The sequence below is a fragment of the Filicampus tigris genome, chromosome 15 (assembly GCF_054856515.1).
Source record: "Filicampus tigris isolate MCC_2025a chromosome 15, RoL_Ftig_1.0, whole genome shotgun sequence".
NCBI lineage: Eukaryota > Metazoa > Chordata > Actinopteri > Syngnathiformes > Syngnathidae > Filicampus > Filicampus tigris.
Window position 1 is genome coordinate 10,704,993 of NC_141231.1, and position 144,179 is coordinate 10,849,171.

The window sequence follows — 144,179 nt, forward strand, 5'->3', positions numbered from 1 at the left end:
ATATACGCAACATTTATTCCTCTAAAAGTCCTCCAAAGCTCCAAAATATACAATAAAATGTACTTTTTCAGAAAAATATAAGACAATTTCTCAGGTAAAAATAAATAAATACATTACATATATTCAAAAATTTAATAGGACTTTTTTTTAAATTACATTTTCAAAACAATTCTCAAAAATATTTGAACTATTTTACTTGAAATTATGCAAAATTTCCTTGAAAATGAACTACCATATTTTTCAAAACATTCAACTTTTTTTTCTTGAAATACTGTATTTGTTATTCATGAAAACAATGTTTTTGGGCAAAAAAAATGTGTAAGTTAAAGAAAATGTATGACTTATTTCTGCAAACAATATTTTCTTTTTCAAATAATATTGAACTTGAAAATAAATAAAAACCCCCAAAATGACGAGGCCCCGGGCCAAAACACCCCCACCCCCCCTTCCACAACCACACACCACCACGGCTCATTCCCACCACTGTGTACCCGCTACCCATCACCGCAGGCAGCGGTCAGGCCCAAAGCGGTCGAAGCTCACGTCTTACGTTAGCTCAGAAGAATCCGTCACAGATGTGTTTCCATTTCAGCATTTTGGTTTCGACGCGCTGCCGTCGCCTCAAGTTGTTTGCACACATGACCTTTTATCTGACGGCTGAGGTCGGTCTGCAGCTCAGTCACGACAACATCCATCCAGAAAAAAACAAAACATTTCCCGGGGAAGATAAGAGGCAAGCTAGGGATGAGGCAACCCACTAAGGGAGTTGGGATTTGAAAGGGCAACATTAATGCCATTCAGGGTGAGTTGGAATGTTAAATAGTCAGGACATACTTTTTTGGTGGGACACAACTACAAAATGGCAGAATTTTTGATGAAAAAAATTAAACTGGGTGCAAGTTAGCTTTTGAAAATACAGTAAATGGCTATAATCACCCTTAAATGACCACTTTAAACCAAAATGGATGACTCCCTGTGTCTTTCCAGGTGTGGTTTCTTGAGACTTTTTTGTGGCTCTACTCATGATAGACATGCCTACCAAATACTATCTTACTAAGTGAAACTGGGTTTGGGGGCTGAATTTTCAAACTCAACTTATTTGAATTTCAGATTTTACGGTGAGTCATCAAACTTTGCTGACTTTCTGTGCCCACACACAGTGCTGGATGCAAATGTTTATCCATTTAGTTTGTCCATCTGTCAAGTATGCATTATTTAAATTTGGTAGCCAACAGACAAAATTTCCAGGCAGGGCCGCCGCTCCCAATAAGTAGGCACAGTGCGTAGGGCACCATTGTCCATGGGGTGGGCGGTCTCAATTTGCACAAGGGGACACATTGCGACATCATCAAGTGCGCACGTCTAGCATGAAAACTCAGACATGCAGTTGACATGTCGTTCACATATCAGTCAGCACCCCGAACACCCAACCTCCCCTGCCAGAAATATTTTTGTTGCCTGAAAAAATGACCGTTCGATGACCTCTTTGAAGAACCCTTGGAAATGGCCAAAATCATCCTGAAATGGCCGCTTTCAACCAAAATGGCTAATTTTCACTGTGTTAATGGGTGTGACTTCCTGAGACTATTTTGTGGGTCTACTCATGATACCATTTTGCTAAGTCAAATTCGCTTGTGAGGCTGAGTTTTCTAATTTATTATGATTTCCTGTTATATGGCTGAAGATTAAACTACTCCAAATGGCAAATTTATTTGACCATAAGATAAACAAGTACAAAGAAAGGAAGCATTTTGAAGAGGAGAATGACTGAAGGGCCTAAAATGATGTTTGGACAGTAAAGGTCACAGCTGACCGCCGTCATCTCATCTCTTTGAAAAGTTCAACACAAGAATGAAAGAAGACAAAGCGAGCATTCAGGACAACCCTTCCTTTAATTACAAGGCCGAATTTAATGGAGTGTTTTGGGTTTGGCTATCAGATGAAAGGAGGACTGATGGAAAATATCATACCCCCCAAGAAAAACAAATATCAATTTTGTCTAGGCTAACTATGGAAAAGGAAAGTTGCCTAGGCAGTCAAGAATCGGAATGGAAAACTTCTATTTCTTTCAGGTTTCCTTCCAAATGTCCTGAATTACTACTAATAAAATGTAAAAGTTTCATTTAAAATTTGACTTTTTCTTGCCAATATACAACTTTATCAAAAATCAAAATGTCCTTTTTTCCCTTGAATATCTAAAAAAAAAAATACTAAAACTACTTTTCACTAAAATACAAACATTTTCACTGAACTTTTTTTTTTTCCAAATGACTCCTACTATCATCATAAAAATTGTACAAATTTTTCTGCTCCAAAAAAAAGCTAATTATTAAAACCAAATAAATTAAAAAAAAATTAATATTAGATGACTTTCCCCCCCATGCAAATCATTTCACATGTAGGTGTGACTAAATTACAAGTCCATTCACAACATTCTTTCCAATAATTACAAGTCGGTATTCAAAGGATTGCTTTGGCTTTGCTCGTCACATGAAAAGAGGATTGCATGTTTACAGACACAGCCGTCATTAAACGATGCACCCCAGTGAAAATCCATTCCAAAGGCAGAAATTGTGGGGCGAGTAGCTTCACGAGGCGCCGATTAAAAGATTCCAGCTAAGCCATTTCAAAAGGAACCTAAACAAGGTTACGAGGCAGGCAAACCCTCTAAATGCTTATAACGTTCACCTCGCAAAGCCGCCTGCAGATAAGCGCGCCGACGCTCACTGGCCTTCAAAGTTGCCCCCAAGCGCTTAATAAGTGAGCACTAACGACCCTCCAACAGCCACATGAAAACGCTGGCGCGCTTCCAAAACGGCTGAGGCCGTGGTGGGAGTCGCAAAACTAATAAGAAACCTTGGTCATAAAGATCACGGATGGAAAATTGCAAGGGGAAATTTATTCAGATGGAACATACAACAACGTTCGATGAAAAATACTCCGAAACAAACAGCTAAATAATAGCAAAGCGCACACACATATTGTATACATACAGTACACATTAGGGGTGTGCATCTCTTCAATAAAAGACGATTCCTTGCGTATCTCGATACATGTGGTGTGCGATACAATTCAAGGAAGGTTTGGCTTCAAGTGGAACAATTCTATTCAGTTAGAATCACGATTCGATCAATTACAATATTAACAAACGTATCAGTTGGTGAACGTAAATCTGACCCTTCATTCAAAGATATATATCTCGAATTAAAGTCGATTCAATCTCGATATACAGCATTTTAAAGTATATATATATATATATATATATATATATATATATATATATATATATATATATATATATATATATGTATATGTGTGTTCTTTATTAGAGTAGGGTTATACAGCCTATAATTGTACTTTTGTATTTGCTTAATGCGCAGGAAGACCCCCATTTTGCCTCCTGTTGCAAAATATTGTGCTACTATCTCTTAGTGGCCCCGACAGCATGAGCTACACAACCAAGTACTGGGGAAACCTCAACACAAAACCTCTACTTACTGGATTAGCCACAGTCCATTATTATTATATATTTATATATGTCTGAAAAATGTTTGGACAGTAATTATAATTGGCCCCGGCCGGCTACTCCTCAATTCTCACACGTTGTCATTTTTAATCTTTCCTAATCCTCCTTTGTGTCTCCAGAAATGACTCGCTGGCTCAATCTAGGTCAATCCATGCAAGACACTACAGTGTGTGTTTGTGTGTGTGAGACATTGGAATTGCAAGTCAAAAGCGGATGAGGAGGAGGAGGATGGAGCAGAGGTGGCGGCTATATTGGCCAAACACCTTTAATGGGCACTTTAATTGGAGATTAGCAAACAGATTAAAGCGCGTCTAAAGGGAGGCGCTCTGTGGTCCTGAAATACGCCTGCAAATGTGTTTACACTTTGAAAAAAATAAACTCAATTTGAGAAAACACTGAGGAGAGGATTTTATCCCTCTAATTTTCATTAACTGCCTGTTCATTCCCACAGCGTTAAAAAAAAAAAAAAGCACAAAGATAGGATTTAAGCATGGAGAGTTTTAAATGAGAATATTCTCCAAGGTGTATTAGAGTTCACACAGGGAGGTAAAGGAAAGTTAAATAGGGAAGAAGTCAAGGTTGCAAAAAAAAGTTGCAATATCTGTTTACAAACACAGATCTTAAGTAGAAAAGTGTGATTAATTAATTTATTAAATTAATCTTCATTAATTGAGAGAAAATAAATTATACTATTTGACATAAAGAAAACATTTTTAACGAGAAAAATGTCAAAATGACAATGGCCACGGCCAAATGAAGCCTCATCGCAAAAATAGACAATAGACGATTATTTTAACATAAAAGCGTGACTCACTGCGCCATGGAAACTGTTCACAGGTCCCTGGTCCATCACTCAAATCTTTCCCCCAGGCAACTACAACTCACTATTGTTCCTCGCCGCGGCCATTGTAGCCCCGCCGCGAAAAATAGACGAATGACGGACTACAGATGAATGACGAATTAAATGAAGGGACTTCCGACTATGCTTCGTGCGTCAATTTAAAAATTTTACCCGTCATTCGTCAACCGTCAGCAAAACGGGCGTCCGTCAGTGACGGATAGACGGACCAGTCCATCACACAGACGGAACCCCCCGTCTCTGCTGTTACATTTCAAGAATTCTTGTGTTCCTTCCACTGCGACTAGCAATGTTACCCCTGCAGCAAAGTAGTTTACTATTCAGGCTTAATTGCCTTAATTGCATAATAGTAGGCCAAAAGTGGCGCTCGTAGCGCAGAAAATCTTACTAGTATAAAAGGCTGTCACTCCACAAGTGCACAGGATTGTCTTATTAATGGACTAAGAGTGTACATGAATCCTAACCCTGTCTGGCTGAAAAATCAGAGGTAGGACGACAAGAACACGAGGACCACCCGCTCCGACCCACTTTTCAACTTTCAACTCTGTGTGACTCTTGCTTCCATCTATCAGATCACATGCGGGGTGGACACGTAAGACCTCCCAGCAACTTCCTCGTCTTCCTCCCTCATGAGTGATCATCATCTTAGGTTGACTCCTTGCCTTTCGAAGTGACTCATCCAAATGACCCGAGAGCCAGGAAATTGATCTAAGGACCGAACGGAAACCAAGCGCTTTGACAGGCTAATGACCTGAGCGAGAAGCTAACGTAGCCGGTAGTAGTCATCACTCCAAAATGAAATCATAATTTGAGTCCTAAGTCAGTTGTTGACAAAAAGCTGCTGCTCCAGTCAACACAGCAGCAATGGAAGGAAAATGGTCTCACAATTTTGCAGAATTTTTGTGGTGCAGTTTACGGTCCTATTTTATTCTGCCTCCTACTTGAATGCTATTTTGTTTGGCACTCTGTATATCTGACTAATGAAGAAGAATGAAAACAGGAAGTACTTCAGCCCAGCCTAGTTTTTCTGCTGAAGATTATTGAATGTTGAATTGTCTTTAATCCTGCTTTTTATGCCTACAGAAAGAGACAACTGAAGGTTCATTTTGTGAATGTACATCATTTTTTATGTATACAGCTAATGTTAAGTTTGTTAGTTTGGAAAAAAAAGGGATTTGTTTGCTGTTAACAGAAGGATCGGTACACTGCAATATTTTTGTGTGTGCTCTTGCTCTCTCTCTCTCTCTCAGTATATCATATGATTAAATGTACTTGTATTATTAGTGTGATTAAATGCAATAAGGAGTATTTAAAATCGAGTTCTTCTTTAGTGAGGATTTCTCTTATTGCAGGGCTGGTCTGGAATCTAACCACTGCGATCGAGGAGGGTTTACTTTATACAAAAATGAAAACAAAATAAATGATTTTACACCTTTTCCCCAGCCACTATTAGTTTACCTATAACCCGTACAACTCAATTGAAAAAATATAAAACAACTGTAATTCTAATTTGTTTTAAATATTGATGAATGAACGAAAAAATGGGCTGTGCAAAAAGGTTCCATTTTTCATCCAGGTTAAAAGGGGAGGTGCTTGAACACCACGTAGGTTTCATGTGTACTCGCGCCAGTTTAAACGGCATAACCCACCGTACAGCGTACTTTTCTCATACTCTGAGAATCAGGCCGTGCCAATGAAAGAATGTCGCCGCATGCAACTGCCCCTCCTATTGACGCGCATCTCTGTGTTCAAACACACACTGCCGCATATTCACACGCACTTTTATAAGGCGCTTCAGGCCTCCAGCATGTGCAGCAGATGCAAATGAAGCTCACCGCAGGCAGCGCGAGGTTAGGGTTTAAACTCTTAAACTCTTTGCTCGTTAAAACAGTCAGATAGCGAAAGCCTGCCCTGCCACCCCCACCCCAAAAAAAAAAAAATAGCAACTCCACATTTCCAAACTGGGAACGAGCCTGATTGCCATGCAGGAGAAGACGCCTCGTATGCCCCCGAGCCAACATGATCCCCATAATGAGATTTCCACCGCATTTCCCTGAGCTGTACGTGCGCACGCGCTCACAATTGGAAAACCAACTCGGCAGCTCCTCGAGAAATAAGAAAAAGTTTTAGCACCGATAATAAGATGAAGTCGTTTGCTTTGTGAATAAGTCTCTCGATCTCCCAGCGGTGGGAAGTAAGAAAGAACAAATACTTTCGTATTGCACTGAAGTAGACCTTTGCGGTAGATGTACTTGAGGATTTATTTTTGTGACAATTGTTTATTTTACTTTATCTCAATATAGCTAATTGTACGTTCTACTAGAGTACGGTGGATCCCCGCTATTTGTGGAGGGTTGGGGCCGGGTCGGCTCGCAAATAGTGAAAATCCGCTTGTACTTGATGCACAATCAAATGCATTCGACAAAAATAAAAACATGTATACAGACCCCTCCGCACCCCCACAGAGACACCCCCACACCCCCGTTTGGCATTTTGTCAAAGGATTCATGAATAAAAGATGAAAAATGTAGGTTAGGGATATGAATGCCATATTATGTCTTTGTGTTAACTATGAAATAAAGTAATAGAAATACAAGACTGCTTCTTGCAAACACCACAAGTTATATTAAAAAATAAAAAAATAAAAAAACTGGGGCAGGGCAAATGAAAGGACACCCTCATGGACGTTATAAAAGCATGTCAGGCTGGTCAAGCTTTATCAGTTTTGGAGCATTTTTTTCAGACAAGTATCTGTACTTCCACTTAAGTACAGAGCGCGAGTACTTTGGCAACCTCTGAGCATCAATAACAATAAGAAGTAGTTTACATTTTCAATCAGTCTCTTTCTCTCTCTGAGGCCTCTGGGATGAGTCATCCCATCCGTCTGTTGTGGAGAAGTGCATTATGGGACTATGTGACTCACAGGGGCTCCGTGGGCGGCGGCATTGTCATTCGTGGCAGGTTGAATAAATATAAATGCAATTTAAAATAAATAAATAAATAAATAAAAGTCCCGCTCATCAGTCGGCACACACTGGACAGACAAATTGTCTGGGGCAGACAAATAGATGGAATGACGAAACCTAAGAAGCGAAACCTAAGAAGAGTGTGTTAAAAGGCTCGTCTGTCATGCTGATGATGACAGGGAAGAAACAATGGGAAATCAATAACGCGACAAAAATGGGATTCATGAAGAGATGAAGGGGGATATTATTCATCCGAAATCAAGACAAGTTTGCTTTCACTTCTAATGGCCGAATTGTCCTAGTTAATCTTGCACTGGGAAGAGAACTTTCGGAATTGTTGGAAAATTCAATGATCCGGATTTACAAACTCGTTTTTGCCCATTCACTTCTTACAAGCCGTAACACTATGTATACTCTTCACACACAACATATATTATTCTTTAACTCCACAACAAAATGTATACTTTGCTGAAACTCCACAACGCGTCTCCTGTTCTTAAAAAAATTCATTAGTTACGTAAGATAATGTATACACTTCTTAAACCTCTGCTAGTGGCAGTTTGTCGCAGTTGGTGGTCGGAAACGCTAACGGAGGCCCGTTTAAAATAATAGGTGGACCGGCCTATAGGCAATTACTATTTTTTTCCAGCCAGACAAAATGGCGGATAAACAGACGGTGGAACAGAACCCCGGCTGTAGGAAGGTGATAAATGGTCCGAGATTTTTTAGGAAAATGCCCAGCGCTGCTTATTACACTCATAACACAATGGTTACTCTTCTCATAAAAAGTATGCTTTTCTTAAATTCCAAAACACAATTTATACTGTTCTTATATTCCCTAACTGTTGTCTTCTCACACTATATAACACAAAGTATACTCTTTTCGTAACCACCATGACACTTTTTTTTATCCAACAAAACTGATTTGCTGTGTGAACCAGATCTGAATGAGAACCAAATGCATTCCTTGCTTTTCCTTTTGTCCACATCTACAAAGGGATGGAATGCGGCGAGGGCCAGTTGCACACATGCACCAGCGCAGGCCTTTGTTCCTTCATTAGGTTAAATTTGCCCCATTGTCTCGCTCATCCACCACGCCAAAACATCCATCCATCCATTATCTATACCGCTTACCCTCACAAGAGTGCTGGAGCCTATCCCAGCAGTCTTCGGGCAGTAGGCGGGGGACACCCGGAATTAGTTGCCAGCCAATCGCAGGGCACACAGACACAAACATCCGCACTCACAATCACACCTAGGGGCAATTTAGAGTGTCCAATCGACCTACCGTGCATATTTTTGGAATGTGGGAGGAAACCGGAGTACCCGGAGAAGACCCACGCAGGCAGGGGGGGGGGGAGAACATGCCGCCAACACATCCATAGAGCTAAAAGGGCATTCGTCGGAAAGTTTGAATTATTCACTGTTACCGAAGGAGGGCTGACGTTGCTCGCCATGATTAATATTTCATCGCTTGACCTCTGATGTTTGTTGGATGGTGCTCACCCATCTAATGCCGCATCTCCTGGCCTATTTTACATCAGGAAAATGTCGCAGCGCACTAAACAAAAACGTCACACAGAGTATTCATATTGAAATGATGTTGATCTTGTTTCAATTTACTCACAAATGGAATTAGCGTGAAATCTGGGCCTGATTAGTTGAACACAAAACTATCATTCTATCGTGTGAATGACAAAAGGTTAACAGTACCCTTTGCCATCTCGTGGAAGAGCACTGAATTGTTATGCCTGTCACTATACATCAGAGAGAAAATATAAATAATAATAATAGTAATAATATTACTGCCTCAGATTTATATGGCACTTTTTGGCCACTTAACCCACTTTTAGTTCTCAACGGGCAGGAGGAATTGTCGACAAATTAAATATGCCTTTTCAAGATTCACTACCCTGCTAGATAAAATAATGTTGAAACGTCTTGGACAGACCCCACCCTCCATTTCCACATTTATCATAATTGGCCACGTTAAACTCGAGGGTTGCATGTGACTACAAGCTAGCGTAATTTTTACAGAAAGTCTGACTTTGAGCCAGCACGTACACGAAGGAGCTTCTTAACAACAACTTCAGGTGGCTAATCAGCTAAAGGAATGAGGTCACATTCTTCCCAGCAATATGTATGTTCCCCAGCAGCAGGCATGCCAGAAGTTTCCTTACCTGGGAAGGAATCCGCTGTGTTAAAGCCATAACTAATTTAGTTAGGCCCTTTGCTAAACGACCAGGGGTCCTCAAGACAAGAGGCTAGCTAGCTTGGAAATGTCTTTACCTGGGAATGTTTGTGGGATAAAGCGTTCCAGTTTGAGCCACGACCAAATAAAAGCTTCATTAGATTGTTAAAAAACATGTTTGCCATTAGTGTGTATAGTAAATAACCTGCTATTGTTTTGTGTTGAATCCCTATTGTTTAATTTACGCTTCGTCGGGCACCTAGCGAGACAACCAGGGGTCCTCATATAGAAAAGTGGGCTCAGCTATCTTAGAAATGTCTTTAAGTGTAAAGTGTTCCAACCTGAGCCACAACCAACTACATTTTTAAAGACCCTTAAAAAATATTTTTGTCTTAATGTGTACAGAAAACCTGTCATTGTCCTGTGTTGAATTTTGTCGGGCGCCTCACGAGACAGCCAACATGAGGGAATACAACCCGTATGAAATTAGACCTTCACACTTTACATGTTCTGTATTTAACCTCAAGCCAATATCTTAATTTCAACACATAATGGGAAACAACTTAGACAGGCTAACGGAACTAGCATTGATATTGCAGTAATGATAAATCTTTAAACAATTCATATATGAACACAAGTGGTAACAACATATGCAGGAAGAGCATACAATAATACTCACACGGATATGTTCTTTATCCTTTGTGAAAAACAGCTAATATTAGTTGTGACAGCCTTTTGTGTTTTATCATCAAATCTACTGTAGTAATCGCTATGTACTGTACTGCCCCCTAGTGGCCGAGATGTGCACAACCGAAGGAGCAGCGCAATGCCCATTGAATTATCATGATGCGCAAACTGTTTGTTTACCTTTGATGAAATCATGCTATTACTGTGTGTTTTATTAAGTACAATACAAAGTGAAGCGCTGTGAATACTTTCCAGATGTACAGTACAGGCTATATTGAAAAACAGAGCTGGACATGGGCCTCCCGGTTTCCGTCCTGCATATTCAATCGACCCACGTCGTCCCAGTCAGTCAGAGTCAGCCAACCTGCGTCAAGAACGGACTTTTCCGATATTGCGTCACATGCAGGTGCCGCACTCCTGACACGCGGTCGAGTAAGGAAACAATTAAAAATAAAAGGGTGTGGTGTACCTTGCGGTCCCACACAATGAAATGTGCCCTATATTATTTTTATTTCACTGATGACAACGCTGTGTGTGTGTGTGTGTGTGTGTGTGTGTGTCGTTTGCTTTTGTTTGATATTTTTTCTTTATTTGGCGGCGTGTCTGCTCGTGCGGCACCTGCGTGTGACCTAAAGATTACGTAATTGACGCCGATTGGCTGTCGCCGGCTAAGGACGGGCCGGCACCACGTGGGTCGATTGAATATGCAGGACGGCAATCGGGAACCGAGGGCCGATGCCCAGCTCTGTTGAAAAACATCACTACGGTATGACTGCTTGTTTTGTGCACTAGTGTAGCTGAGCATAATACGCATTTCTATTCTCTGGCTTTTGAGCAGACCTGAAATTTTCAGCTCTTGTATTGTATTGTATATAGTGTTTTATGTCAATTTATTGATTCCACTTGTTGTATTATGGCCTTTTTATTGTTTGTATGTAAAGTGCTTTGTTACAGCTCTAGCTGTTATGACATGCGCTATATAAATGGTATTGTATTGTATTGTGTTGTATTGTATTGTATTAAGAAGAGCTCTCAGCACACACGTCAGCTGGGCGGACTTGAAAAGTATTAGCTGTTGCTGTTCCCCGAGGACACAGATGGGAGGATTCCAAACTGTGATAATTACAGGTGTGATAGCAGCGCGGAATGTGCAACGCATGTGAGAAGAAGAATGTTTGACAGACGTCTCAATGGAGGCCACAAAAAAGATCCATGACTATGATTTTTTTTTTATGAATAAATGAAAATATTATAAATATGAATAAATAAAGTAAACATAAAATGTAAAATGTATATGTCATTTTTCATTTTAAATTCATTTCTATTAAACATTACTTACAGTGGGTACGGAAAGATCCCTTAAAATTTTTCACTTTGTGTCATTGCATTTGCCAAAATCAAAAAAGTTAACTTTATTTCTCATTAATGGACACTCAGGACCCCATCTGCAATGACACAAAGTGAAACATTTCAAGGGGTCTGAATACTTTCTTTACCCACTGTATTTGTTCAATGTTGTTCGGCATTTTTGATTTACCATAAGGTCAGGTTGTGTTTGTATGAATTAAATGCAAATTTGCTTGATGTCACCTGAGAAGTTCATGTGCTCAAATGCTTTAACATCCTTTGTGTGTATTTCATATACACAATTTTTCCCCCATTCTTGCTCCTTTATCTCGTGATGCATTCACTGTGCAGGAATTCCCGCCTACGAAACTTCGAAGGGCAGCTCAGGCATTCCGTTAGCTGCTATGCTCGGAATTTTGATTTCACTTATCCTCCACTCCTTTCACCAACATGCATTCAATTGAGTGACAACAAGGAAGAAGAAAAAGAAAATGAAGAGCGGCAGCTATTTTTCCAACGCATTTGCCAAAAATAATTTCTCGTGCCAATGGTTGAACGTCGCAATTAAAGTGTTACGTTGCCAAAAAGAAGCTTGACTTAACTCCCGCGGGACAAGTTACAGGCAGAAAAAAATAAAAAATCTTGAAACAAGTATAAAAGGAAAACGTGAAATAAAAGTAAAAAAGCAACTCACATTTTGACACTCCTGCTGACAGCAAAGTGGAAAATCATGTCAAATGATAACTATTCAGACTGAACACATTCTTATCAAAATGGAAAATCACATTAGAAATAATGACGTCCCACTGTGGCTGCGCAGGCATGAAATATATTATTATTATTATTATTATATGTCTTTTCAGAAGATATTTGCATTTTTTAAATTTTAAACTTATATTGTATTTTATTTTAGTCGATCTGGTAGTGCTCCTGCCACCATGATGTCACCCCCTAACCAACATTGAGCATTCCTAAACATGTCTCGCCTGCTTTCCGTTCTCATTTCATTTGTGAAAATTTGTGTGCATGCGTATGCGCGGGGGAGAAATCAAAGGTTCCGGCTGGATCGCGGGACATCTGAGGAAGGGAGCTATTTCCTTCTTTTACAACCTGCCGCGCTTCCCACGACAGTATTAACAAGCGATGCCGCGATGGAAACCAGTCAGGCAACACAGACTTCAAACAAGCAGACTATAAGACTACACCACACAATAGAGGGCTGAACCATTTTGAAAAATAATTAAATTGTGACTTATTTGAAACCCTTTGATATTGCAATTGCCATTCATATTTCATTATTTTTTCACATTACATTACAATATACCTACTTTATTACATAATATTTAGTGACCTTTTTTTTTTTTATCTTGCACTCAACAAATCGTGGCTGTCCTGCGAAAAACATTTATGTCGATTTTTTTCAATTTTCTTATTTTTATGTGAATGGTGTTTCCGCGTTACAGACATCGCATTGACATGAAAATTAAAAAAGAAAAAAATCCAAAATTGGATATAAGTGTTTTTCACAGGACAGCGACAAAATACTCCATATTACAAACTAAATGTAAACCAAACGAAAGACAAGCTTTTTTGAAAAATTTAAAACTAACCTGCTGTAAAAATGAATTCAAAATACAAAAGTCAAAATGAATTAAAAGCTAACTATAATGAAAACTCCTAAACTAACCCTTTTACATTCAGAATGCAAAGCACAGCATGTAAAACACAACATCAGTAACTGACTTTTTTTAATACAGCTAGCTTCTCTCATTCTAATTCAAACAGACGAGTGGTTATGTTTCCGACCACCTGAAATGTTGCCTGTAAAGAAAAAAAGGTCAGCTGACACAATAGTGAGCTATGATTAAATGCAGCAGAAATTATGATCTAATAACTCGTACAGCTCTAATAGCTTGTATTAAGGCCATTTCGCCAGCTGAGTGGACAAATCATCAAGTAACAGGTAAGCTGGGAGGATGTACAGCTGCATCACTCACTCAAGTCATCCATCCATCCATCCATCCATTATCTGTACCGCTTCTCCTCACAAGGGTCGCGGGGCGTGCTGGAGCCTATCCCAGCTGTCTTTGGGCAGTAGGCGGGAGACACCCTGAACTGGTTGCCAGCCAATCGCAGGGCACACAGAGACAAACATCCGCACTCACAATCACACCTAGGGGCAATTTAGAGTATCCAATCAACTTACCATGCATGTTTTTGGAATGTGGGAGGAAACCGGAGTGCCCGGAGAAAACCCACGCAGGCACGGGGAGAACATGCAAACTCCACACAGGGAGGCCGGAGCCGGGATCGAACCCACGACCTCTGAACTGTGAGGCGGACGTGCTAACCAGTCGACCACCGTGCCGCCTCACTCAAGTCAGCCCATTAAAAAAAGCCTGGCAGGCATTTACAAATGATGGCAGATTGAAAGCGTCCGGTAGACTGACCATAATCAGGTGTGTGTGTTTTTTTTAAATTTTTTTATTTTTTTTATTTGGCACCCCGGTTGCCACAGTAACAATGGAGGACGTGGTCACAAGGAGCTGAAGGGTAAACGCATCGGTGGTTCAGTGAGGGTCCGGGGGGTTGGGGGGGGTGGCGGTGTAGACGCCTTGGGATTTTGTGGTTCATTGTGAGTGTGTTAGGCCATTGTTGTCATGGCAACATAGGCGCCCATCACGCGTGTCACTCTGCGGCACCTGTGTTTGAATTGATTTGTTTTGGACTTGTGTTAATAATCAGTTTGGTGTTAGGTGTTGACAGTGTGATTGGTTGCAGTGTTAGCACAGAAGAAATGTTAAGGTGCTTCGGAGCGCCCACACGCGTGTCCCCTGACCACACTTGTTGTAGTGAGTCACGGTGAGTCATGAGTGTGGCTGGATGATGTTGATGCTAATAACGATGATGAGCGCACAGCCTGTACTGACAAAGGAACAAGTCATTGTTATTGCGTTGAGGTGAGGAGCTGGAGAAATATGATGATGCCTTTTGGGTCCGACCGAATAATCGGCTGGCCTACCACGATTGTCAGACATTAGCTCTTTTAATATCAGCAAAACTTGCCCGATTTACCTGATGATTTTTGACAAACCCACCAGTCAACTAACTAACTAACCATCAGACAAAATTGACCCCATCAACTAACAAACCATAAGAAACAAGCGATCCACCAACCAACCAACCAATTCACCAACCAACTGATAAACTTCACACTGATCAACCTACTAACTAAACAACCGACAAAGCAAACAAGTCACCTCACTAAAAAACAATTAACCAATTGACCTGCCAACCAACTCACAAAATAAGAAACCAAGCGCCAACATACAAACTCACTAGCTTAATGACCTACAAACCAAGCAACGCACCAATTACCTCAACACACCAACTCACTAAATAACCAATCAACTGCCGAGCACACCTACTATCCAATTCACTAACCAAATGAACAACAAACTGACTCACTAACCAACAAACAAACCAACAAATTAAGTCAACCAACCAATCAACCAACAACTCCTTAACTCAATGACCAACACATTGACTACTCAACCAATCAACACACCAATCAACTCAACAAAGCAACTAACCATCTCACCGAGTCACTAAATAACCAACCAACCGCCAGCACACCTTACTAACTCAATGATCAACAAACTGACCAACCAACAAATTAAGTCAACCAAGCAACATCCATCTAATTCCAACATGACTTACTAAAAACCCACCGACCAACCACCCATAATACCAGCTAACCAACTCATTAACTCAATGACCAATAAACTGACTAATCAAGAAATTAAGTCAGCCAAACGACATCCATCTAATTCCAACATTACTCACTAAAAAACGACCAACCAACCAACCAACCGCCCAAGATACCAACTAACTAACTAACTCATTAACTCAATGACCAACAAACTGACCGAATCTTACGAAAGTTAGATCTGTATATTATCGCATACATTCCACATTATTTTCGAATGGCTGCTGTCACTTGAACGGAAATCAGCCGATGTACGGCGTGCATATTTGAAAAGGTGCTTCCACCTGTACAAATTACACCGAAAGTGTCCAACTTGACAGGATGCAACTGACCGACCAATCAACCAACCAACAACCATGTAGCTAGCCAGCTAGCTAACTAACTCATATTACCAGCTGACAAAACAACCTTGAAAGCAACCGAGTTACTAAGTAACTCAGTAACTAACGTGAGCATAAGATTTGTCCTGGTTTGCTCCATGCCCGGAGGAGGTAATACTTTCCGTTGATGTCGCTGTGTTGCAATCCAAAGCAAATATTTCATTACGCTTTCCCTTTGTTGGTGTGAAGTCGCCGGCGGGCTTTTATTTTTTGGTCTTTCTTTCTTGCCTCCCGCGGTGCCGCTTCCACTCTCTTCCTTTGCCGCGTGCCCGCTTTAATTCAAACAGTTTGATGTAGAGCGTGTCAAGCGGATCCCCGTAGGTGTCGAATTATGAGCGTGGCGGAGAGAGAGCCGAGAAGGAGGTAATTTCCGCAAACAAACACAGAGGAGCCTCCACCAAGCAAGGAGAGCAACACCGCGTGCTACAAGCAAAACGTCGTGAAATCAAACTGTGTCCTCGCGCTTTGATGACCGGTCACTGCGCATGACTGGGAGGCAAGTCTCTTCACAACAGACATTCCAGCCTTCTTCTTTTGTCATTATTGCTGACTTACAATTGAGTTGTTTTAGCCAAAATGGAGCTGTAGAAAGCAAAGGTGAGGATGGATTACACTAACTGACTAACGAAACGGCAGAATAACTAACCATCTAACAAAAGTCTAACCAACCAACCAACCTAATAACTGACTAACAAGCAACTGATCAACTAACTAATAAAAAAATTAACAAATAACCATCTAACCAACCACCTTTCCAATGACGACCAACTGACTGACTGACTTAACCAACTGACAAGGATAACTAAGCAACCAATTGAACCAACCTGTCAACCATCCAACTGACAAACTAATGAACTAACCAGCCAGCCATCTAAATAACCACCGAAACGACTAACTACTGTAAATAAATAACCGACCAAACAACAGACTAACCTATTAACCAACAGACCAATGAAATAACTAACTGGCAAAATACTACTAAAAATTGCCCTTCCCATCCAATGGTTATTGTCACATTTTCACTCTTTGCCATCAATGGTACACACACACACACACACACACGCGCGCACACTCACAACGCGCACACAAACGTACACACTGATGTTTATGCATTTCGCCGGTTGCCACCCTGGAAGTTAATTGGCCTCAGGGAGAAAAACACAGTAACAGTATATAGATGCTAATTAAATGCCTTAAACAAACACTTGCTTATTACTACAGTCAGGCGGCTTGCACACTAGATTTTCTTCCTCTGAGATTTAGAATGTCTTGCAATATACCACAATGTAATGCAGTGTAATGTAATTGATGTACTTTAATATAACAATGTGACATGTAAAACGATGTAACGTATAAATATATGGTCGCGTGATGCTCAATAGAAAAGCCATATACAGAATTCTGCGATGCATTGAATATCTGTAATAGTCTTGACAGAGTGAATACATATAAAATTATACGAATATTTAATTAAAGGTAAAATTTTATGAAAAAAAAATCGTATTTTCTTAATTACAGAATTTTTTTTTAAAATAAACTGTAAATAAAATGTAATAAATAAATAAACACTTGTGAAGGCTATTCACAAGTGTTGCACGAGAAGCTTTGTCAGTTTCTTCCTGTTTTGTTGATGCAAAACGCGTTTGACTGGAAAAAGTAGGGACGAGGTGTCAAAACCGACACGTCTGGAACATTCCTGGGGGGCGTGCGGACGTGTGTACTCCATGTTTTTGTTGTGTGAGGTGTCGACAACGAGGTAGCTAAAGGAACCAAAACCCTTGGGAATCCCCACGGTCAGGTGCCATCAAATGTTCCGGATCTGTTTCGGTAAAAACAAAAACAAAAAAAAAGTCAAAGGTCTGCGTGGTGTTTTTCGCAGCATCGGCGTGATCATAAAGCGCAAGCACCCAAACTCCGGGAATTCGGAACCCCGGTGTGACATTTGTGAAGGCGGTGAAGGAAGCAGCACCCATCGGCAATTCCCGTAAAAAGGATTTGACGCCACGTCAAAGTTGACGTTGGTTCGCAGCAGTACGCCAAAGTCAACTACAAGGTCATGTTCACCATCTCACTAAACACAACAACCGTATGTACATGTTTTCTTCAGTTGTACGCATTTTCTGATATTTCATACATATTTTTAAAAGATTTTTATATGTATTTTCAAAAAAGTGCAATAGTTTTGAAAATATATGATAAAAATATATACGTAAATATAACTTTGTTTTCTTAGGTTTGTATACAATCTACTGAAACATTTTAAAGTATTTTGATTCTCATTGAAAAAAACATTTTTCAAACATTTGAAAAGCTATTTTATAAGGTTTATAAAAATAAGACATCATAACTCTTTATACTAGTATTTGTTGAACGCTCAGCTTGCGAACGAAACTCAGAAAGCAGATGCACCGTGATTGGTCGTTACCTGAGCCCTGAGCCTTTGTGATGTCATATTCAGTCGACAGCAAGTGGCAAAATGACCGCCCCCTGAGATAAAGAAAAAAGTATGTTAAAAAAATAAATAAATAAGGGCTTTGGTGCCATTTTGTGGCACCCTGGTGCCAAGGAACTATGTTGAAGTGAAGTGAGGAGCTTCGATTAGACAAGTCAAAGCCCTGGCTAAGATAAAAGTAGTAATTAGGTGCAATCGTGGTGATTTTTAAAAATTTCTCTTATTGCAGATAACTTGATTGATTGATTATTGAATAACCTTGACTGGTTGTATTTACCCTCGAATGGAAGCCATTTATTGGAACGGTGTTCATATTAAGTGATGGATGATGCTGTTTGTAGCCCTCTTTTATGTTGCCTTGGTGGGGGTATTTATCATTATTAATGACCCCACCCCTCCATACGATAAGGTGGTTTGACCTCTGTGTGTGTGTGTGTGTGCATGTGTGTGCGTGCGCGTGTAATGAAGTACTTACTCAAGCAGACTTCAGGGTCACACGATAATCTGCCAGAGCAACAGTAGTGGTTTACACTTAAGGTCAAATCCAAACATAAACAGGACTCCTGCACAATTCAGTAGGAAGTCCAACAAAAAAAGTGAACAAAATATATTAGCTTCATTGTCTTATTTGAATGAAATCACATTCAATTGTCTCCCAAACAAGCTAATGATGGATTCCCATTGCCATGGGGATAAAAAGAGCCACTGAGAACTACAGTGGGCTAAATTGAATAAATAACTGATTATCTTCGATTTAAAAAAAAAATAATGTGAATAAAGCGTGGGACTGGGTAAAAAAAAAACATGAATAAATTGGGGATCAGGGAAAAAAATGTGCACGATAGGTGCGGTAAAAAAAAAAATCCACAAATAGAGGAATCCGTGAATGCCAAACTGCATGCAATTCCAATTTGAGGGTGGCGATGGTATGGACTATATGCACGGAGTGGTGTGGACTATTTCCGGTAAAATCTCATAAGGCGTCACCCTTTCCAGGTCATGCCCAGCGCCATTGTTTTGACGCCATATTACTTCAGAGAATTTCTCTCAATTGTTAATGTTTTGGGGTAGTCTTCTGGATTATTTTTATATGTGTGGTTGCGCGTATTCGTGAAGAAGAGGTGAGAGCACAGTAGCCGTCAACAACACAACGGCGCCGTTAGTTCAACTCGAACTCCCACACTGTGTGTGCCATGGCCGGCAAAAAAAAAAAAAAAAAAAAATAAACGAGTTAGCCCACTCTAGTTCTTAGTGCAAGGCTCAAAATAAGTGGTTTTGCATGGCAGTTTGCGCGGCAAAATTTGCATTTTGCACCTCATCAAAACACACTGAATAGCAAAACTGAGAATCAACCGCTGAGACGTTCCCAAAAAGCTTTGCTGGTTATGGACGCACGCACGTTACGTCACCTATACATGGGAAGTAGACGGTTGAGGCAAGCTCCGAGCCACACCACCTAGCTAGCAACTGCTGCCGCTAAACATGTTGCCGAGTCACTCCGAAGTCATCACCTCCTTGGTGGCTAATAAGTTACACATACACTTACTGGCAAGTATCGTTCTTACGAAGGGATGACGAGGAAAGCCATGCTAATAGCTAAGCTAGACCTGACGTTAGCAGCATATTGTCAACAACTTTCTGGAACAGGCAGAACAGAAGAAAGTCCGACAAAGCAGTAACGTCATGGAAAATATAAAAGCAGCCTAAAAATTGCCCTCATGTGGTTGGAAGCGTCACCACCGAGTATATTGCCAGTCTTGGCAATCCCACCCAAGAGAAATATACAGTCGGCAGTATGTGCTGTATATTGTTGTGGCTAACCATAAAAGCCTTATTACGGCCGTTCTTCACATTTATGTGGCCACAGAAGTCATCACACTCAGCAAAATAACACACTTTGCTCTCTGTGGTTTGGCCAACTTCAACTTAAACTCACAAGACGGAAAAGTAGCATCTTTAGCCGCTAACATGGAAAGAATTTTATCCTCGCAATATTGCGCCTCTATTGTTCAAAAATGAAAAATAACCTTTTTTGTTTAAAAAAAAAATCATGCATAGATCTCAGATTTAGATTGGATATAAAAAGTCTACACACCTCTTTTTTTAAATGCCAGGTTTTTGTGAGATCACGACAACGCTGTTCTAGTAGGCTTTTTCTGACAAAATATTCTCCAGTTGTGTTGTATAGGTTACAGGTCACGTTAATGGTGTACATTTTTTTTGAAATGTTTGATCTTAGTCTCACATTTTCACAACACAAAAAAAGCCTGGCATTTGAGCAAGGGTGTGAAGACTATATCCAATGTATATACTTTTGAGAATGATAGAACAACATTTCTTTTTTCGTGGCTAGCTACGGCTAGCGGACCCTTGGGGGTCAAACAGCAATAGATCCACTGTTTTACTGTATTCAATATGGAAGTCAAACTAAGATACCAGTGGTAGGAAACAAATCAAAGGTGAAAGCTGGTAAAAGTAGGCTGTAGCGCCATAAAATAGTGGCCCGCCGGAGCGGAGTCTTCAAAATTGATGAGGTGATGAGATGAGTTTCGCACTGGGCCTGCGGAGGGAGAAGTCGCCGCGGCAATCTGAATTTTAACGGCGACAGCGGGGATAAACATGACGGATGGCAAACGTGGTGAGGTTGGGACTATTTTAGTTTGAGTAACGTAATCCTATGCATACTTGCGGTTCATAAGTGATGTTTTATTTCTGTGGAATCTATCCCCTGGCTATTTGTTAAAAATAAATCATTGTGCAAGATTCTATATTGAAGTTTCTTTCGGAGCTCTGTGTAGTGCTTTGGCACCATCTTGTGGCATCTTGGTGCCAGGGAACTATGTTGACATGAGTTGAGGAGCTCCATGTCGTGCTTTGCTGCCATCTTCTGGCAAGTTGGTTCTAGGAACCTATGTTGAAGTGAATGATGGAGCTTCATGTAGTTCTTTGGCGCCATCTTGGTTCCAAGGAACTAAGTGGAAGTGAGCTGTTGAGATCCATGTGGTGCTTTGATGCCATTTTGTGACATCTTGGAACTGAGTTGAACTCAATGTAGTGCTTTGGCACCACCTGGTGGCAATTGGGTTCTAAGGAAATATGTTGGAATGAGTTTAGGAGCTTCATGTAGTGCTTTGGCGCCCTCTTCTGGCATCTAGTGTGCAAGAAACTATGTTGAAGTAAATTGAAGAGCTCCATGTATTACTTTGGCGCCATCTTGTTGTATCTTGGTTCAAAGGAATTATGTTTAAGTGAGTTGAGGAGCTCCATTTTGTGCTTTGCCACCATCTTGTGGCATCTTGGTTCCAAGGAACTATGTTGGAAATGAGATTTGGAGCTCCAAGGTCATAGTTTGGCACCATATCGTGGCATGTAAGCAACTATCAACGTTTAAAAGCGGAAATCTCACGTCGGGTTGGGAGGTGTTGGTTGTTCCACTAAAGATATTCTTGGTTGTCGGACAGGAAGTCATTGGTATGCGCGCACCTGCTGCTCCTCTACCTGTCGCCACTGGCAACCGCACGTCCATGCCGCTGGGCTGAAAATGTCTGTCGCCCACCAGGAGTCACACGTTGTTGTTGCTGGCCATTTATTCAACACGTCTGCAAATGTTTGTATTCAAGTGCCGCATTTTTTAAATGATTTTTAAAAAAGGACAAAACGGGCAGTATAAATTGATCAAATGTGTACGTAGTTTATTTTAAAAATAATGTATTAATTATTCCTGATTTTTGTATTGTATTGCCTGTAATTGTTTTAGTAGAATTAATTAGGCAACTATTTATGGACTGTAACTGTAAATAGGTATAGTTTTTTTAAATCAGTTTTTGCATTATTTTACTGTTCACAACAATTACAAAACATTTACTATTTTTTTTCGACATTTTATTTACGATAATTAAACGATTATGTAACGAGCCATTTAAAAAAAAAATAAGATAAATACATTTAAATGAACCAATTTCATGGAAAAACAAATGCAAAATGACAATAAATATTACATATCACTTGCTAATAGAAGTGTTCCTATGTATGCTATTAACTGTACATGATACTTACAGCTCACACATTCAAACAGGCCGTGACAAATCTGACGTTAAGGTTCATCTCTGTTCAGAGGTACACGACTGTTTCCTCTTGGCCCTGCTCGTCGCCACAGTCTGTCTCCATGGAAACGGGCCGTCCAAGGTCAGGGGTTAGCGACGGTGACGACGAGTACAACGTTTCATTCCCGCTCGCTGATGATGAGCATGCTTCAACCGTGTAGTGCTGATCTGAGGCAGGGTCACAAGCAATGAAAGGCAAGATGAATAACCAGAACTACTACAGGAAGCAACACAATTAGAACAACCAGGATGCATGACTATAATCCAACTAAATAATAACAATAACCATGGGGCGACACAATGGAATTATTTTGGGGCCTCGGGTGTGCAAAGGTGCTCTGGTTGATTTCCAGCTGCTCTACAAATTCCTCCCGGGGATCAATAACACTGTTTTAAGGACTTTTGGAGGTGGCCATGCGTGTGTACAGGGCCAGGTGCGCTGTCATGGTAACAGATGGCATGAACTATAAATTGCCTGATTGTGTCCCTGAAGGGGAGTATGTGTGTGAGTGTTTGATGAATGATATTAAGTGTACATTAGAGAAGTGGTGTGAGTGTTGAAAGTATTGAAAAATGAGACGTCAGCATAGAGCAAGGGACGTGCTCTTTAAAAGCCACCGCATGTATGGAGCAACTTCATCTGTTGTTGCTATGGTGACCCCTCAACACACACGCGCGCACACACACCAGGACCCACTCTCATCAGCGCTGGCTAATGTAACACCCCCAAAAGCCATGGCATCTCTTGTTAAACAGGGCGGTTGTTGCGTCATGCTACATGATGTCACGCTAGCTACATCAGTGGTCACCAACCGGTTCCCGTCTGTGGTCTTATATGAACATATATGAACATATACAGTCCGTTCCGATTACGATCAGGATTGTCACATGACATTAAAGCGGCAGTCAACCCAAGAATATGTTCCCAGCAGGCCCGCGAGTTGAAACGCGGCATTCTGGTTATCTTTGGGGGCGGCCATTTTGTCTTCTGTCAACTGAAAATGACATTACAACTGCTCACAACGGCCAATCACAGCTGACCTGTTTTCTGAATCTGAACCGTGATTGGTCGCCCCCAGAGATGGCTAAAAACGAGTGCATTTTGCTGCTTAATTAATACTCCACAAACGCAAAATGAATCAGAATGCCGTGTTTCAACTATGGGGCCTGCTAGGAACATATTCTTGAAAAAAATACGTTTGGGTTGACTTCTGCTTTAAGCCACATTAGGACACATTACATTATGTCACACTAAATAACATTCTATTATGCTACACTTCATCAATGGCATGTTACTTTAAACTACACCACAATACGACACATAACATTACATCCTACATCGCTAACATTTTTTAATTACATTCCAAACAAGGCATTTGGAGGCCTGCTGTAACGACATGTGCATAGGTCAATGTCGAGCAATCAGTCTGCTGCTCCCACCTCTCACTAGTACATAGAGAAGCCATTGATTGTCACTTCCTATTTGTGGAGGTGGAGGGGTTGTCTTTGTCAGGTGACACTGATTAACTGGAAGGACAAACCAGATGCCAGCCTTGAGAAGATTACATGTGTATACGGATTTGTTGACCTTCTCACAGTTTCTCATGTGTGCTGATAGCAAAGACGAGCATTTTTGATGATGCCCATATCAGTCGGGGTCTGCTAAAACATGAAAACGTGAGAACTTACCAAACGAAGCGCACCCTGCTGTTCGCCGCCACTGGTCCAGGTCGGAACCGAGGGCCGAGGCGTCATCGGAGGGGGGGAGGGCGAGCGGTTTTCTGCTGTTGGACCTGGCCAGCAGCACGTTGAGACAATTGTGCGTGCTGGCGTTACTCCCTTTGTGCTTGTTGTTGTTGTTGTTGATGATGACAAGGCCTCCACTGGACAGCGACGCCCCGTTCACAAATACACAGTCGCTCCCTACGTCTGAGTTCTGGAAAAGCATGGAGGAAAAGGGAATTTTAAAGATTAAATTCATTTAACATACTTTCAGCAGCACATGCTAGCTACAGAGATTAATCTACTTTTTTGTACACAATACACACTAAGCAGCAGTTTGTTGCTTAGTGCTAACACAAAATGCAAAATACCATAGGCACATTAACAAAATGAGTAGTTATAACTAGGGATGTAACGATTCACTGAAGCCCCGATTCGATTAGATTTTCAGTTCCCGATTCGATTCGATTAAAAAAAAAAATCACTACCATGTTTGTCTCTGTGCGCTGGTGTGGTGCTGCAGCTATCCACAAACGTAATACACAATTATGTTTAGCGCAAGCGCATAATTTGATCCACACATTTAAAATCTGGTATGCACCTGGAATGAAAAAAAAATTTAAAACATTTTTTAGGATTCTAAATTAGTGTATTCTAATTATTTAGGTATGTTGTCTTTTGTTAGGTGTTGCTGTATAGGGCTTGTGAGTGCTGAGATGTACAAGTTTGATTTGCCTCAATTCAAATCGATATTTGATTAATCGGGTAGAATCAATTTTCAATTGATTTTCGATTAATCGTTACATCCCTAGTTATAACGCTTCAAACAATTTGTGTTGGAACAAATGGTGCGGCCACACATGTAAACATAGCATATAACAATACTTACAGGTGTGTATTCTTCATCCTCTGCAAAAAACAATTAACCTTAGTGTAGCTTACGGAGTCATTTAGTTGTGAAATTCTCTTTCCGGTAATAATGTATTATACTGCCCATGGTGGCACGGGAACGCACACCAGAGGGTGCACAATGTCAATGGGTACTGGAGCATGAAATAATGGTGCGCAAAATTTCCAGATTAAAAAATCGTAAAAAAAAGGAGAAAAAAAACACAAAGAAAAAAAAGCCTACATAAAAAAGAAATCAAGCCAACAAAAAGTAAAAAGTAAAAATAATAAAATAAATAAATAATAATAATAATAATAATAATAATGGGAATAAAGTGACAGTTAACAGTTGACATTTGATTGGCTAAAATACCCTGTCACTTCTGACATTCCCTCCAACTAAAACAATTCCAGATCCGAACATGCAACATGGGTGAAGAGGTGGGGAAAAAAAAGATAAATGTTTTAAGAAGTCTACATTTTTCATTAAGGCAGAGAAAACGTTGTTATGAATAAATTCAAACACACATCTAAAAATGTCTTCCCAAAAGTCACCAAGAGGTCATGACAATTTGTGCAATTTTGACAATTTGTGTTTCGGACAATGTGTTTATTCAAGCTTCTGATTGGATAAAAGGCCCTTGTGGCTGCCATTTCTACAGAACGATGACAGAGGTAAAAACGTGCCAGTGTTTTGGCTCCCCGCGCTCATATGAGCTTGTCACATTGACATGACTTGCAGCCAATTAGAGCAAGCCCGAGAGTTCACCCCGTGACCTATTGCCTCGGGCTCGTCAAACTGCTTGTCAACTCCAGTGTTGCCTGGCAACTAGAAAAGAGCCCCCCAAAAAGTATATGAAGCAAAAAAAAGAAACCAGCTGAGCCATTCTCCAGTCTGTGTGAACTAAATAAAGTGTTCTGACATGTAAAAAAATTCATTTGGCACTCTTAGCTTGGTTCAGGTGTGCGCAAAGTGCAAGTCCTGTATTATTTGAATTCATTTTGTCATTTTTTTTCCCTATAATTGGTTGTATAAAATGTTACATTTAACCTTTTTTTAAACCATTATAATTGTAATATACTTATAAAAGAATTCGTTTTCCATGAAAAAAAAATAAAAACAAAAAAATATCTTTTTGCCACATTAACAATGTTTTGTAACGTGTTCCAGGGCTTTTCCGACAAAAATAAAGACATTTGTAAGTGACCCAAAAACATTTGAATGGTAGTATACATATAGTGGTTCTAAAAAGTCTACACACCCCTTCAAAGTGGAGGGAATTATGAACAGGTTAAAAAAGCAGTCAGTTAGCACAAAATCCTGCAGGCTTCTGTTTAAAAAGCAAAAAAAAAAAATGTGAGGAAAAGACAGATAGAACAGCTGAAGTTGATTCGGGGTTAGGCAGTGGCACTTTAAATGGTGGCAGGTGTGTGGTGACTTCCACTTAATGAGAATTTGAATGAATCTGGTTACTTCTGAACAAAGCCAGTTTCAACTTACTTAACTTTTTATTTGACTTTGTTTGTTTGTTTTTACAATCATCTCTCAAATAGATACAGAAAAAAAATCAATTGAATTTTTTAGGTGATAGGTCACATTAATGGTTAAACGTGGTCCTTGACTACAAGCTAGCCAATCCCTAGCCTAGCTGAAAGCCCCACGGGGAACAGTGAGCCCTTTTATCTCCCGTTTTTTCCCCACTGCTTTTCTGACACAGAGGCAATCATTGAGGAACCTTTCAGGCCCAGGCGCTTTTAATTATTGCAGCGGGGCTTTTTATTTGCTGCACTTTAATTACCATCCATCACGTAGATGTTTATTGGCGCGCGGCGGCGGGGACAAATGGAGCTGAAATGGCGCTCATTATCACAGCTCGTACATCAAGAGCTGTGGAAGGTGCCGCGTTTGCCGGACCATTCCAGAGCAGCTCCATTAAAATTCAGGGGACACCGTAAGATTGTGGTTCTACAAATAAGGTCCGTGGTTGGCTTCCATCAGGCTTCTTTCTTCTCATACAACGTAAACAATTATTCTGCCCATGGTGTCCGTTTCTTAGCAGGACGTAAATAGGCTTGTTGCCATTTTTTTGAAAAATAGTCGCGATAGGGGTCTGATAAGTTGCCCAGTTAGCGACGCTGACTCCACTGCACAAAAGTAAAATCTCCTGTAACTAAGATGAAATGTCTCATATCAAAATATGCTTCATTATTCCATTTTTTAACACGTACAGATCGCTACAGACGTGTTTTGCGTGTCGAACTTGGCTTGCCATGCTCTGATGAACCAATCAGAGGACAGAAAATTGGTTATGTTGTCGGCCATCTTGCTGAGAATTTGAAACCTGATTGGTTAAAGCCATCAGCCAGCACTTTTGATAATGAAGGCCCTGGACAGATTAGTTTGACATGGCAACATGTTGAGTCTAAAATTTGATTGGACGAAAAAAAAAAAATATCCAACATCAAATATAATAAATTATTACACATAAATAGAAAAAAAATACAGCAATATGACAAAGGGGTGGAGCCAAAATGTTTTGGGTGGTATGGCAAGGGTGACAATTACTCACTGATCAGGGGCAAAAAATGTTATGCGCGTGCGTTCCATCTCATACACTGATTTGCTAGCTAACAGCCAATCAAGTGATCAATTGTCACCAATGGCCAACACCATTTTGCATTATACCCATCGCAGCTCATTTATCTAAGAAGCAAAATAATTCAACGATCTCTTAATTCTTATCATTTCTAAACGTGTTTTTACTTGGATTTGTTCCAGCTTGCAATGACTACTTAACCTGCTTGCAATGACTATTTACAAACAAGCCCTGTCGCAAATAGCAAAATAAAATGCACGTTAGCCACGCCCACCTGCTTGCCGTCAAGTGGAATGATGGCATCTGGTAGGCTCCTCTGCCGGCTGTGCCTCCATATGTGGAGGAGCTTCTTGTGGTTCTCCAGATGTTCTCGCTCCCTTTCCACACTTCTCTGGCTCTGCCGGAGCCTCTCCAGGTTGCGCCGGTACTCTTCCTGCTGCCGGTCCAGCTCCTCCCGCTCGCGTCGCAGACCTTCCGCCAGAAGATGGCACCGGCGCTCCCACTCCTCCACGCCGCTCTCCTTCTCGCCCAGCCGGGTCTCCCGAGCATGGCACTCCCTCTCCCAGCATTCCTGGCTTCTTGCCGCGTCCTCCTTGCACTTCTCCAAGTGGTGCCGCGAATCCTGTTGTTCACCTGCCCGGGCGCTCGCCGGGCGCTGGGATGGGAGCGCGGCTTCGTTGAGGAGGAACTTCTGGAGCTCGTAGCAGCTGTCCTGAATGGTCACCGCGGCCTGGCGCGCAGATAAACAAGCGCATGTGATGTGAAGTGATGGCTCACTTGAGCTGCGTGGGTGAATGCGGATGCTTTGACAATGCAAATGAGATCAAAGAGGGCCGGTGAGCACCTGCACTTAAAAAAAAGGAGTGTCCAAACATACAGAGAAATAAAAGGATGCAATGGCCACGCTAAAACAAAATATATATATATAGTTTTTTTCTTTATATGTCACACTGTATGTAACATTAACAAACAACCCAGGCAAGTACAATTTACCCCAAAAGTTACTTGAATAAATGTAACGGAGTAAATGTAGAGTTTTACTACACACCTCTAGTAATAACTTAATTAATCAACTGTTACAAACTAAGCACTTGGCGCATCATGATTTCTTGCTGCTTCCGGTGTGTGCAACTTAGCCACTGGGTGGCAGTCTAATAAAGATGTTAAATACACAAAGATGGTCACAACTAAGCGACCCAAAAGATGCAGTCATTTGCAGGTTTTTTTTTTTTCCAGAGGATAAAGAATATATCGTCACTGTCCTGTGAAAAACACTTATGTCCAATTTTGGAAAAAAATATATATTTTCACGTTAGTGTGGTTTATATGTGCTGTAAATGTCATTTTCAGTGGTTTTCTAATGGGATGTTTTTTCTGACTGGGAACAAATGAGTATTTTTTGGGTGTGACCAGAAATGACAAAACTCACTTGAAGACTGTAAAGCAGCTGTGTGAGGCCCTGCACACTGCGAGCAATCTGTTAAAGACAACAAGATGCAACTTTAGGATGAACAAAGAACTGCTTTATGCCATGTAGGGCCTGAGGTGAAGTTACATGCGTGAGACATGTGCGCCCTCTGGAGGCGACACATTGTTCTACTGCCACTTTGTGTCCTTTATTCTGCGTCTTTGACCCACGGGACATGTCCTCGCTACTGTCCAAATTGGTCACCACTTTACTCTTACAACCTTTAAAACAATACAATTCTTTTTCAACATGTCTAATACAGTACAGTATTGTCAATGCTGGTGTTAGTTTGCTTGCTACCGACATATTTTTATTCTAGAAACAAATCCTCTCCTTAGTTCCTGCTCAGAATTTGTGTGCACTACTTTGCGCTATACCTTTGCGTCGTCACTTTGCAGGTGAGTCAGTGATCGAAGCTGAATGTTCTCAGGGTGAAGCGAAACCGCCTCAGTGTCGGAGTGCCGTTCCGGAGGCGTGGCAGGATTTATGGCGAACGGGGACTCTCTGCCTGAGTCCGAGCCGTGACCGGATCTGGACTCAAGTGTGGACTTCAGGCTCTCGGCTGGCGTTGGCACAACAAAGAAGGAAGCACGAAAGTAAGCATAAATGCATGTATAATGTGGTTTGTCAAATTGTGAAAAAAATTCAGATTAAAAAAACTACATTAGATACACAAAAAATATCTAAAAAATAGGAAAATACAGTGTTCCCCGGCATAGTTGCAATTTGCAAATGCTCCATTGGCATTTTTTTTAAACCTATCCCGTTTCTTTTTCTGAAAAACTGCCCTGTTTGCCCTGTGTAGCATAAAATTATTAGTTTGGTGCCATTTTGGTGGCAAGGAACTATGTTGAAATGAGATTTGTTAGTAATTCATTATAAATATAATTATACAGTAAATCTTTGGGGGGGGGGAGCATTAATTGCTTGCAGATTTTCGATATTTGCAGCAGAGCTTTTAAAATATGACAAAAATATTTGAACCTTTTCTGACTAAAAATATAAAACATTTCAGTCCTTGGTTTACGATGCTAGCCACGGGAAGAAAAAAAATGAAAAAATTGAAAAATAACAGGGAACCCCACCCACTCACCCACAAATATCACCCAAAATATATGTCCTCGGTTGCACTGACGAACATTGTTTCGAGGTTACGTCACTGCTGTAGGATTGGAAGCATGGTGATGAATGTGCACAAGAGCGAACCTTCCTGCAGTGCAGCGGCTAGCAGCACGCTGGGCTGCGGCAGCTCCTCCGGAGGCGGCCCAACGAGCAGCCGCGGCTCGCTGGGCGTCGCGCCCGCCGAGAGCACCGCGTACATCTGCAGCTTCTCCTCCAGGCTGGAGCAGATCTGCTGGTCTCGGCTTGTCAGGATCTCTGGTGGTTTAGAGAAATAAATCAATTGATTCATCAAACAGGGTTTTGTACTTGACCACTTTTAGCAGCTGTTATTTGTTTTTGTAATAAATACATTTGTGACAGGGACAAATTCTTTCTAACGTTCGTTGCGCTAAAGTCGGCGCTATTGAATAGGTCTGGGTCGGGTTGGTGACGGATTTAGATTGCACTCTAGTGAGGGTTTGTAGCAACTGCACATTTCCGGCTACATCTACTTCCTGTATGTCTCGATACTTCTGGCCACATGCTGTTGTACCTTGAAACTTCTGGGCCTTCTGAAAGCGCGCCTCAGCGACGCGCTTCTCTTCTTCCGTCTCGCTTGTGTATTCTTCCTCTTCTTCGGGACAGCTGAAGAACATCAAAATAAAACCACAATGAGAAAAGAGTACTTGGTAATGAGGAAAGATCATGCAAGAGATGGAAGGAGGAGACGTTACTCTTCAACAAAAAGATTTACACAAGCTGAGCAATGCAATTTGACAATTTCAATTTCCATTCGTCTATCCAGTTTTTATAGTATATACACAACTGATAGGGATTGTTTGAGGCAGATGCAGATTCTGATATTTGGCAGAATTAAATGTCCATAACCAATTAATTGTTCAATTAATTAATTACAGGCATAACATTTGATTGTTTTACAAAACGTTGTCCTTTAGTATTGCTTTAGCTTAATAACAGAGAGAAAATTCGGCAAAAATCATTCGATATTTTGCAGATTTTTTTTTGTGGGGGGGGTGGATGTCATTATCTTTGTCTCATGTTGTAATGTGTTAATGTGTAATTTTTGCGTATTTTAAAATAGCTGACATTGGTAATTAAATCAGACGGATTTTTACCCCAACATCTGCAAAGAATTAAATACATATTTATATTGTTTCTGTGAAAGTTGATATATTCGCCGAAAAACTGTTTCAAAGCTTTTTTGATTCGAAGCAAATTTCCAGAAGGTGCAACAGAAACAAAAATATCTTCAACAACGTAATTCGCTTTTTCTGTAAGTGAATTGTAAAAAAAATTAAAATCTATTGATTAAAATCTGCAATGGGATTTTTTGAAGGAAAAAAAAAAATCTGATTTTATTTTTAAGCGCCTGGCCGAACCTCGAGCACACGCACCTCTCGACAGCTTCGCGGACGAGCCGCATCCAGGAGTCGCGTTCCTCTTTGGACACGGCGCGGACTTCATACATCTCTGGCCCGGCAACTGAGGCGCTGATCAGAAACATGCCACGCTCCTCGTTGGCCACCTCTCGCACGATCAGCTTTTGGAGCGCGATGACCGGAGGCTTCTGGTCCTGCGGGCATATCCAAGGCAAAAGTCAACAGGAAAGTCAACATTGGATAATATTTGGGGAGTTTTGGCGGGGACGTACGTACCACTGTCGCGAATGTGTACTTCTGGTCTTTCTCTTGCAAGAAGACCAGGGAGTCGTTAAGCAGGAGGGCCAGGACGTCTGTTGAATTACAGCAAGTGTTAAAATAATGTCATCAACAAGGATTCCCAAAACAGCCCAGGTGCAGCGCAAGATTAAAAAGTTTGTAATTTTTGTTTTCAGAACATGATTCATTTAAATGGGCTTTGCTGTTTGAATGAATTGAGTTTTTTCACATGAAGAGCATAAGAGGGTATGTGTTCTCTATGAAAAAATATATCATTGCTGTCCTGTAAAAAAACGTAAAAAAGGCCCATTTTTATTTATTTATTTACGTTAATGGGGTTTCAAGGATGCAGACATCCCATTAACGTGATTTTTTTTTATTAAATGACAAAAGTTGGACATATGAGTTTTTCATAGGATAGCGTTGATATGCTGTATTTAGTTAACCGTAAGTATATGAATGAAGACGTGTGCCTTTGAGTCGCCCCGTGGCCGTTTTCCACAGGAGTGCTCCCTGGTGCTTGAGTGTCTGGCCCATCATGTCCTGCTTGCGTAGGGTGCGTCCGTTCTTGAGCTTGGCCGTGCTGCGGCTCTCCGTGCGGCTCCACACGTCCTGCAGCCGCCGCTGCCGCTCGTACTCGCTCACTCGCAGGTCCACGTCGGCGATCAGCTTGCGCATGTGCACCAGCGTCGTCGACAGGTCGCCATGCTCCGCTGTGTTCTCTGAAACACGACAGGAAGTCGTAGTTTTTCGAATTGCGCTCAAGTGTTCCGCAGAGGTGCATGGATGACAGACCTTGCGTGTACTGGATGATCCTCTCCAACAAGACAGGATATTTGGTGATCCTTTGAGTGACCAGCAAGATGCATTCTGGGATCTCCCGCCGTCGCACCAGACAGTTACCTCCTTGTTGCTTCAATGCAAAATTTAAAAAAAAGACAATTACAGTGAACCCCCAACTTGTCACAAATGTTTTTTTGTGCTTTTTCTATAACGTGATGCTGCCAAAACATAATGGTTAATAGGAATATAAGGTAGGTGCTAATAGGAAAGCAATAATTGGTATCAAGAATTACAGCGGTGCCTCAACTTACTGTCTCTTTAAATAATAAACTGTTGTTTCAAGCATTGCGAGTACAGTTAATAAAGTGTGAATGAGGACGTACCTTGACAAAGTTTTGAAACCTCTTGTTGTTCTGCAGAAGCTCCTTGAACAAGCCCACGGCTTCGCTGTGCCGGCTGCAGAATTCCCCGTAGACGCGCCGCATCTTCTCTCCGCTCTCGTCTGAAAACTGACATGGGAGGAACACCCGGCGGTTACGTTTTCTCAACACATTTCACCGCTATCTACCGTGAACAGTGAAGATTTCAAGGCGTTACTTCAATCAAAATGTATGCCTGACTTCAGCTTATGCTATTCCGGACCCTCACGTATAGGTGGTTAGTTTGGGCTGAATAATTTAACTTCTGAATATATGTAATTTATATAACATAGGTTCATGATTGTGTACATTCTAGATGTAGGGAATCTGTGCTTTATGATCTTCTAAGTGCTTTGTCCCCATCATGTGGCATCAATACACAATTACAGCCTAGTAAATATCACTTTGCAAGGCATACTTTGAGAGCTGAATTTTCAAACTCAGAGCTTTATAGTGAGTCATCAAACTTTGCTACCATGCTCCACCCACCTTTAAATGGTGCTCTGTTTTTGTGGCTGTAGAAACTCCAGCAGAAGAATACGCTTGTTATTTTAGTCAATTTAGCGCATTCCATCTGTTTTCTAACTGAAACTGTCTCCGAGGACTACAAAGGTTCCAGCTCACCTGTCGCAGCAGCACATCTCCTATGCGCTGGATGAGGTAGTTCCTGCATACCCGGGGCTGCGCCGAGCTCTGCCGCCGATCCTTCAAGGCGGCGAAGAAAGCACTGTGCAGCAGGAGCAGCTGGTCCAGACAGGGGAAGAGGCGCTCCACCGCCTTGCTGTCCAGCTGCACTTCCTCCAGCAGGCCTTGGCGGAACACCGCTGCCATGATGTGCAGCGTCTGGATATGGTGAATCTCCGTCTGCATCAGCTCTGTGTTTTGACCAGAGGTGGTGGACTCACTGACATGACTTGACTCGAGTCAGACTTAAATCCTTTTAAGACTTGAGACTAGCTCGGCTCACCGTAGATGACGTCCTGTCTCTTGACAACACGCCTGTCCTGCTTCTTGCAGAAGTTGTGCTCCACTGCCAAACTCCATGACTCGGCCTCGTAATCGGCAGCATCGGTGGCGAGGTCGCTGTAGTCTGTCGAGAAACGATGGAAGGCATATTTCAACATAAATGCAACTATTTATGTGAAATTGTTCACTTTCAAGAGGAAGTCAAGCAAAAAAAATCTTTAGAATTATATATATTCAAAGAAAGTCTCTGACTTGACTTCCGTTTCAATAGTAAAATTATTCATGCTTGTTTTTTCATTAAATTATTTTCTATTTTAAGATATAATTATTCAATTATCTTAAAATATATTACTCCTTTTTAGTACTGTGTGTAATTTGTGTAAATGGTTCTTACTCTTTTTTTAAAATGAAAATTAATTGAATTATAATTAATCAACCTATTATTCAATCAAATCAATAGGTACCAGGCTGGCCCACGAATAGCGTAACTCCACATATAATTTATGGCCATTATAAATGCATTGAAAATGAATAAAGACATTTACCACAAAAAATTATTTAAAAAAAAATAAAAAAATAACATCTGCAGATCTGCATGTGCAGAACCACTAATATGTGGGTGTCCACTGTATATTTAATTTGATCATTTACAATGAATTAATTTGCCAATTATTTATTAAAATAAAAATAAAAAATATACCGGTATGTAAAGTATTTATTTTACCAATAGTTGTTTTATTCTATTAATTAGAATAAACCAAATGGCAAATGGTCGAATAAAATAAATGGATACAAAAAGGATGAAACACATGTTAATACATTTTGTAAAAGAAGGGCTAAATTAATGCAGAAAATATGAAAGAACTGCACTAAACAAAATGCTAACACGCTAGTCGCTACCATCCTAACACTCCTGCATAAGTGGCGCAATGGCCATACCTTCCCATGGTGCCCAATCAGCAGAGGGCGTGTTTTGGAACTCTTCTGAGAGGCAGCTCGCCTCCCCAGCATCCACTTCTGACTCTGCGCCCTCGCTGAGACGACTGCAACGCATGTCAACATTCTCAAGTTTTCCGGCTTATATTCATGTTCGGGGGCTCGGAGATGGGGTCTCAATACCCGTCATTTCCAGAAAGAGAACCAGAGGGTGATGAATTCTTGGAGGTAGACAGGGGCATCGCACATTGAGGAGTGCTCTCTCTCATGGTGAAATCTGAGGCAAAAGCAATGTGTTGGTACAGTATATGAATGTAGTTTTTTGATACACAGCGGTCTCATAACTCAAGCAACCAGTTGCATACCATTATAAAATATTTATTAAGTCTCTCACTCACTCTGTGGTAGGGATGCTGTCCTGCTCTTCACCGTAACAAGCGCACTCTTCTGCTGGAGTTTCTACAGCCACAAAAAACAGAAGCTAAGAGACTACATAACACGCTAGCCAACGACTAGCGCAACGCTCACCTTAAAACATGGCGGAACCGACTCTTTGCAACCTTTATGGACTGTAGCAGTGCAGTCTGATAGACAGACAGAAGATGTTGTAGAATAAAGTTGGAATATGATAGGAATCTGCTGGAGGCCTACCAGGGCAATTCAGAAGGTCTTTTCCAAACGCTAGCTTGTCGCACACCACACAAATGGTGGGAGACAAACAGGAGTTGGCAGAAAAGTGATGCGCATTAGCTTGTCTGTCCTTGTTGTCTCTATCCTTCACTTTAGCCTAAAACACATGCAAAAGTCAGGCTTTAATTCCTGTTCTAGTACCCAGCAGGACTCTTTTCACTATCCTGTTTTCATTTGTTGACAAAATAACACTAATTGTGTATGTAAAAACTGTTAGCTGGTTGGGTAACACTAAGGCTAAATATAGGTTTGTCTTGTTTGTTTGTGAGCTGGCAAAAGCTAAGGCTGCAAGTAGTACATGCTCTCTCAATTAGCTATAGCTAATGGTAACTGTTAATCTAAAATAGAAATGCATGTGATCATGTTATCTTAAGGCTGTTTATGTAAAATAGAGGTGCGCTGTGGTCGTTCTAGCCAAAGCTAGTGCCAATGGCGCACAGTGGCTACCTTGGTCTTATTGCGCGTATTGGACATCCTGCTCTTGAGGAAACTGAAGGTGCGGATGGCTCTGTACTTGTCCGATTCAGCCTTGGCCGGGACGTTGGATGTGTCCAGCTGCTCCTCTTCAATCCTGTTCACCAACAAACACCAGTTGTTAGCTTCATTTTAGCAAAAACAAACACATCCATAGTAAAACCCCTCGCTGATGTTAGTCGTGATGGTCTTCCTAGGGTGAAAGTTAGTCTACAAACCCAAGAGCTAACCCAGCATTTCCCAATCTTTTATGAGCCAAGGCACATATTTTACATTACAAAAAAAATAAAAAAAATCATGGTGCACCGTCAAACAAAAAAGGCAAAAATAGTATACAATTGTCCCCCACACATTTGTGGTTCACTATTCGCAAGTTGACTTAACTTGCATTGTTTTTTTAAACCTTACCTTCCATTATCCACTGGAATACCATTTAATTGTTCTGCTCACACTATGTCGCTGGCAGATAGATGGACCAATTAAGTGACGCTTTCCACGGCACACCTTATGATCTCTTACGGTACAGTATGTGCCTTGGCACAGTGGATGGGAATCACTGGCAATGAATGACACTTTAAGAAAAGCGAAGCACTGTGAAAGTGAATGAGGGTTAGTATTAGATTACACACAAAAGTTAGTTAGTTAGTTTCTTTCTGTGCTATGTTTCGGGCTGGGGTAAATGCAAGCACATACTCTTTGAGAAACTCAGAAAGGGTGAGGTGTTGCAAAGGTTCCATTGGCTCCGCGCCGTCCTCGTCGTCATGACGGGAGCTAAACTCCCTATGAACAACACTACATGCACACAAACACAAATATCACACATTATTCCTAAGTACCAAAACCACCACCAGGGGGAGCTGCAGAGGGGCAATGTGAGAACAAGGAAGGAGCAAAGAACATTTTTCCGAAAACTGCGTGACTAAATTTAGTTTTAAATTATGCAATGGTGTTTTTTTTTTTTTATTCTAAAAATAAGTACACAATTACATTTTACTTTAAAAAAAGAATCATATTCACCTCCCCATTACAATAGGCATCTTAAAAGGTTGCGCAGTTTTACTTTATTTTGGTTTTAAATATTCCCCCAGCTTTACCACCCCCCCAAAAAGGTGAGTGTTCACTTGCCTAAAGTTAGTTTTCCTGTACAAAAATTATGAAATGTAGAAAAAAAAATATCATGTTTGTCCCTCCACTGTGTCTGCCTTAGGCTTTTTTTTTTCAAAAGAAGAGTTTGACCTTTTTTTGTTTGTTTAAAATCTTCACCTGGCATGGAATTTTGCCCAAAAAAAGCCAGTATTCAGTGACCTAAGAAAGGAGTTTGTCCTGAACAAATGTCCATTATATATTTGGCACAGTGGGTAGCTTTAATTCATCTTTATTTAGTACTCTTATACAATGGCCATACTATTATTAAACATATGACACCGTTAAAACTTTAATATTATAATCATGAAGAAATATTACCTTTTCTCATGTAACTGTGACTCTGAGGCTCTTTGCTCTGTGGATACACAAAAAACCCCCAAATGATTTCTCAAGAATAAATGAAGAAGTAGTGCAGGTTTGGCAAAGCGCAGACAAAGACGGACGCTTATCTCATCAGGAGGCTGCAAAGCAATTATTTATAATCAGGTGACATTTGTTATTGCTCATTGCCATGATGACAAACGTGCAAAAAGTGTGACGCGAACCATAAAACAGGAAATAGAGCTTATACAGCAGCATAGCAAAGCCTCTTGCCACTCAATGCAACACAAGCAATACAATGAATCCAATTTAACATGCACACTTAATTTGAGCAAACAGATGCTAACAGTATTTAGCCTATTTTCTAGGGGCACAGCCTGGTGCAGTCCTCTACTTACTAGCTGGGTGTAACAGGGAGAGAGATTTAGACAGAGAGAGCGCCTGAAGTAGAGATCGGCTATGGCTGACGCCGTGGGGCGGGGCATCTACAGGACACAAGCAAACGGGTCGCACACTCTGGTATACTTTTTTTACACCTCTAATACACCATATGTAATGTTCAATGATACCTCTAATGTACCTTATTTACATCATATATATAAAGTACCTCAAATGTACCTTAGCTACATAATATCTAATGTCTATAGACTAGGGGTTGGACCAATTAGTCGACTAGCTGACTTTACTACCCTGCATTGACATTTAAAGTTTGAAGTCGACTAATTGCTAACTGCATGTTTGTGGAATCTTGTCTCCCAATCAGCTGATTTACACTCCGTGGAACAGCAAAATGTCAGGCCAACAAGACAAAACAGTTTTTTTATGTCTGCATGGGGCCGAGAGTATGCAAATATGCTGGTTGTGGATGAGAATGGCACCAGCAGTTGTATTTATTAATCATTTATTATCATTATTTCTATGCCGGTACATCGAAATATATTTTTACGTGACACCGGTTCGTGGCATTAAAAAGTTGGTGGTGTCTGTACTGCGCTGAAAAAAATAGATGTGATCAATTTATTATTATTAAACTCGACTTCTATCACATTATAGTCAATGACAAAAAAAATTCTTTAGGTGTTCAACCCCTACTGTAGACCTCCAATGTACCATAATTATATCATAATTCATGTATTTTTAGCTAATGTACCATATTTACATATTTATACACCTCTTGTGCACCAGATAAATACAGATACAGTACATCATTTTTAATATATCCATATACTTCTAATGTAGCATATTTAGATTTTATTTATTGTCTATCTATACACCACTAACGTACCATATCTACATCATATTTCATTTATAGACTTCTAATGTACAAATTTTACTGGTACTGACCAGGGCTGCAGGCATCCCGACCAAGGCAAGCGGAACGTGAAGGAATTTTGGCAGATGAGTAAGAATAGGACCGCAGCCGTATAGCTGACTCACTCAGCTTCTGCAAATCAACAGCAACAAAATCAGACTCTAAAATGTCTTTTTTTTTTTTTTTTTGTCGTCACAAAAAATATTTTTTTTGTGTTTACACTATACTTTTGAGTCAGGTTCCCAAGCTGGGGGCGTGGAGAAGCTGCAAGGAAAATTGAGACCAGCATCACCATTTCTCTCAACGGCGGACAAGGGCGGCAACAGCGGCGTCCTCATCTCCGCATCGTTTTCCTCGTTGTCCACCTCCAGAGAGACATGGCTGAGACTGTGTTTTTAAAATAGCCCAGATATAGGTCATTTATCCCCTAATGACAAAAGCTGGATTTTTTTTTTCTTTTTCCAAATAATTAAAGTAACACAAAAACATCCCACAAGCAACTTTTTTTTTCTTTTTACAAAATCCTGCTGTGTATTTACTTTTTGTACAATATCTAACAGTGCTTTACTTTTTGTACGAAATAATACTAAATTCTAGTGAGCATATTGTGATGCAAACTTGACCTATTTACTTTTTGTATAAAGAATTCTGTGCTTGTGTATGTCAATACACCCTAACCTGTAATATTTTCATCATATTTAATTTTCTATACACCTCTACACAAATGACAAACTAGCACAGGGACACACAAACAGACCTGAGGCCACAGGTGTCCATGGGAGGCTCCGTGGCAAGGACACTGGGTGCAAACATGGCCGCGGGGGGCTCTTCGGGAGATGGAGGTGGCGTGTCCGTGGCGGCCAGTAGATGGTCCGAAAAAGTTCTGTCTGTGTCAGTGCTGTCACTTGTCACACCGCTGATGATGCTCCTGGTCTGGACTTTTGTATGCTGGGAGAAATGCAGACCACTGGACTGCATGGGGGGTCCATGAGCTAAAAAAAAACATAGAATCTCTAGCTTAGTGCGTCAAACTCTAGAAAAAGGAAGGGACTCAACACAAGGTAAAAAGTCACCCTAAATATGAAGTACTGGTTATACAACTGTTAGTTTAGCACAGGAGTCTCAAACTCACGGACTAAAGAGTTGCAAAAAATAATGTTTTGACAGAAGAACGAAAAACAAAAACAAACAAAAAAGAGCAGAGTAGAAAATTCTCTTTCTTAATCAAATTTCCCGTGCACATTCATCCTAGATTTTAATGTCTGGTAGGGCTGAGGCTGCTTTTTATTGAGGGGAAATCCTGGGTATTGCAGTGGCATTTCCTTTTTCTTGTGCTAGCGTTTGGTGGAATTCTGTCCTTAAATGCAGTCGCATGTTTCAGGTTGTTGGGGTGGGGAAGAAGAAAAAGAAAGAAACACTTAAGTACTGAGACGCTCCAAGGCACAGACAAGTAATACACCCACTCTAGTATTTAAGCCTCTATTCCCAGCTAATTATCTTAGCATATCACATGCACCAGAAACATCTACTCAATCAACATGATGCTTCAGCAAGCTTACCAAGTCATGAACACAAGAAAAAGCTTGGTTTGACCTAAGGTAACAATGTCATGCCAAATATAATATGGGATCCAATAAACAATAACATGTCAACTAGCTGCCTGGCAGCTCGGCATATTATAAACAATAGAAACAGCGAGATTTGTTCATCTGTTAGCTTAGCATAACATTAACAGTATCACAACCTTGCTAAATATGGTGACTCAGCTGACACAAAAATAGTTTAGGATCTCAAAAACACAAGAAATTGAAAGACTTTAACTAAAGTTATCACAACCACAAAAAATGTCAAAACACTGCTTACACCTAGTTATCTCATTAAAAAGAAAAATATGAAGGCTTCAACATATTGTAACGTGACAGCTAAATGTGAAGCCTCCGCAAGCAACCACACAGCATTAAAAAAAACACAGCAAACTGACACCAGTTGTATCACAACCACCCAAAATATATAACACTTCGTGAAGATAAGCTGGTTATAAAAACAAAGCAATAAATAGCTTAGATTTGTCCCAAGTTAGGACAGCAGTGCTTAGCCTTCATTTTTGACAACCATACGCCTCAGTTAGCAACCACCTAAACAAAGCTTGACTACAACAAACTTGAATCAAAAAGCCTGACTAGGCCTAAGGGATGATCAATTAATATACAAAACTAAACTACAATAGCTTATAGCCTTTTGGCGACCCTATGAAAACTCCGCCCCTCAGTTTGAGAACCCAGGGCTATTGCATTCATCCAACATCCATCCTTTAAAGCAATAAAGAAGAACATGAAGTTACCATATGGAGATGGACCATCTTCATCATCATACACAGAGAGGACAAGCTGTTCTTCAAAAACCTTGTTGAATTAAAAAAATACAAAAAAAAATAAAGTAAAACGAAGCAAAATTAAGCAGGCTTTGTTAGTTGTGGACTACTAAAACAAGAAAGTCAACCTGTGAAGCGCCCACTAGCCTGTTGTCTTCTACTCGCAGCTTCTCTTTAACTCCTGAGAAAAGAAAAAAGAAAAAAAATTCTTCTGTAGGAGGATAGTGCAGCGAGATGCGAGGAAAGAACAAGCCCCCCGCCAGCAATAGAGTAATGGACATTTGCCGAAGTCGGACAGGCTGAAGGTCAATACCGAGGCGCACTTCCTGCTTGGGCTTTACTGGTCAATACGGCCATCTGCCATTGCCAAGGTAACCAATGATAAAAAATAAAAAAAAAAGGTGGAGGGAGACAAGCTACTTGGACCTCATTTTATTTACCGCTTTACCGTCGTAAGCAAGTTGTATGAGAGCCACAAAGCAAAGAACAAAGTTGGATTTTTTTTTTCTCCCAAGAAAGGCTATTTTCTGGAATCGGATTTATTGAAGAATGTTTTTACTATTGTTACAAAGATAAAATCCTACTTATTTTTAGGGAAAAAATACATGATATGGGGTATTTCTTTTTGAAAAGTTGTATTTTCTGAAATCAAATTTGCTTGAAAATACTTTCAAAGGATTTTTTCTTTATTTCTGGATTCATTTGAGGGGCGGAAAATGGTGGGAAGAATGACTGAGATTTTTCGAGTTTGTAGCTGTTTCTGAGTTATGTATTACTGGGGGAAAAGTCCTACATTAAAAAAATAGTCTATACAATATTTTTTTAAAGATGTGTTTTGGGGCATTTCTTATTGAAAAAGGTTGTATTCTTTGGAATATGATTGTTGAGAAAAATATTGTACATGTAATATGTGAAAAAAGATGTAATGTAAATGTAAAAAGAGTTGTTTTGCCCGGAGTTGTTTTATTTCTAGAAAAAAATTGACTCTTCAAGAAAAAAAGTTGAAACATAACTTTAAAAAAGTGACAACAAAATAAATAAGGTCAGAATGTTTTTTTTTTTTTTTTTTTTTTTTTTTTTTTACTATTTTATATTTATTCTTGCATGAAAGTTAAAAATGAGACTTAAAACATTGCATACAGGTTTTATGATTAATTCCATTATTTGCCATACAAACAATCAGTTTCCAAATGCAGCCTAATTTTGGCATGGATGTCCTGTACCCGGGTTTTGTGTGTCTTGTTTGTGTTGAGGATGTGTTACACCACCGGGGTGTGCACGTGACAACGGGACTCACAAATGAGGGAACAAACAGGAGAGAGAACATGATGTGTAAACACACTTTCGAAAACAAACTTGACGAGGATCCCCAATTACCTCCAGTCCTCACCTTTTTTGGGAGGAAGGTGTTCAACGTTGACTCCTTTGGCTCTCAACAACTGCATCTGGAACATAGACTCATATAAAAGAACCACTCTAATAGACAACACATTAGGTTGTTATTGGTCAAGCTGTTGGTCTTGTTACCAGTCTTGCTACGGCCTAACTGTCTTACTAGATCTTACTAACAATAGTCTTTCTGATAATATTATTTTCTTACTACCGGTCTTACGATGTTCAATGAGTGTTGCTACCAATCTTACGTTCTACGTTAATAGTGTATGGGGCACGATTTTTACAAATTTGAATATGTTGTATTAAACAATAAAATATCCATGCCGCAATCTTCCGGGCAGGGCCACTGCAACAGCGAAATCGTGAAGCAGGCGGATACGATGTCATCGAGCCACATCTCTGACTTGCTGGCTGTGAAGTCTGCTCGTCCGGGTTGTTCTTCTGATTCATTTCGTTTCTCCTTTAATTAAACAATAAAAAGGGAGCGACCAATACTTACCCACAGTTTGTCCTCGCCATCTTCAGAGTTTGAAGACAACACCGTTGGGCCAGTGATGTCACGCGCACACTGGGTCAAATGGCCAGTGGGCGGAACCAGCTCACGAAACGATTGCCTTTTCTGCATCTTTTTTGAGTGCGTTTCATTACATTTTGACCTTAGTAATCATTGCAACCGTAGTATTTGTACTTGTACTCCTGAAAAAACGTTTTTAGGGTAACTTTTTTTCGTGTCCCATACACTTTAATCTTTGTCTGTTTTTTTTTGGTTTTTTTTAATAGAAAGGAAACACCTGCAAACTCTGGAGATATATGGTTTTGAATTTGGTCATTGCAACCTAAATGGAACAATCCATTTCTACAGATAAAATGTCTGTCCATTTGTAAGGTACATCCATATCCATCAACCTTACATGACAAACACAATTTTTAACCCTAACTGGATCAGCTCTGCCTTGGGGGAGGTCAGTCAGGAATGAGCCAAAGGGCTGATTTGATCCCTGGCTTTATGGCACTACACAACCTGATCCTGTAACAATGAAATATTCAGCAGCCTATGCTTGTTGCGCATGTCTCCCATATGGTCAGTGGCATGTTGGACAGCATGAGTGAATAATCAAGGTTTGACACTTGCGGCCTTGCGTAGATATGACACAGTGCCTGATGGTTGACAATACGGTGACTCTCGCACCTTCGTGTGTGTTTGCCTGTTCAGCAGGCAAACAAAACAAGCGCACGTGCTGCCTGCGGTCGCCAGGGAAACCGGCAATGGGCAGCTTTTGAGCCGCTCGTCATCACCCTGAGCGCTTTGCATGCGGTGACGTCAGCGTAGAAAAAAGGAAACAAACAAAAACCTCCCCCTTTTCCTTGCGGTGCTTGGAATATGAAGCGCCGCTCAGCAGTGGTATCATGATCTTAATACCCTCCGGCTTTACGATCATTATTACTGTCATCTTACTATGGGTCTTGTATTATTGTGGTCTCACTCCAGCCTTACAAGCAGTCTTAAAAAGTTTCATTACCGATATTACGAGCAATGTTAGCACAAGTCTTACAACCAGTCTTACTGCAGTCTAACTTCCAATCTTAGTACCAGCCTTACAATCGTTTTTACTGAAGTCTTACTAGGAGTCTGACGACCGGTCTTACTAGCTGCGTTACCACAAGTCGTATGACTAGCCTTACGATAGTCTTAAAGCCCCTATCCCACTGAGGGGCGAACATTTCTGACTGTTAGCGACGGTTGTTCAAAATTTTGTTCAAAATTTGTTTGCGACAACAAAAATCACTAAAACTGTTGGCAAACGTCTGGCAAACGTTTTACAAACATTTGCGACACTGAACGAACCCTGATGAACGCTGACTTGAAGGCAACATTCGCTGCCTTCGAAAACACTGGGTCTTAAGATACCTGTGCCTCAGAAGACTATGAGAAGATTTGGAAAAGACCCTGGGAATACTATAGTATCACACCTGCTCACATTTAAAGGCAAGTAATAGAGATTTTACTCACAGCCTAGTCTTACCATAACAACCCATCTTACAATGTCTTTGTCCAGTTTTACTTACAGCCTTGCTATGGTCTTACTACCCATATAATCTAAACATGCTCCTATTTCAGTATTAGAACTCATCTTACTATGGTCTTATTCGGATCATACCACTACAGGTACCATTTCCTCTTAATGGTGAGGTGTGTGTGTTCATGTGTGTATGTGTGTATAGGCCAGTGATGATTCACATGTCTGGTTCTCGCACACTCCACCAAAGTGGTGACACAGCTAAAATAGGCAGACACATCAGCTAACCCCAAAATCTGGCAATGCCGTGCTCAAGCGGCCCAGCCATGTGACCAAATGAGAACGCGGTTTGCTTATCGCGTTCCTTGGGACCAGAACCTTCTGGTTTGGGGTTCACCAGCAGCAGCCAGTCGACCCTCACAAGCACAAATGCTAGGAAGAAAAAGCTAAGCTAATGCTAATATTTTCAGGTTCTCCCCCTCAATTGGAGGCCGGTCAACAAGACCACCAGAGAGTCTAATCTTAGTTAATTTCAAGCCTATGGTTAATTTTCTTTCTCTGCCCCAAATGAGTTGATGCACTTGTAAGAAAAACACAGCACATCATGACAAACAACATTGTCCTGACTGGTCGCAAGAAGGTAAACTTATTGACTAACATAGGGCCAATGAACAAAATTAATTCTTTACTGTACTGTGGTATCTTAATTTACAAGCTTAATTTGTTCCATGACCAACCACGTAAGTCAATTTACTCTCCAGCCCCCACCAAACCACAATTTCTTTGTTTTGAATAAACAAGTATTGCATTATACTGTATTGTAAAATATAAATCTGTGATGATGTTTGCCTTTTAAGAGATGAAACTAGTGAGTGACATCAGGAGCCGCAGTTAGTCGTGCTGGCCAGTTACTATTTGATTAGTTCAATGTTCATGTCTGCTCCATGCTCCTTGTGAGTGCTTTCATTTTGTACTTGTGCCCACTGAAATCGCAGGGGGAAAAAAACGGCGCTAAACCTCCGATAAGTCATTAAAATAGAATAAACTAAATATTACAAACAATAGTGAAAGATAATCCGTTAATAGGTGAATCCAATGGGGCAGAACCACAAGTATACAGGGGTCCACTGTATATATGTATAATACGAACATATTTAGAAAAGGAGTAAGGCACTTACATGTAAAGGCATCTTGCTTCTGGTCTCCTCCATTTTAGCCCAGAAACCAGGAGGGAGGATAATGGATATGACTAAAATGAAAACGATCACTTCAAATTATTTTCCATTAAAGAGGAAGTTGATAACGTCATGACACATTATGCACACTGAACCCCCATGACTCTTTTCTTCTAAATATACACCAGGGTGTCATCGTAGCATCAACTTCAAATCTGGGATTTTTTTTCCCACTCTGCATTGAGACTTCCTTCTAAAATGACACCACAACTCTCTTGTGTTGTACATGGGTTTGGATTACAGGAACTGAGAGCTCACTGTACAGTTTCAATACATGAATCTAATCACACAGCCTACTTATAGTGACTGAATGCAGTTGTTTTATGTCTTGATTTCTGAGTTGTCTTGGCCTTTGTCCCCCCTCACCTTTGGGCCTTTGTTTCAATGTTTAAGTGTGTATGGACCAAATATGCAAAGTCCTCACCAAGACCTTTAATATGAGATGTGAGTCGATGTGGTTTTCTGCACTTTGGTTTTCTTTCTACCGAAAAGAGGAGTGACATCTGTTGTATGTAAGTGTTCTGGATACAAGTGGCAGAAATGCAAACAATCGCCAATATTTCCCACGAGATGGAAAATAACAACACTTTCGACATTACGGACATCTAATTGAACGTTACAATTTCACAAAAACAATTGGTTTTTTTTCTGTAGATTATCAGGAATATGGTTAGAATAGAATAGAATAGAATTTGAGGTCAAATCAAGTACACCTAATCTGAATCAAATTTTCTTTGGCCCATGTAGTTTCATTGAAATTGGCAGTTTTGGTGCAATTAACTGACTCCTAGCTAACAAGGACTAACTTACTTAAGTAGATAGCTCAGTAACGACCAAGTAGTGAGCGACTAAACAATTCTAGCTAACTGTAATGAGGGAGATTACTAACATTTTGACAGGTAGGCTACTCCACTCCATTACACCTGTGTTGAAAAAACGCAAACCAAACTTAGCTAGCTAACTAACCAAGTTGTGAGTAGTGACAAATTGACAATAAGTCCTAGCTAACTACGGTAATGTAACAAACTAGATAACAGTAGTGATTGATAAGTTTTGCAAAATATCTGTGTTGAAAACTGTTTCAAAAACGGTACATTTATATTCATACATTAGCAGCTGCCTCATTGAATGATGAACGCACACCACTAGTGCGTCGATATGACTACAAGTGTGAAATTAATTAGAGGGGAATCAAAATGCTAGGAACATCACCCCGTTTGAAACAGTTTTACTGTTCACCAATTCAAGCACAATTGATAAAAGTAATAAGCAATTCGCCTGTTGATTAACATTATTTCACATGAGCTACTGGGAGGACACTTGACTTGTGTTTTCAAAACAAACCAACTTTACCTTTTACGTCGACGGCTCTTCAAACAGCTAATACAACGGACGGCAACGAATATTTCAACGTACCACGAGGTTCGTCGTACCTGCTTTGGCTGTGTTGGATCCGCGCGTGCGCTCGCGTGTTTGGACACTTGAATCCCACTTTTTGGGATTTTTTTTGTAAAACGCAGTCTCTCTCTCTCTCACTCTCTCTCGCTCCCTCCCTCTCTCTCTATCTCTCTGCCTCCCTCTCTCTCTCTCTCTCTGTTCCATCCGCATCGTCAGCTGTTTTTTGTTGGCAGGTGAGAGGAGAACGGCTCCTCCTCTTCCTCCACTCAGTTATGTAAACATCAGTTACCACTCAGGGGAGCAAAAGAGGGCCACGTGGCCGGCAGATGGCGCCATCTTACCGTTATCATATCATTCGTGATGTGAAAATAGTAGATCTCGCGAGACTAATTCCGCGAATACAAAACTATTCAACTGTGCCTAGGAAACGCCACACTGGTGACAAAATTAAAAATACATAAACAGGCTGTTAAAATAAGTTAATGATAAGTCAATTTTAGAGAGCACAAGATGCCGGCAAAGCGCAACTTTTGCCTAATGAAACTTAGCTCACGTCAATGTAGTTCCTTGGCTCAAAGATGCCAAGAGATGGTGGTAAAGTTCTGCTTTTATCTAAGTGAAGGTCCTTAATTCTCTATAGTTCCTTAGCACCAGGATGCTAAAAAAAAACAATGGCAGCAAAGCATTACTTTTATCTAAATGCAGCTCCTTAAATCAATTCAACATAGTTCCTTGGCACTGAGATGCCACAAGATAGTAGCAAACCACTACTTTTGTCTACACTAAGCTCATTAATTCACTTCAACATAGTCCCTTGGCACGAAAATGCCACAAGATAGTGGCAAAGCACTATTTACTTTTTGTTTATTGTCTAAAAAGGTCCTCACTTAACGTCAGCGGAGTTCCTTGGTCACAAGATGTGCCAAAGCAATACTTTTTTTTGCTTTGGCAAAAGTGAATATTGTAGGTCCCCCCCAAAAAATGCCCCACCACAAATATGCAGGGATTTTCTGTAACATGTGCGCGGAATACTAATTTGTGGGTTTAGTAACGTTCCCATGAACTACTTGGATGCCTGGGTCAGCAAATGGAGCACACTGCAATATACAATGTCTTTACATCCACGTTGTTTCTATAGTAGGTGTGCTACATTTGCTTAGCACAAAAAAAATTGTTCCCCGTTTTATGTCTGGTGCACCGGAGCAATCATTCAAAAGAAGCTAGTAAGACCAAATTACGTTTTAATTAAATAGGGAGGAAGAGTAAAAAAATTACTATTACATATTTTTATACACTATTTACATACACTTTACAGTACACAAAATAAAACTAACAGAAAAACTAACAGCATCCGAGCAGGTGCAGCAGCTTGGCGTCCATACCCTCAATGTCGGATTCCTCGCCCGAGTCGGGACACTTGTTGGGGGCGGGCGAGCCGGGTGAGGAGGGCGAAGTGGGACACGGTGCGGCGGGAGAGCCGGCGCCCTCTGCGGTGATGACGGCCTCCAGCCACGAGGAGAGCGAGGAGGACGAGGAGGACGAGGATGACACGAAGGAAGAGCAGGAGGAGGCAGGAGCATCATCGCCGTTGTTCCAGGCGTTGCCGCCGTGACCCTTTGCTGCGGAAAGCACACGTCAGCAAGTACTTTAAAAACTAGACAATATAATAAAAATGCTGTTGAATTAACTGAATAGTTGAAGTGCAGAACGTGAGACTTGAAGCTGGAATGGTTCCAGCCCGCGGCCAAATGCGGAAGGTGGTCTGTCAAGGGCTGGTGGGAGGGCTGAATAGCTCTATATATGTTCTGAATGAGCTGAAAAGTACCACGTTAAAAGGATTTGAATCGGTCAAGAAATAGGGAAAAAGGTAGCGGATAAAGCAATTAGTCGACTAGTTGATACTACTACTCCACGTCGATGTTTGCGCTTGAAGTCGACTAAGTGCTAATCACGCGTTTTTGGAATCTTGTCTTCCAACTGGCCAATCTACACTAACGCTAGCAGTTTGCTGGACTATAACGCTCTGCGAAGCAGCAAAGCGCCAGGACAAAAAGACGACACGATCTTCATACTTCTTCGTGGGTCAGAGTATGAAAAGAAGTTAATGGTGGACGAGATTAGCAGTTAGCCTCGCTAGCTTTGGCTATCTCGGTTGCTAAATTCATAACGGCGGTACCTTGGGCCTGGCAGCGAGGAACAAGGGAAGTGGCACTTGTGAAATGTCATTTTTCATTCCAAAATGTTGCGTCTAATAATGTACAGACAACAACGGAGTGCTAACGTGAACTTTATTCATCATAGAAATTGATAGCTAAGATGTTGCGATACTTGGGTTGCTTTACGACACTGAAAGCCATATTTGTGTCGCTTTACTACGGCACTGATGTCGTAGCGTGTTGTAAGATGAGACGTAGGCAGGCTCCAAAACTTTATCATTTCCTTATTTCACTAATTCTGATTTACTCGTGCTTTTATCATATTTGAGGAGGATATACTGCTTATTGCCGGTGATTTTTGGTCAAATATTTTCACTGGCTTGCAGCATCCATGCGGCCACAGACAGTGACGTCAGTGTCGTAAAGCGACACAATTGTCGCTTTCAGTGTCGTAAAGCAACACGAGTGTAATATTACACAACTTTTATGATGAATCAAGTTCTCATTAATACACAGCTGTTGTCTGTGCATTTTTGGACATAACATTTTAGTGATAAAGATTCCGTTTCATTTGGCCGCACTGCACTTGTTTCTTTGGTCCCACTGGCATCAATCTTTAAAGCCTGGCAGTGATGGGAAACCGCTATTCTCATACACCACCATCTTATTTTTTGTACTCTCGGACCCCTGCAGGTACATGAAGACTGTGTTAGCCTTGTTGGTTAGAGTTTACTGTTCCACGGAGCATTATAGCCCGGCGACGGCAGTAGACGGGCGAGTCGGAAGTCGTCTCTATGAAACACAAGATGAGACCGGCCTATTAGTTGAAGAGTAAAATGCGCAGGACTCGCACTGATTAGAACTACAATAGCTGTAATGGTAAGTTGTATTTTTAATCATTTATTTTTATTCGTTTCTATGCCAAGCCAAAAAAACGGTAGGGCACCTCTACTGTGCTGAAAAAAATATCGATAAAGTTATTGATTAATTGACTTAAAAACAGCCCAAGTTGTTCAACCCATAAAGGGTGGAGGTCAATTAGAAGAATAGTTCTTAATTTGAGAATTTTACAGTGGAAATGTAACAATTTGGGGAATTTGATAAACAATATGTTCTGAATGAGCTTAGTTGAATTGGAATGGCTTGAATCGGTTCCGAAATGTGGAAGGAGGAGGTCAACATGTCAAATGAATGTTGCCATGGAAAATGTGGAATAATGTCAAATGTGAGAAACTGGTGAATGTGAAGAATAGTACCAAGGAAGTCCTTAATGTGCAGAACACTTGTTGGAAATATCAAGTTGAAAGTTTGAATCAGTCGAGAAATACGGAAGGAGTAGGAATTGAGAAAAGTTGAATTTTGGGGCCCTGAATTAGGTGAATACATTTGAAATGTGTAAGAAAGAGCAAAATAATAAAAAAATGTTTTGTTTTGTATTTTGGTGCTGAACATCATTGTCCTTCAGCATTGACACAACAAGACACTACGTCCGGTTACATAATGTCTTACCAGAGTGGCTGGCGGCTGTGGCATCGCAGCGCCGCCTTTTCTTTTTGGGGGCCTGCACACACAAAACACGAAACACATGTTAAGACAGCGGAAAGGCCAGGCCAATCGCCGGGTTCTCGACGGGAACGTGGACGCACAACGTCGTCGTCGTTGTTGCTGCTGCTGGAGCCGTCGGACGACATCTGCTCGTGCAGCTTCTTCTCCACGTAGGCCTGCTCGTAGTATTTAGCCTGCTGCTCCTTGCTCAGAGATGTCCACTGCGAACACAAAATTAAAAGAAAGTTGATCATTGAAAATTGCATTCTACTGCGTTGCGATGTCGATTTGAATTGGGTTAATTGTTCGGCCTAACAACAGACTCACCAGCTGTGCCAGAAACTTGTTGACAGCCACGCTGTCCTTATGCTCCAACTGGCTCTTCAATGCTGGTCGGCGTTCTCTGAGAAAGCACATGAAGGCGTTTGGCGGCTTTTTGACTGTGGCCGGCTTGCGTCGCCGCTTGCACTTCCTTTTATGACTAAAGAACCAAAAAAGAATGTGTCAAATGTAGAAAAAGGCTCTTATTGGGATATGGTAAGTCTTACCTGGAGGAGCAGGTGGATGTCACGGGAGGAAGAGGAGGAGGTGCGGCCTGAGAGGCGTCCACCGCCGCGTACAACACTTCCCCATTCCTATGATGCAAACGGGAAGTGAACATCTAGCACACAGGTGTTGCAAGTGTGTGTGTTTGCGTATGCGCAACTCACAGCATCCCAACGGCGTGCAGCGTGGCGCCTTCAGGCAGCGGCACCACTGGCAGACTTTTTTTCTGGAGACACAAAAAAGCTGCAGTGGTTATCACAAGTCCACTAGATGTCAACGTCTGCCTTTTGAAAGCATTTCTGTAGCATCTGACTTCATGCTGCTACTCTTGACAGAGAAGTCTATTGGTGGAAGTCATATCAAAAATGTTCTTTGCAATAGTATGCCCCTCCTAGTCTAAATATGGTATTCTGATTAATATTGGGTTGGTTGAAAAAGAATCAAGCAGATTAATCCACCTGAGGTCCTGCTGTCAACTGAAATTGACGTCAAAGTGCCCTCAGGCTCGTCTTGCAAATGTCACGGCTCACCTGTTTTATGGATTTGGTCATGGACTTTGACGACTGCAAGAACATTTTAGACTAAACTTACACTTCAAGCATTGTTTTCCCCAAAACTTTTAACAGTTCCCATGTGTCTTAATTGTCTTTGTGGCATGCTTTTGTCCAAATACCCCAAGGACCAAGAATATTTTTAACTGCTGGTTATACAGCATGTCCTGTTTTGATTAGGTTAGATAACATTTACTTGATTGATTAGTTTCACACATGATGTGTGGGCAAGCATTCCGACCCAAGTATTTGTCTATTTGTATGCAAACATGAAAACATTAAATGTCTCATATTGCTGATAGATGAAGTTTGGATCTGTGACTCAACACTCTTAACACTGACGATGGACGGGGTGTGTGTGTGTACCGGCTGTGGTGGGGCAGTTGGGAAGCTGAAGGACGGCTGGCTGTGGACGACCTGTGGCGTCATCTGGCATGGTAAGGACTGCAGGTAGAGGGAAAGTGTGTTAATTAAAATTTCCAAATCTAGGTTATGTATTTATTACAAGTTTATATTCATCAAATCAGAACTGATTGTATTTTAATTGAATGGTGTGGACCATTTCTGTTGCAAGTGGTTACAAGTCTAACCCATCGCCTGCTTCATAAATCCTATTTATGATTTCTCTGCTCCTGACTCCTTGTCATCCACTTACCTGGAGACGGAAAGGAGCCCCCGCCTGGCGGCTGAGGTGAAAGGGGTGCATGAGGTATGGGTTAAACTGCGGCCCGTATCTCATACTGGGATGAGGCACAAACTGGGTGTGCGGGACAAACGGCAACCGCGGAGGGAAGCGGGCCGGCTGAGGGCGGGCGTCGAACGACATCCCGGTGTACATGGGAGATGGAGGGGGGTTTGAGGGCAGGTGGTGGTTGGGAGGGTGTAGAGGGGGAGTGTTGGTTGGGTCGCACATGATGTTGGAGCACAACTCTTGCAGAGTGTCGGCAACATCCTGCCACTCAAGCTCGCCTACTATCTGCTCAAACTCTTCCCTGAGCTTCTCCATCAGTGCCCTGATGATCTACCGTGCCCTAATTCTGGCCTCCTGCTGTCACACACATACACACACATTAGATAGACAGACAGACAGACTGATAGATAGATAGATAGATAGATAGATAGATAGATAGATAGATGGATAGATAGATAGATAGATAGATAGATAGATAGATAGATAGATTAATCCCAAAACTCAATTTACAAATATGTATAAACAAACAGAAATAAACATTAAGATCCAAGTTGTGGATGTAACTCTTCATGTGCACATAACAGGAAAAAAAAATGTAAAGACCATCTCCGTAGCTTATTTTAGTTCATTTTAGAGGGACTTCACAGTGCAATACTGACTCATATAAGTACAAAATGCATAACATGATGCAACGAGTAGCGAGCAATTCCATTGAAAATGCGGAGACGAAAGCGTGACGTCACATAGACTAGACACCGGTGGTAGGTTAAGCACACAAATACAGACATACATATACTTTATTTAATAATCACGGCAAGGTAAATGAAGGAATAAAGTGCTCAAAATAGACAAGACATGCGCTAAATACAGAGCGGACATTTTGCACTCTCCTCCATTTTATGAACATAACAACATCGTATCTGTCTCACAAACGAGGACTTTAACAGAACAATTGGTATTTACAGTTTTTTGTACTGTACATAAAGCGCTAATGTACTTTTCTTTATTTCTTTATTTTTTCAAAAAATAGTTGTGTTAAAACTTTTTAGGAAACGAGTGACACTTTTGGATGAGGTGTTCAGCTAACAGTTAGCTAAAACGCCCAAGTGGTACGTAAGGTTTTTGGCTTCTTTTTTTAAAAAACATATTATTTATGTTTTATAGACAGCAGCTTACCGACTGTAGTTGATCCACTAAAACTGTTTGGGTGTTTATGAGTCGGTCTGGCGTGTTGGCATTGCTGTAAAACTTGGCCACTAGTTAGATATTTGGGCAGTTTGCGACCAAGTGTTCTCGTTCTTACGATGTACTGGAGTTTGCTGGAAGCTCCGCCCCCACCTTTTGGAAGCGGGTCACCATGGTAACCCAGGACGTGTCACCAACTCACGTGAGTCATCGACAATTCAAAAATCAATCAGTAAAAAGTAGATCATTTACTTTTTACTGATATTTTCCACTCGTTCTTTTTCCAATTTATTATATTTACAGTTTTTTTCCCCATGGGATATTTTCCATTCTGACCGTGTTCCTTTCTTGCCGTCTTCCCCCTGAGTTGCTTGCTATTCTTGCATTCTTGCTTCAGTCCTTCCTTGGCTACATACTTGTCATACTTATATTCCTTCCTTCCTTTGCTGAAACCTACTTTTATACCTTCTACCAACCTTCCTTCCTTCCTTCGTTCGTTCGTTCCTTCCTTCCTACCTTCGTTACTTCGTTCCCTCCTTCCTTCCTTCATTCCTTCCTTCCTCTTGTCTTCCGTCCTTCTTTCTTTCCTTCATTCATTCCTCTCTTCCGTCCCTCAGAGATGCTTGAGATTCTGGCGTCCTTACATCCATCCTTTCCTTACAACTCCTTTTTTACATTTCTCCGTTCCATTTTTCCATCTTTTCATCCCTTTGCTCCCTTCCTTTTTTTTGCCTTTCTTCACTTTCTTCCCTCCCGTTCTCCTTTCCTTCTTTCTGTACATACCAGCATGTCCAAAATGCTTAACAATCCACTGCCTTTGTTTTGGACTAAAAAACGAGCAAGGCCGTTTAGAAATTGTATACTTAATCTACTTTTGGTCCTCCCTCTACATAAAGTAAAGACGCAAGCCACTATTTGTATTCTAAAAGAATTGAATTCAAAGTTGTTTTTCATATGGAGCAGGTTTAAGACTACACTCCCTTTTTCAAGAACGGCTCGAGACATAATGATCTACAATGGTCATAAAACAAAACCATACTACTATCAATAATAATAATAAGACTGACAAATGGACATCTGGGAAAATGTAATGTCATATACAAGGACAGGGTTTATTAGTTTGTACACTTGGTGACTTTCCGATTGATCCTTCATAAACTGGCCTTGGGGGACCTGTTTATTGACTCAACTGCAGAGGACAGGGATTCATTACAGGTAACACATGTTAGGCTGGAGGGTGTTATATGTACAAGATCATTTCTTTAATAATCTTATAAAATGCATCATGCTATGTACTATTTTTATCTTTATAAAAATACCAATAACATTATTTCATCATGGCGGAGCTATTATTTGAGGAAATGTGATAAAATGATATGTATTTCGATTAAAGCAATTACCACAGCCACCTGGTAGCCCACCTGTTTATATTTGCTAAGGGCGAAAAGGAGGCATCTATTCAGGGTGAGGCGATTGTTTATTCCAATACATTAACTGAGGTACGGCATCTATTATTGCAGTGGACACTATTTAAGGAAACAGAGTAAAATAAAATATATTGCAATAAAGGTAATTGCAGCCACCTGGTAACACCACCCACCGGTTAGTCATTTTCCTGAGGGGCAAAAAGGAAATAAATGTCTGTTTGGGGTGAGGTGAAAAGTTTTTCCAACTTGATGATGCACCTGCTAATAAATCATGACAAGGCATTTATTAAAGCAGAGGCAACGCTAATGCAATAAAGGGAATTACAGCCACCTACTAGCACCGCCTGTTTCCTCTGGGGATGCAGCGTTTATTTGTCCCAGTTAATTGGGGCGGGGCGGCTATTACAGAAGAGGCAATGTTGGAAATGAAGTAAAATAACACTACAGCACAATAAAATCAATTACAGCCATTTAGTAACACCCCCTGTCTTTATTTCCTCTGAGGATGCTGTGATTGTTTGTCCCAATTAATTGAGGCAGGGTGTTTATTATAACAGAGGCCAATCCTTGAGGAAACTAGTTGAAATAATCCATATTACGCCACAATAAAAGTAATTGCAGCCATCTACCTGGAGCAGTATTTTTTTATTATTTCCTACTGGGGAAAATGTGGCATCTTTTAAGGATTATTGGATTATTTTCCCCCAAATCATTAATGGAGACAAGGCATCTATTATAGCGTAAACTATGTTTTGAGACAAGAAACTATGATTTGAGACAAGAAAGAAAGTATGAAAAATACAGTGTACATGTTCAAACATACTGTACATATTACAATCTAAGGAAATCACTGTTAGTAGCCTTACATGGTAGTTATTTTTCTGAGGGGAAAAATGAGGTGTTGATTTGGGGTGGGGCTCTTAATTGTTCGCAGTGAAGCAAATCTTGAACTTCAAACTTGTTGATGTGCTCCGGATCATGCGGTATGTGAGTACTTCACAAAGTTTTGAATTCCCTGTATGTTAAGAGAGGAGGCCGTTATTCGAGGAAATATGGCATCTAAACTGACCTGCACCACATATGGGATTGTATATGGGACTTTGTTGTTGTTTTCAACCAAGCGTGCCTAAAAGAAAAGACAACCTCGCTTTGACATCAAAGTTGCCATTGCTGGGAGCTGGGGGGGGGTGTCCTCCATTTTTATGTGCCTCCCTACCCACATCAGGCTCATGCATTTTGAGCACAAAAGCACACTTTTATGGTTTCCAAATGTTTCCTGCGACTCAGCAGGGGTTTGGCGGCCTTTAAGGACATCGGCGACGCAGTCAAACCCAAAACAGGTGAACATGCTCATTCAACTTATTTTTTTTAACCCTTGTCCAGAGACTCCAAATTGTTTAAAAGAGCATGGTTCATATTTATTCATTACATGTTTTTTTTTTTGTCTTTGTTGATTATGTAATCTCACGTTTCATGTTTTACATATACACTATATTTTTTAAATTGCTACCGTTGTGCGATTTACAGTAAATTGTCACACTGGAAACGTGTAAAACTCCAAATATATCAGCATTGCATTATTAGTTTATTTTTTCTTTTAAGTGCATACGCAAATTTAGAATCCAAGCTAAGAGAACTTTAAAAACAATAATAGACCTAAACCCAACATTTTTTTACTACGAGATAACTAAGCTCTTACTAGCTGAAGTCCTTTTTGGAGACTTTAGTGAGGACAGAGTGAGAGTGAACGTGTCGTGAGGCTTGAATATTTTGTTCTTTGGATTTTCTTTTTTCTCCAGAAAGTGAGTGAACGCTTACGCAAGATGTGCTGCTGCACTCAAGCTGGCCTGCTGGTGAAGAGTCTCCATGCACTTCACGCTCATCAAGTGCGGTAAGAAAGACTAACTGCAGGCAATCACATAAACAAAACAACTGTTGAAGTTGGACAGTGTACGACTCTCACTGAGCGCAAATATTTTCCTTTTTACGGGCGACTTTAATTCTGCCTTGCTTGCTTGGGAACACTCCTCCCTCCCCCTGTCTTCCTTTTCAGTGATGACAGCGCAGTTGAGGTCTCTTGGGCCGAAAAGGAGATTTGAGGGGGTCAAACCGAGCCGTTCCGTATGAAAGGCACCGACATGGAAAGAGAGAGGGTGGGGGTGGGGGGCACAAAGGCAACAGAGTAATGGATGGCAGCTATGTACTTCTGCCCGGTTGTGTTGCATATAATTTATTTAAATGTGGGATTCTGTGTTTGCTGTGGGAAAATTCATATCGCCACAATATAATCCTGCTTTGCTGGGTTCTGTGTGAAAAGTGCTGGACCCTACTTATATGGCTCTGATGCGACAATTTTGCTGGAGGTGTGCGGTAATGAGGCTAGAAGTGAACGCCAGATAGCGTGTCACTGTGTGAGACTGCAGGCAGTTGTAATAGCATGCCAATTTGCTGGGTTTTGTGTGAAAGGCACTGGTAGAAAAATGACAACCCTTCTTACAGTATATGGCTTTGGTGCAACTATTTAGCAGAATGGCTGCATAAGGGAGGCGGGATGCAGGCTTCTGTATGAAACTGCACACATAGTATATGGTGAAATCCTGCTTTTTTGGGTTCTGTGTGAAAGGCACGTGAGTTTAATTGTTTGGTCACCTTGTGAAAATTCACACAGTTGCACATTGCAGGTGAAAAGACATTGTATACAAACATGTTGGAGAATTCAGTGGTAGGAAAATTATAATTTAAAAAATACTTTAAAGAAAATTCAAAGATTATAAGATTGGTCTAAACTGATGAAAAAGAAGAAAATGTGAAGGGGAAAAAAATGCTACTTGTGATGTCAACAAATTAAAAAAAATAGTTCTAAGTGCCTTTTTGATGACAGAGCTGGTTTTCATAGAATACTGTAATATATTTTCATAATTTTTACATTTTTTTGGATGATAAAAAGTAGAGAGTCTGCATCAACACACACTGTTAAAAGTGAAAGGGCTGCTGGAGGGTTGAAGATGTACCAATGCCACAAACAAAAAAACCCCAAAACAAATTAAAAAAAATACACTGTATCAAAACAACTCCCAGCAGCCAACATTATCATACACAGCAGCTCCCAATAAACTCAAGCACGGTAAATGCATTTATGAGAAAAAGCAGAGAAAAGTTCCCCAGAAGACTTTTTCAAGTGGAGCTTTAATGAAAACACAAAGTTAGCGAGGGGGAGGCGTTCATTCATCACCATTATGAAACACTCACTCAATCTCAAGCCGAGGCGCCCAGTTCCTGGGAGCCAATCAATCATGCCGAGCGATGACCGATCGCTGGCTAACCGCATTCAGCCAAAGAAATGTTAGCGTGCCGTTATTAATAGCCAGCGTTATTGCTACATACCCCGCAAATATTTGCTTTTATAACTTACAGCGGGCGCTCGCGTGATGCTCAACTGTAACGCTATTGTTGACTTTTATTAGGAGCATGCGCAAAAAGAAAAACAGTGAAACCCCTCTCCCCGCACTACATCGCAGTCAATTGTTTGAGCTCCTTATACACCGGTACAGTATGTGTATACCGTGGTCGATAGTGGAATTACACCCAAAAGAAATGTGAGGCAGAAAAAAAAGAAAATCTGGGAAATAGCGGGACACCTGCAATGGGTGGGTAGGGCGTGGGAGGGGCGGATTTCTCTACAGTTTAATAATAACCAAAATAATAATAATAACAATAATAATTATAATAATAATAATAATAATCATTTTAGAGTTGGGTGCTCTCATCATTGTTATTGCTGCAGAGCAGAGAGATTATAGTCCTGTGAGTACTGCAGTATGCTCTGCTTGTATGTGTTGCTGCTCCAGAATTACCGTAACATCTATGCTAATTTCAATTAGCCTGTCTATGGTGTTGCACCTTATTTTGTAGCATTAAGCTAGCAGACTTTTATTAGATTCAATTTTTACCGTAACATCTATGCTAATTTCAATTAGCCTGTCTATGGTGTTTCACATTATATTGTAGCATTAAGGTAGCAGACTTTTACTAAATGAAATTCAATTTTATGGTTCGGGTGAACATGTTGTATGTTTAAAAATACAATGTTTGATTCGCTTTAATTTTATGCGTTAGTTTTACAGTGACCTTCAACTGGGACTGACAAACAGCTTTAAGCAAGCACATTCAAGGTCTTATTCTGAGAACTTTCCTTTCCTTAAAGTGATGTTATATAAAAGTCTCCCATTTGTTGACAGTGAGAGAGTGAGAACAGGAACCTTTGAAAAAGTTTGTCTTTTTTCAATTTGATGTTCAGCTCCGGAGGGATAAAAGACGAGCGAAAGGTGTCTGACGCCATCGTGTCAGTGTGGGAATCCTTTTCATTCAACTTCATTTGAACAGCCTCCCCCTCTTGTGCACTTTGACCCCTGACCCCTCCCCCAACATACAAACATACACGCACACAGTTGCACACACGCACAAATAGCAGACAAGGGCTCGCAAACATCGCAGACGTCTAACAGAGCAAATGCTGATAAGAGGTTGCGTTCAAACATCTTCTGGCTGTTTGTTCTCACCAACGTGACTCCCCTTGAACCCCCCGCAACACACACACACACACACACACACACACACACCCACACACACACACGCACGCACACACACGCCCTGCGTCTCAGTGTGCAGGTGCTTTAATGCGTCCCACCTGGTCACATGACGTAATCTGATCTGGGAAGAGGAGTCGTAGGGTCATTTTTAAACCTGATAACTTTGTGATTGTGGTCTGACAGTCTGGCTAGGAAGACGGATGGGCCGCCGTGGTTTTTTTTTTTTTTTTTTTTTTTTTGGTCGGGGGAGCTTACCATTTCAAACTTGTGATGGTTGGGGAAGGGAAGGGGGAGAGGCCAGGGAAACAGCAAACGACTGAGCTAAGGTGTCCTTGAATGCATCACAGGACATACAGGAAGTTGTAAATACTACTGCTGCTGCTACTACTACAAATAACAGTAACAACAATAATAGCAATCATAATGCTAAGAGTGAAGTGGTGCCTTGACATACATGTTAAATTTGTTCCGTTACTGCGTATGTGACTCAACATACTAATTTCATACAATTTTTGTTTTATTATGCCAATCCACTTCACTTGTAAAAGTCAGGTATTCTAATGCTAACGCACAATGTAAAACGCCTTAGACAGGCTAATGATACTAGCATTGATGTTCTGGGACTTTAACCAACAGATATTTGAACATAAACAGTGCAGCAACACATGTAGAAAGCTAATCTAACAATACTCACAGGCATATATTGTTTGTTCGCCGAAAAATAACACCCAATCTTTCTACTGCAGTTTACCAAATCACTTAGATGTGAAACTCTTTTTTTCGTGGATTATGATTGTCTGTATTAAACACCCCCTGATGACCAAGGTGCATACAACAGACCGAGTACAATACACTAAGTGCTTAATTCTTTACATTTTGTTTGATTATGCTTTACTGTAGGCTGTTAAAACGTACATTGTATAAACATTTTGGGGATCATAGATGGTAGTCTGGTTTATGCCGTTCATATAGGCAATTATAAACATTATTGTCAATCACTGCTATTTTTTTCCTCATTTTCACAGCAGGGCTGTGCTTCTTCCGGTACATCCCACCTCTCATGTTGCCCCTCTTGTTCCTCCTGACACTGACCGGTGTGTTATTGTTGCAGGGAAGCAGCCGGCGAGCGGAAGTTCTGCTCTTGGAGATTGAAGCCGGTAGCTAAATGATGCTTCCTGCCTTACATCCCCACCCCACCATAAAAAAAAATAAAAAAATATAAAAAATGAAAGTCAACCTTAAACGTCCTTAAACGTCCATGTTATGTCGTTCTTCCATTAATATAAGTTAAATAACTATCATTAACTGTTTATATTTATCATTAGGTTAGACTAAATTTGATCAGCATGTGAAACAATCCTGTGACTTTACTGCCCACAGGTGCTGAAGTATAACCTACTTTTTATGCATGATAAAAAAATCTCAGGTAGAAATGAAAGAAATACCAAAAAATAAATAATAAAATAATAATAATTAAAAAAAAACATTTATATATATATATATGTATATCGCACAGATTTACGGTATTATTCACAGATTTGGATTAATTCAGTACATAGTTTGTTATTATTTTTATTAATGCATATTTCTGCTTCTGTTATAGGTGAATAACTAAAAAAAAAAAAACCCACACACACATATACACAATAACTTGGTGTGTGTACTTAATAAGGCCCTTTGGACGTCCACCATCTTGGCTCAAGTGATATGCCTCCATTCAAAGTGGCAAATCCCTGTGAGGGAGGCGCCAAGGGGTGTGCGGGGGTCGCGGGGGTCCAGTCTGCAGGATCCAGATAAATCCAGAGGGGAGTGGGCAGGAACTGCACTCACATCACTTCCCTTCTTTGTTTCTGTCGCTATTTTCAAGGCTCGGAATGTCGCTCCCGTGGCGCGTGGGGCGAAGGAATTCAAAACAAGTTCATTAAGTTGCGGGAGAGCCACGAACTGCGAGAAAAGTTTCTCGCAACTCAGAGCGTCACCCACCTCGGGCCGCGCCCTGCTCACATCCTGTGGTGGACCGCCGCACTCCCACACGCCAGCTCTGGGATCTTATTTAATATACATCAGAGGTGGGAGGAAATCTGATATGTGCAAGTGCAGGTCAAGTCTCGAACCTCACGCCGCCACAACCAAATTGCCGTGTTGGAATGACATTTCCTGAACAAAACGATGAACCGATACGAAGCACATCAAGCAAAAACAAACATCTCCATTTTTTTCCTCTTTTCATATATATACATGTAAAGTGAGTCGGACTTGCCGACGGACGGCCATTTAAAATTAGGCGGACCGGTCTATGGATGGGTACTGTTTTTTTGCCCCCGGAAAAAAAGGCGAATGACGGACGACAGAAGGGTACCCACGCTGCAGACGGATGACTCAATTTTTAGTAAAATGCCCAGCTCTGCATATATATTTGTATGTATTAGGGATGTGCATCTCATCAAAAACATTTAATTCGATACGTTTTTCAATACAATGTATGTATGGCTGTACAATGCAATTCAAAAATGGTGCATTTACAAGTGTACGAATTCGATTCGATTCGATTCATCGGGATTCCAGTACAGTTAATTGTGGTATGGCGGTAGCTTTTGCAAGTAAACAACAAATCATGAGAACATCATACCTGGTGTGCATCCCTCAGGATAGACGATTCGATACACAGGGTGTGATACGATTCGAGAATGGTACATTTTAAAATGTAATGATTCGATTCGATTTGAATCAAAACATATTTTCTGATTTAAATAGGTTTTGCGCGTCTATCCATCCTTCCATTCATCGTTTACAATAATACCTACCGCTAACTATTTTTACAAGTTCATATGTATCTGTGGTCAAAAAGCAAAACCTGTTAGCATTGTAACAACTCTCCTATTAGCACAAAGACACTGTTAGCATTGTCACAAAGCATTTCTCAGTGTGAGTATGCTACGGTGGACTGTGTGTTGTTGTTGACAATATTAGCGACTATAGTCGGGTGGCCAACCTGCTGCTGCATCAGGTGGTCCCGGAGGACAAGTGGGAACAGATGCCCCGGCCGGAACACCCCCAATAACACACTCGTGGTTGCTTTTGATGTGGTGTCCATTCACAAAAGTGCCGGCTTGCTTGAGCGTCTTGGGTTGCGCGTGGCCAGAAACTCAATCTTCTTGTTGGCAGCCTGAAAGGACCTTGGTGGCTCTTAGACCTTGGGACAAATTTGTCAGAAAGAGCTCTGAGATCCATTTGGATGCATTCCAAGGAGGATCAAATGATTTCCAATGTTTTCTATTGAGTCTAAGCTAACAGTAAATACTATCAAGCAAATGGTCCAGGCTCCATTTAATGATGTAATAAAGGTGCGCCACGATTGTCCCCATTCCAAGGAATACTTTACTCATCTAAATGCGAAACCGCGCAGTGGTAACAATGATAACAGTTAGCCAGCTAGTATAACAGCAGGCGGGGATTTCTTTCAGACCGAATCCCCTGAAAAATGGGGCCTGCATGAATTTCTGGCAAGCACCATTTTGTCCTTCTAATGACAACAATCTCACATACTCTTCATATGTCTAGACTAAGGCATGTTTACATTTTAAGATCTTGGAGACTTTGTAGCTGCAGAAATTTCTGGCATGTACTTGCTACTTTGTACATGTAACAATTATCTTCAACTGTACGGGTTATGGCATGCAATATGACACTTTTTTTCCTATATATACATATATATACGCATATATATACACACACACGTATATAGTATGGCAGAAACTCTTGTTTAGCTGAAATATTTCTTCCAATTTTTAAAAAAGCCGTCACAATGATCTCGGACATCCCGACCGGCTTGCTTCCCGTATTTGATGACATGGTAACAGAGCTATTCAAAACATTTAGCCTTTAGCCGCCATTTGGCTGTCAAGCTTTCAGCAACCGTTGGCCAGGTTCCAGCCAAGTTCAACACAGATTGAATCCCCCCAGGACATCGCCAAGAAGGAAAAAACTAAAAAAAGTATACATGAATTCTCCCCAAATAACAGAAAATATTTCTAAAGAAATGCTTTGAGACCTCATTTCTTCAGCCTTTTCTGGCAAGTGCTATCTCCAACACGTGACAACAATATCCATATATTCTTTGTTGGTCTAGGCTAAATTATACAAAAACCTAAATGATGTCATGTGGGGAAATGTTTGACAATTAATGTTTTCAAACCAGAGAGAATGTAGCTGCAGGAATTTTGGGTAAATACTGACTGTGTCCTACATGTGAAAACAATATCTGTATTCTCCCTATTCTGAGCTATCGGCTGTGGTGAAATACTTTGTACATCCAAGACTAGCTAAATTTTGCAAAAAACATTAACAAAAACAAGTGTCCCAAAGTGATATGAGGACATAAATTGAATAAAATTCCATTTCAGACCTCAGAGACATCATTACACTGCTGTTAAAGTTGCTGGCAAGTGATGGTGGTATCCTACATGTGACAGCAATCTGCCATATGGGCTTCATTATTTACATTTGTGGACTCTTGAGAAGACAGTTTTTGAACCATGCGGCTTATACAAAAGGTGCAGCTATTCTGTGTATTTTTATTCCACCGCTAAGGGCGCTCTAACTGGAATTACAATACAATACAATACTATTTCCATTAACAGGATGTGACTGCAGTTGGAGGAGTTCAACAGGCGAGGTTATCAATTACATGGAATGCGGAAGTAGAGCTGACAAACTGGAGTGGCAGTGAAATGAAGATAAGTACTTTATTTTCTCTTGGTTCTGTTCCGTTTTAATCAGCAAAGTTGCGGCCGTGTTAAAAGCCACTGGTAGGAGAGAATCTGTTCAGGTACATACATGTACAGTTGCAGTTCAAATTTTTCAACATGGATAGATCCGGCTTACATAAAGGTGCGGCTTATATGTGCTTTTTACATTTTTATTTTATTTTTTTAAATAGAATGGGTGCATCGTATAGTCCAGAAAATATGATACTCTATTAATCTGGACTTTGTGGGACCTCTTAGCTGTACTGGCTGTGTCCATCCATCCATCCATCCATTATCTGTACCGCTTCTCCTCACAAGGGTCGCGGGGCGTGCTGGAGCCCATCCCAGCTGTCTTTGGGCAGTAGGCGGGGGACACCCTGAACTGGTTGCCAGCCAATCGCAGGGCACACAGAGACAAACATCCGCACTCACAATCACACCTAGGGGCAATTTAGAGTATCCAATCAACTTACCATGCATGTTTTTGGAATGTGGGAGGAAACCGGAGTGCCCGGAGAAAACCCACGCAGGCACGGGGAGAACATGCAAACTCCACACAGGGAGGCCGGAGCCGGGATCGAACCCACGACCTCTGAACTGTGAGGCGGACGTGCTAACCAGTCGACCACCGTGCCGCCTACTGGCTGTGTCCTACATGGAAAAACAATCTACTGTATTGTTTCATAGTCTGGCAGTAATGTATTTACGTTTTTGACCTAGGGAAACCTATAGCTGCAGGAAATTCTGGCAAGTACTGGCTGTCATTTATATGTGACAACAATCTACTGTATTTTTTTCCACGTCCATGTTGTGAGGGAGGTCTGAATCTGCCAGAAACATCCAATACAGCACATTCCAAACATTTAGCGTCTCGGCTTCCACAAAATCTGTCAAGCTGTCAGCAAATGTTGGCGGGGCTCCAGCCGAGTTGAAGAAACATCCAAGCCCCCGTGTGATTCAGCGGGCTCCAGCTAATATTTATGGGGTTTTGCCGGGAGAGAGTATGAAGTCACTCTGGGACAACGCTTTCGCAGGAACATTTGGAAAAATCCAAGAGGGTACGGCGGGGTTATAAACACGGAGGGAGGCTGTTAAAGGGACATTACAACTCAGACTGCCCAGCTAAATATGCGCAATATTAGTCTGGGGTCTGCTGCACACACGATTTGAATTAGCTCGTCTTTACCCCGGGAAGTGCCGGGACCACCAGGGTAAAATGGGAAGGTTGGGTAAGGAGGGGGGCAGGATCAGACAAGCATGCCTTGGCTGGGGAGGAGGCTGGTAGAGGAAGTGGGTGTCAGGCCTTGGATGGCAGGATGTCCTGTTTGGATGGAAACCCCACTGAGCAAAAAAAAAAAAAAAACATGTGACATTGCTCGTGATTCCAAAGATTTGCTCAAATCCAGCGAGGGACAAGTGTTAGGTTGGGGCTCAAACATGGTAAATAAGTTCTTGTTCACCGCTAATGCACTCGTTCGTCTATGGGACAAGTCAACAATGCCAACAATGCAGACAACATTTTTTTGTCCCTTTTGGGCCACTGCACATTCATTTGTGTACATACGCACACAAAAAAAGGCAGTTTTTGTACCTTGCAGTCTTTATGGCAAGTACTAGTTGAATCCAACATGACAGCAATCTCCCGTAAAATATCCAAGCCATGCTAAATTAGACCCAAATCATTCCTCGAAAGGATGTGGGAAAATGTTTCACAATGAAAATTTTGTTCATTTTATCAGACGTTTTGAAATTGAGTCTCATTTTCAGTCGAGTTTCAAATGCGCTCATTAATTTTCTTCAGAGTTCACAATTTTCTGGAGACCTCACTTAAGGAATGTCTGGCAAGTAGTGACTATCTTTTACTGATGACAAACATTTTTTTTTCTCAATTCCGACTACTACTGAAGAAAATTACTGATGTTGATGGTCCCTCGATTTCAAGCCCTCATTGATGAAAAATTGTTGAAGACCTCATAAGAGGAATTTTCTAGCATGTACTGGCTATCTTCTAAATGTGACAAACATCTGTTGATTTTTTTCCAACTCCTTCTACTACTGAAGAAAAGCTATGCTGTTTATATACCCCAGACTTTAAACCCTCACTGATGGCAAAATGTTGAGACCTCACTACAGGAATTTCTGGCAAGCATTTCTTTCTGTGTCATTTTGTATCAATTTGTTCACTTTGGAGCCCCAAAATTGTACTTCTTTTCCACAAAATTTCTTTCGTGACTGGACCAAATGTCACCGCGCTGATGTCTGCACTCTCAAGTAGAAATGTTTGAGAGGCACATTGATTTGCCAGGCAGCCGCCCGTCCCGCTCCGAGGTCAGCGTCGCTCGCCCTTTAGCCAAATCTGTGTGACGCAGATCCGCTTCCTGCCCGAGTGAGATTGGTATTGTTCGCTGGGAGCCGGCGTGGCCATCTCGCAGCGCAGCCGTTTCCTGTTTCCTGTAGAGGAGGAAGCGGCGCTGATGCTAAGCCCGCCCCCTCTGCTGATGGGCCTTTGGATTTCAAAGAACGAAAGCTGCCGCATTCCCTGCACTGATTTTGCATCCTACTCGGTGTAGTCAAAATGGTACCTAGTACATCCAGCCTTCTCAAAGGTTTTGGGTCCAGGGTAGTTTATATATGTATATATAATATATATATATATATATATATATATATATATATATATATATATATATATATATATATATATATATATATATATATATATATATATTAGTGATTAGTGCTGTCAATAGATTAAAACATTTTGAGAGATTAATTATGATCTGTAATTAATTGATCTAATTAATCAATTTTTTTTAATCTCACCCACAAAAAGCCCCCCATTGTCTGTATGCATGTATCTGTATTCATGATGTATATCTTTTTTTCAATCACCAGTCATTTGCCACCTTGAGGAAGTGTTTGGCGCATTTATCAGCCAAATTCCTGGTATTTGTTTTCACGACGATCAGTGCAAAATGAGCTGAAGTTCCACTCACCATCAATAAAGTGTCCAGTCACCCCCAAATAATCGTGCTTGCGTGTTGGGGTCCAGTGATCCGCGGTTATAGGAATGCATTTGTCTGAATCCCCCACCAAAACGTCAAGTTTGCTTTTCTTCATACATCTTGATGATTTTAGCCGTCACTGCAGTCCTCCACAGTGGTTTGTGTGATGGCTCATTGGACGCTGTTTGAAAAACACCCATGAATTCCTTGTCTTCAACTATGTTGATCGACCTGCAGTTCATCGCTATTCACTTGGCGAGAACATTCGTCAGCCTGTCGGTCGCAGACCTGCTCATATGCGGGCTGTTCTCGAGTTTAGTTTAGCGAAGAGCTTTGCAATGGCTCGCTTCATTAGCGCCCTTCGTTGCTAACATTAGCTGTGGCTTTAGTCGCGGCTTGTTACTTTGCATTTATGTGGTGGGCTTGAACCGATTCTTTGGTAAGCAAAGTCCTTCTTACAAAGAAGACATATCACTCTGCATTTATCAATAGTGCCGCCAGGGCGTTTTGTAAATTTACCACTCATCGGACCAACAACTCTCACATGCTCCTCCATTTTCACGTCTTCTCTCTGCTCCTGAACTTGCCCTCCCAGCTACAATAGGAGCCCATCAGGTTATGCCAAACACAATGACAGCCAATCACTGTCCACTTCAGAGTGTGACACTGACCATTGTTTTGTACACGCTTTAACTGTGACTGTAATTAATTGATCGCAATCAATGCACTGTGTGTGTGTGCGTATTTTCACTATTTTCACCGCACGGGTCCACTGTATCCGCCGATTTTATTGAAGCCATAAAACATGAAATCTCTCTCCTGAAAAATTACAAAATTGAGTTTCTCATTGTGAGTGGCTCATATGATGGTATGATATGATTCATTCTGTTTCCATGATTTCCTATGGGGATTCCCGTCTAAATTGGGTGGTCCAAGTATAAGGTAAAACCCGTGTTTGTACGGCCCTGCTCATTAAAACCGCATTATGGGATCGTGTCATCAAACCAATAAGAGAAATAGACCCCAAAAAGTGCTTCCAAATCACTTTTAGTCTCAGGATGGAGCGTGTTTGTGCACCATTCGGACTTTTCTTTCTTTTCCCTTTTTTTAATTTTTTTTTTTATCAGGGCCCAACAGTGACAGGAAGTCCGCTTTGGGGATTGTCCATTCAGTTCCTGCCTTAGTTGCAACAGGAAGTGTGGCATAAAACCAAGAGGAAAAACGCCCAGAGATCATTTTGGAGCACAGAGGAGGACCGCCAACGCTACCGGGACCACCGGGACCAGCGAGACCAGTGCCACAGAACACATGGACGGCTCCACGATGGAGGAGGCAGCTGCTGGGCCGCAGGGCCGTAGCTCAAGGGGGACCAGAAGGGCCTCCACCCACGCACTTACTGGCCTGCACATGCACAGGTAAACAATAATAGATGTATTTTGAAAACATTCTGTTTCAAAGTTTAGCTACAACTTGTAGTAGTGTTGGTGGTCGTCGAGGCCAAAAAGTAACTTGAGTAGATTTGGTGATTTTACTTAATTTAAATTACATATATATATATATCAAACTACATATAGATATTGTCACAAGTCATTTAATCTTATTATTTCTTGTGTTAGCTTTTTCAAGAAAAGTGTATTTCATTTTAAATGTTGGAATATTATCCATAAGAATGCAAACCACCTTTTAAGATTTTTACTTTTTAATTCAAACAATAATTTGTGTATGTAATTAAAATATATAAATATTATATTAAAAAGGACATTTTCATTTAATATTGTCTCCCCGCTCCAAAAGATAAATTGTGTATTTTCTGTTGCTTAAATAGAACTAATACAGGAACAACTCTTTTCAAATTGAAATTCAAAACACTAATAAACAGAAAATATACAATTTACTCATTTGAAAATGTACAAAAAATATATATTTTTTCAAACACGTAAATTACTCTTTAGAAAATCATTTGTGTGTGTGTATATATATATATATATGTATATATATATATATATATATATATATATATATATATATATATATATATATATATATACATATATATATATATATATATATATATATATATATATATATATATAATATGTATAAAATAAATTAAAAACCAACAACACAAATCATCTTAACATTTCTTTTTCAAAGCAACTATTTCTCAATCTAACCACAGCAGTACAAGTACAAAAAAATACTCTTTTAAAAATATATAACTACCATAAAATGTGATTATTATTTTTGTAGTTTCATCATTCCTCATCAACGAGAGACAAAAAAAGAGTGTAGACGAGATGACGTCACTTACTAGCTGGGGGTCCTTCGGTGGGGGTGACGGGAGGGGGGGTCATAAGTGGGGGGGAGGTGCTCCCATCACCCCCCATGCGCATCGTGTGTGTGACAGTCTGAACTGACCAGCCACACACACACACACTCACCCAATCACTGGATTTATTATGACTATTAATCGGATTACTACAATTGGGATAACGAGTGGATTTGAATTGGACTATTAACCGGAACCGAGTTTGTTGGACTTCCCCCCTCCCCGCCTTCCCCCCTTCTTCCACTTTTGGGGATTTTTCCCACAGCAAAGGTGACTGTTCAGTACGCGCTTCTTCCCGTTTTCGTCGTCTGTGTGTGTGCGTGTAGTACGTGCTGGCTTGGTCGCTTCTTACGTGCACGCGACAGTTGAACGTGAGCGCGCGCGCCGTGAGTGCAGGAAGTCGCCGTTGTCGGGAGGGAGCTGGGGAAACGGCGAGCTCGTGTGGACACGTGCGGTCATGACAGGTGTCTGCAGGGGCTTCACAATGTGTACGTAAATCGGAACATACGACATAATAACATAATTGTGCAACCGTGAATCAAGGATCCCTGAAACAAAACATATGAATGTGAATTGTTAAATAAGCAATTTCTGTACAAGTAGAGAAGTGTGATGAAAATGGGCACGTTTGACAGCACTTTTACTTATTTGTTGAATATAAACAAACTGAACTAAAAGGTTAAAAATTATGAAGCAAATGTTGATATTTTTGCTTTTAACCCACCACATTTATATGTTAAGGTCAAAAACAAAAAATACACACATTTTTTTAAGGAATAATAAAAAGTAATAGTCATTAAAGTTTAAAAAAAATGTACGGCACAAAATTCACAAATGACCCTTAAGAAAACAAAATATTACATAACTTTGTGAAATGTACAAAAAAATCATACATTGCTGTTGAAAATAATCAGAAAGTAAAATATGTGAAATCATAATTTGATGTATAATTTAAATGTCTTATCCAGAAAATGCACAGTTACATTAAAAAAAGGATCATAAAATAATTGTAAGTAAAAGTAATGTTTTACAAGTTTACCACAAAAAATTCACAAATCAACCTTTAGAAAAAAAGAATGAATAATTTAATATTCATAGATTTAATGCACAAGATGCTTAAATGCACCAGATGAGTTATTAAATGTAAATTTACTTGTAGTACGTGGACTCCATCTAGTGGTATGCGATAGAATCACTGCCTAAGTAAATTCAGTTGTACTTAACTTTTGTGTACAATACTAGCATGAGGCATCATTTTTAAATTTTTATTTTTTTTTGCTTTACATGCAATACATTTTTAATCAAATCATTGCTTTGTACATTTAAAAATGGATTTGACTATATTCAAGTGCAGTGCGCAGTGCTGATGTTAAATACACAATTTTAAAAATAAAACCTTGTTGTTTTTTTATGAACACCCAGGACTGCTATTCTACTGTATTTGAATTTTGGTCATTATGGCGGGAAATGGAGAGCCAAGTCTTTTTTGGCGGAGGTTGTACTTGGTGTAAAAAGTTTTCTATGACGTAATAATAAAACGAATGCTCCTCTGTCTGTTTCTGCCTCTCAGGTGGTCCCCCGGTCGGTGGAGCGCATTCCGACCCGCCCTGGTCGTCGCGTCCTCTTCTTCGCTCCTGGCACAGCTCGGAAGAGCGTGAGAAAAAAAGAGAGCGAGAGGGGGAACGTCGTGGGAAAGGAAAATGATCCAAACGACGTTCCTCGCCACCCTCCTCGTCCTCCACGCAGTACCCACGCCCTTGTCCTACGCTCACTACCACCACGGGTAAATCAAAGCCATTTTGTTTTTATGGCTTTTAACAAAACAAACATGTTTGTGAGTCATTTTCTTGTAATTTGCTCAATAACGGTATAATGACACTTTTGAATGAGTTTTTTAAAAAGGCTGCCTTGGTTTTAAGTATGTGTACTAAAACCAATCTACAAAGCAAATGGTGGTGGCCCACTGAAATAAAATACACTTCTTGCATAACGCTAAAGACAAAAAAGTGGATAATGCTAAACAATTAAAGGCATAATAAGCTTCATAGAAACCGTGTAAATTGCACAATTATCCTCTAGTGTTGCGGATACAAGTACTAAATGATCCTAACTACTCATTAAAACTATTATTCCCATGCTTTTATCCAATCGTAATAAGGGTGAAGACATGCTAAAGTTTCAACACGTTCACAAATTCATACATACCTCAGAAAATCTGTTTTGCTGTTACGTTAATGCAAAATGGCTGCCTCACCCTTGCACTTGAGCTTTGTATTACAACAACAGCGTAATGAGGCTCTGTTCTGTTGCATTAACAGTAAAGACAGCTTATGTGACAAAGAACCCAAAAAAGGAACTTAGTAGACCTTTAGACGAAGCTGTTGTAGACCACCGCTCACTCACAGACCCTCACACAAACCAGGCTGCAGCTCCTGATGTCACTCACTATGCCACACCCCTTAAAGTCAATACTATAATAATACTACGAACACTACAGTACAAATAAATGAAACCATTGATAATTCCGGACAAATAAAAATAAAGAAACTAATAAAAATAACATTTTCTCTCTCGCTAGGAGGAGGGTGTGTGGCGGCCGGGACCAGCACCACCAGCACCGTCGGCATCATCACGTCGTCACGTCAACCGAGTCGTACATCCTGCCGCTGCACAAGCCCTACATGACGGTGTGTCAGGGCCACCGCCTCTGCAGCACCTACAAGTAAGTCTACCAAATCTTCACAAACATTGCCACAGAAAATACATAATTTCATCTTTTCACTTTTAATTTGGGAAAAGTAATACTTTAGTGCTATATTACACACAAATTAAGGTTTAAAATGCCCATAGATAACAGTCATCCGATATAAAAATGTAAATGTTGCAACAGAAAACACATGAATTACTCTTAAAAAATGTTATTTAGAAAAAGAATTGTACTACTCTAATTGAATGTCCCTTTAAAAAAATGCACAGAAAATACAAATCAATGTTTAAAACATGTAATAAATAAGTGTCTTTAAATATAATTTTTGTAAATGTTATATCAGAAAAAATATAGATCAGGCTTTCAAATTTAATGAGATGAGATGAGAATTTAAATAATAAGCGTAATTACATGTACCTTTGTGAAATATCATACAGAAAGGTGAAAACGACATTAAACTAGTTAGCTTGAAAAGTTATGATTTAAAAAATATTATTCAGAAAATAAACAAATTACTTTTAAAAATATAATGAAAAATAGTAATTTGCAAAAATAATATATTAAAAAAAAAAAAATGCAAATAGAAATTCGAAAATGTTTCATTCATTAGACACAACTTTTTAATATATTTCAGAAAACATAAAAATTAAATGTTATAAAAATATCTATTTTTAAAATCATATGATGTTTATAAACATCAATAGACACTGAGTAAGGTTAAAAAATGCACACTGTCAGATGTTTACGCGATGGGATGCATGAACGCACACACACGCGCGCGCACACACACACACACATGAACATAAGTGGGTCAAAGTGGAATGTAGTGTACTTATCAAGTATTTTGTGTAACTACGGGAAATGTGCGCCCACTGAGACCGTTCTGCTTGTTTATTTTGGTCGTCCTCCTCCTGGCTCACTCGTTCCCACCACGGCCGGCCCCATTTTTAAAACTCTCGCTACACCACCCTGGTCGAATGAAAGCGCTCACTTTTGTGTTCACGGAGGCTGTGCGCATTCCCAGTCATCCAAGTTAAAGGGCGGATGGAAGGCAGCTGGATGTCTTCGTCTTCCCCTTTGTTATATATTCTTCCTCCACAGTGAAACTTTTCTGATGTCTGCGGTAGGCTGATAGTGTGTTTACACAAATTAATACACATCCTCCAAGTCATCATGCTATAAACAAGATGGAACAGCCAGATACATGAAAGGGGCGACAAACTGGCGAGTAAACAGAGGAAATCTGCCCGCACGAAATTAAAAAAAATTTCAATTCTTCATAATGTCTCATCCATCGGCCTAGTTTACACAATTGAAATTTAGTAGCCATCAGAAAAAAATATCTCCAGGATGAGTTTGTCCATTAATGACGCTCAGAAATGGCCTAAAATTACTGTAAAATGGCCGTTTTGAATCAAAGTGGACGACTTAACCTGTGCTATGGGGCATGGCTTCTCGAGACTTTTTGTGTCTCTTCTCATGACAGCCGTGCGTACTAAACATCATTTTCCTAAGTGACAATGATACTGACCTTTTTTGGTAGCCGATTTGGTAGCCATCGGACAAAATCTCTAGGACAGGTTTATCGACTGGAAAATGGCCTAAAATGGACGTCAACTGGTAAGGCAAGGTACACAACACTTGTTTTATTTTTTATTTTTTCCTTACTCGGCCGCGTGTCAGGAGTGCGGCACCTGCGTGTGACGTGGTACAGGTTAAGTCCGTTCTCGATGCGTTTTGGCTTACTCGGACCGACTGGGACCACGTGGGTCGTTTGAATATGAAGACGTGAACTCGGTGGCGGTTAGGCGATGCCAAGCTCTGCGGGTCACACAAACTTTGCCATGATGCTTCAAAGACACGCAAAAACTGAAACCAAAATGTTTGACAATATAGTCGTCTATGTGTCTATTATTAATTTCAATTCGTACAAAATCTGTAGAACATGTTAATGTTAGCAAATGGCCTAAAATGGATGTAAATTGGCTCCTTCGAACCAAAATGGACGACTGACTGTATGTTTGGGGTCGTGGCTTCTTGAGATTTTTCTGTGGGTCTACTCATGATAGTTATTGCTATTAAGTTTCATGTTGCTAAGTGAAAGTGGCTCTGACTTGATGGTGCTGGATTATTAAGGAGTGGTAAATTTTTTGCATTTTTATCCCCACAGAACGATGTACATGGTGGCGTACCGGCAGGTGAGCAGAGTAGCGTCTTTGTCGAACTTCTACCCCGAATGTTGTCCGGGATGGAGACGCTTTCACTCGCTCAACTGCAACCAAGGTAAACATGTAGGATGCATTTCTAGCCATGCTAGGCAATATGCTAATTGCCTGGGTGAGGGTGAAATGCTACAAGCTATTCTATTAGTGGTCAAAAAGGGAACCCAGTTCTTATCCTTGATATCCAGTTTTAAGGTTGTACTAGTATGCAAAATTGTAGCATGAGTAGTGGAAACTTATTTACTAGTAAGACAAAGTTGTTCTACTACTCATGAAACATTTTTTCTATTCCAGATGTGGATGAATGCATGGAGCAGCATCCGTGCTCTCATGTGTGCGTCAACACAGTCGGTACTTTCCGATGCTCGTGCCCAGACGGTTTCGTCCTGGCGGGGGATGCTCGCGCCTGCCGTAGACTTGGAGCGCCCGCCTCAACTCCAGCGCCACCATCAGGTGGGCGAAGGAAACACACACACTAATATGTGCCCACAATGTGTATTTTTGTGAAGACAAAGAAGACGAAGACGAGATCATAGCCAGCTCGCGGTTCATTATTACTTTTGGTACGCGCTATGCCGCTCTCAACTCGTACCGTGAGTAATAATGCACTGCGACTGGCGCCCCCTTCAGCTCTGTCACAAGCATGAATTATATGTTTTCCACATACTACTCCCCCTTAGATTTTTTTTTTTTTAATGTCAATAAACATTTTTCAGCCTTACGACAAAATGTTCCCACTTTCTGGAATAGTCCAGAATGCTTTGTTTTGAATGGTGCAACCATTATGTCTTTTTTCGGAAAGTGCAAAAAAATAAATAAATTAATGAAAATGCAGTTGTTTTTGTGTTAAAATAAACTATGCTACTATAGGCTGCTAGGTTACAGAAGTGCCTTGTGTTAAGTAAAGTTTGGAATACATTAAGAGATGATGGGAGATGATTGAGATGATTTTTTTTTGTGCTAAGTGATGTTAAGCTAAGCTAGGCTAGGTAGCAGCAGCATATTTTGTTGCATTTTTGACACACAAAAAAATTGATCTTGATTGAAATTCATTTGGGAAACGTTTTAATGATGTTTGGTAGGGAAAACATATTTTGTGCTAAACTAACCTAAGCTAGGTGAGAATTGAAAATGGTTGGGAAACTACTTTTAGAGGTATGGGATTTAAATAAAACAAAAATGTTTGCGCTAGACTATGGTAAGATTGTAGGTTGCAGCAGTGACTTGATCTGAAAACATTTGTGGAGGAGACTTCCATGTGCGGCTGTGAAAATGTAAAAAAAAATGCAAGGTCGACAGGGAACAACATTCCGCTGTTTGAGGAGTTTTTTGTTGGCCCGCTTGGCCGACACCTGTGCTTTTGGTTTCAGTTGGTCCTGGTTCCAACTCCGTCACGTCTGAGTTCACGGCGTTCCCGCTAACGGAGCACATCTGGGAGAAATTAGGTCTATTTTTAGTCACCTCCACTTTCCTGCCGTTCCCATATCCTAACCCACTTTCAACACCCCCCCCGTTTTACATTCCATCAGCCTCCCTGCAACTCCTTCGTCTGGGGCGGCTTTACAGATGCCACCTGCCACCAATCTATTTTGTGTCCCATTCCTGGGAAATTCAATTTTATTATTTTTTTTTTTTTTAGCTATGCTAAGATAGGCAAAGCCAAGCCTTGAGTCTAAACATTCGGGACACACCTGATTTAAGATGTATCTGCTCTACATTCCCTCGGCCTCCTCCGCAGCTCCTCCGACTGTGGGAGCTCTACAGATACCACCCCATCACCACCCGCTAACGTTGCGCTTCCCCACTGACACTGCAGGCGAAACGTCAGGCATCATTCCCGAAAACGTGACAGAGGAAATGCAGAACTTGAGGAGCAGAGTGGAGCTTTTGGAGAAAGTATGTACACTGATGGATTTTTCTCTTTCAGTGTAATTGTTATTTTAATCTAATTGTAATGTAATTCCCTGCAGAAGCTGCAGGTGGCGCTGGCGCCGTACAGCAGCGTTTACCCAGAGGAGGGCGTGTCGGAAAACAGCGCCACCCTGCTGTCGCACTCCTTCCGCCAGCTGGACCGCATTGACTCCCTAAGTGAGCAGATTGGATTCCTCGAGGAGCGCCTGGGAACTTGTAAGTGAAACAAATCCGCAGGAAATCCAGGAACATTTGGACGGCAAAGAGAATAATTAAACACTTTGGCTTGTACATGTAGATGTTCGAGAAGAAAAGGAAAAACTACACAAAAAAAACAAAAATCCAGTGAGATGTTTCAAAAAGATAAAATATGCTAGCCTAGGCTGGGGAAAAAAGGAGGTGCAATTAAAGCAAAGGCTAAGCTCATAATTAAATGTGTTAGCTCACACATGCTAAAACACCTAAAAAAGAAAGAAGAAAAAAGAATCAACACCTAGAGGACTAACCTAGAGGAACGTTTTAAGCAAATCCCTTTGGGAAACTCTCGTTTAAAGTAATATTTGTGGACCTACATTTTTGCTAAACCACGATAGGCAAGGCTATGCTAGGCTGAAACGAGGCAAATACTTTTGTATTTGGAACGCTCTTGAGCTCAGTGACGGAGCACCTAAGGATTACCTTGTAAAAATATATTTTTTTTTTCTCCACTCTAGGTTCCTGCCAGGAAAACTAGCGAGGACCAAAAATAAAACAACATGGCCAATACGCATACCATCGAGATCGTACTCATCAAGTCGTCGAGCACAATCGTCGCAAAAATCAACTAGGGATGTTTCCAGTCTTCAAATAACTAACATTGTGACTTTGATGCACCAAACAACAGTAACTTGGTCTTTGATTTTTCTAACAGTAACTTCGTTTTTGATTTTTCTAAGAATTGAAAAAAAAGAATGTACCTTGTCTTTGACAGTTTTTTTTTTTTTACCAAACATTAAGCCTTTGCTTCAAAAACTAACCACGTTTTTTTTAATGTTTGAAACAATTGTAATATTGTCTCTCTGATGTGTCTAACAGTAATTTGGAAAACCACATGATTTCTCCGAACATATCTGATGTTTCAAACAAAAGGTCAGATGTTAATCAACTGTAACGTATTTTAAAGTTTCTATGATGGTTCCAATAAGTCTGTTTCATAAAACTCACATCCTTCGAATTACAGCATCGTTCCTTTGATGCACTGTTTTTGACTTTCAAGTTCAAACATGTAGTTGATGTCCTAAACTGAATTTTTTCTTAATGTTTCAAGAGCTCAAACCAGTTTTGTTTCACAGCCTTTGTACTGTACATATCTTGGATGTCAACAACAGTGTGTCTTGTTACATCAATGTGACATGGTAACCTTGATGCTTAAGGTTTACCTACCATTCTTCAAACATGAACTGCAACATCCAGAGTAACAAATGTTTCATTGTGCCTTTGAGTGTTTACAAAAAACTAGTAAATGGTGTGTTTGATGTGTGAAATAACTAGTGTCTGTCAGTAAATTTACACAATAGCTGCTGTCTTATGCTTCAAACAACTAACAAACAACCTTGATGTTTCAAATAACATGAACCCAAATAGTCAAGAGCAGCTGTGTCTTCACATGAGGACGTCTGTACCTTTGTTATATTTTTTTTTCCCACTCATTTTATTTAAAAGTACAACCTGTTATTTGTCAGAGCACATTTGTTTTTGTAACGTTTTGTAATAAAATAATGTGAATGAAAATGTGATGTGTGCTCAATGACGAAGTGAACCGTGGACAAACCTCCTTCCTGTCAAGCCACAAATAATAGTAAATAAAATCAAATAAAAGGAAATAAATTTATTGAAATGTGTTGCAACTTGCAAGGCATTCATATTCATCCCACTTTTTAGTAAGTCAGTCGAACATGACAAAACATGACATCGTCAATCTTAGCCATAATACTGTGGGGGGGGGGGGGCGGTTGGCTTAGTGATCATACGCGCACACATACTGCAGGGTAATACTTATATCTCTTCTTTAATAGCTTTGGTGAAAGTAAGAAAGGAATAAATAACTGGAAAAAAATAATTTTTGAAAATTTTTATCTTAATTTTCCCTTACATGCCTGGGGGAGGATGTGTGTAATCTTTCAGCCATTAATTCGCACTTTAATTAGCATAAATGTGATTACCCATATAAACCTGACTGCTCGACCGATCAGATGGTTGGATGGTCAAAAGGAGGCGAGGTGAACATCCCGGACAGTTTGCACTTTGCACACAATTACTAACAAAATATAAAATGGATTAAAAAATACTGCGTTCAGAGCATTTTTTTTTTTGGTTCGATTTGACATTCAAAATGCAAATAACTGACAAAACTAATTGATAATATATTGAAACCAAGAGTGTTGCACTTTCTATTTTTTACGAAGTTACTTTTTGAAATAAAAGATTTTAGATCCTCTCGTAATCTTACAAAGTACGGTGGGTACGGAAAGTATTCAAACCCCTTGAAACTTTTCACTTTGTGGTATTGCAGCTAACATTGCCAAAATCTAAAAAGTTCATTTTATTTCTCAATGTACACTCGCCACCACATCTTAACAGGGGAAAAACTGAAATGTAAAAATGTTTGCATATCTATTAAAAAAGAAAAACTGAAATAATGGTCATAAGTATTCAGACCCTTTGCAGTGACCTTCATATTTAACTCATGTGCTTTCCATTTTTTCTAATCCTCCTTGTGATGGTTCTGCTCCTTTATTGGAGTCCAGCTGTGTTTAGTTAAACCGATTGGACTTTATTAGGAAAGGCACACACCTGTCTATATAAGACCTGTCACCTCACAGGGCATGTCAGAGCAAATAAGAATCATGAACATCATTCAAAGGAACTGCCCAAGGAGATCAGAGACAGAATTCTGACAAGGCAACGATCTGGCAAAAGTTACAAAAGAATTTCGGATTTTGGCAAATGGCTGCAATGACACAAAGTGAACAATTTCAAGGGGTCTGAATACTTTCCAGACCCACTGTATATACATTTAATCTCATGAAGTCATTTTTTTAAAGTCAACACAAAAGGCGTAATGTTATGAGAATAGTAGTAAAATACTTTTCTGAATAAAGTCCAACCTTTTCAAAACAAAAAAAATCAATCTTAAAGCAATAAATAGTTTTTTTTGGCGAAGAAAAAAGTCAACGCAGCGGGCGTAATACACTGTGACGACAAGAACAACGGGACAGAATAAAATCTCTGAGAATAAATTCGCATATTAAACGGTGAAGGGAAAAAGCCAAACAATTGGATTAATACGTACTTAATATTCCTACGACCTTCCAATGCAACACAAACAACGGCATGTGTGTATGTGCGTGTGTGTGTAAAGCAGACGTGAATAAAGCGAACACAGGCGAGCGTCACTCGTCAAACCAGCTATATATTGAACATTGAATCAATAGACGCGTGCTAGCTCGGAAGCTAAAGCGGCGCGCAATGACGTCAGCCCACTTAAATAACACGCACACAAAAACAAACAAAAAAAATTAAGATACAGTTAGTAGTTCGCACACTTATCCCGATTGACGAGAGGGATACATTCGCAAAATATGACTTAAAGTCGAAATTAGTTGAAAAGTTCGATATAGCAACGCTACGGGGTTAGGTCACTAAGCTAAGATGTTACGTCGAATTTATGATGCCAATCAAAAGCTAAGATGTTACGTCGAATTTATGATGCCAATCAAAAGAAACAAATGTTTTGAGTGTGTGTGTGTGTGTGCCGCTTTTCTACAGTGTGTCATGAACGGGAAAAGCAGACTGAGGCAATTTACGTGTTTTACGAATTGTTGCAAAGCGGTAAAACGTCAGGAAAATAACTGACAATTTTCGTGGGAAAGAAAATACAATCCAGAACGTTTTCCCTGAAAAAAAAATGCAGTAGTGAAAAAAAAAAATTATATATATATATATATATATATATATATATATATATATATATATATTTTTTTTTTTTTTTTCGCGGTTCACTATTTACTAATTCCCCTACTTGTGTTTTTCCTCATTCACTTAAAAACTACTTGCTTTCTTTTGGTAACGTTTTATTATCCATATATATGGATATAACAGTTAATGAGAGGCTTCAATTCAGAGCTGGGCATTTTACTTTTTGCGGTCCGCTTATCGCCTTCCGCCTACAGCTGTGGTACTCTTTGGCCGTCTGTCTATCCGCCATTTTGTCCGTCCGGACCAAATAGTAATCGTCTAGAGAGTCATTCCTTTAGTTTGCCTTATATATTATCACATTACGCCCTTTTTCTTTCCCACATAACTCTATTCTTGTAGTATTAGGCTACTAATGGCGAGATCACAGCAACAATTGCAGTGTTGTTGGTTATTTTTATTGTCTTCCCATCAGATCAGATCCTTAATAGTCGACAGGCTGATAAGCAAATGTTTTGACCAGAGATGGGCATCGCCTAACCGCCACTGATTAGGTTTTCATGTTTTTATCTCTGCATTCTGGCACAACAGATGAACTCAGTGGGGAGTGGACCTCCATCACGTCCCAAAACAACCAAAACAAAAAGGCAACATGAGAGTATTTATAAAAAAAAGAAAAAAAAGGAAAACTGCATCCAAAGCGAAGAACGCTCAAGGGCATGCACGAAAAACAACGCACATCCGTACAGCTGGGCTCGCCGTCCGTCACTCCGCTCGCAGACACCGCGAGGGTCAGGACTGTGCGGACCGATCTTGGGACCGGGACGGGCCGCTTGGCCCGAGATTCATGGGAGATAAGTGGCGTTGGACGTGGAGGGGAGGCTGAGGTTGACAAAATGGCTGCTCAGTGCCTGACGGGCCCGTTGCCACACGACAAGCCAGAGATGTCCAGGAAGGCCGAGCGCATCACGTCGAAAGATTTGTCGGTGAGGGACCCCACGTCGTCGGACGTCATGCCCTTGGTCTCGATCTTCGGGAGGATCTTTAACCGGATGGTCCCTGCGCCATAGGGGGGAAAAAAGTACACATACTCAGTACCTGTGTGAAAAAAAAAAAAAAGACGACGCCAGTAGTGCTTACCTGATTTGAACTGCTTCTCTTTCCGTAGGTAGAAGTTACTGTAAGAAGAGAATACCACCGGTATGATGGGCACCTGCAGACAGACAGGAAGTCAAATTATACAGAAAGACATACGAGGGATACCAGGGAGATTGTTGTCACATGTAGGACACAGCCTGTACTTGCTAGAACTTTCCCTGCTAAATTCTGCCAAGTGCAGCTCCCTCACGGAGGGCTGTACCGGCTGCCCATGCCATAGCTCCATCAAGCAAAGAATACTGAGGAGATTGCTGTTTCATGGAGGACACAGCAAGTGCTTTCCAGAAATCACCTTTCTTAACTTTGTCCATTCTGGCCCCCTCAAAAGGGCAGCTGACAGAGCCAAGTGTAGCGCCCATGCGTGTGCTCTCCACTCAATAGCCTATGAATACAAGTAATCAGGAACGCGGTGGCGGTTAGGCGATGCCCACCTCTGCAAGGAATACTGGGAAGATTGCTGTCCTTTTTAGCACAGTCACTACTTGCCAGAAATCCCTCTGCTAAATTTTCTAATCTTCCTATTTAAGGTTGTTGTTGTTGTTTTTTTTTTAATGTACAAACATCCATTTATACTCACATTAACACCTATGGACAATTTAGATTCTTCCAATCCCAAATCTAAAAACAGTGAGGCAGACGTGCTATCCACTAGTCCACCCTGCTACCCGAGTCTACATTTACATCTCATCCTATTTCAGTCTTCCCTCAGTGACACACCAAACATCTCCTGGGGGCTGTCCCGCTTCACTCGATTTGGCTGGCCGGCCACTAATGGAAGGAGAAAATCAAGACGCCGCACAAGCAAACATGAACTGATAGAACCAGTGCATGACCACGGCGTGAGCCTCCTCCTCACGAGACCTCAATTTAGCCAGCATCTTTGTTTGTTTGAAGGCAGTTTGCACACCAACCTAAGCGAATTTACGCTTACGCGTGTAGGACGAACAAGAACATTTAAATAAAGAACTAAGTAGGTGAGTACATTTTTTTTTTGTATGTTATGTGACCCGATTTAATGAAATTATTTCCACCTGTCCTGGCCGGGAGCGTGCACTCTGAACAGACGCTCTGCGAGAACTCTCCCACTGGTGACCTCTCGGGGATGCAGCTCATTAACGCACGCAGCTGTCAGTTACCCCGTGGCGGAGTGACGGCATCTTCTCCAGAATAAAAAAATAAATATATATGTATATATATATATATATACATATACATATATATACACATATACATATATATACACATGTATACACACAAATGTATACATACATACATACATACATATATATACATATATACACATATATATATATATATATATATATATAAAAAAAAAATATATATATATATATATATATATATATATATACACACACATATGTATACACACAAATGTATACATACATACATATATATACATATAAAATTTCAACTTCAGTGACTTGGCCCATCAACAAAGAAGAATGTAAAAAAAAAATCAAATAAAAAAGGGATATAGGTTAAATATGTGTCTACTGCCATCTAGTGGAAAAAGCATTTCATTGTTCTGCCTGTCACTGCACTTGGCATGCGGCCTAGAGTGCTGACCAAAGAGACGTCAAATGTGACATTTTTAAAAAGGTACTGACTTGCGCTTGCACGGCCAAGTGGAATGCGCCTTTTTTGAAGGGCAACAGGTCTCCTCTCTGGTTCCGCGTTCCCTCTGGAAACACCCACAGACGGATCTATGGAAAGTCAAAGTATTAAAATAGGTAGAATGAATACATTAAAAAATTCTTTGGGGGGGACTCAGACTTAAAATCTAATTTTATTCGAAGGCCCCATCTCCCAGCCAGCCGTGCTTTCCATAAACAGGACGGTGTTACCTGTTCGTCCAACATGGTTTTGGCGGCGGCCGCCATGACGGTCTTGGCATCGCTGGTTTTCTTGCGGTTGATGAAGATGATGCCGCCCAGCCAGCAGAGGATGCCCACCGTGCCGGCGTAGATCAGCTCCTTCTTGGCGATCATGGTGCAGCGGTCTGGCAGGATCTCCATCAGACCTGCGGAAGGGAGTGAGCACATCACTCCACCACAAGTTGACAAAAGCTGATTTCTTTGATCCGGTTGAGCCTTGATGGCAAACATGCACAACAGTCACTAGAGTGGACCTCGGTGTAGGGCCCTAACAATATGAATTTATATTAGGCTGATTCCGATATTTGGCTGAATAAAATTCCGATAAACGATTCATTGGTCGATTAATTTGAAAACAATATAATGATTAAAGTAATTTCTCTTTTGGTCCCTTAATGCTTACAACAATAAAAGATATGAATGTTTGACTATTTTACAATACTTTGTTCTATTGTATTTGTTTGACCTTACAACGGAGAGATAAATCTGCCAAAATCGTCCGATTGTAAAAGACCTAATATCGTACGATTAATGGGTCGGGCCCTACTCCAGTGCGTTCATTTCCAGTCAAATATGGCTTTCTGTGACTTCACTTGTCGACTTTCCTCTCAAGTGGCTGTAAATCCAGCATTAGATCACACTTATTAAGTTTGCTATCAGTTACGTCACCACATGTTGGGCGTGACTCCCATAAATCTATCAAATGTATACAGAGAGACTGAACAAAAACTATTTTATTAAGCTGATGAAAAAGGTGCTGTGAGTCAGATATATTTTGGCTGTGATATTTCACGACACAGCCGCTATGTCGGGTATTTACATATTTTCATATTTCATGACAATGACATTCACAAGGCTGAGGAAAATGCCACGCTCCAGGATTGACAGCCAGCCTCAGCATTCAATGAATCGCGCCGCTGGTGCTTACGCTCTCATTCCCAGTTTTTGCGCGGTGGATGTGTTATAAGTCTGGACGGGAGAATATGAGAAGATAAAAAGTGCACAAGCCCAAGCATGGAAAATAACACTTCGGCACCACCAATCGTACAATATAGCACTCAAGGAGGTGTTCCTATTTAGGCAGTCAGAATCCGACTAGATGACAGCAGCACGCTTTCCGAACGATGAGTGTATTGATCAGAGCGACAAATCAAAACACGCTTTTAAAGTAATTGACAGTCGTCCCACTTTTTTACATTTTACATTTATATGACAGGGCTGTTGATAATGTAAATGCTCATGCGGCCGACTACCACGGAGTGGGTTCAACTGCGAGTAACACGAGCAGCAATTAGAGCCACTACCCACCCAAAACATCGAGGGAGCTCTGGTGGTTGGAGATGATGACGTAGGGGCCCGGGGTCTGCAGGTGCTCCCAGCCGCTGACTTCGAACCGCAGGCCCAGGAAATACTTGACGTGCCGAACCAGGGCGCGGACGATCCTGATGAGGGGTGGGGGGGAAAAAAAAAAGAAAAAAAGTTGGGCCACAAACGAATGATAACAAACGGCATCGCCACCTTCCACAACCTTCCGTTTTGGAGAAAAGAGCAGAGTCACTTCTCGTTCGGCGCCTAAATCCTCGTGCCGTGTTGCTGAATCACGTCACTTTTTCAGCGTGTCCTCGTTTGGACCCCAACCACGAGCAAATTCCCGATTCAAATGCTGACCTTGTCTGTTGGTATTGGCTTAACACTCTTAGAGATCAACACCTGCACATATAGTGGATATAAAAAGTCTACACACCCCTGTTCAAATGCCAGGTATTTGTGATGTAAAACATTAGACTAAGATATTCAAAAAAGGCCATTATACATTGTACGGAAATTATTTTTTTGACATTATCATTAAATGATTCTCCAATACAGTGTTTCCCAGCAAATTATTGAGCCAATGCACATATTTTACATGAAAAATCGGACCACAACCCACCATACAAAATTGGAAGCGCAAACTGGAATAATGATCTGGTCTTTTTAATTGGTCTGCCTGTCAGTTTATGCTTCCGTCATAGATGTACCGTAGATATATAGTCAACAAATAATTTTCTGAGAAGTTAAGTGAAACTGGTTGTGAAACACTCTTTGCTAATCTCATCAACATATGTCAGGTTATCTTAACCCTCCTTTCATGTGCGGGTCAAACTGACCCGTTAAAAAATCGCCAAAGTGTTAAGGTAATGTTTTCTTTAAATGTGAATGGAGTTTTTTTCCGCTGGCCTCATTTGACACAAGTGGCTAAAAGGGGGGCTAAAAAGTGGGGCTTTTAAATATCCACATGAAAAGATTTTTTGTGTGTGTGTGAATATTGGGAAATCCCTGTATTATGTCATACCAATTGTGTTGCAATCAATGTATTCATTTCTGGTTCCTTTAAAACAGTGGGTCATATTCTTGCTTTATAATCCACTAATGAGAGAATTCTGAACACATGACTAATGTCCGTTGGCCAGCACGTGACGCACAGCACAGTGAAACCAAGTTGCTACTTTCGCTATTTATTTGACTGTAGCACTACTCAACTTAACATGTAACCTTTGCCCAAGATGTCATAAGTCTTTGAGTTATCTCTCATCATGGCGGTGATAAGTCAGCTGAGTTTAAAAGCCGGCAGTCATGCAATCGCTCGCTCTTGTTGCGTTTTTTATTTTATTTTTTATGACTAGCCATAACAACAAGGGACTGAGCTGTTAGTAGTGCTCATGTTCTAGGCTGTTGCTTGGAAATTTAAACTGACAAAGTAAACATCCCTGTGTAGCTTCCAAAACAAAGCAAAATTGTTTTGACTGTTAAGGTTGGTTTTCGTATCAACAAGCCTACTAAAAAATAAGACAAATAACCTAGGCATCAGATTCGATTGGGACAACTAATTAATGGCAAACAAGAAGGGATGTCAGTAAACAATAAAGGTCCTAAAAGGGAGCTTTGTGACACTCTCGACAACACAATATCAGAGATTATGTTGGCTCTTCACCCTAAAACGTCTCAGTTTATTATTAGTCTCAAGAATTTAAACAGGGGAAAGATCAGTGAGTAAAACAGTATTATTCACATACAGGACTTCGGAGTATCAACCACAAAGTCAGATAATTATATTCGCAAAATTACGTTATAATTGCCAAACACAATCAAACGTCTTAATCCCGTGACATGTGGCTTTTGGGTGTAGAATAGTTGCGAATGAATGAAACATCTTCACTGTGTGCTCAGTTGACCAACTCAGATGCGCTAGCTACCTCTAATCAGTTGGACCATCTGGTTCCTGGAGGCAATCAACACTCCCAGCCACCAATCCCTGCGCTAAAAATATGACAGGTGTCATTTGGCCTGCTGTGTTCTGTCTAGGTGAGTCACATAGATTTTTTCCTGAAGTAAATAATATCGACAAGTCATTGTCACACACGACAGCCAGCCCAATATTCTCAAAGTACTGGCAATAGGCTTAAAAAAATACACAAATAGAAACATAAAAAGGGACATTCGAAAATAAATCTTAAAGCAGAAGTCAAGACCAAACATTTTCTTTACAGGAAATGCGCCTTCTAATTTAAACTAATTTAAACACTGCATTCTGATTAATATTGGAATATGAGTTAAAGAGGAGGTCACCCTAAACATATTTTTTTCAAGAATATGTTCGATGCAAACCCACTAGTTGAAACAAGGCATTCTGATAAAATATTGGGTTTGTGGAATAAGAGTTAATCTACTCGTTTTTAGTCATCTCAGGGGGCGGCCAATTTGCAAATTATGTCCATTGTAAATCACATTACAGGTACTTAGGGCTCATGTAACGATTTGTACTGCTTAATTCATATTTCACAAACACAATATTAATCAGAATGCCGTGCTTAAGTCATTGTTAACTTGCTCCAGCGAGTGGTCAACGTTAAACAATAAACAATAATACAGCAAACAGCCAGCCAACTTGACACTCTCATTCAGTGACAACCATGTCACTCACCAGGTCAGGACATACCTTTTAAAGTTACACAAACACAAAATACTTCAGTTAGAATGTAAAAATGAAGAACCCATGCAGAGAAAAATGATACCGGTACCTCACATGCACGTTATAGAGCTTAATACTGGAAAATCGATTAATTGATTTTATATATATATATATATATATATATATATATATATATATATATATATATATATATATATATATATATAATTATATATATAAATATATATATATATATATATATATATATATATATATATATATAATTATTATTTTTAGTATTTTTAAGATTATAGCCACCTAAAACTGTAATGAAGACAGTTTCCTGTTTTGTGACTGTAGCATTGTTTCCCTCGCATACTCACGAGAATATTCCAGAATTTTACGTTGTTGTTGTTGTTGTTGTTGTTAGCGGGTAGCATTATGACAGCAGATAATGTTAGCTTTAAAAAGAATTCGAACGAACGTGGGAGCGAAGCAGTTTGTTGACATTTTATGAAGAGGCTACGTTTCAGTCGTGTGATCACAGCTAGCCTGGTAGCCTAGCGAGCTAACGTGGAGCCGATAGAGCTGTCAAAACGAGCACAAGTCAAAACTCACCTCATGTTCTCGACGTCCCTGCCGCCGCTTTTGAGCACACACAGCGGCATCGCCAACAGCGCCAGCACCATCATCCAGGCCACGTAGAAGCACTCTTTGAAATAAAACACCAATTTGTGACCGCTGCTCCACAGCAGCAGCAGCACCACGAGCGGCACCACCAGCGGGGCCATCCACAGGAGAACAGCCATAGCGGGGGATGAGAGAAGCGGGGTGGCTCGCTCGCTCGCTCGCTCGGTCTGGCTGGCTGGCTGGGGCTCCGCTCACGTTGCTCGGCGAAGGAGAGGCGCCGCGACCCGGTCAAACATAACACGGTAGTTGGTACTTTCTCTTTCTCTCGATTTTTGTGACGACCATGTATCGATATTCATCTGTTGCGAGGTGGAGTCCGGCACACGATAGTCGTCATCCGCTGTTTCCCCCCCACCTCAATTTCCGGGACTGTTACTGCTGGACCACTGTATGTGACGTCATCTGCACCGTTAGCTTTGGATGCTAATGAAATTAGCACAAAGCGTGTTATAAAAATATTGGCTCCAAACCAAAATTTATTCACTTATTGGTTGAAATGATGTCAGTTTATAACTGTCTTGCTATGACTGAACAATCAAATAAAAATTCAGATTCGGATATGGAGCAGAAATGGCACAGTACATTCGGCCAACCCACCGCCCCCCCGCCCCCCAAAAATAAACCAATATTAAAATATTTGCACAAAATACAAAAATGGAAAGAAAGATGAAAATATACACACATATTAGAAAAAAATGTAAATTAGCAGTATGCATTAAAAATATATTACAGCAACAATGCAATATGACAGTATAATGCAAAATAATAATTGAAAACACGAAAACTTTTATGAAAAATCCCATCATTTCAGAAATCAAATTGAAACATTAGGATTTTTTTGTTTGAGTAATTTGACAACACAGACAGAAAATAGAAAATAATTTCAAATACTACACATAAAATACTAAAATATTAGATCAGAACAACATAAACATCAACAAATACACATCAGAAATAAAATCCATAAATTAAAATTAAAATAAATAAATGGCTAGTTGTCACTCATGGTGTGGCGGCACACTCGCCTGAGTTGGATCGGTTCCAGCTGTATTGTTTAACCTAGCTCAGTGACTGTGTCTCTGTGTGTGTGCCCTGCAACTGGCTGGCGACCAGTTCAGAGTGAGGGTGTAGTCCGCCTTTCGCCCATAGTCAGCTGGGATAAGCTCGAGCACCTCCCCGCAACCCTGTACAGGATAAGCGGTGTGGAAGATGACACATGACAAATGGTTAGTTTGCTTTAATTGGCCAATGTAGAATCACTTCACTCGATCCCCAGAAATAAGACTAGCATGTACATAATGGGATTAGCCGTGCTAATCCAATCCTTGGCTATATAATCTGAGTACGTCTGTTTGGAGTTTTTCGACTCCACTTGACACGATTTGGGAGATTAGAGTGATCGTTGCATCCTTCGTCCTGAACAGATCCTGATCCATGAATAACTGTGAGCACCAACCAAATTGCTGTATTTTTTTTATTCTTACCTTTATTATTATTATCTTTTTTTTTTTTAAATTAAAATCAGAAACTACTCGCAAACAAACATAATGTACATGTTTTAGTAAACACCAAAGACAGTTATGTTTCCAACACACTTATGATAAAATAAAAAAAAGCTGTTTATTCCCCAACAAAATTAATGTACAGTGAATATAAAACAGTCTACACACCCCTGTTTAAATGCAAGGCTTTTGTGATTAAAAAACAACATAAAAAATACACACCATTAATGTGGCCAATATCATATACAACTCAATTGAAAAAGTTAAAAATATAAATATTTTCAACTCTGATCACATAGTTGTACAAGTGTGCACACCCTGTTAAGAATTCACCAATCATGTTCAAATTCCAAAATTTCAAGGGGAAATCAAGAATATGTTCCCAGCAGGTCCACTAGTTGAAACACGGCATTCTGATTAATATTGCATTTGTGAAATACAAGTTAAGCAGCAAAATGCACCCACTTTTAGCCATCTTAGGGGGCAGCCATTTTGTCACTTCTGTCGACTGAAAATAACATAACAACTGCTCAGGGCTCAGGTAACGACCAATCACGGCTCAGCTCCGCCCCCAGAGATGGCTAAAAACGGGTGGATTAAGTCTTATTCCACAAACACGGTATTTATCAGAATGCCTTGTTTCAACTAGTGGGCTTGCATAGAACATATTCTTGAAAAAAAGATGTTTGGGTTGACTTCCACTTTAAACTTGGGCTGGATGGGACCCAAACATAATTTTGCAAAACACGTGGGAAAACATGTTATGCTTTGATGAAACGGACTGTTAAACATTTTGGCCTTAATCCCATTTACTTTTTATATCCATGCACTTGGTCGACACACTTAACATGCTTGTCTTTGTAAACAGAAAATACGAGTTAGCCTCTAACAACCTTAAAGAGCAGAAAATGACATTGAAGTTGCTCAGGGTTCAGGTAGTGACCAATCACAGCTCACCTGTTTTCTGAAGCTGAGACATGATTGGTCGTTATCTGAGACCTGAGCAACTGTGATGTCATCTTCAGTTGACAGATGTGACAAAATGGCCAGCCCCTACGATGGGTAAAAATGGGTGGATTTTGTTGCTTAACTCATATTCCACAAATGCAATATCAATCAGAATGCCTTGTTGAAAAAAATGTTTGGGTTGACTTCCACTTTAAAGTAGCCGTTCTTGAACTGTATTGATCTTGAATGTAAACACAAACATGCTGAAAGGTCCATTCACAATACTATCTTGAACTGGATGTGTCTATTATTATTATTATTATTATTATTATTATTATTATTATAATTATTATTATTATTACCATCAATCGTGCCTTCTTGCAGCGTGTGGCGCGTCTTCATTTCCTGCCACTGGGTGGTGTAGTTGTGTTAACAATTCTGACTTGCTGAGCTGACCCAGGATGTCTTATCGCACTGTGAATGTGTTTTTGCAAAAGACAATTTGGTTTTTAGTCTAGAAAATATTGGGACGATTTTTTGCAAATGTTTTAGGAACCTTATTTTGTAAACGCAATGACAACCAACCAACTCTTGAAAACATCAAATGCACTTGCAAAACCTAACTTCTGTGTTTTTGAAAAGCATCAAAACCAGCTGTGTTTGAATCTTTAATGAAGGTACAAGTCTTGGTTTAACAAAAGAGACAGTTACTTCCAACAAACCTTTGTAAACATCAAAGACAAGGTAATCTTTATTGAACCTTGCTTATCTATTTTTGAAAAACAACAAAAACGGTTTTGATTCTCCAAGGACTCGAACGTGCACGATTTTGTAAACAATGAAGATACGTAAGTCTTTATAGACGGGTGACGTGTGAATGTAAACATCAAAGATAATCTAGACGTTTAAAAAACCCATCAATAACAGCATCAACAAAGACATTTATTAATCTTGAATTAAATTAGGAAATACTTGTCGAACGTTATTTCTATGTTTTTCTTCCCTCTTGAAAATATATTTTGATTTGAGTTGTACAGGTTATAGGTCACATTAAAGTGGCAAAAGTTTTGCGATGATTTAGCCATATGTAATTTTGTTTTTTTTCGTTTCACAAACATTTGAACAGGGGTGTGTAGACTTTTTCTATATCCACTATCTGCACACAATTCAGAGCAGATCAGTTAATGTAAAAAGTGTTGAAAAGAATGAGGCCATAAAAAGAAGAGATGGGGGGGGCAGTAGTTGTTAAGACCACTGGGGGGTGTCATTCACTGAAACATCTGCTTTGGTTGGTGGGTGGGTGTGCCCTTTTGGGGCTTGGGGGGGGAGTCCTCCTACCACTGCACCCCCACCCGTCCCTCCCGCTTTCCTTTCAAGCCTCACTTCACGTGAAAACATCTGCGAGGACACGTTACACTTGTATTATTTGCTCTAAAAGGACAGCTAACGAAGCCCACTCTGCGGGACTCCCCCCACGCCTGCCGCTCTCCATCGTTCACGCGCACCACCAAAGCAGCTGTCATTGAGTCCACGCGGGCGCGCGCGCGAACGCTGCATTGATCGAGGATCCATCCGCAAGCTCAAGATGAGACGCTGACCAAAACACCAACAAAAGAGGCTCTTTTTGGGGTGATTTCACCCAGTGATCATCATTATCATCGTAACAATAACAACAAGCAGCCTCGTCGTGGATTAATTCCGAGGACATCGTCCCGAAACCATGAGCTGGGGCTCAGAGCTATGGGTAAGTCTCGCAATTATTATTACATTATTATGATTCATAATACGTTTTTTTCCTGAGTATTTTGTGATTTGAACCCGTTAAGATATGTAAAAACAACGTCCATCCAGCATCATTAGCCTGGCTAGCCCCCAATCAAACGCATCCAAGCTAATTTGGTTTAGCATAGCTAGCTGCCTTTGATGGTTTCTTATCGTCTCTTTTATGCGTGATGTCATCATCCTTCGTTAATTCGTCGCAATTGTCGTTGGGCGTCCATTTTGGCATACACGTAAAGTTAGGCATACACTCCCCCCTCACCATGAAACAATAACAACCATCATGCAGCCACCATGCAGACCAATATCCATCCATCTATCTATCTATCTATCTATCTATCTATCTATCTATCTATCTATCTATCTATCTATCTATCTATCTATCTATCTAACTAACTAACTAACTAACTAACTAACTAACTAACTAACTAACTAACTAACTAACTAACTAACTAACTAAACAGGTGCATGTAAGTTATCAGCACGTTGTCAGTCTGAATCGTTTGAACCTCCAAGGTTCAAGCAAGTCCCAAGTTATGTGTGGCAAAAAACAGTCAGAGTCAAATGACTTTGTTAAATGTCAAACAAGTCGAATTGAGTCTTTACATCATAAGTCCCACACAACAGTTTTGCAGTTTATTGAAGCATATCGTTCCTTACCCATAGATTTCCAATTGACATAAAAGCACCGTTGCTAAAATTGCTGCCTGACAAGATATTTTTCTGTCCTCACCTGCAGTTTCGCCAATTTCAGCAATTTTATGGCTATTGTCACACTGCTCCAATGGTTAGTATAGTTTACGCTATCCATGGCAAATTTCTCGCGACAGGAATGTGTTCTTGACCAACCACGACCTGCTTTTACCATCACTGATGAAAATGCTGAACACCTTGTAGCAGCATGACAAGATATCCCGAACAGGACAGCCTGATAAAATGACAAGTCTGGTTGGGATGGCCATTTTGAGAACAACACATTAAGAATTACAAAAAATGGATGATGGGTTCTGGAGAAATTGAGTTTTTTTGTGTTCTTTTTGGGAAACGTTTTTCTGCAATATGGCACATTCAAAATATGGTTAAATAATGCCTTCAAATTTGAGTAAAACAACATCAAGGGCTGAATAATTTTAGGAAAAGATCTAGGTTTAGATTTTTCTGGCAGATAATGTGATTTTGATTCAGAATGTTCTCCAAACTTCAGTGCATTACTTACATGTGCAGTAACAGTTATAAACATCAAAGAAATTTCATTAAAACATTCAAAGCCACGACTTCAATAATGCAACAACACCAAAGAAGGTCTGTGAGCCACTTATTTTTGAAGCTTTTTAAATTGGTTCAATAAAGCAAAAAGTATGACTTGCTGTCATACATAATAAATATGTAATATGTAATATAACGTAATATGCAGAGCTGGGCAAATGAACCTTTTTTGCTGGTCCGTTCTCCGTCCGCGACCTGGGTACCCTTCCGTCCTCGTCCCTCCATCTTTATTCATAAAAATGATTGTCCTCCGACCCCGTCCGTACTCATCCTTTTAAAGCGCTTAAATCCTTGCATTCCGACCGTCCCTGGGACGGACTGCCCAGCTCTGGTAATATGTATGTATTTTGAAACCAAAAACATGTTCACTTTTGCACTGATGTACACGTGCATTATGCATGAATGTAAGATCATAGATAGCATAGTTGTGGGTTGCCTGGTTTGCATGCACTATACAAAAGATAATTTTTCTTGGCAACAAATGGTACACTATTTATTCAAGTCAAAGTCAAGTGGAGCCTTCTCTAAATTTCAGCCAAGCAAGTCTCAAGTCATAAAATTGGTGCCGTGATTCTGACTGACTCTTCCTTTAGACAAAAGTACTGCTTTGCCACCATCTTATGGCATCTTGGTGCCATTTAACTGAGTCAAAGTGAATTGAAGAGCTTCATTTCGATTAAAGTAGTGATTTGCTGCCATCTTGGTGTGAAGGAACTATGTTAAAATGAGTTGAGGAGCTTCTGTTGGATTGAAGTAGTGGTTTTCCAGCATCTTTTGGCATCTTGCTGCCAAGGAACTGTGTGGAAGTGAGTGGAGCAGCTTCTTTTAGACAAAAGTAGTGCTTGTGGCATATTGTTACCAATGAACTGTTTTGAACTGAGTTGAGGAGCTTCGTTTATGCCAAAGTAGTTCTAGTTGATGACAAGCTTTTAACAACCATAGGCATTTCTAAAGCTTTTTTGAGGTAGGGGGCATCAATTATTTGCAGATTTTAGCTATTCATGACTGGATCTAGTCCCGCTGAAATGGCATTGTCGTTTTTTTTTTTCCCCCCAGAGCGAAGATGGAAGAAATAGATTAAAAATCATATATTTGTGAAAAAATCTGCAATTTTACTTCATGGCCATATCGCCGATGTTTTCCCCAACAACAATATGGTGGCTACTCATTAAATTAAAATCTAACTTCCTGTTCCAGTGTTGTTTGTGTTGTCAGTCATCTACTTAGAATTAATTGTCAAGTGTTGACATGCCACCGAAGCACTTCCAGGTGGTGTCAGGGTTTGTACAGGTGCGCATTAAATGCATATAATGTATCGAAATGCCTCCCAATGCATTCATGCCTTGTTGTGTCACACTCGAAACCATTCATTAGCTTCTCTTTGTCCTGTCCTCAGACACTCCGTCAGACATTCAGCTCGCAATCGTGGCAACAATGAAGATGACAAGACTTGCGTGTCAAAGCTATTTTTGTGGTAATAAAAGGTGGCGAGAATTGTGGCATTCCCCACGTTGAGTTACAGGCTGGGGTTGTTGTGAAAATGGTTGGCGGCTTGTCATTGCACATGGTGACAAGCGTTGGTATGTGTGAGTGCACATGTTTGCAAGTGGCTACACGGAGATGTCTTGTGAGCCAGCGGGAAGCCTCTGTTGTAGTATTTGTAGAGCTCCCCTCTACGCCCTCGCGGTAAAAGCAGCAGTCATAAAAATGTCTTTCTCTCTAGGTTTAGTATGAAATTCCATAAATCAGAACGGCTTGATCAAAGCGCAACTACATTGAACGGACGCTAACATGAAAATAAAAAAACAGAAGAAACTGGTAGTTTATTTTTTTCCCTGTTGTGGTTTGGTACTAAACCATTTGGCACATTTTCAAACGTTTAGTGTTTCATCCATCGTTTTCCCTTACCTTAGCTTGGGACTATCCCAGGGCTCATCCAGCAGAAGCAGCATCCATTAAGTCTAAAAAAAAAGCATTTAAAAAAATGACTTCAAAAAACAAACAACCAAATGCGAAAAACAAGGTGACTCTAGTTCCCTGGATTCAAACTCTGCGGATTACCATAACTTAACTACACAGAAAAAGAAAGAACACATCCTTTAAGCAAGCGCATTTGAATTTTGTATAGAAATTGTGGCAGTAAATTAAAAATGACTTGGGCAATTATGCTATTACAGTAATGAAATAATATTTAAAATGGCCCACAAGCTGCTCAAATGCCTTTCCATACTTTTGACTTTACCGTCTCAGGCAATTAAGTCATGCAATATTTGTTGGAACAACACTAATCAAAACTGTACAGTGTATGCCCAGCTTCAGTCAAATACAAAATCCAATCTTTTGTTCCCTCCCAAGGAGCAGAAAGAGGCCTGGACATAGTTAAGTCAGGGATGTATTTTTCTTCCTGGGGGACGGGAGGGTAAGGGGAGACTCCTTCACTTGCCAGTAATTTACCTGGTGCAAAGTTCACAGAGAAAAGCACTTGTGCGGCGCATTCTTCCCCGTGTCCCTGTGATGTCAGTGTATTTTTCCTTACATTCGTGCAACAAAGCCTTTGGCTACATTGCAGGCTTCCACACAGGCCCGAAATCTGGAAAACATTTCTTCCAAAAATCAAATACTGTACTGGGCTTCTTATGCAGACCGAATTGTATTACAGCCAGATGCTTTCCTGTCTGACTACATGTAATCCAGACACTTGTCACGGTGATCCTAAATAGGGCACATCAATACTTCACAGGTGGTTGTCACTGGATACAGTGTTTATTTTTTTATCTTGTCCGCTTAAACTAGAACAAACAGCAACACGGGCACATAATGACGGCGACCGCAGCTTCCTGTAGCGCGTGGGCAGGATATTGTGGTGTGCAAGTGCAATTGAGTAACTATCTTAGCATCCATGCAAGTAATGATATGTAGCATTATATGTAATATACTGGTGTGAAAAAGTATTTACCCTCCCTTCTTCATTTCATATTCATCTCACTTATAAGGAAAGTCAACCCAAACATATTTTGATCAAGAATATGTTTCCAGCAGGCCCACTAGTTGAAACAAGACATTCTGATAAATATTGCATTTGTGGAATAAGAGTTAATTCAGCCGTTTTTAGACACCTCAGGGGCGGCCATTTTGTCACTTGTGTCGACTGAAAATAACATCACAGTTGCTCCGGGCTCAGGTAACGACTAATTGCAGCTCACCTATTTTCTGAAGCTCAGCCACGATTGGTCGTTATCTGAGCACTGAGCAACTGTGATGTCATTTATAGTCGACAGAAATGACAAAATCGCCGGCCCCTGAGATGGCTAAAAATGGGTGGATTTTGTTGCTTAACTCATATTCCATATGCCTTGTTTTAACTAGTGGGCCTGCATAGAACAAATTCTTGAAAAAGAAAATTGGGGGGTTGACGTCCACTTTAAATGCTTTGCATCATCAAGCCAATTTTAAAAGCTTACAAAGACAAGTGAGAATCTATTCTCAATGAATTGCCCTACCTGGATGAGTAAAGGTTAAATAAATGAATACATTTAAAAAAGGCACCAAGTAAATGATCATTTTATTAACGACACTAAGTTGGTTTGTACATCTCACTCTTGGTTGATTTCATGCATGACAAGATAGCAAAGCAACTCAATGGATGGCGAATAAGACATCACCATGTGATCAGGAAACGGGACTAATCTTTCAGGAAGTGATGTCACAGTCAAGCCGGATTTCTCAACTTCCCGCAAGCACGCGTATGAAGCAATGTAAAGGCTTCGCGGTTGCGTCATGCCTTTGCATCAAGAAATTAGAGAGATTTGATAGAATATTTGTACAACTATAACTGGTATTTGAAACAAAAAAGGTCAAAAGTGGTCTTTTCTATTGCAAGTGCCAGAGAATGTGCACTCTACCACCTGTACTGCTTGGTGTAGACGTCCTGCAGAGCCGTTCCAGTTGACTGGGAACAATGAAAATTACAGGTCGTGTACTATCGCTAACGTGACCGAGATAAGCGGTTTGACATGTATATGGATGAACCCGATTTTCCAAAGAAAACTTTTAGACTCTCATGGGTAGTAAAACATTTTTTGTTCAATTTCTGTTCGGCCCAGTACCAAATGGCCTACAACTGGCAGGTGATTGGGGGCTGCCAGCGAAGATGGCTTCACAACCTATACGGACGCCACAGTTGCTCGATGGACCTCAAATTGTTAAATGCCTTTGGTGCAACGACACAGCACTGATGATAGTATTCACTCTGCTCATGAAGGCAGACAAAGAGAATGAATGGCTGCCATGAAATTATGACCGTCGCAGCCCCCGACCTTGTAAATTCACCAGAAAGACTATCAAATAAAAAAACAAAAGGAATGTTTCCACTTGACTCCAGCTGCAAAATCTTAATTTCAAATCCAGAGCTACTTGAAACTTAGTCGACTCTGATGTCACGATTGTAGAATGTCTAGCTGTATAAGCGTCCGCCAAGTGGCACGGTTCAATTTGGTGTGGAAAGGGATTTTATTCGGTTTCTATCGTAAACATCGCCAGACATAAAAAACCTGAACAGTCCCACTATTCAGTATGCAGTGGGTATGCTACTGTGCACTTGTTCAGGATGCATACATCCTACATATATAAACACGCCATTTGATTCACCAATCCAAACAATGCTGTGGCAAACTTAACTCTGCTGATTGGGTACCACTAGCCGGTAATTGGCTTCTATTTAAGATCTCACAGAACCCTATGTCTTTACATATCGTCACTGTCCAATGTCCAATTTTGGAAACATTTTGATTTTTCATGTTAATGCGATGTCTGTAACGTGGAAATACCATTCAAGTAAAAATAAGAAAATTGAAAAAAAATAGACATAAGTGTTTTTCACAGGACAGTGGCGATATCATACATCATTAAATCACACATCCAAATCAGCAAAATGTCTTCGAAGCGGAGGTCAGAATATGAGGCCTGTAAGTCTTCCCGAAAATGCACAGGTAAGCAAGTTAAGCGTGCTCAAATTAGACTACTGTAAAGTGCTCAAAAGGTTTTGCACGTTCAAATAAAAATACTATAACTCCTCCAAAAATTACGCAGATTCAAACGGCTACCATAGAACACTCAAACGTTGTGCAGGTTAAAATATAACTACTGTGAATCCCAAGCACATGTTCAATGAAGACCAGCATAGAGCCCTCAAAAGTTGCACTAGTTCACGCAAGACCACCGTGAATCTTGCGTGGGTTCAAATATTACAGCCATAAATCCTGTTCAATGATGACCATACTGACCTCCACCGCCTGGCATAAACCTGACTCAAGGGTGTTAGAGATTAAATTGATAATTGGTTTGGTTTGATGGCCAAAACTCAAAAGTTCCCCTTCCCAAGCTTGTGCAAGTGAAAAAAAAAAAAAAAAAGTTGAACTTGATCCCTGGTTCAACGTTGACAGTTCACCTTTCTACCTTGACTCACCTTGAAAATTTCACTTCTCCAAAGAACTGGGAGTTAGTGAGGAACTCTTTTCGGTGGCGCGCTGACGCTTTGAATAGCCTTGTGGGTCTAGTCCCGTCTAGTCGTTGATCAGGCAACATGGATAAGGCTGAAAGTCTCGTCAAACAGCAGCATCTTAAGGTAAGATGACTTGCCAAGGGGATTATTTTAAATATGTGAGTTGGGAGAGGGTTGGGAAACATTGTTGATTTACTCGTCATTAGTTTCAGAGGCGGACAGAGGGATGTAATTTATGGCAGTGGCCACTTGGTAGTCATATTCAGTTTTCAGTGTTCTCAAAGTTTGGACTCCCCAAGAGTCCCAACATTATCTCCCCTTGCCGCTCATTTGACATTCAAGAGACTTCCAAGTCCCGGAAACCCGAGCTAGTTTGTTTCCTACTGTGAGTCAGGCCTTTTTTGCAGCCAACCCCCATAGTCAACCCCTGTGAACCCCTATGATCACCCACCTGCTGGCTCTGCGAAACTGCCCCGAGACCACTTCTTCTTTGAAATGCCTGTGACTGTAAATTGGCAATGAATGAATCAACATCTGATCTAAAAAGTTTGCAATGCTCTCCGGAGTGCGAAGGGAGGGCGGTTAATGAAGTATTCATGCCATTTAGGACTGCATTGACAAAAATGCCTCACAGTCTATTGTGGGGATCTGGGGTGGTTGTTATCTGACTGGTCACTGGAATCTTTTTAAGAACCTACACACGTAGTGCATCTTAAATTCTTCACAACAGGGGGACCCCAATTGAAAGTTAAATTTGGGAAAATGAATTGCTCCACTCACAAAGTTGGTCTTTGACTGGCAGTGTCATGTCACTTGAACGGAGGTACAATGTGCAAGATTGGTCCTCGCATTAGCATAAATCCCCCAAAAGTTGCACAGGTTCGAATGTGACTACGATAAGTCTCAGAAAAATTCAACTAAGACTACCGTAAATCCCCCAAATGTATATCTAGGTCGGGCTATTTTGAGGACCTCTGTTATCTCAGAGCTATTAAGGAGGACCTTTGCTATTGAGGAGTGTGTATTGGTCCTTGTTTTTGTCCTGAAAGTAAACACGATGCCCTCCTGACCACTGAGGAGAGAGAAGCGGTTTTGTAATTTTGCCCATGACTCAATCTCTTTCTGTCACAAACTGTTAGTCTCTTTCTAATCTTTAATCATTTCATTAAACTCTTGTGTTTTTGCCACAGCTAGCCTATAATCACCTCTTGAAATGATACTACCAGCGCAATTCAGTCACCTGAGCTTAGTGACCTATCTATTCATAGTAAAATGAGGTTTGCTGGTTCCTCACGGCAATGGGCTTGCATGCTACATACTTCTGCAAATACAGCAACATAAAAAAAAAAATAGCAAAACCTGCTTGCAAGACTGCTGATGTGTGGCAAGATTTGCTTACTTTTGAGTTTTGATGACTTTTTTCATGATACAAACATTTTCTGTGAATAATTATACCAAATTGTGCATTGTGTGACTTCAGGGACATTTAATATCAGCGGTCTGTGACTTTGTGGACGTTCCACATCAGAGGTTTCACTTCATACAAATGTATTAACCTCGTGAGATATACAGAGGTCTTGCGTGACATTGTAAAGATGAATCGACCTTTGCAATTCTTTGGACACATTTAGGAATTATGCCAAATTACAAATTATTCAACTGCACTGACTTCATTTATTCACTTCAATAAAGATTCTTCAAAATCACAGGATTTCGTGACGTCTCGTCTTACAGAGCTGAGCATTCAGCCTAGCTGACGGACCGCTCCGTCTGTCCGTCTATGACGGACTGTGCCGCCATGTTGCTGGCACAAAATGTGAAATAAAAAAATAAAAAAGACATATTAAGCATAAGTGGAAGTGGATTTTCACCCGTCTATTAGAGAGGAGATTAGACGGATTGATGGATAGGCGGATCAAAATTTAGTGGTAGTTGGTCGCAGTAAAATCATAGGCGGACTGGTACTATTTCTTCCGGCTGGACAAAATGGTGGATAAACAGACGGCGGAAGGTTACCCCGGCGAACCGCAAATTTTTAGTCAAATACCCAGCTCTGTTATCTTGTGTGACATTATGCATGAAAACAGATGGACGTCTGGATTTTTTAAAACCTTTTTTTAAGGAATTATTCAGAATTCCGCATTGTAATCAGAATGCTCTGTCTTTAATCTTTTTCACAGGCTAGTGCATTAAGAACAACATTTATTCAACTTATTACTGTGCCTTATGTTGCAGCACATTTTGTATTTTCGTAGCCCTATTCCAGACAATCTGTTGTATAAGAATTAAAGAGCTTTGCCCTGCACAGAGATGAAAAACAGCTCAACTGCAACAATGGTGAACGTGTACTTGAAGTCTAAGCAGCATTAATCCACAGAGCAACAGCCTCTCATTGGATAAGTGAGGCCAGTTACCAGGGAGGTGTTGTAATCAGATTAATAATTGCTCATTTCAAGTTTCTTACTGCTTGTTTGCACCTCTCACTTTCTATTCTTGACCAGAGATGGACTGACTTCCTCAGAGACTTTTTTTCTCTCGACTTTTTTTCTCCCCTTGTGGTAGCATAAAGACTGTTGTTATGTTGCGCCGAAGAAGCGAGTTCTTTATTTTCCTGGACAGCCCCCATGTGAAACCCGAGAAGGACCGGCGAAAGCTGAGTCCTTATCAAGAGTACCTGCAGGTACTTCTCCAGATGAAGATGACCAGCACCGTGAGTGATTGCAGATGACGCCCACAACAAGCAGCATCATTGTAAAGTCCCAGAACAGAGGTTCTCAAACTATCTAGGACCTTCTAATCTTAACGCCAATTGAATGTGAAACCCAACTTGGCACTAGGCTTGTTTGAACTTAATTATTCATGACCACTTTAATATAAAGGAACTTAGTATTTATGCATCATTGTCACTATTTCCACTAACAACGGGGTGGCAGTCATAGAGGAGCTATTTTACAAAAACACAGTCAGCGTTTGCAAATTAGCCATTAGCCATTTGCTTACTTTATTTAGCGATTTTTCCGATCTCTTTTGCAACTGTTTTTCAAAAATATCGCGTTGTGTTGCGTGTGGCAAGAAGGGAGCTTGGTGGAAAGCAATCTCGGAGTCATTGGAGCTGAACATTGCCAAAGACATGGTGCTCTTTTAAATTTTGCAAAAAGCAGTGATTTATCAAGATGTTGGAAACTTTGACCCAAGGTACAGTATGTGCTTCCAATTTTGCTGAGGTCACCATGCCTCCCTTACCTGTACAACTGTACAAGAGAAAAGAGCGTGAGAGTGCTAGAAACATCAGATTTTGGTCATCAGATAACTTTTAATTGCCCCAAAGCTATGGTAGTTAGGAGTAATTGATTTAGGAGGTTTTGTTTTATTCACACCCATGTGTAGGTATGCACTTTTAAAAACATGATTCCACTGGATCATTTAATGCAAATTATTTTAAATTATTTTGGGGTCTCAAGTTATGGCTTGTGGTTCCTGAGTCCAAGTTTGATACCACTGTTCTATATTGATTGATTAGTTGAAGGTAGAGTTTGAAAAGAAGGGCGGGAAAAAGGATGAGTCGATGGGGCTTCCGGTTAGCGTGAGTCATGTCGGTTTCACAGCGGCAAGTTCCCCTCGTATGCAGGAGTACACCATACGATAGAGGTCTTCCATTTCAGCCAGGCTGAGGCGTCGTCACTATAAATAGCCGTGCGGCATGCAAACGGCAACTCGCATGGTTAAGGTCAGCAAACAGCTGCTCTGATTTTGCATGAAGCTTTGTGCGAGTGGCCGCCTGCCGTAAACGGCACATTATTTTGAGATGGCCATGTTTTGAATAAAGAAGCCAGAGGTTACTATGCCAAAAATCAAGCAAGTCAAGTTGCGTCATTACTTTTATGTAAATAACACGTTAAGTCATATAAATCTCAACATTACACCAGAACATTCAGAACGAGATTCTCTATTGTTTTTGTTAGCAAGTTTTGCATATTCCTCCTCTACCAAACTGCGCAACGACTTTTTCAACAAGGGGGGAAGTCGAAATACTCAATGACTGCTCGCACCACTAATAACACTTTGCCTAAATTGTTGACTCAAAAAAGCCCAGTTTATACCGCTAATGGAGAGTTTTAGCTGTTTTGAAACTGAAATGTTTGATAACCGTGTCATACTCCAGTTGGACTGACTTTTACCGGACTGTTCATGATTGTTTCTGTCATGAGTCAGTAAGCTACTAAGGTGTTTAATTTGTTTTGTGTGACATGCACCTTAAACATCTTTCTGTCTTTTTAGTCTTATTTTGTATAATTTCCCCAAAGCTGGTCAGTTAAGCTCCTCGGCCTGGCACATGTGGCTGTTTCTCTTCGGCCCCTCTTACCCGTGAGGAGGTTACTCAGGGCTACGGGGAACATTATTCCACCCCGCTTCCTCGGACAAAGCGCCATGTGTGTCGGAAGAGAGGGCTCGGCATGTCCGCCAAATATTTGTCTGCGCTTGCGTACACCCACGGCCCGTGACCCAGCGAAGCGCCGCACCGAAGCAGCAAAGTGCTTTGCTGTGTCTGCTAGTTGAAGAAGCAGTTATGTGAAGCCGTTAGACGCAGTTTATTTGCTCTATTGGAGGAGATGTCAACAATAGGGCTATTGGTCTGTTACCACATTTGGGAGTAAGTGTTTTCCTCTTAACCCGTTTTATGCCCTCCGCCAAGCACATAAAGTATCGAGGCAACTGTGCGAGATCACTGTTGCTGCGCATTTTCAGCCAAGTGAGTAGTTGAAGCGGCCGTCGTAAAACCAGTTCAGTGGGCGTTCTCGCACATGCCTCTAAAGGGATTTGGCAAAATTTGAATTTTGCCTGAAACATGCTTAATGTTTCACAAGATTGTTTAAACACTATCTGTGTGGTTTTATCTGTTTTCGGACTCTGTGGTTCTTCAGTGATGACATAACCCAAACATGCCATTTTTTTCAACTCCACGTTTAGGTTACAGTTATTTTTTTGTCAGTTATAGCTAGCTTCTAGTGTAAATGGGTGGCTCAAGCGTTTTATTTTGCTTTGAAAGACTATGTCAGCCAAATTGTTATGACAAATTGTTTACCTCAAATTGGCACGTCCCTTGTCATAAATGACCGACAAACATCGCTACCAGCCGGGGTTGTTGTCCTCTCATGACAAATAATACCTCGCTCAAAGTAGACGCTTGCCTAAAACAGTATTTTCATGATCCTCAACGGTAGCATCGCTCTGTTTATGTCTTGGATTGCACTTCAAAGTTGTTACTTTGTAGTATTATCAGTACATCCTGTCATTAATACAGATTATCAGGTCTTCTGCTGTATTTTGTCTTCATAACAATCAGCCTCAGGGCCCCACCCCCCCACCACCAGTAGAACATCTGCACACAACCAAAGACACTGGCGGGACATCTGCTTTGCGTTGACTCAACAGGTTTCCTGTCTGCCCCTGATGCAATGTGAAAGATGCATGAAGCAGATGAGAAAGTAAAGCTTCAAGCAAATAAATTCTTAAAATATAAAATAAAATAACTCTGTAACACCCCTTGGAAAGTTAGAAAAAAAATAGTCTTTGGCACCGGTATCTGTGATCAACATTAAATTGAGTGGACAGGTCTATCATAAAAGGACTCCGACAAAAAAAAAACAAACAAAAAAAAAAACTCAAGGACACATCGCTGAAACTGAACAGGAAGTCAACCATTTTCAATGAAGGAGTTATTTGTTTTTCAATGATGTTCTAGCTTTAAGGGAGGTGACAATGTCAATTGATTCCCTCCATTCAGCATGAACCTTGAGGCTTTTTTGGAAATAAGTGTCCAAATATGCAACATTCATTCATTCATTCATTATCCATACCGCTTCTCCTCACAAGGGTCGCGGGGCGTGCTGGAGCCTATCCCAGCTGTCTTTGGGCAGTAGGCGGGGGACACCCTGAATTGGTTGCCAGCCAATCGCAGGGCACACAGAGACAGACATTCGCACTCACAATCACACCTAGGGTCAATTTAGACAGTCCAATCAACTTACCATGCATGTTTTTGGAATGTGGGAGGAAACCGGAGTACCCGGAGGAAACCCACGCAGGCACGGGGAGAACATGCAAACTCCACACAGGGAGGCCGGAGCCGGGATCAAATATGCAACATGCAACCTGATAAATACTGTATATCCATTTAATATAAGTAATTTGCGGTATATTTTTATGAAATGTGTTTCTGTAAAACTAGTTGATGGTGCACCATTTGTAATGTGCCGGTAGCGCCATAAACCGAAGGCCCCCCGTGTACATGGTTGTCATCGGATAGCAACGTTGCGATGATGCCGTCAACCCCCGTAAGCGCCTGAAGGCACCGCAGTCGAGCCTGATTGCATCGTATGTGATTGACTCATTTGTCCCGTTAGGATCAGAGAGTTGTAGAAACGTGGAGATCTCCCGTTATCTATCTCGATCAGATCAATATTCCCTGGGTAGCCTGTAATCAGCAGCTCTAATCCGTAGTGGAGACTAAATAACGTGCAGTAGTTGCGATTAGGTGGCGGTGCGGTGCATTTAGATGAACTCTAATCTCTGTCACCAGTTGGGAAGGGCTGTGGGTCAGCAGGCTGATCCTTGAACAACCGCGTATTTGTTTGCTTTATGTCACATGGGCCTTCTGTACTTATATTTAGCTCGGGGCTCCTTTTGTTCCCCCCCCCTGCTCGAACTCTTTCCATTTCCCGAATAATAAAAAAATGTTTAGCTGCGCACTTGTATTTGTTTTCCCGCATGGGCTACCACAATAGAGCGCACATCATGGGGAGTGGTGGCTGTGTCCTGAAATAACAAGAAAAGAAGTCCGATTTTTTTTATTGGTGATTTTGAAAAGTTTCACATGCAGTCAACAAATGTTAAATCGAGCAACATTCATGCAGACTGAAATGCTGTATTGTGCATACCAGGCAACAGTGAACCCCCACCCATTTGCAGTTCGCTATTCAACCCAAATCCCTGCATATTAGGAAAGTAGTAATTGGTGTCGAGGAAGTATGTTGAAATATTACATCTCGATTGAGAGACTAAGTTCTTTGTATGTCAGGACGGAGCTAAGCTTTGCCAGCGTTGTTAGTGGGACTTACTGGGTCTTCGCCACCTGCATGTTTATTACAAAATGTGGTTGCTATTTGTTTTCGTGGCACCACAAAACTCGTTTGGAGACAACAGATTCCAGTGACATCGTAACTATTAAATAGGATTACGTTCGGATGAACTCATTAGAACTCATCGTAAATAAAAAGTCCACACACCCCTGTACAAATGCCATTAACTTTTATCCAAAAAAAAGTTGATTAATCATTTCAAAACTTCGTTTGCGAAGAATGTGACCTTTTAACATGAAAATCTTTGCGGAATTAAAAACGACAACAACCAAAACAGATAATGTGGTTGCGAGTGAGATCAGCACACACAGGCCATCATTTCAAGTGCCTCTGATTAAGCCCAAATAAAGGTAAAATGTACTAGTAGGCTTTCCTGACATTTTTTTGCTTTCTATTGCAGAAGCACGAAGGTTTTATGCTACCATTTTAAATTGTTCACAATTCCCTACGTCTTCGGTAGTCTCTATGTTAATGTGGAGATGCACAGTAAACAAAGTAATATTCAACTGAGTGTTTGCTTGTGCACTTTTTAAATCAGTTTCACTGACTGACATTGATAATTCATAAACTTTTAAGTGGGTAGTTTGGCTCTTCTTGCCATGATGGTCTGAGCCCAAAATGAGTCAAATTGGGGATATTAATGTTATTATTTTGGTTTTAACATCATAAAACAGTGATCCAGTGAAGGCCTTTAGGGATGGGAGGTTCAAGGCCAACACTCCCCCCTCAATTGTAATCCCTTTCCTGTGTATTAATCCCCGCCCCATCCCTCTTCCCTCCCTTCCTCCGTTCCTACCTCCCTTCTTCTGTTCCACTCCCTCACTGTCCTCCTCCGCTATCCCGTCGGTTGCACCTTACGCCTGATGGAGCATTAACACCGCGGGCAGCTTCACATTGACTCGGAGAGTGCAGTCTCTACCGGATTTCTCTCGCCGACAATCAGGAATTACTCATTATCGTGTGGGAGTCGACGGGCACAGTTCCCAACTACTTCTCAGATATGCTCCTGTGGATGGATGCTGTCTCGGACTAAGCTGAGTTTTGGATCTTTACGGAGGAAAACAGGATACGATGGTGCCGTTGCAAAAAAGGGTAACACCAGTTATTTGCGGCGGAGTGTCTATTTGATCGGAGTGTTGATTATTGCAATGCAATTTTGGGGGAATCTACACAGATGTAGCAAAAAAACTAAATGTTTAGCTTGCGTATTGATGTTGACAGTAAATTTAAAACGACTTTTAAAAGGCTAACGAAATAATACGACAATTTATTGCAAATATTTCTGCGGACCCCCAATGCTGTGGATCACTGACCCGAGTTTGAGTACCACTGTTGAAATGAGAGGACTTTGTAAAGTAGTATCCAGTTATCTGGTCTGCCGAGTGACTCATTGATGACTGATTGCCTATTGAAGCAAGCAAACAATGCCGGCCGGAAACTCTCCTCTCACTCAAGGCACTATTATTGTCTGGCCACCCCTTTCAGCGGTGAAGGCCATTACGGCCCTTTATAAAGCTACAGCTATACATTGATGGACTTTCAAAGTAAAAATGTATGTTTTTGTTACAGAGTCATCATGAATTCTGATTCATTGTCGAACTTGTCACAATTGTGCATAAGTGTGAATGTAAGTGTGAGTGCTTGTTTGTGTGTATATGCCCTGCAACCCGCTGACAAACAGTCCAGTCTCCCGCCTCTCGTCAGCTGGGATAGGCTCCAGCTCACCCACAAACCTAGTAAGATAAGTGGTATGAAAAAAAGGTGGACATTTACATTGTGGTTGCACAGCGGCCGATTGTTTAGCATGCCTGCTTCACACTTCTAATAGTCACAGTGGCTAGCATGGGAAGCTAACATAACAATATACATCTTCACCCACTCAACCTAGCAAAATAAAAGTAGTGACAGGCAGTAACACTCAGTCCATTCACAGCGTTGGACAAAAGTACTTGGACACCGTGCGTGGCTTTCTGCTCACGTCTGCTAACATTGCACAAAAGGAGAACACACAGCATATAACATTTACATATGATCACAAACTATGTGCAGGATGGGGAGCCGCCAGAGTTACGCCAATCTAGCATGTTTCTCGCTGCAAAAATATAGCGACAACGCTGTGAGTACATCAGTGGATTTTGTCTCGTCCAAGGCACATTTTAAAAACGGCACTGTACGTTGTAATTGTATTAGCAGGGTTTTTCTTCAAGAACCGTGGGAAACTGCACAGCAAAGTAGAGAATGTGACTGCACAGCAAAGTAGAGAATATGGAATTAAATAAAACTGCCATGTTTAGAGCTAAGCTAACGTTAGAAAGCCTATTTTTGACATATCTAGCCATAGCACAATACTGTTCCACCAATGAGCAACTTGAAATGGTTTTCCATTAGGACCATGCAAAACTATACAGCAAAGTTGAGACTGACACGGCTGTATTCAGTGCTAAGGCACAGCAACACGTTAAGCTAGTTAAATTACTGTTCCTGTTTGTTTGTTGACATATGCTAGCCTCCCATTTGATTTGTCTTAGCGCCGGACGCAACACAATGAGTATATTCCACAGTCTCCACTTTGTTGGAGCGGCCTGTAGGACCCTTGTCCGCTTCCATTTGTTTGTTAGCGGGCCTCCTTCCGACGATACATTTTTAATGCAGCGTGTTTTTCACATTTTTCATCCTTGGCATTATCTGATGAAAGCACACTCTGATATGACATTAAAGAGCACTCCGTCTTTGCTGCAGGATCAATTTGACAACTTGGAGAAACATACGCAGTGGGGGATCGAGTTTCTGGAGCGGTACGCCAAATTTGTCAAGGAGCGGTCTGAGATCGAAACCAACTATGCAAAACAAATCAGGTGAGTACTTTGACATGAGTGACTTAAAATGCTTTAAAGTGACTGTGTAGAATGTTTTGATTTTTCAATTGTCCTTCATTTTAAAAACCAACTAATAATTTCAATATTATGCCCAAAATATGTTCTCACATCAGTGCAATTTTTAAAAAATATAATAATAGGTCTAGTAATCGCTAATCATATTACATGGGTGGTGCCCCACAGTACAGTATGCCGAAATGTCTCACCGCCATCTTTCTGCTACGGATACCCGAAGAAGACGATCACGCGATCACAAATTTGCTGGATCAATGACTACATGCGTAACAAATGCAATGCACTTACTTAGTCGCTTGAGGGGATACTATAGAAGTCGTTTGTGATGGATGATATGATTCTTGCAAAATTGTGCTTTTTATGTTGGTACAATCATGGCTTTATTTTGGTATAGTTACTACTTTAATCTCCAAAAATTGCACTTTTATTTTATGAAAATACTGTCTTTGTTCTGGGGAAAAAATTGCAATTTTTGTTCTGGTAAAATTCCACTTTAGGTAAGCAGAGCTGCCATGTAACCAGCATGAAATTTGAGGAAAAAAAACAACCCATGATGTTTTTTTAAGTTGTAGACGTAGATGGGCGTATTTGTGTTTTAGCATAAATGTTATTTGGCGGTTTCTGATTTTGATGGTAATTTGCAATTTGTTTAGTTCGGTGATGGGGTTACATTTGCCGGTGTTGATTTCTCTATGATCCTTCAGGGTATTTTAATTAAAGCACACCACAGACATGTTATTAAGATACCTGTTTTTTTCTTAGAAACAACAATGTTATATCTCCTTCAAAGGGGAAAATGCTGAGTTGAGAGAAGGAAAATCACATGCACAAATATCTGTTGTTGACTTCTAGCGAGAGAAAGTCATTTGAGTGCGTGGTGTTGGTTGCGAGGGCGGTGCTTTTGCGTTTCCATGGTGACATGTAGGTATCAGCGTTATGTACGCCCCCCCCCCAGGTCTGACCCAGATTTGCGTTCCTCCAACCACAAGTGTCCTCCCCATTGCCCCCCACTCGGCGATGAGTGTATGAGCAGCGCAACATAGTGGGGGATTACAAAAAAAAAAAACTCTACCCCACCCCCCACCCCCAACACACACACTCGTCATCTTAAAAGAGTACTGGCAATATGCTTTTGACTAACCCCTTATCCCTGTTTTTTACGGACTAGCCAACATTTTTTTTCTTGTGAAGTTACAATTTTATTGATTTCTTTTTAAATTTTTTTATTTTATTGATCATTTTATTCTGATAAAATTACACATTTTTTGTTGCATGTTTTTTAAAATTCTTGCATTTACTCTGTCTTTCTCTTCCTAATTTTTTTTCTTTAAACAGCGGCCCCAAGCATTCTTTTGTAAATATATATTTTCCAACAATACATTTGCAGTTACAGACGATTAGCTGCTAACAACAATACTAAACAATAGTAACACCTCCTATGTACACCACCTGAAGTATGTCTGTTCCCTCCCATAGCAACCACACACGCTGCACTAATCCACATCTAATCCTCTTCCAATTGCATTGGTGTAAACATGCACAATGCTCTGGTCCAGGCAATACATTAATGCCTCCTCCTCCCCCCAGAAATTCCAGTCCAACATAAGCCACAGTGGCACAGTGACAATAAGGTCTGTTACCTTTTTTCAACACGTTTCCTTAAGTACATGAAATAGGTGAGTGGACCCAAGCAATTTTGACACGTGACATCTGGCCTGGAATGACTGAATGGCGACCTGGGTGCTATAATTAGACAAGGTCAAGAAAAGAAGTGGGGCTTGGTGGGGGAGACTAGGATGGTTAAATCTGCCTAGCAACAGTGCAAGAGAGGCACCGGGGATAAAGGCAGATTAAGCAGGATGGAGTACAGACACATGGGTTTTTTTTTTTTTTTTTTTTTTGCTTATTATTTATTATTGATGCATATTTTCCCTTCCAATGCAGTTAAGTGGTAACTCCAATGTCCATTCATCTTTTCGTTTTCTTATCCTCCCCATTTATCCTCATTTGGGTTGCGGCTGAACTGGATCAGTCTCCAGTCAAGCACTGGCCTCCCTTCTCTGAAAATAATTATTTTATTTTGGTAAAATAAAGACTTTAATATGGTAAGATAATGATTTTATTCTGGTGAAGTAATGAGTTTATTCTCGTAAATGTATGATTTTTGTTACCAACGACTTCAACTTCAACAACTTCAATTCTGAGAAAACTATGGTTTTATTCTGGTAAAAATAAGGATTTTTATATGGTAGGATTGTGATTTTATTCTGGGAGAATATATTCTGGTAGAATCATTTCAATCTGGTAGAAATATGGTTTACTCTATTGTAGTAAAATTACCATTTTATTCTCATAAATATACTTTTTACATAATATTACACCGCTATTCTGGCAATTTTCCGACTTTATACAACTGTATTGTGATAAAATGAGGACAATTTTAGTCTGGTAAATAAAGAGACAGAAACAACATAATAGATAATACATGAAGGTGAGACAGGACAGCAACAATGAGAAACTGTGAAACTAAATACAAGCAAACTGACGAGATAATAGACTCACCTGGATGCGACGAGTGGCTGGAGGTAGCTGATTGGTTGACACAAGAAACAGGGCTGACGAGAACAAGCGGAAACAAAAACACGACGGTGGACATGAGATGAAAATAATGACACAGGTTAAATGTGACAAAGCATGAAAAAAACCTGACTAGCATCCAAATGAAATCAACAAAAAAAACGGCCATGACATTTAATCTGGTGAAATAAGGACTCAATGTAGTAAAATTGCAATAGTAGTCTGGTAAAATTACGAATCTATTTAAAATTAAAATTTTACCCTGATAAATTTACAAAGTTTTCTGGCAAAATGACAACTTACTTCTGATGAAATCAGTTTTATTCTTGAATTTTTATGACTTTATTCTTGTGAAATTACGATATTATTCTGTTCTGCATGTGAATCTATCCCAAAGGCCATTTATGCGTTTGTGACAGAGTAGGTACGTAGCATCCGTCTTCGCGTCTCGTGCCACTCAGCCCGAGTCACAACAAGTGGGCGTTAGAAAAGCATGTTTGCGCATGTTTGTTTCTGGTGACTGGCTCCGCGTTTGACCTCCCCCGGGGCTCGGAGACTGGGAGGGGTTGGGCCGATGATTTATGACCCGACGAGAAGGATGGAGATGTCGTAGCCGGGGCGGAGAGCAATCTTCGGAATTGACTGGATACACGCTCTGGCAGTTCCACAAGGGCTGTGTCAAACAAACATAATAACAGCAGTCACTTATGGTCTCCAGTATCTACCAAATAGATGGCGGCATTGTAGAGGTTTTATCGATTAAATTGAGTTAATTTCTGACGATATATATATATATATATATATATATATATATATATATTTTTTTTTTTTTTTAAACAAGCCATCATTTTTAACAGTTTTCCTACTCTTAAAACGCGTACTGGCTGATTTGCACTGCTCCCATTAAAGACTGGCTATGTTTATGCTATGTTCCCGGCAGCCACCGCAGCCCCGTTTGCCCAACACATAATGTGTTGTGGGATTTTGACCATATTTTTCCTCCATATTTCTGTCTTGTTAAGTATTCTCACGGTCTGTCACGGGGGGGATAGAGGCTCAAAGGCGCTCTACGGTTGAGTCCGTGGTCTACTTCAGATGCCAGTACGTTCCCTTCCGGACTGTCATATTCTGATTGGCTATACTCACATTTCTTACATTCTGTCAATGGATGAAGCATGGATGGCAGATTTGGAGCATTTTTGTGGCACCGCCAAAGTGGTATCAAGCTCCCCTGCTGGCGGCGTCAGCGCACGGTGGTTGGGAGGGTCCTTGAGGGGGGCATGATTACCGCTATCTTTTTTATTTATTTATTTATTTTTTTATGAGTTTGTTATTGTAAAAGTAGTCTGGGAATTGTTCACTTATTTCTACTATAGTCTTGTACAATTACCGTACCGTTTTAAATAATGACTTTATTATTGTTGATGTTGTACGAAGTACAAAAAGTTCGGGTGCAATTCATGCAGTTTGATGCATCATTGTATGATGTTAAATTGTTAAACATTGTTTATTCAATGAGGGTTGTGTTTACATGCATGTTTTGACAATTGGGGGATTTTTTTCGCAAGACCAAGCACTTATTTTCACAATATCTGTAGAGAGAAAAAAATAACACTTATTTTGTAGAATTTAATGTATGATCATGTTTGGGAGAAAAAGTTGATGAAAAAAATGTTTTGAATAATGTCATTCTTATTTGCTTATTTTCCAAGCAAAATTGAAAAATCTTTGGAAATCTTGGATTTCTGTGAAAAAAACCAACAATTTTTTCAAGGCCATTCACTTTGTAAGTTTTAAATGGTATTAACATTATCATAAAATAAAAAAACACTGCTAGTGTCCATCATTTCTGGAAACTGCTGCTTGGAATCACAACACCGTTGTGTTATTGTAGCATCGGTATATGTAAGCATCCGTAAATGGTAATAATTATTCATATGCCTAACATATAAGATTAAATGACTCTTTGGCTCTCACAGGAATTTATCGAAGAAGTATCAACCGAAGAAGAACTCGCGGGAAGATGAGGAGAGCAAGTAAGCTACGAGACCCACATGGTGAATGTATACATGTTTTCTCCCTTGAATGAAATGTCAACATTGCGACGTTTGTTCAGGTACACGTTCTGCAGGGCGTTCCTGACTACGCTCAATGAACTCAACGACTACGCCGGGCAACACGAGGTGATTGCTGAGAACCTGACGTCGCAGATCATCACAGAGCTTTCGCGCTATCTGCAGGATCTCAAGACTGAGAGGAAGACGGTGAGTCGTCCTTTTGAGGAATACTTGCGCACACCTTGATGCCGGCTTTGTAGGTGGCTAGTTTTATTGAAGAGAACAGATTAAAAAGGAAGTCACATTTTTTTCTGACCGTCTTATTTCCTGATGGCATCATATAGCTGTCAATCCTCTTTTTCACATTAAAAATATTAATACAAGAGGCTGCAAAGGGAAAATGCGTTTTTTCTGTATTCACAAAAAAGAGAAAAAAATAAACCCAACTTGATTCAAATGTTTACTAAATATTTAGTCATGGTGTTGTGGTGTATTCATTTAGGGTTTATTTTGGGATTAATGAACATGCTGCAGGTTCTGGCGTACCAAAGAACAATCCCAACAGGAGGGTTAAAAGGGAAAGCAGAGCCTCTTTTCCAACACAGAATGAAGCAGCCCATTTTGTGAGCACGCTTCACTCACCCTGCGCTGAGGTCATGCTCGAGTAAATATAGCTTCACCCAGAGGCTCGCCCACAAGTGCGGAACGTGTCTTGACTATAGTGTCTCTCAAAGCCTTCGCTGACTTTGAAGGCATTTTAGAGAAAATAAGATATACAATGGAGTTGCGGACCGACAGCTCATGACTGTCATTACTATCGTGTGTGCGCTTATTAGGCAAAATGTGACCAGCTGGAAAATGAAAAAAAAAGTCACAGAGGACTCTGGTATCACGGAAGCCCCCAGCTGAGGGAATTGGAGTGGAAAAAAAGCCAAAGCAGAGGCTCTTTTTCAAAGCAACACTGACCCTTTTTTTAAATCTATGTTCACTGTTGACATGTTGCCCAGGGACACGGCTAGCGATCAGTTTTTATTTGACACTTTGTTCATGGTGTTCCATAGGGGGGAAAGGGGTTGGGGGGAGGGTGGTTATCTAAGCTTTTGTGAAGCCCCCTCCACCAGTCCTTTTCCTGCTCTTTTGGCTGGATTTGATCTGGAGCGTTCTGTCCACTGTTCACATTTTGGAGCCTATGCAGAGTGACACTTGTGGGGATTTTCCCACAGCTTTTTTCACTGCTTTGGTTCATTCAACTCTCCTTTTATATTGCGGGTCAAATTGACTCTTTAACGTTACATTTAATGAACGAAGAATGCACAAACGTGCTTTAAAAAAGGCACTAAAACAAGAGGCTCCTGTTATGTTGCGGGTCAAAATATCCAATTTTACAATGCACCAAAAAAAAATAAAAATAAATAAAGTTAGACACAATTCAAACCTCTTGTTACGTTGCGGATCAATGTGACCCCTTAAATTCCTTTAAATACTGTTTGCTAAACTGCACCAATAAAGGCTCCAAAAATCCTCCTGTTACATTACAGGTCAAATTGGTAAAATACACTAAAATACACCAAAATGCAAAATACACCAAAATGCTCCCACAAAATGCACTGAGATAAGGATCTTAAACACAAAGTCAAGAAATAATAACCAGCTTACTAACATTACAAAAAGAATGCACAGTGCAAGAAAAACATTTTTTGATTTTTTTTTTTAAATGCTTTAAAAGATATGAATCATAGATATGGAGAACAAAGCATAGTTTTTAACCTTGATTTGAAAACATTCACTTTGGGGCTGACTTCACTTCTGATTGCAGCTCATCCATTTACATGCAATTTAACAGCTAAATGCTGCTTCACCGTGTTTGCTTCGAACTCTTGGCTCCACTAATTGGCCTTAGTTTGTAGACCTTGGAGCCCTACTGGGTTTATTTTATTAGCATTTATTTAAGGACCACAACCGTTCAGTCATTTTTAGACCAATTGCAGAACTCTTTTGTACAAAGCCTCTCAATCCTAATTCTTCATATTTTGGGAAAAATGTATGCAGTATTCTTCAGAATAAGCTAAAGTAGAGATCCAGGTCCAACTTGAGTCAGATTCTTCTTCTTTTGATATGATTTGACAGGTGCATTCACTTGTGAGTATCTCACAAGGCTTAAGTTTTGCGTAACGCGCCCACCTGCCCTTCACTGTTTGTGTACCCTCTGGCTAAGCTCAGCTGGAGGTAGCGTCCAAGGTGAGGCCCAGAATGTTGGGATTTTCAGATTGCTTTCACCACATCACAGCCTGGATTTTAGTATTCAGGCTAGTTATGCAAGCATATTTAATTAGCTTAGAATGAAACAATCCCAGAAGAGTTTGGCTTTGCTGCACAATACAGTGTTTCCCCGCTTTCCCTGTGGGATGAGGAGACGGGCTTGTGATTGTGATTGTGCTGAGTAATGATTATAAGGTGTTCAGTCAGCAAACAGGCCGCTGATCTCAGGCTTAGGTGTCATCTCCATTAATGACTAAAGCACCAGCGTGTACTACTTTAACGGTACTTGGCGTCTAGCGCCCTTTGTGTTTTATATGTGCACTTGAAGCCGCAGTCCTGAATGCGCTCAACCAGTTGGAAGCAAATGAAAAATATTTCATCTCATTCGTCCGACAGTTGGGAAGCAAGTGTTTGGCCAAAAGTCAGCTGAAAACCACAGTGTATGTGTGTAAGAAGTCTTCAGGTTCGTGCTGTGGATGCTGGCCCTTGTGTCAAAGGCAAAGGAGTCTGACGCAACCATAGACTAAGAATAGCAATGCAGTCAAGAACACATAAAGCAAGTCAAGACCAAGACTTGGACTAAGGAACTGTTAGGAGTCATGACCATGTCAAGAACAAGACAAAGGAAATGTAAGGCAGAGGGAATGTGAGACAGAGTTAATAACAAGATCAAGACAATGGTAAGAATGAGCTGAGAAGAAGACCAAGGTAATGTGTGGCAGTGTCAAGATCAACAGAGTAAAGACCAAGACAGGGAAATGTAAGGCAGAGCAGAGAATAAGACCAAGGCAGTGTGAGACGAATCAAGATCAAGACCAAGGAAATGCAAGACAAAGGCAGATGAAAAACCATTTGAAGATCAAGACCGAGGAAATGTGAAACCATGTTAAGAACAAGAGCAAAGCAATATGAGACAGTCAAAACTAAAACCAAGGCCAAGAAAATGTTACACCTAGTCAAGAACAAGACCAAGGCAGGGGAAGACCAAACTAAGAGAAAATGTTAGACTGAGTCCAGAGCAAGACTAAGCCTGAATAAAGAACAGGACCAAATGTGAATCCAAGTCATGAGGAGCAATAAACCGAGATCTAGGAAATGTGACCCAGAGTCAAGAACAAGACCAATACCAAGTGGAAGAGAGCCATTTAAGACTAGTACTGTAGGTAGTGCAGTAGGCAGAAATATGGCTTGGGGGCCTTTCATCAACAGATCTTTTTGAGTCTGTGTAAATTCCTTGCTCTTATCGGCCTTATCTGTTTTATTTCTTCTATGATTTGTGGCTGTTTACAGTGATTATTGTGTGTGCTGACAATCGTGCAGGAGTGTGTGTATGGGGGTGCATTCCTGTGAAACACGTCATGACAATGAATGACAGTCTTGTTAGAACTTCAGTGTGTATGCAGATTTGTGCTTTGGGGGGGGGGATTCAAACCATCGGCACCTACTTTCGTGAGACCTCACTTTTGCAAATGTGGTTTTACTTTTTGTTAACAAAGTCAAGTTGGACCGTTGTGTTGCAATTGTGAGCTAAAACTCAAATTTGCCTGCGTTAATTAACGCTAACCCTAATTAACCCCAGCTCTATCCCTAACCTAGTCCGACCTCTAAATGTACAGGTACTTTAACTAACTCTAACTCTGACCTAACCTGAAACTCTGCTTTGCTACGTAACGTCAGAGCGGAAACAAGCTGATATTTGCCATGCTATCTGCCTCGAAAGCAAGTCTATAGTATTTATTTCACCAATTGTAGACACACTAACTTAATTTCAAGATGGCCTGATATTAATATAACCAGAGGTGAGCATTTTACTAAATTTTGCTGGTCCGTCGTTCGTCAGTCCATCATTTTTCTAAACGAATGGTAATTAATTATCAGTTGGTCAATTATCAGTCCGTCAGTCAAATTCGTCAGGTAGTCTGTCAGAAGTCTGTTGGTCCACAAAAAAAAAAAAAAAACGTCAGCAGAACGGACGTCCATCAGTTAGTCTGCTTAAAGAAGTGTCATTCGTCAATTGTCAGTAAAACGGGCGTCCGTCAGTGAATGCCCACCTCTGACATTAACATTGACTTCAATGTCAAAGTTCAGTGGCGCTCTCGTAAATATGATATCCTTCTACTACCAAGCCACGGTACCATCATTGACGGCTCGCACCAATAACAGGAGGAGGAAAGTTAATGTCACTTGTGTGGACTGAAGATTTATACAAAAAATTTATAAAAAAATACAAATACAAACAATCTTTCATTGTTTACAACGTGAAACCGTGTTTTTTTCAAAATCTAATATATCTGGAAACCGGTAACTGGCCTATGCCTAGTCTTAATAACCATGGCCCTCTATCCTAACCCTTCACATTACGTCAATAGAATCTATTTTGGAAAATGTTTTGACATTGTTTCGTTTACCATCGTTCTCTTGGCTAAGCTTTTTCCTGACACACATGCGTATACAAGTAGAACGCAGCTTTCTTGGACGGCACAGCAAAAAACAGACGCTGGATAGTTGGCAGTGGTGCATTCCCGCATGCCTGTGCTCCTGTCTGATAACCTGGAAGGAGCCGCAGGGCCCGTTGAAATTCCTTTCTTTGTTCAAAATGTACTGTATTTGTTTTCAGGCCATTGTGATTACAGCGCAAGGTTGTTCGCGTTGATGGCCGTCTTGGAAGCGGACCGGATGTCGCATATTTTCCGACAAGTGTCCTAATGGGGAAACATTTACTTGTAGGAATGAAGTCAGCCGGTCCAACACTGCTTTGTCATCTTGGTATCTGTCGATTAGACCTGTTAGAACAGAAATGTGAAGGCTGTGCAGCAGAAAAAAAAGAGACATTTTACACATTTCATGCACATGACAGGACTCCCGGGGCTCCGTGATACATTAGAGTACTTCCTCTGAAACACTCAAGCACTTCCTTATTTTAACCAGCTTCCCTAGAAACCTTGGGAAAAGGGAAGTGTGACTATTACGATATATGGTAAACTAGCCGTGTAAATACAACGTCTTCATCATATTGTTTGAATCTACATGCATCACAAAATACAAATTGCAAAGAGTTGCAAGATCACCGATCACAAAGATCACAAGACATGTTCAAAACGAGCGCAAAGCATTCACAAAACATTCCAAAATACAGTAAAACAGTAGCATAAGAAATTGTGAAACATTCACAATGGCACAAAACAACTACAAAACAAACAAAAGAATAATAAATCACTAGCCAAAAGATTGCAAAATAAAACATTTATGAAGCAATTGCGCAGCAATTTGCAACTCAAAACATTTTATGATACTGCACAACAACTGCATAACAATCAAAAAATGTTTCAAAAGACCTTAGCTAAAATTTCATAAAACAATAAGATTCACAAAATATTTACAAAAATATTAGTAAAGACAATTGCTAAATAACCGGCAAAAAATTGCAAGCAAACAATTGAGACATCCTCAGTTACAAAAACATTCCTTTTTAAATACTAGTCACAGTTTTTGCACAATAATCATACAATTGCAAACAAATCCTCAAAACAAACAAACTCACAAAATAATTTCAAAACATTCACCAAAGTACTGCAAAGCAATGGTATAACAATCACAAACCGAAATACGGAAAACAATCTTATAACCAAATAAAATGTCAAAGAAATCTGCAAAACAATCAGAACGTCAATCTCGACATAATCCTAAAGCATTCGCAAAACAGTCGCCAAAGTTCTGCAAAACATTAGCAAAAATATGGCTTCACAATCTGGCTGCTGTCGAATCAAGCTGACTTGTAGCCATCTGCTGGAGCTGCTGCAAATCTCTCATTAAGCTAAAGTGGAATGAGGTCGTATACGTACGGTACATTTATGGATCCACTGTACTTACACTTATATCTACTTACCCTACTTTTGCTCCTGCTGAGCCATTATCACATGATTAATATTGATCACAAGCCATTATCCTCATTATGTCAAAAGACGGTGGTGTATGCATGTGAATGAAACTTGTGTTTGTATGTCTTCCAACAGCACTTCCATGACGGCCGCAAAGCACAGCAGCACATCGAGAGCTCATGGAAACAGCTGGAGTCGGTGAGTGATGTCAACCGCTTCTGCAGTAGTTTGGGAGTCTGGGCTGTTGCCGTTTGCTTTGGGTTTGCTTTTAATAAACTCTGCAAGGGTGGCAAGCCAAAAGGGCAACATTGTGATGATGAGCATAGAACTGAAAGAAAAATGATTGGCAAAAACTAAGGTTGACTATAAAAATATATTTTGTAAAACTGGACAATAGCTCTTGAAAAAGTTTTTTTTTTTAATTTAAAATTGTTTAAATTTTTTTTAAATATCATTTTTCTATTAGTATTTTATAATTTAATTTAAAATGTCTTTTTTTACATGAATGTATTCTTAATGTTAAATTGTTATAATGCATACATAGAAATACATACTGTATATTTGACATTAGAGAACACAATTTAACTGAAATTATTAATACATGCTGTCTTCTTTAACTTTACATTCTTGTATATGATTAAAAATGTATTTAAACTGTAATAAATATTTTCTAATTTCAATTAAAATGTAACATTTTATTTTATTTTATAAATATTATATATATTTAGATAAAATATAAATATATAAATATTTATATTTTATATTTTATTCAATTATTTTATAATGAAGCTCAAATTCAAGCTTCGAAATTATCTTTAAATTTGATACATTTTATAATAGTCTTCCTAGTTTTTATCATTTCGTCGCTGTCCTGTGAAAAACACTTATGTCCAATTTTGGGGAAAAAAAAATAATTTTCACGTAAATGCGATTGTCTGTAACTCACAAACATCATTCATGTAAAAATAAGAAAATTGAAAAAAAATGGACATACCCGGAAATGTTTTGCACAGGACAGTGCCGATTTAAAAAAAATAAAAAATTAAAAAAGTTAAAAAGCGCACACACATTTTTCTTTTTTGACAAATATTGTCACAATTCAAAACTTCAATTCATTTGGAAATGTGCTCCACTTTACTATACTTATTTGACCATGTAGTCATTCCAGCGCTGTCACGGTTGAGTGTGACAAACTACATTAGAGCAGATGAGGCCGTGTCTCATCTATTTGTTTTAGTGACGAGTTTGCGCAGAACTCCAGGCCTTATCTGTGCCTCCACACCACCCCCTCCCCAGAATGAGCACGACTGCGTTCAATGATCTCTTTGTGAGGCTGATAGGCAGAGTTCACAGTGCACGCGGGCCCCCGACAAACTCCTGATTGTTGTTCGGGAGGAGGGGTGGGTCGACAGGGTTGGATGAATGCTTGTTTTTGCGCACACAAAACGCCACAATGGACGTATGTTTAATCCATAGCCTGCCAACTTTGTCATTGTTTCGTAACGTGACCCGCATTGCATATTAAACACATTACATGATGGCTTTGTGTACACATTATCACGCTAATTATAATGTTCGCCTAGGCGCTGTGTTGTATTAATCCTGCCTAGAAATTGAATTGTTAGTTTTCACAGAACCCCGGTTCGGCATCGGCAAATTGTTTTTTTTCGCAATATTAAAAGTGGGGCCCGAGCCATGCCGATTCTAGTATTTGGCAGAATGAAATTCAGATTACAGATTAATTGGACGATTGATTTGAAAATACATACTTTTATTTTCAAACTTTAATGCTTATGTATTACAGGCAGAACATTTGACTGTTTTACATTACTTTATCTTTAAGAATTTATTTGACTTTACAACATGTCATTATGATTTTCTTAGCTTTTTTTTGTTTGTTATCATTGTTTGTGGAAGTCTCGTATCTGTAAATGCGGCGATAAATAATCTGGATTTCCTCCTGTTTGCTTTTTTTGGTCAGTGTAAAAGGAAGTTTGAGCGGGATTGCAAAGAGGCCGACAAAGCACAGCAGTACTTTGACAAGATGGACGCTGACATCAACGTGACAAAGGCCGACGTGGAAAAGGTAAGCTAAAACGCCATCACCCCGCCATCCTCCTTTGACTCTCCACTTCCTGTTTTGACATCCAATCCAAAGAGTCCTCAAACTACCCTCTGTAGCAGGGGTGTCAGGCTCAAGAGTTGACACAGTTTGGGCCCGATTATTATGCAAATACAAGATAGGAAATAAAGAGCCTTTCTGCTCAATGGACACAAACAGCTTCGACACTCAGAGGCGGGAAAAAGAGCCCTGAGCAAGCGGGCCTGGCGGAACAAGAGCTATGTTGTCCCTTGTACACAGTGGAGGCATTTATGGAAGCGCACTGTACAAGCCTCGTGCATCACACATAATTAATTAGCGCACAAGGGAGCCACACCATGACCACTGTCACATAGCCAAAATAACATCATATAATTTGTCCTGCAAAGGCAATCGACCGTGTGTGAAGTCCAAAAAATGCATCAGTATGCTAGATCTTTTTTTTTTTTTTTTAATATGTAAGAACAATAGCACTCAACAGCAGTGGTCTCCAACCATTGGTCTTGGCCATTTGCTATCGGGCCGCATTGTTTTTTTATTTTTTTTTCTGAACATAGTTGCCCCAAATAAGGAATGCATGTTAGCACCTGGACGGGAATCCACATTACTGATCGAATGGTTGTAGCAGAAAATATAGGTCCGCATATACGCTATCATCCGGGCAGCGGAAACGTTCGTCAGCACCGTTATTTTCAGTTGGCGGTAGGATTTTGAGTTGGTCCTTATACATACTGTATATGTATGTGTATACATATGTATACTGTATATGTATGTGTGTATACATATATATATGTATATATATGTATATGTATATATATATATATATATATATATATATATATATATATATATATATGTATATGTATATATATATATATATATATGTGTATATATATGTATATGTATATATATATGTGTATATATATGTATATGTATATATATATATATGTGTATATATATGTATATGTATATATATGTATATATCTATACATATATGTATATACACATATATGTATGTGTATGAATATGTGAATATATATATATATATATATATATATATATATATATATATATATATATATAGGATCTACAGCAACATTTTGTTCAGCTGTAGCAGGCCTAACCATCCTTCTTTTGTGTTTATGTGTTTGTATATTACTTTCTTAATGCCTCGCCTTGAAGCGAAGTTCCCTCAAGGTAGGTGCGGTGGACATGAGGCGGTTCCCCGTGTGTGTCTGGACGTCCGTGGCTTGCCTCACTTTGTCGTTTTTTTATTTACTTTTTACGTGTTGCAAAAAATCTCGAAAAGGGTCGGTTTGAACCGCAATCTGTCATATATAACACGTTAGCTGTCAGGAAACAGAGACAGGATGTGATTTGGTCTCCATGGCGACACACGGTGTTGTGCAAGCACACTTTGCATAGCACGGCATGCTCACACATGCACTCACACTTTGACATCTGCCCTTTTTTTAATTTTTTTTTTTTTTATGATTCATCTAGCATATCACCTTCCTTTTGTGTAGGTTGTAACTTCCACACTTGGGTATTAGATCAGACGCGCTTCCTCAGCTGGAATATATGACGTCAGCAATTACTTATCCATGTGTGTGTGTGTCTGCAAGATTTCAAAATGTTCCCCATTAGGAATACAGTGCACCCAAAACACACTCTTTGGAGGCTGCGTTGTATCAAAAGGAGCAGTTGTTCTAAAGAAGGCTTTTTTTGTTGTTATTGTTGTTATCGTTTAGTCATGTCAAGTTTGTGTTGCGCAGGCCTCAGTTGTGATGGAAAGAGGAAACGGACATTCTTCGTTTAGCTGCACACATACGCATCACACACACAAAGGCAGTGCACATGTTGTCTTAATGAGATAATCTCGTCTCCATCTGCTGTGATCACTTAATAGGGCCGCTCCTGCTGCACTTGATCATCATGAATGTCAAATTAGCCAAATTAACTTCAAATCCTACCGTACAAAATAGCCCCCTCCTCCTTTTTGACTGTTGAGACAAGTTTCAATGTGTAAAGCAGGGCTTTTCCTGGCTCAGATTTTTTTTTCTTCTGTGAAGTATGATCTAGGGATGCATGATATTTGAAATACATGCGAGATGTGATATGGATGTTGACTATAGTGATATTCAAATAAAATAAAATTCCTTTAAAAATTGTTTGCATCTCTTTGCAATATGCATATTGCGAAGGCCATTATCACAAGATCTATATTTTTTCCATTCATTGTGCAGCCCTAATATGGACATGCATTTGAGTGTACTTTAATGCTTTCTTTCCAGAATATGTTCTATGCAGGCCCACTAGTCTAAACACGGCATTCCGATTAATATTGCGTTTATGAGGATAGGGAATATGAGAAATCCACCTGTTTTTAGCTAGCCCAGGGGGCGGCCATTTTGTCACTTCTGTCGACTGAAGATGACATCGAAGTTGCTCAGGGTTCAGATAATGACCAATCATGGCCCAGCTTCAGAAAACAGGTGGCTAAAAGTGGGGGTGCATTTTTCTGTTCAACTCATCTTCATTCATCCAACTAGTGGGCCTACATCCAAAATTCAGGAAAAAATGGGGATAAACCTTTATTAGAATTTTTGAAAAAAAAAAACAAAAACAGAGCCTCCCCCACAGTACTATTGGATTGGATTCCACTGTATTTTACTAAAATACGATCCAGGAACCATCTTCAGTATGAATTTAAAGTGAAAAGACGGGAACACTTAACGAGTGAGTACTATGAAAAAATCGACTAAACCCTGCAACACATTTTTGGTTCGCAACAAAAGCTCAGTGCTAGTCTTGACTTTTGTTAATTTTCTATTATACAGTAATATTCAGAAAATCTTACATTTTATCTGAAAAAAACCTTACTTAAAGCGTGCATGTGCTTGTATGTACGCACAAAAAAAACCCCTATCATTAAATGTTTCCGTGCTCCAGCTGTGTTTGTGTTTTTATGTGTGTGTTAATAAACCACTTGCCCCATTGTTGTAACAACGCATTTCTTTTCTTTTTTATCTTTTGTTTTTGGTCAGGCGCGGCAGCAGGCTCAGACCAGGCACCAGATGGCGGCCGACAGCAAGAGCGATTACTCGTCCTACCTGCAAAAGTTCAACCAGGAGCAGAATGAACACTATTACACCGTCATACCCAACATCTTCCAGGTACGGAATGTTTCTGTCATTACACATCATTTCGTAAGGCATTTTTATTAAAACCTATTTACTGAATAATGACGTCCTTTAAGTTCTGCCGTAAACATCAGCCTTACATGTTATGTGCATTTTTAGAATGTGTGTAGAATTTTAAATCGTTTTTCCACAGGTGTTAATTAACTAACTGGACATTTACATTTACAATATATAATTTTTTGGACATAAATAATGCACCCCGCTGTAAACACCATATTTACACATGCCATGGTCATTTTTTTAATAATTTCATGTTAATTAAAATATAATATATAAAATTGCAATAGCTATGTATTTTTTAACAGGTCAGTTATGCATCCACTTTTAGCCACTTGTTGTCACTTCTGTCGACTGATGATGACATCGAAGTTGCTCAGTGCTCAGATAACGACCAATCGCGGCTCATCTGTTTTCTGAAGCTGCTATCTTAAAAACGGGTGGATTTCTCATATTCCACAAACGCAATGTTAATCGGAATGCAGTGTTTGGACTAGTGGGCCTGCATAGAACATATTCTGGAAAAAAAACATGTTTGGGTTGACTTCCCTTTAAACTGCAGTGTTAACATCAGCTTTCCAGCTGCCATGTCTACACATGCAATATTTGGCATTCATATATAATTGAGTTATATAATATATAAATCTGATTATACTGCAGCTACTTTTTACCTCCATGTCAAAACAGTTTTAGCTGCAGTCATCTCTTTCAACAGGCTTGTAAACATTACAGATGCGATGTCTCTTTTGTTAGTCAGCGTGTGGCATACATAAATGGACAATGATAGATTATTTGCACTCAAAGTCAAGCCACCAAATCTTGTCATGATTTTTTTTCTTTTTTTTTTTTTTTTGCGGCAGAAACTCCAAGACATGGAGGAGGAGCGTATCGAGAGGATAGGAGCGTGCATGAAGACTTTCGCCGACGTGGACCGCCAGGTGATCCCCATCGTGGGAAAATGTCTGGACGGCATGACCAAGGCGGCGGAGGCCATCGAGCCCAAGACGGTGAGCCCACAGAAAAAAAAAAAAAAAAAAAGCTTGTCTAATCTGTCAGCAAGTCATATGCCGGTCGTGTGACAAAAAAGAATCCCGAGGGGGGATTTCATACTCGCACTCCGTGGGCGTTTCCGCCATCCCGCCATGGATGTGTGGCATGGCGCCGGCGTGCTGCGGTAAACAAGCAACATGTCACATTCTCTCAAAGCAAGTTGAATCGGAGAGCGTGGAGGTGAGCAAACCCTTGTGCTTTAAAGGCTGTAGATGATTTTCAAAATCAACAACTGAGCAGGCCCAGGCTTACTGTAAATATTACAGGAATATGGGAGTCGGGACTTGAAATTTGAAATCAGTCTCAGGCTGATTCGTGTTTCCTCTTTCCGTGGGGGCCCCCGACCCGTTGTTTTCGTCACACCTGAAACATTTAGCTGGTTCTACTACCCTATTCTCCTCTCGCTCTTATCACCCCGGCTGTAAACGCGCCAGACGGCAGGACGATGGCTGTGTGACAGCTTATCTGTAGACCGCCGATTATTCGGAGAATCACAGGAAGCAGACAGCGCCGTGTTACAGATACAGTTTGACAGATGACTCAAAGGAGAAATGGGAGTGTTTGTAATTTGTGGCTCTGCTGCAGTTTCTTTGTCCACCGTTAATTTTCTCATCAAACTTGTGTTTTTTTTTCCTTTTTTGGTGTCATTTTTTCATTCCAAGTAATATGTCATACTAAAGCCTCCAAACGAGCACTTAACTGAAATGTGATTATTTAGTGAATATGTCCTCACGAGTCAGGGCCACAAAATGACTCATTTCAATTTTGACTAGTAATGTCCATCAAGTTGGAACAAAACAGGCCAAGTATTATATCAGATTATAGCCCCTGAGGAGGGCTTTTCACACATGTGATTTGTTTATCGATATGTCATATGATAATGCGATAATGTCAAAATCGTTATATTATGCCAATAATTTCAAAGTTCATTGAAGTCTAAAGTAAACCTCCAACAAAACAGTCAAGTAATAAATGAAAAAAAAAAACTGCCGAGGTTTTTGAGGTTTTCCCTTGCCCTTTTAGGATATTTAGATCAGGGGATCTCGTTAATGTTTGTTAATTGTGCCCTTTTAGACATATTTGTAAGGTCTACAGTATATAAATAAATTTGACGTGACTTAACTGATGGGCACATGTCAAAAACATGAATATATTTTTGACATGTTCTCTTATGTTAACGTAATGGCTACCACTAGCTTTACAGTTGACAAATAACCAGGTCGAAAAATTAAGTTGCCTAAAAACATGGCAAGTAATACATTTTATTAAAGCTTCAGATTAGGCCTTTTGCCATTATGTTCCCATGGTGGGGAATTCAATGACCATAAAATGTAATTTTTATGCCACCAGTTTCCCAGTTGACAAGTAACCTGGTCAAAATGTAGTTGAAACAAAACATGGCAACTTATGTGCCATGTTAAAGCTGCTCATGATGATTTTCCAGATACATGGTTAGTTTGGATGTGTCATCAATATGATAACACAATGCCACTTTTTTTATGCCACTTTCTTCACAGTTGATTGCAAACAGATCAAAAATCAAGTTGCAACAAAACATTCACAAATTATATGTCATATTAAAGCTGCTGATGAGTACTTCCCAGATATAGGATTCGTTTGTCCATACGTTGACACATGATGACGTAATGAGCACAAAACCACCCCTACAGGATAACTGATTTTTTTCATTTTTAATCATAATTTGGAAATGACAAAATGGGGCAAATGTGCTTGAAGAAGACTATCACTGATTCAATGTGTGTGTGTGTGTTTGTATCCAGGACTCCAAGCAGGTTGTGGAGTCCTACAAGTCCGGCTTCGAGCCGCCGGGAGACGTGGAGTTCGAGGACTACGGGCAGGCCATAAAGAGGGCGGTGTCGGAAACCAGCCTGAGCAACTCGCGGGGAGAAGTCCGCGAGAGGCCCACCGGCAAAAGCAAAGGAAAACTCTGGCCCTTCATCAAGAACAAAAACAAGGTAACACGCACACCGCCGCACCGCAACCCCTCCCAGAAAACGTAGTGTGGGATCCCTGTTAGTATTTTGATGCTGGTTTATTTCCCCCCCCCCCCCCCCCCCACCTCCCTCACCGACGTGGAGCGTCCATCCCGTCTGTAACACACACTAATGCATTTCCCGCCTTTCCGGCTCCATATTAATTCACCCGCCACCTCACTCTGATTTCCACTGACTGGCTGTCCACTATGAGCAGTGATACCTGATTTCTGACTTGCGGGCTGGTGGTACACTCATTTTTTTTAGGCTTTCACATCACTTTTGGGTGCTTTATATTTAGGACGAATGTCCTGAATAAGTTGTGTGTGAGGTATTTAGACAAAACTGGAAGTAATTCCCTGCATATTTGGATTTCACGATTCCCAACTATTTTATTTTTCTTTGGAAGTTATCCCGAGCTACTTGCTGAAAAACTCACTTTTCCAGAAGATGCCACCGAAGCCATGTCTAACTACCAGGAAAGTAGTAGTCACACGGTGTCAAGGAAGTACTCTACCCACCAAAAGTTTTAGGAATTGGCTCGGTGAAATTTCAGGATGAAACTGAAACGCATTACGAACCTTTCAATGTTTCAGTACTTGTACATTTCTCAGTTCAATTAAAATTGGTATTTAAACACCTCTGTATCACATTCACATTTTGACATCATGACACCAAGAGGACGCCTAACAGTCTATCAACAAAACAGAATTTTCTCACAATCAAGTGGCAACTTTGAGTAGGCTAATTTGTTGACCAGTCGATGAATTGATTTTACCACTTCATGACGTTTGAAGCTTGAAGTCAACTAACCACAAAGCATCCCATCTTCCAATCATTGTTTTGACCCGCCTTACAGCACGAAATGGAACACAAAATGGAATTGGCCAGTTTGTTGAAAAGAAAACATGCGCAGGACTCCCACCAAATTCAACAATTATAATTAGCATAATGTTGATTTAAAATGTCTAATTATTTGGTTTTCTATGCCGGTCGGTTGAAAAAATGTCTTGATGTCAAACGAGTTTGTGGCACAAACAAATGTTGGGTACCGCTGTCCTGTGCTGAAAAAAAAAAGTCAACGACATCATTGATTAATCAACTTTGGGTCAACTTTCATCACATTAGAGTCGACTATGAAAAAAACTTAGTTGTTCAACCACTATCTTAGCATGTCAGAGTGTGTAATCCGCAGATTGTAACAGAAATACTGGTAGAGGCTCTCATCAGGAGTTTTGTCATTCATCTCTTTTCAGCGAACATCAAGCACTGAAATATTGAACATTTGGACATTGACAAACTTAGAGAAAGTTCACTTGTAAAGCTTCTAGTACATTTTAGGTTCATCTTGAAATTTTACCCGCAAAAAAATCCACTTACCTTTTCTGAGTAATGTACTTCCTTGACACTAAATTACTGCACTACTTTCCTATTTAGCGACAGAGAGATCTTTGTAAGTTTTGCCAGGTTTGTTAGTGGCTGCTTGTGCATGTACACGCTCACTTCTGATCCTTGGAGTCAAGTCATCCACGTATATTAATTTTTCAGGGGTGTTTTAGAATCATTGATTGTGGCATTTGTAAGGTTTATGCAAGTATAAAAATCTTGGTAAATAGCTGGGGAAGTAGCTCAAAAGCATCAGAGTGGCCATTTTTGACCCTGCGTCACTTGATAGTCTTTCGCTTTGGTTTCTGGGAATGATATCATCACAGCGCATGGCATCACTTTATCATCTTGTGCCCTTGGACATCTATTTAGCCAAGATTTTCTCCAAATGGACGCCTGCATGCGCTCGGGCTGCGCTGGCTTCTTGCTTTTACGCACCTCCGCTTTGTCTTCTGTTATGTTTTTCTTACCATGATTCCACCAATGACGTCGACGTTCCCATCATGTTGTGTTGGATTTATTTTTTTAACGTGTCGAGGAGGCTTAATGATTTTGTGTTCCCTCCTCCTTTTCCTTCCGTTGGGATTCTGGCCCCCCCTCTTCTTCTTCTTCTTTTTCTTCTATGGTTTTCCTTACCGGTAGTTTATGTCCCTGTTAACGTCCCCCCGCCAGCCCCCGCCCGCCCCACCTGCCTCATCCTCGCCCTCACCCTCTGCTGTTCCCAACGACTCCCAATCTCCCAAGCAGCACAAGGAGCCCCTCTCGCACCGCCTCAACGACTTCATGGCCTCCAAACCCAAAATGCACTGCCTACGGAGCCTGAGGCGAGGGGTAAGTGTGTGCGCGCATGTGTGCGCGCACGTGTGTGTGTGTGTGTGCGTGTGTGTGCGTGCGCCAAGCTTCGTTGCATGCTTCCTTCCGTGGGTCTCTGCACCTGAGCGCTTCGCCTTCCGCACCGTATGGGCCCACAAGGCCTCGTTACCCACAAATGAATATGTTGGAATTTATTTTTTTCACTCAAATGCAAGCGGTACATTTGTTATTTGTACATTTGTTATTTGTACAAATGTACTTTTTATAATACTACTTGATATTGTATTTTTTTTCCCCACATTTTTTTTACCTCCCACAAATTAGTGTTTTTTTAAATTTTTTATTTAAGTAATATTTCGGCAATTATAGTGGCCATGGCATGTATTTATTCAACTGCAGAAACCTTCCATTAATTTGTGAAAATGCAGTTTAATAATAATACTTTGGGGGTTCTTTTCCCATAAAAAACGAAAAGTTTTCTCACTTGATAATTGTATAATTGTAATTGGATATATGTTTTTTTTGTTTTCTGTTTAACTCTTAAACTAAGCCTTTTTTTCCAAAAGCAGTGCCTTGACTCATACAGTGCGGTGCAGGTCCTTGTTCTTTTTTTTTTTTTCTAACTTGCTTCCCGTTCCAATGAATCAGTGATGGCTGTCTGATTCACTGGCTGTGTCTTCATCTTGTGTCCTCATTCGTAACTCCTCATGACACACCAAACTCCCCTCACCCTTGTCCGAGCCATGCGCCTTGACAGGAGCATGGAGACATGTTGTAGTTTCTTGCTGGAGGCAGATTGTTCATTTCAAAGGGACTGCAGTAATCTGCAGCATATTCGCAGTTTGCCATTACAATTTCACCCATTCTTCGATTTTGTGCTCGTCCTAATGTGGCAGAAGATGACAGACGATGGCACCGTCCAAATAGGAAAGTAGTACAGCTGATCCAGTGAAGTATGTTGAATTGATTCCTCTTAATAAGAGACAAACTTTATTTGCGAGCTAAGTTTAGCCTGGGTTTTTACGAAGAGTCTTATTTACTCACTTGCAGTACTTTCTTTGTTTAATCAAGACATTTATTTTTAAGGGTCATTTTGAAATTTGAGTTCAAAATGAGTAAGTGTATTGGGATTTTAGTTTTTGACTCCTCCTATATTGCCAGCTGTTTTAGAGCATTTTGACTAGTCTTTCAAGAACCACAGAATTTTGGTTTTTCACCAAAAAGCAGAGAAAAAAGCGTTTTGCAAAAAGAAACATGCTAACCACAACAGTGACCCCAAAAATGGTGTCCTCATCTTACACGATTATTCTTAAAAGTAAATGGCAACAGATAATTTAATTGGGGAAAAAAAATCCTCAAAATTGCAAGTACGCTTGTGTGTATGTTGCTGATTTCTCAGCTCGTTAAAAAAACTTTTGCTACTTTTCTATTAGGCATTTTATTATGTTGTTTTGTCTCCGTAACACATGGATACGTTGATTTTTAAAAAAGAAATTACATACATACACTACCGTTCAAAGGTTTTGGTCAAAAATATCAGGAAATCAGAAATACAGTACACTCTAATGTGGTTAAAAAGAAAACAGAGCTTTCCCGTTTTCATTTCCTTATATGGGTAGCATAATTTCCCTTTCATTTTTTTCTAATGTTGTCAGAAAACGAGAAAAAAAAAAAATTAACAAACAAGAAAAGTCAAGTTCCTGCGATTCACCTGTTGTGGATTACCTCAACATGGATTGCTCAGACTGTGCACACACAAAGAAAAAACATAATCGACCCCCAAAAAAATGTGATTATTGATGTTGTGGCCTTAAGTAGACTTAGGACTTAGCCAATTAGGCTAACCATCTCTAATTGAACTTTTAAACGGTAGTGTATATTGCAAACAACTTTTTCACTTTGGTTGAATTGGGTTGACATGATGTTAACCCGCTAGCTGCTAGCGGTGAGCCGTTACCTTCCATCAGTAGCGATCTGGATGTGTTTCTGCATCACCTTTTAAGAGGTGTACCACCCAGTCCATAAGAAACTTCACACCACGTTGCTGTTTGCTGCCCAGCTGTCTTCGCACATTATAGCAAGAGCACAAAAATACATGGATAGGCATGAATAGTTGAGCTCTTCAGTGTATATCTGAGGTTAATAAGTGGACAGGCAAATTGTGAACAGCAAATAGTCTGGCAGTTCAGTTTAGCTCAAAATTCTATTTTTGCAGTCACGGTCGGAGTGACTTCCTCGAGGTTATCAGCAGCGGCAGCACAACCAGAGGGTCATCGTCTCAGAGGTCGAAACGCACCTTCCCATTCCGCCTCCGGTCGTTCCTGACCTCGAGGCTGGGTGTTAGCTAACGTTTTCCTTCCGTATGACGCAAATGTATTCAGGGCAAATTTCTTGTTTGGTCATGTTTGATGTTCAGAAACGTTCGAGTTTTCATCATGTTGCTCCCAAATTTGAACCATGTATGCTAACAGATAGATGAGCGACGCTAAATAGAGGAACATTTGAGGTTTCATGAATTGCTATCGCTACCGAAGGTGATACCATAAAACCTAAATGAAGTCAGCTTCACAAGATCAGCTCTTGAACAAACGCTGACCCTTTTATTGTGTTCCCAAACTTTATTGCAGTTGCTATTTCAAAGGGGGCAGCCGTTATTCAAAATACTATGAATCGGTGTGAACATGACATGTGAATGGCACAATGCAAAGTGTAGATAAATCATTGAGGTTTGGTCGAAAAGATTAGAGAAGAAAAAAGGGAAGTGAGTGTTTGGCTTTTTTATGTAGCAGGATGTGCGGGTTTGTGAAAAGCGCGAAGGGCTCTGAGGCTGTTCTTTGAAAGCACGATAACCGCCATTGAATCTGATGCGGCCTCCATGCAGATTTTGAGCATTTAGATGGAGACGATTGAAATGAAAGCCTCTCGTTTTCCCATGTGTCCTTTCATCAGATGGAATCAGCTTGTCGCACTTCATGCTTGATAGCAACTTATCTATGTTTCGTGTATATCTATGTTTGTCCGTTTTACAAACTGTAGGGTTGATAATTTAATTCCATCCCCACTGGCACATTTAATTCCATCCCCACTGGCACATGTGTACTATGTGTTATTTATTGGCGTGAGTATCAGATTTGGTATCCAGCTCAGTTACAAAGTAAATACTGGGCCAGTATTGCATGTGCTTTTTTAATAATAATAGTTGTTGCATCATCAAATTGCTAAATTGGAAAGAATGTTCATGTCCCGTAAGTTTCCATTTGGATTGTTAATTTGTTAAAAAATGGGAAGCAGTCAACTACCAAGTAAATACATTGAAACATCATAGATACCAAATCTTTTCAATAATTACAGAGTCTGTCATCAAATTTCCAAATTCAAATGAATTTTCATGACCTTAGTGTTTTTGTGATTTTCACTTTAGATTTTTAATTCATTAAAACACAGATTTGATCAAATACCAATACAGGGTCAGTATGACAAATATCGATACTAAGAGTTTTTAATTACATTGCGTCAGCACAGCTGCATCAGCCAGTTGGTAAATGTGAAAGAATTGTCATAACCATTAAGTTTCTTTGTGATTTTTTGTTTTGTTTGGCTAATTAATGAATTAAAACTAATGAATTAAAACGCAGGTATCAATACAAGTACCATTCGCCAGGGCTTTGGCACCCTCTTGTGGCTTGTATGGCGTTTCAGAAAGCGCAAAAAAAGAAAACAATTTTTTAAAGCAATCGCTGGCCGTAGCTTCCACAGAAACAGGGATGGTATTGGTATTGGATGGATGGATTTTCTCAGCCCCCCTATGTAGCCACCCTTTCGCCCCGGGAGAGAAAATAATCCTGGAGCTGTGCTTGCAAAAGAAATAGTCCAAAAAAGTCCAAATATGTGAATTTGCCAATAGCAAACCGGAAATACGTGGAGAGTCACTCTAGTTGATGAATGCGTAGTAGTGGTTACAGGAGGGAGAAAGTGAAGTTTAAAAATCCATATTGTGGATATATCAATTGATCATGACTAGTAATGAAGCAAATTGTGCCAGTGGAGGTGTTGTATACAGTATAAGGATTTTTTTTTTTTGGGAATGCCGTTTGAGCATTTATATGAGCGATATCCTTCGTATCCCAAATCCAAATTATGGTCCATGTGCTAGTACCCTCTTTTGTAGGACAATTCAGTGCACTGTAGAGCGACTTCCACTACTGTTTCTTTGGCCTAAAAATAGAAAATTGTTTTAAGCAGAAATTGAATCAAGTAGTCGACTGGTTGACTGCTCAATCACTAATCATTTGTTTTGGCATTGTTCTCACGTTTCGTCTTTCAATCGGTCATTTCACACTCTCGCTAAGTGTTGCGGCGGAAATTTCTATTTGAAAAGGTCCGTGGTGGACAAATGTTAGATATTAATGACATCATTGATTCGTTGACTTAGACTCAGCTTTCATCACATTATAGTCAATTACAGAAATATTTAGTTGGTCAAACCCCTGCTTACTGCTGAGGCAAAACTACAGTGGTAGTAGGCATTTTGGCGCCACTAGTGCATGACACATTTCTAATAGTTGGGCCTAGTCGTGTTAATAGTACAGCTCAGTGGATTATTTGTAAGGTCGATTAGTATACTAGTACGCCAAGGCCAACCATGTTACTTGTGAGGCAAGGCAAGTTTATTTATACAGCCCATTTCATGTGCAAGACAATTCAAAGTGTGTAGGCCACAGTCATTCTACTAGTGTGCTGAATTGTTTCATTAATTTGGTCCAAGAGTGAACTAGTACATGGCCTTAAGATAAGAATATTAAACATGCTCAAATGACTTTCCGTAAATTAAAGTCCGAGTGTGTCAATTGACATGTGTCTTCTCCGACAACTTTGATGACCACCGCAGCAGCAGCAACAATCTCCGCGCTCGCTTGTTTGTCACAAAGAGCTCATGAAGAGGACTCTGGGCCGGCCCACGTACGCTTTCGAAGCCCGACAGTACGTCGTAAGTTGGTGCGCCACCCTCATAAAGGAGCCACGCCGTCTTTGGGTCCAATGATCCGGGACGATAACCTCATCCCATGCATCACATGCGCCAGCTTTGACGTTCCTGCCCGTATGTGGCTCAGCTGTTTTCCCAGATCTGGTGTCAAGTTGCAAAGTGTCACGAGCGCCCCGGAGATGTGATGATGATCATGACGATGATGTAATCGCCAGAGGTGGGGGACTCGGGTCATATGAATAGACTCGAGTCGCAAAAATTCAGGCTAAAACTTCTGAAAGACTCCACTTTACTTAGATTTGAGCTACACGACGGGACAAGCTCTGTTTATGTGAAATTGTCTCATAAAAACCACAAGAATAATTCGATTATGGCTTTTCATTGCGTGGGGGAAGGAAATCATATAAATTGTTTTGTTTGTTTTATCTTTTTTAATATTTTCACCGTTGTACAGAAGATACAACATATCCAGTATGCACTCATAATCTGTAATGTAGGTCCTGGGCCAAAAAGTAGGTGACTTACTTCCCAAATATGCCAAGAGACCAAAAAGCTACAAGATATCAGAGTGCCTTGGGAAATTGTCCAGTTTCATTCTTATTAGTTGGAGAAAATGAAATATTTGGGTTTTAAGCCCATCTGATACAACAAATTTAAACATTGAGACTGAAAACAATCAATGGAGAGCTTCTAACTGTCATCGTTCCTCCCAGGATATCAGATATTTTTTTAATCTACCAGATTCAGATTTTGCCACTGAATAACTTTACCAATATATGAAAATTAAGATACTAACATTGGCTATAATTTCTTAATACAAGTAATTGCTTAACTCGACTTGCTTCATATTTAATGGGGACTTGACTAGACTTGCTTGATTTTTGCATAGTAATTTGAGATTAACTTCATAAAATCAACATTTAATTTGTGCATATATGTGATTTACTCCCACCTCTGGACTCATCAGCCAACCCAGTGTTGGTCACACTTTAGGGGCTCCGTGATTGACCCCTGCAGCCTCCCGCAATGTACATGTTATATATGTGTCTGTCTGACTGCTTAAAAGCACTGCTAACATTGGCCGGATGGTAGTACATCTGAAAGCGTCATTATGTAACATGAGATTGGAGATTCTGAAAATCTTTGAAAAGTTGACGCCACCCTAAAGAGGTTGGTAATTCGTCTTAGTCTTTTGATGTCATAAGATGGCACCAGAACAACTACTTTTGTCTAAATGAAGCTCCTCATTTAATTTCAACATGGTTCCTTGGCACCAAAATGCCAGAGATAGTGGTTGAGTGAAAATGTGTGTACAAAATATGTTTACGTTCTTTCAGTGTAGTTTTAAGTAAATGTTAAATCATTTACACATTTTTCATATGGTAAATGAAATAACCAATCATTTAATTAAATAGATGAAACAATTTATATGTAAAACGGATGCTTACTATTTACAATAAACAAATCAACAAAATATTAGATTACATAAATTAATGAAAAATAGTAATAATAAGAAAAAGAATACATTTAAGAACAGAGCCCCAGAGTCCTACTTTGCCCAGGCCTGCCTCAGTTGGTAACTGAGATGAGGTCTCGCATGACATAAATGTGAAAAACTACTACATTTGAGGGGTATATTTTCAGGAATACACCCAACGTCTCCACTTCTAAAGCATTTTGAGTACTTAGGACAGCAAGACTCTATAGTGCAGCAGTTTCATTGACAAAATGGTGAGTGTGTGAATGGATCAAAGAATGATCTCCGGAGTGTGCACCAGCCTGTGAGATTTGTAAATGGATTACCACCAACATGAAACACAACAACTTCTTCAGTCTCATCTCCTTGTTACTCGGGGACATAAAGTGTGTCTCGGTCCATTGTCTGCCTCCTTGTTTGGGATCTGCTCACGTGCTTGTAGTGCCCCCTGCTGTCCAGTGTGTGTCATGGTAGCAGGAAGTAAAGGGGCGGGGGCACATCTTCATGCACTCCTCCTCCTCCTCTTCCTCACCTGCCTTGCCCCGTAACTCCTCATCCTTTATCTTTTAACACAGCGGTTCTCAAGCTTCCTGGGTCCAGGGGAGACATTTTCATTTTTTTTAAAGTGCTAATTAATTAGTTGTATCATGTGTGGCCCTAAAATGCCATAGCATTGAAAACATTTCTGAAACTAGTTTCAGAAAAAAAAGCCAAAATTAATTTTGATCATCTTACAAAGAACAATTTTGTCAGGATAAAAAGTCATGATATTGCAAGAATAAAGTAAAAAGTGTTCCAAGATAAAGTCGTAATACAATGCTGGTAAAGTCAAATTTTAGAGAGTGAACACATGAATTTCAGAAAAAGAACTTTATTCCTGTATGTTAGGCCTTTTCTTTTGGACAAGACACCTTGATTTTTGAAAGTGGGGAAAAACAGACCTGGCTTGTTTTCTTTTTTTTTTTTCATTGTATTCCTGTAATAATACACTTTTTGTTTTAAAAAAAGATTTTTTAAGATTCAAGATGACTATCTATCTATCTATCTATCTATCTAGGTAGCTAGTTAGCTAGATAAAGTAGATACATAAGAGACAGATAGAAAGATAGACAGACAGATGGACATTGACAGATGGATTGATATGGGAAGTTTGTGAACAATATTTCATAAAAATAAGCCATTTGTGCACACATTATGTTTGTTTTATTGGTGTGCTGGTCACTATATGTTGGTAAACACTTCAACAACAACATTTTGCTGCAATTTGCGGACGCCCAAGCTCCACTGTGCAAACCCCGATGGACCCCAGTTTGAGAACTGCTGTAATTTAGCAGACGTGAAGCTGCTGACAACCAAATGTTGTTTTTTTGACAGTCCCTCCTGTTTCCCTCTTGACGTTGACTGTGTTGTTTCTCTCTTTCCCGCCTCCCCTTGCCTTCCTCCCCCACCATGAAGCTTTCTCTCAAGCTGGTAAGCATGACCGTGTAACCACACCACCACCATCATCAACGCAGCATGACGCATGCCCACCCAATAACACATCTATCAATAAACCAAGTTGTTGTGCTTTGTTACCTTGGATTTACTTTGACGTAACGACAGTGTTGTTTCATTTTTGTTATTTTGTGTGCTTTTTTTTTTTGGTTATTATGCCACGGCTGTGTTGTTTCCCCACATCCCTCTCCCATTCCCTGCTCTGTGGTGCAGCTCACACTCAATTCCCACGTCCGGAATCTCATTGAGGTGATCACGTTTTACTGTTGTTGTTTTTAGCCACCTTTCTAATGGCAAAATACTAACTTTGGAGTCGTAGTCGCCAACTGGTGTTCCCGCACTGCATGATTTGTCTTCATTGTGGAATGCTGAATGTTGTAACCATCACAGGTGTTGGAGTTTGAATGATTTATTTCTTGCTTCGTTGGAACATTTAAAGAGAAAATACAAAAATACATTTTTTATATATATATATATATATATATATATGTGGACGTCATTTCTTAAGCACATATATATCCTATATATATTTCAAATATACATATACAGTATATGAATATATGAAATATATACATATACTGTATATGAAAAATAAAGCCTCCCAACCGAATAAAATTAAGCATTTTTCTCCTAATTGACACCTTTACATTCTACTAAATTGCGATATTTTGAATTTGATGAAACTGTTCAGACCCTGAACAGATTTAGTTTTCAAAACCAAGTTCCGACTGCGTGCGAGGACATGGAGGGATCTGATTAGGGATTGCGATTGTATAAACGAGTCGGGGCAACAGAGGACGGCGGGAAAAATGAGTGAGCGGACGGGTTTGTGCTCAATGGCGTCATTGATTAATCAACATCAACGCTACTATTCTCACTTCACCATCGCTTATTAAAAAAATTAGTCCCATCACTATTACTTAGTTACTAGAGAATTAATATTAACGCCCCTTTCCTCTTCGAAAATAAAAATAAAAATTGTGTGGTCTAAAATGTAGGCCATTTTACCCAAATTGAATAATTCAATCCAGTATAAAACAAGAAGTGAACGATTGTCAGGATTTCAAAAAATGTCCCGAATCACTCATTAGTTTGTGTATCGTGACCGTCCATCGGTACGATCGATAACCGATTAGTCGCGGCTATGCTGACACAGGATCATCAGAATCGACAAATACTTGCTAGCTCCTGCTAACCCTTAGCCTTTATGCTAAGCTAACACTCTGTAGCTGGTTGGTAGAAGAATGCAAATAAGAACACGAATGAACTGCTTTGTTTTGTTTTTTTAATTGATTTTGATCTCGTAGATTCCTGCATGTTGTGCATGACAACTGACAGTTGGGATCGGTGTGTGCATGTGTGTGTTTGCGAGAGCGTGTTTGGCATGCCCGGAAAGCGTTGTATGCGGCTAAATGAGCCACTGCGAACTCGAGTGGGCTAACTCCATTTTGTTGTTTTTAAGTTTTAAGTACATAAATGAATTGAGAAAAGGCATTCAGATGAATTCTAGTCTCTAGTTTAGCTCCCATTTTTGGCACACAGAGTGCACTCCACATTATTGCATTCAGCATTTTTTTTTTTAACTTGGGTGCAAGTGCTTCTTCATGTTCAGCTAATGTCATTGATCATTGATTGGCTGACTGTTGCGTGGAACTTGTAGTGGCAGTACCTCTCTTGAAAAATGACAAAAATGGAGTAAGCCCACAAATTTCAATGGGAGAGGGTAAGGTTGCCATGGTGACCAAGCAAGTGTAGACCTCCAGACTTGTAGTTCCAGCTGTCACACGCTGTGCTGAGCAAAACTCAATGAGATCCAAACTCACCAATCCACACTTCCAGTCCACTGTTAGTCATTTTGATGCAACCCCCTCCCACACACAAAAAAGGAATGTCTTATATATCCTAAAAATAAGGCTCTTAGAAAACACACAAACGACATGAAATTATTATTTTTTGGTAAACAAATGAATCCATTATCGTTACCAAAATAAATGTTTCATACTTTATTGGTGAATCAAAAATGTTCAAGAAATTGTAGTAGTACATTAAGTACATTAAAATGAGAGGAAAATGAATACAAAAAATGTAACCATCTTGTTATTATACAGGTCAAAGTGATGCCCTTTTAAAGTTAAAAAAAAAAAAATACTAATGAGATCTAGAATTTTAGGGAGAATTTTAGAACATAGCCTACTCAGGTCAAATTGACCCAGCAACATTAATGCTGTTCAGGGGTCAATTTGACCCTGAAGAAAGTAATGTAGCACAAGGGTTGAATTAAATTAAAAGTGCTAGGAGAGCCCATATCACCCAGTGGTCATTCATTTGATCAAAGGGGCCTTAAAAAGAGTTTAACAAAATAAAAAATGTGTACATGTGACAAAAATAATACATTGAAATTAAAAACATAAAAATGAGCCAATACTCAAGTGGTCATAGTTACAGAATAAGAGGTCTTAAATCTAATTGAATTAGAAATCTGGTAGAATAAGCTTAAAAAAAAAGTATTCCAAATGATGGAAGATTTTTAATAAATAATACAATTAGCTGAAAGAATATTGCAAAAAACATTTTGAATACTGTAATTTACGGCACAATAATAAAAAACACGGACTGAACTTATATTTATATATTTTTTCATTCATTTAATTATAATTATTATATGTATTTTTATATTTAGTGAATGAAATCTTAAATTTGGTCAAAGTGGCCTTTGAAAAAATTGCTACATTTTAAATTGGACTTGAATTTTTTATATCAAATAATGTAACATTAGGTGGTAAAAGCAATTTTTTCCCACAGTAAATTACAATTAAATTGTAATTCAAAATATATGATTGAGCATTTATTTACCATGCCTTGGTTTCCTTAATTTGTGCTGTATATTTTCATACTTGACCGTACATTGTCAAATACAAATCTGTCCTTTTTTCGCATTGTGCTGGTAACATGAATAGGTTGATACACAAAACATCCCAAATGCTTTTTATTAAAGAGTTAAGTGTTATTTACTTTACCCCTTTCATAGTAAAGTTGCAAAGTGGTCACTACAGTGAACAGCTATTTAAAAGTTGCTTTCGCCTATATTAATTAATCTAAAAAATATATTTATATTTTAAATAATAACATTAAATCATAATTAATGCATGAAAGGATTAGAAATATTTTCAAAAAATTTAGATTAATTAATATAGGAGAAAGCAACTTTTAAATAGCTGTCCACTGTAGTGACCACTATGCATGAAAGGGTTAAATAATTTTTTGAGTGGCCACCATATATCCTACAGGTCAATGATGTTTGGCTTCCTAACACTCATCCCTCATGAAGTGACTGCATCGCAAAGGGAAATAACACACCAAACTCTGGTCACTTTATCCACAAAAAAAAAAAAAAAAAAAAAACACGCAACACAGTTTTAGCATTTATGTTTTTCTTTTTTTTGTTGTTTTTTTTCCGGTCTCTTAGGGGTCCGGACCCGAGGACTTCAGCCACCTGCCGCCGGAACAGCGTAGGAAGAAGCTGCAGGGCAAGCTGGACGAGCTCAACAAAGACATTCAGAAAGAGACGGACCAGAGGTGCACCGCAAAAATTGAAACGAACCAAAATGAAATATCTCAAAACACGGCAAAGTTTGCTCGTTCTTTGCCAAGATATTTCTTTCTTATTTAAGATTATTTCACTTGCGACACTCTGGTGACACTGTGGTACTCCTCCTCAAGGGACGCACTCACCAAGATGAAAGACGTTTATGTGAAGAATCCCCAAATGGGCGACGCCGCCAGCGTGGAACCCCGGCTAGCCGAGCTCGGGCAGAACATCGAGAAGCTGCAGTTGGAAGTGCAGAAATTTGAGGCGAGTCGCCACGGCAACGGGTAGCGCTCGCTCTCGCTGTTTCGTTTCTCGGAAGGGGGCCAGCGATTCAATCTTCTCCAGCTGGGCTGCATCCAAACGAGCCTGCTTCACATCCATATTAGGAGAGCGTGTGCTGCTTCAACTGTAACCTTCATTTTCTTAGGTTGTCAACACCTTATTTATTAAAACAAAGGAGTCAGCTACCCTTTCTGCACTTGGGTGGTCGGCACTTGGGCCATTAAGAAAAAAAAAGTGACGACAGTCAGTTTCATTAAAACAACTGTTTTCGGGACTCCTGTTTTTGGATAAAGAGCAAGAAATGTAACGAGTATAAGATTGAAGCTCACTGTCATTTTATTTTTTTATTTTTTGTCATTCAGGGCTGGCTGGCTGAGGTGGAGGAGCGGATGCCATCCAAGAGCGACACACATCGGAGAAGTGGACTCTTCGAGAGCCACAGCAGCACCACCGTCAACAACAACTGCGCCCAGGACAGAGAGAGGTAAGGTATACTCATCGGGACCGCTCGGAAGCCACCATAACAGACGTTCATACCTTTTACTGTCTTTTGTGTGTGTTGGCCCTCGAGCAGCCCGGACGGCAGCTACACAGAGGAGCAGAATTCCGAGATTCACGTCAAGGCCAACATCGCCAACGCCAAGCCCCTCGCGGCCAGCACGCCCGAGTTCGACGACGAATTCGACGACGAGGAGTCGCTGCCCACCATCGGAAACTGTAAAGCCTTGTACCCTTTTGACGGTAAGCAAACGTGAACGAGCTCATCTGCCCCTGAAGCCACTTTGGATTTGACCCCCCCCACACACAAAAAAAAAATTCTGAAGATGAGTTCACCTTCAGTCTTTTTTACTGGGTCTACTCATGGCAAACATGCATACAAGATTTTGTGTGCCAAATGTTGACTAGCTTGGTGGGGCGAATGATGTATTTTTTTTTTTTATTGTGTATTTTATGGCCAAGTTGTTGAAGCCGCAGCCCCGATTCACCCGTACACAATGAAAACTACAGGAACCTTGCACAGGCATGTCACTGCCGCCATCTAGTGGTGCCAGGAAATGCCCCAAAATGATTGTTGCATATAAATGAAGCTGAAGATGCTTGGAAGCAAACACGAGGCCTACTGGCTGAGCTCATGTGACTGCTGGAATGTGAGGCGGAGGAGTGTGACCTTCCTGGTCAGCGTGTGGAGGAGGAAGAGTGTTGAATGTGAAATGCTCGTCCCTACAGCTGCATCCTTTCAAAATGCTGCGTGAAGCAAAGAAGCAGGCGGGCATCAAAGAAACGATCGCGAGGGATGTTGACAAACATGCCTCGCTGCTTGTTTGGTATCACGTTTGATAGTGCAAGCATGATATAATGAAATAATGATCACTGTAGCAAAACTAAAGTTGTAAGATTAGATGAATTTTTTTTCTGGGGGGGGGGGGGAAATGTAATGTTATTCTGTTGTACGTAAATGTAATATTCTATTCTTCCACAAGAGTAAAATTCTGTAAAGTCGTTCGGTTTTTCAACAATAAATTTGGATGTCAATCGAAGACAGTTGGGATAAGCTC

The 144,179-nt window shown here is 40.2% G+C and overlaps 4 protein-coding genes and 1 long non-coding RNA gene across 33 annotated transcripts in view; 3 read left to right on the forward strand and 2 right to left on the reverse strand.

The window, feature by feature from the left end:
- Window positions 1-17,049: 17,049 nt before the first annotated feature.
- On the reverse strand, window positions 17,050-54,023 carry arhgef28a (Rho guanine nucleotide exchange factor (GEF) 28a). Of its 3 annotated transcripts, none has more exons than XM_086053291.1 (40): window positions 53,865-54,023; window positions 52,653-53,088; window positions 52,364-52,441; window positions 51,611-51,672; window positions 51,449-51,535; window positions 51,228-51,303; window positions 51,002-51,121; window positions 50,865-50,916; window positions 48,582-48,818; window positions 45,745-45,815; window positions 42,544-42,598; window positions 41,282-41,334; window positions 41,124-41,184; window positions 39,540-39,774; window positions 39,010-39,169; window positions 38,815-38,914; window positions 37,869-37,955; window positions 37,468-37,504; window positions 36,697-36,795; window positions 35,977-36,100; window positions 35,491-35,626; window positions 35,368-35,423; window positions 35,238-35,298; window positions 35,023-35,116; window positions 34,843-34,946; window positions 33,905-34,027; window positions 33,562-33,812; window positions 32,902-33,027; window positions 32,531-32,648; window positions 32,209-32,457; window positions 31,733-31,809; window positions 31,472-31,650; window positions 30,610-30,701; window positions 30,162-30,332; window positions 29,333-29,517; window positions 28,917-28,964; window positions 27,762-28,217; window positions 23,970-24,216; window positions 18,151-22,448; window positions 17,050-17,544 (listed from the first exon to the last, which is right to left on the reverse strand). In XM_086053291.1, exons 2-39 carry the CDS (start codon window positions 53,001-53,003, stop codon window positions 22,288-22,290), a joined length of 5,079 nt encoding a protein of 1,692 aa, XP_085909417.1. In that variant the 5' UTR covers window positions 53,004-53,088; window positions 53,865-54,023; the 3' UTR covers window positions 17,050-17,544; window positions 18,151-22,287. The 3 variants fall into 3 exon arrangements, with proteins under 3 accessions (XP_085909417.1, XP_085909416.1, XP_085909418.1); XM_086053290.1 differs by having other exon boundaries at window positions 51,228-51,381; XM_086053292.1 differs by lacking the exons at window positions 48,582-48,818; window positions 50,865-50,916; window positions 51,002-51,121; ... (4 more) ...; window positions 52,653-53,088; window positions 53,865-54,023 and adding an exon at window positions 47,235-47,410.
- A 2,098-nt stretch (window positions 54,024-56,121) lies between these two features.
- LOC147135456 (uncharacterized) lies at window positions 56,122-66,465 on the forward strand. The gene is made up of 3 exons (XR_015089819.1): window positions 56,122-56,640; window positions 57,100-57,191; window positions 64,530-66,465. It is a non-coding gene; the product is annotated as an uncharacterized LOC147135456 (long non-coding RNA).
- An 864-nt stretch (window positions 66,466-67,329) lies between these two features.
- Window positions 67,330-78,581, forward strand: egfl7 (EGF-like-domain, multiple 7). Of its 2 annotated transcripts, none has more exons than XM_086053476.1 (8): window positions 67,330-69,057; window positions 71,542-71,754; window positions 72,550-72,693; window positions 74,849-74,961; window positions 75,195-75,353; window positions 76,639-76,796; window positions 76,871-77,027; window positions 77,525-78,581. In XM_086053476.1, the coding sequence occupies exons 2-8, from the start codon at window positions 71,672-71,674 to the stop codon at window positions 77,542-77,544; spliced, it is 834 nt and encodes a 277-aa protein (XP_085909602.1). In that variant the 5' UTR covers window positions 67,330-69,057; window positions 71,542-71,671; the 3' UTR covers window positions 77,545-78,581. The 2 variants fall into 2 exon arrangements, with proteins under 2 accessions (XP_085909602.1, XP_085909603.1); XM_086053477.1 differs by having other exon boundaries at window positions 76,717-76,796.
- A 77-nt stretch (window positions 78,582-78,658) lies between these two features.
- On the reverse strand, window positions 78,659-88,852 carry agpat2 (1-acylglycerol-3-phosphate O-acyltransferase 2 (lysophosphatidic acid acyltransferase, beta)). Of its 2 annotated transcripts, XM_086053475.1 has the most exons (6): window positions 88,386-88,849; window positions 85,127-85,260; window positions 83,789-83,964; window positions 83,552-83,647; window positions 81,906-81,978; window positions 78,659-81,824 (listed from the first exon to the last, which is right to left on the reverse strand). In XM_086053475.1, the coding sequence occupies exons 1-6, from the start codon at window positions 88,574-88,576 to the stop codon at window positions 81,670-81,672; spliced, it is 825 nt and encodes a 274-aa protein (XP_085909601.1). In that variant the 5' UTR covers window positions 88,577-88,849; the 3' UTR covers window positions 78,659-81,669. The 2 variants fall into 2 exon arrangements, with proteins under 2 accessions (XP_085909601.1, XP_085909600.1); XM_086053474.1 differs by having other exon boundaries at window positions 78,659-81,978; window positions 88,386-88,852.
- Window positions 88,853-92,260: 3,408 nt separating this feature from the next.
- Window positions 92,261-144,179, forward strand: part of fnbp1b (formin binding protein 1b) — a 59,080-nt gene continuing 7,161 nt past the window's right edge. Inside the window, exons 1-18 of one of the 25 annotated variants that reach the window (XM_086052874.1) lie at window positions 92,261-92,651; window positions 109,331-109,446; window positions 114,039-114,095; window positions 114,176-114,323; window positions 120,389-120,451; window positions 122,235-122,339; window positions 123,537-123,551; window positions 125,402-125,530; window positions 126,415-126,561; window positions 128,386-128,580; window positions 130,627-130,815; window positions 135,686-135,784; window positions 138,714-138,728; window positions 138,966-139,001; window positions 142,219-142,328; window positions 142,473-142,605; window positions 142,986-143,107; window positions 143,198-143,364. In XM_086052874.1, the coding sequence (XP_085909000.1) occupies window positions 92,628-92,651; window positions 109,331-109,446; window positions 114,039-114,095; window positions 114,176-114,323; window positions 120,389-120,451; window positions 122,235-122,339; window positions 123,537-123,551; window positions 125,402-125,530; window positions 126,415-126,561; window positions 128,386-128,580; window positions 130,627-130,815; window positions 135,686-135,784; window positions 138,714-138,728; window positions 138,966-139,001; window positions 142,219-142,328; window positions 142,473-142,605; window positions 142,986-143,107; window positions 143,198-143,364 (1,870 nt within the window). In that variant the 5' untranslated portion in view covers window positions 92,261-92,627. Of the gene's footprint in view, window positions 92,652-101,917; window positions 102,163-107,420; window positions 107,684-109,330; window positions 109,447-114,038; window positions 114,096-114,175; window positions 114,324-120,388; window positions 120,452-122,234; window positions 122,340-123,536; window positions 123,552-125,401; window positions 125,531-126,414; window positions 126,562-128,385; window positions 128,581-130,626; window positions 130,816-135,685; window positions 135,785-138,713; window positions 138,729-138,965; window positions 139,002-142,218; window positions 142,329-142,472; window positions 142,606-142,985; window positions 143,108-143,197; window positions 143,365-144,179 lie in introns of those variants that run through there. The other 24 variants (XM_086052867.1, XM_086052870.1, XM_086052873.1 and 21 more) reach the window with 24 other exon arrangements.

Excerpts from the sequence above, each read along its gene's own strand:
- arhgef28a (XM_086053290.1), bottom strand. The coding sequence starts at position 53,003 with ATGGAGAAGCTCAGGGAAGAGTTTGAGCAGATAGTAGGCGAGCTTGAG. Across the intron at positions 34,947-35,022 it reads TCTCTTTCTGGAAATGACGG|TCGTCTCAGCGAGGGCGCAG; the intron begins GTATTGAGACCC and ends CATGCGTTGCAG. Across the intron at positions 28,218-28,916 it reads AGCTGCTTTACAGTCTTCAA|GCCGCGGTGACCATTCAGGA; the intron begins GTGAGTTTTGTC and ends TCTGCGCGCCAG.
- egfl7 (XM_086053476.1), top strand. The coding sequence starts at position 71,672 with ATGATCCAAACGACGTTCCTCGCCACCCTCCTCGTCCTCCACGCAGTA. Across the intron at positions 75,354-76,638 it reads AACTCCAGCGCCACCATCAG|CTCCTCCGACTGTGGGAGCT; the intron begins GTGGGCGAAGGA and ends CCTCCTCCGCAG. Across the intron at positions 77,028-77,524 it reads CGAGGAGCGCCTGGGAACTT|GTTCCTGCCAGGAAAACTAG; the intron begins GTAAGTGAAACA and ends TCTCCACTCTAG.
- agpat2 (XM_086053474.1), bottom strand. The coding sequence starts at position 88,576 with ATGGCTGTTCTCCTGTGGATGGCCCCGCTGGTGGTGCCGCTCGTGGTG. Across the intron at positions 85,261-88,385 it reads AGGGACGTCGAGAACATGAG|GATCGTCCGCGCCCTGGTTC; the intron begins GTGAGTTTTGAC and ends ACCCCTCATCAG. Across the intron at positions 81,979-83,551 it reads ACTTGGCCGTGCAAGCGCAA|GTGCCCATCATACCGGTGGT; the intron begins GTCAGTACCTTT and ends GTCTGTCTGCAG.